Source organism: Rhinolophus sinicus, chromosome 15 (assembly GCF_057876585.1).
Source record: "Rhinolophus sinicus isolate RSI-liver-muscle chromosome 15, RSI-T2T, whole genome shotgun sequence".
NCBI lineage: Eukaryota > Metazoa > Chordata > Mammalia > Chiroptera > Rhinolophidae > Rhinolophus > Rhinolophus sinicus.
This window is the reverse complement of record NC_142515.1, coordinates 76,494,959-76,605,243: the sequence shown is the minus strand read 5'-3', so window position 1 is coordinate 76,605,243 and position 110,285 is coordinate 76,494,959. Positions and strand designations below refer to the sequence as shown.

At 50.9% G+C, this 110,285-nt stretch overlaps 3 protein-coding genes and 1 pseudogene across 7 annotated transcripts in view; 2 read left to right on the top strand and 2 right to left on the bottom strand.

Annotated features, from left to right (window-relative positions):
* Positions 1 to 2,760, bottom strand: part of CLPP (caseinolytic mitochondrial matrix peptidase proteolytic subunit) — a 4,668-nt gene extending 1,908 nt beyond the window's left edge. The window contains exons 1-4 of the mRNA XM_019710804.2: positions 2,527 to 2,760; positions 2,366 to 2,437; positions 1,748 to 1,844; positions 710 to 897 (exon numbers count right to left, since the gene is read on the bottom strand). Coding sequence (XP_019566363.1) covers positions 710 to 897; positions 1,748 to 1,844; positions 2,366 to 2,437; positions 2,527 to 2,712 — 543 coding nt within the window. The 5' untranslated portion in view covers positions 2,713 to 2,760. The remainder of the gene's footprint in view (positions 1 to 709; positions 898 to 1,747; positions 1,845 to 2,365; positions 2,438 to 2,526) is intronic.
* Positions 2,761 to 21,520: 18,760 nt separating this feature from the next.
* LOC141572676 (myosin light polypeptide 6 pseudogene) lies at positions 21,521 to 22,124 on the bottom strand (annotated as a pseudogene).
* Positions 22,125 to 23,815: 1,691 nt separating this feature from the next.
* Positions 23,816 to 40,769, top strand: ACER1 (alkaline ceramidase 1). Its single transcript, XM_019710754.3, has 6 exons — positions 23,816 to 23,976; positions 35,086 to 35,200; positions 35,282 to 35,423; positions 36,167 to 36,304; positions 39,285 to 39,422; positions 39,693 to 40,769. Exons 1-6 carry the CDS (start codon positions 23,884 to 23,886, stop codon positions 39,859 to 39,861), a joined length of 795 nt encoding a protein of 264 aa, XP_019566313.1. The 5' UTR covers positions 23,816 to 23,883; the 3' UTR covers positions 39,862 to 40,769.
* Positions 40,770 to 45,270: 4,501 nt separating this feature from the next.
* On the top strand, positions 45,271 to 109,843 carry MLLT1 (MLLT1 super elongation complex subunit). Of its 5 annotated transcripts, none has more exons than XM_074337671.2 (12): positions 45,274 to 45,467; positions 54,447 to 54,627; positions 62,431 to 62,513; positions 89,253 to 89,396; positions 92,870 to 92,995; positions 96,901 to 97,455; positions 101,626 to 101,713; positions 103,496 to 103,616; positions 106,033 to 106,132; positions 106,487 to 106,558; positions 106,760 to 106,831; positions 107,048 to 109,843. In XM_074337671.2, exons 1-12 carry the CDS (start codon positions 45,456 to 45,458, stop codon positions 107,174 to 107,176), a joined length of 1,683 nt encoding a protein of 560 aa, XP_074193772.1. In that variant the 5' UTR covers positions 45,274 to 45,455; the 3' UTR covers positions 107,177 to 109,843. The 5 variants fall into 5 exon arrangements, with proteins under 5 accessions (XP_074193774.1, XP_074193776.1, XP_074193772.1 ...); XM_074337672.2 differs by having other exon boundaries at positions 45,279 to 45,467; positions 103,496 to 103,604; XM_074337673.2 differs by lacking the exon at positions 106,487 to 106,558 and having other exon boundaries at positions 45,271 to 45,467.
* The last annotated feature ends 442 nt before the right edge of the window (positions 109,844 to 110,285 follow it).

Sequence of the window (110,285 nt, the reverse complement as noted above, 5' to 3'; positions counted from 1 at the left end):
CCCCTCTGAACTTCAGACCACCAGTGCTCAGGCAGGTGGGACAGGGCTTTGTGAGTCCCTCCACATTCTACTTCCTCCTGACCACCACCAGGAAGGCTCCCAGGATTAAATATAGTTTCTTATTTTCTGTGTCTGGGCCTCATTGACCCAGAGGAATGGTCCATCCCAGGGCTAGCTAATTCTTAAAGACAGCAAACAGCTCTCCCACAAGCACACCTTTCATGTGCAAATCAGCCAATCCAGGGCCCATATTCCTACCACCTCCTCTGGGGACTCTGGGCCACTGTCCCCTTGCCTCGATCACCCCAGGACAAGGTGCCAGATAACTAGGGACAGCTCCTACATCCCAGAGCTTGTTGCAGTTATTCAAATTAGCCAGTCGTAAGCCTCTTTATCTTGACTTGCCAATTTTCCCCATAGAAACTACAATAAAGGTTCTTGCCAAGTTTTCCTTCTGCTCCCTCTGCCTCCCGACCGACCCTGGTGATTCCTTGTGTGGCCCTGCCATTGTCTGTGTGCCCCCTCCTCCTGGAAACTGTGAGTAACAGTCTTTTCAATGGCAATCGTCTTCAGTTGACCTCACCATACCTGCACAATAACAAACCCTACATTTTAAAACACTGACACCCCCACATGACTTCCACTGTCATTGCTCTGTCTAGATCCCTGTCCCCCATCCCCGAAGCAGATCGCAGGGCCTGGCACTCACCCGGGCGCCCCCAGAGGGCTGGTGAATCATGATGCGAGAGTTGGGGAGTGAGTGGCGCATGCCTGGGGTGCCAGCAGCCAGAAGCAGGGAGCCCATGCTGGCAGCCTGGCCTACGCACCACGTGCAGATGGGGTTCAGGATGTACTGCATCGTGTCATAGATGGCCAGGCCCGAGGTCACCATGCCACCTGTGGGCAGGGGTGCGAGTGAGTGACTGTGACGGCTCCTTCCACCATCCTTTCAGTATTGCAGCCCTTGTTCCAGGGAGGGCTGATGTGGAGGTAGCCCTTTAAAGCAGGGATCTGCAAATACCTCTGGGAGTTGGGAGGTGACAAAACAGGTAACATGGGCCAGGTAGGAGCAAAATGAAGAGTGCTCCAGAGTGACCTGATTGTTGCCACATGTGCACATGGGCCCAGGGGGACCAGATCTGCCAAACTTTTAAGAGATGTGGTAGCTAAAATTGGGAGATGTGGTAGCTAAGAGTGAAGCTCTAGAGGTAGCCTGCCTGGGTATGAGCCCTGGCTGGGCAACTTCTCATCTGTGTGGCCTTGGGCAAATTACTCAGCTTCTCGGAGCCACAGTGTCTCCTCGTGGATTGTGGTAACTAAATAGTACCTAGCACGTGAGGTTGCCATGAGGACCAAACAAGTTGAATGTGTATATGGTACATTGCTTAGAAAAGCACTTGACACAGTAAGTGCTCAACCAAGATTCACTATTCTTTTTCAGAGTGGTGTTGGTGGTGGTGTAATCTACCAATTTTAAAATGTTGACAACTAGGTCAGGTTGGTAAAATGTTATGTGTATGATCAGAGTCAAGTTCAGCTGAAGTTTTGTGAACCTAGACTTAAAAGCAAAGAACAAGCAGCTTTTGGGTTTCATACTCTTTTGGGATTCTGAAGGAAGCTCCGAGCCCTTTCTGTCTCGAGAGAGAGAACATCCCTGATGGGGTAGGTTGGGGGTGGGAGTCTTGGCCCCTTGAATCACCCAGTGTGTCCAAGGAGCGCTCCCGGTGCCCAGGGAGGCTTTGCTCACCAGGGCTGTTGATGTACATGTGGATGGGCTTCTTGTTGCTCTCGGACTGCAGGAACAACAGCTGCGCAATAACCAGGCTGGCGACGCTGTCGTCGATCTGCAAGTGGGGATGGCGGGGGTGTCCTCAGATGGGGGTGGGGAGAAGGCTGATGGGGTGGCTGGGGATGAGTCAGGAAACCAGGATGGGGGTCAGAGCCCGAGTGAGTAAGACGGGTCGGGAAGAATTCAGGATCCAGGAGATGTGGGGGGTGGTTGGGATCCAAGGAGTTTGGCTCACGGGAAGGGGGGAGTCAGTGGGCTCAGAGCACAGGAAGGGAAGTGGTCAGGAGGGTTGGAACCCAGGAATGGGGAGGAGATCATAGGTGAGGGAGGGAGTCAGAAATCAGGAAGGACTAGACTCTAGTCACTAGAGGGAATGGCGGGAGTGGAGGGTAGTGGGGGCCAGGAGGAGGGTCAGAAGGCTTCTGTGACCAGAAAGTGGAATGTCAGATTGGGACCAGAGCGGAACCTGGGGAGGAAAGTCAAGGGGCAGAGATCAGGGGGCCTAGAGGGTTCCACAAGGAGGGTCGCATGGGGTCCAGGTAGGCGCAGGGGAGGATCCGGGCGCGGGGCGCTCACCGGACCCATGACGCACACAATGCGCTCCCGTAGCAGCCTCGAGTAGATGTCATAGGCGCGCTCGCCACGACCCTGGGAGAGAAAGATATGGGTGAGGGTCAGGAGTTGGCCGTGCCCCCAGCCCCGAGCCCTCAGGCCGTGTCCCGGGTCGGCCGCAGTACCGTCTGCTCCACCACGATGGGAATGAGCGGGAGAGCCCGGGCCGCGGTCGCGTGCAGGCTCCGCTGCAGGGCTAAACTGGTGTTGGGCGTCCGCTGCGGGGGGAAGGGGGCAGCGAGGCTAGGCCCCAACGCGGGGAACCTGCCAGCCGCCACCCGGGCCCCCCCCACCAATATTCTGGGCCACATCCCGCCGCTTGTCCGTCCCGGCTTCCGTCCGATGGCCGAACTACAACTCCCGGCGAGCTTTGCGCCCACGGAGCTTGCTCATCGGGTCACCCATTCCGGAAACAGGGCGGGGGACGTTTAGGGGCGGGGCGGAGCCTGGAGGGGGCGGGGCCAGGAAGGAAGTGTAAGTCAGGCGGAGCTGGAGAACTTTCAGAACGTCTAGTTCAAATCCCTTTCCCGACAAATTCGTCATGATTTTCTGCTCTTTATTACTTATTTTAAAAATCAATTTCATTGTGCTCACTGGGACCTGGTCTCGGAGAGCTTCCCGCCTGATAGGACCAACTCCTACCGAGACCTTTCTATTCATCTATGGTCATGTGTGGGATGGAGGGAGGGACCCCAGGCTGTGGGAGCCCAAGTGTGGGCTCAAGCACTGACTTACTGTGTGATCTTAAGTGCATTACCTAACCCCTTGGACCTGAAGTTTCTCATCTAGAAGATGGCAATGATCAAAGCAGTCTCACAGGGAAGGATTTAAGGATACCTGTTGCTGAGGCAGCATATTGAAGTAATTTGAGTTCAAATCTTGGTTCCATTACTTAACTAATTGTGTGTCCTTGAGCCTCAGTTTCCCATCTGTGAAACGGGGATTATGATAATAACCTAGTTCTAGGGTTGTTGTGCCTAAGATCCTCAAAATGGGGCCTGGAATGCAGTAAGTGCTCAGTTTGTATTAGCTACTCATATTGATGTGTATTAGTTACTGATGCTTTAGATCAGGAACCACGGGATTCCAAGAAGTCCTCCCAAATAAGGGTCCATTTAAAGTGAGTTTTGATGCATATGTAGGAGTTCACAGGCAGACTGCCAGAGGGCTGGACTCTAAACTCAATGCTGAGTGCCCTAGATAAGGATAGTTTTGTAATCCTCCATGCCCATAGGGGATCCTAGTCTGATGGGGAGATAGAGCAGGGCACACACATTTCCCACTCTATGGAATCTGGGGCAAGACAGAAGGCAGGACATGGAAGTGGAAGAGTTTGGTGATACCCCTGGCAGAAGGCCCAGATCTAGGCCTCCTTGGCAGGGGTTGGTAGTTGAGCTGGCATTTGGGCACTGGGAGTGGTGTTTCACCAGCGAAGACTGAGGAAGTAGGTGGGCAACTAGGGCTGTCCTAGTTTCTACTGTGAGTCAGGTGGGCGGCCCTGCCCAGCCGGTTCCCTCAGGGCCTGAGCTCCCGCCCTACCCTAGGGAGAAGGGCCATCAGCTGTCACCACTCCTGCATCCCTCCCTTCGACATTTCCTCACAACCCCTGCCCACTCTGCCTCCTAGATACCTGCTCTATCCAAAGTTCAACTACTTTTCACCTCTGCCTTGTCACTACCCGCAGTAGCACCCTCTTCCGTCTTCCAGCTTTACCCTGTCCCTTACCTCGCTGCTATTTCTTCATTCAGTAGCCTGAGTGATCCTCATAAAAGCTAACTGAACGATGTCCCTTCTTTGCCTAAAACCCTCTCCTTGGCTTGCTGTCAGCCTGCTGACTTCTAACTTCATCTTCTCCCACCTCCCTTCCCTGCTCTACTCCAGCAGTGACACTGGCCAGCTTTCTGTTCCTCAAAGATGCCAAGCTCCATCCAGTCACCTAGCTTTGCTGTGTCCTCTTCCTGAATCGAGCTCCTGAGTCTCCACTCCAATGTCACCTCCCTAGAGAAGCGTTCCCTGATCTCCCTTGCTATCCCAGGCATGCTCTGGAACATTTGCCTTGTTTAATTGGCTATCCAAAACAATTCCATCAATTCATTTGTTTCTTCTTTATTGTCTGTAGACGTGACCTCCGTGAGGTCAGAGGCTCTGTGGTCTTATTCAACTCTGTGCCCCTTGGAACACAGTTTATCAAAACTTTTTGACGAGGACTCACAAGGAGAAATACATCTCATATGGTGTCCAAGTACACAAAACTACAAAAGTTTTATGAAATGATGTTTATAGCCTTACTTTGAGCAGTGTCTTCTGATATTTTCTATTCTATTTTATCCTGTTTTATTCCATTTCATTTGTGTTTGGGTTTCTCAACCTTGGCACTGTTGACATTCTGCACAGAATAATTCCTTGTTGGGGCGGGGAGGCTGTCCTGTGTATCGTCCGATGTGGGCAGCATCCCTGGCTGCCACCCACTAGATGCCAGCAGCATTCCTCCCTCCATCATAATAACCAGAAATGCCTCAGACTTTGCCAAATGTCCCTCCCCGCCCCCAAGAGGGCAGAATGGCTCCCAGTTGAAAATCACTCACTTAAAGTGGGCAATGACCTGAAATGAAAAAAAGCAATATTTGAACAGTGCCTGACACATTGTAAGTACTCCATTAATATTTGATGTTTGTTTATTCCTCCAAACTTTGCTCAGTAAATTCTCAATGAATGAATTAATGACTGTTTTGGCTCTTGGCCGCAAATCCCACCGGTTTTAGGTTATCACTCCGTGATCAGAGAGGAGCTCTGATCACTGTTACCTTTTCTAAGATGAATGTAAAACTGGCCTATTGAATTGATAGAAACTGAAAGTTAAAAATAAAGAAATGGAAACACTGAGGATTGAAGAGGCTGTGGGTAAATGGATAATCCCGTAAATGGCTCATGACATTGCTACAACTTCTCTGGAAACTAACCTGACACCAAATTTCAAATTCGCACAGTCCACTTCTAGTTACTCATTTTAAGGAAATGATCAAAGATGAGCACCAATATTTGGCCACAAGGCTGTTAATGGCAGAATTGTTTATACACCTGTTGTTTTGGTTAGCTATTGCTGCGTTACAAAGCACCCCTATGCTTAGAGGTTTAAAACAACCACAACTTATTACTTCCCAGAATTCGGGAATCTGGACTGGGCTCAGCAAAGTGGTTGTTTTCCATGTGGGGTTTGCTAGGGCTGGAATATCTGTGAAAAACATTCTTCAGTCACACATCTGGAACCTCAGCTGGGTGGGCTGGGCTTCTCTCTCTCCACGTGGCAGCTTGGGCTTCCTCACAGTATGGTGGTCTTTACTTCTCACATAGCAACTGGCTTCCCAAAGGGAGGCAATGGAAGCTACCTGTCTTTCTAAAATCTTGCCCCGCAAGTCACAGGGCCAAACCCAGATTTAAGGGGAGGGAAAAGGGAGATAGACTCTTGGCGGGGGCATACTAGAAGGAAAGAATTGATGGTGGCTGTCTTTGGAGACCGTGTCCCACACTCACATTAGCAAAAAATTGTAAATAAGTGTCCAGTAAAGGGGAACTGATGGAATCATTTAAATTTTAAAATGAAAAACATTACCAAGTGTCTATATAACTGATATTTATTGAGTGCCTACTCTGGTCCAAGGTTTATTAGTTTGGCAGGACTCTGAGAGAGGGAAGCCTAAGTACCAGTGTCTTAGACAAGGTACTAGGGTCTTTCTCTCCAAGTAACAGTCTGGAGGTTGGTATCCAGGGTGGGTAGAGTGGCTGTGTACCAGGAAGTCTCTGGGGACCTTCTCCTTCCAGCTTACCCTCAGCCATCCCTAGGGTAGAGTGCTTCTTGTCTTCAAGATCCAAAATGGAGTTTCAGGTGGTATGTTCCCATTCCAAAAAGTAGATGGAGGAAGGTAGGAAAGAAGGCAAAGGGTTCATCCTGGCCAATCTTGAGGGCGGAAGGCTGCTGCCCACCCCTCTGCCTACATCCCATTGGCCAGAGCTTAGTCATATGGCCACACCTTGCTGCAACAGAGGCTGGAAAATTTGTTCACAGAAGTGATATTTACTGAGCACCTACTATGTGCACAGCACTGGGATACAGCAGGACTAAAACAAAACAAACAAGCAAATACAAAGAAAAAAAGACAAAACTCCGTGCCTTTGCAGAGCTTACCTTGCATCTCCATAACTCTCTTCAAGGAAGGATTTGCCACCCGGATAAGGGAAGTATGGTCAACAGGAATCTCCAGCTTCCATATTTAGGGTCAGTCTCAGTTCAGTGAGCCACCGTGCTCAAGGTCGCAGGCAGCCCACACCCAGTGACTGCGCTAGGCAGAGGAATAGTGCCTGGTCATTCTGACTTGATATGTGACACTTGGATGGTCAGTATTCACTCTAGAGTCCCTCACCAGTTGACCAGGCTTTGTCCAGCCTGAATCACAGTTCAACTTCACAGTTCCCTTTGCCCATTCCTTCTTCCTTTCATAGCTGTTAATCCTTAACAAATATCATGGACCCTAAATTCCGTCTGACCATCTGCTTCTGGAGCACCCAGCCTATGATCAACGTCATCATTCTTTTTTATGGCTGCATAGCATCCATTATATAGAAACCCCATAATTTATTTAAGCAGTCCCTTTTGGTGGATGTCTTCGTTGTGATGAAAGATGTTTTTCTCTTATCAAAATTGTCTTTTAAAGGGATCCCTCTGCCTTGAAGAGTCCTTGGTCTTCTTTACCCACACCCCCTTAGTAATTTCATCTGGTCTGCTGGCTTGAAATACCTGTGTACCCAGATGCTTCCCAGGTTCATCTCCCCACCCAGATGTCTCTCCTGACCTCCAGACCTCCTTCCCTCGTGTCTCCCCTTGGATGTCTAATTAGGCACATAAATGTGAACATGTTAGAAACGAATTAGTGATCTTATCGCCTAGCCCTTCTTCACCCTCTCACTTGCTCGTACTGAAAAACATGGGAGTCAGCCTTGATTTCTCTCTTTTCATAACACTTCAAATGCAATCTGTTGGATAATCCAGTTGGCTCAACTTTCCAAGTTTAGCCAGAACTCAGCTTCTTTTCACCACACTGCCTCTCTGACTCAAGCCACCATTATCTCTTGTCTGGACAATTGCAGTCACCTCTTCCCATTTGTCCCAGTGTCCACTCCTGCTCCCCTGTTCTCCTTGCAGTGGCCAAAGGAACACTTTTAAAACTTAACTGAGTTCATGTCATTCTTCTTAGAACCCTCCTGTAGCTCCCTACCACACTCAACTCAAAGTCCTAATAATAGCCTACAGTGCTCTACACAATCTGATAAGATGTCTCTTCTTGCTCCAGGGTGATCTGACTTCACCTCCTCTGACTCTCCCGTACGATACACTCACTGTTTATTTTGTTTACTGTCTCCCCTACTGAAGTGTAAGCTCCCCAGAGTAAGAGTTCTCTATTCTTTTCACTGCTATACTTCAGCACCTAGAATGGTGTTCGGCACAGTGTAGGCCCTCAGTAAACACTTATTCAATCAATGAAGGAACGGCTAATGGGTGGAGAATGGGTTATGTGAGGCAATGGTGGAGCAGAGTGTGACAATCAGGGTTGTTGATTCAAAGCAACAGAAATTTTCTTAAGCAGAAAGAGAATCTTGTAGACACTAGAGGCTCCCCAACTTGGGTGGGAGTCTGGAAGACCTGCCTTGGAAAATAGGCAGAAAGCTCTAGAGACTGAGCATTAGGGACAATTTGGCTTGGTGGTCACAGCCACCCCTGGACAGCACTACCACCATGATGGACGCTGGTACAGGCAATGAAGTCCCCACCCCCAAAATAAATGAGTTGAGTATTGGAAAGCCAACAACAACAACAACAACAACAACAACAAAATATGGCAGATATCTCCTACAAAGGGAGACCAGTGATAGGGCAGGTGTAGCCATTTGGAAGAGAAATGTGGAGGCAGCTAGTGTGAGGGGGAATCTAGAGGAGGAGATGGATTTGTGAAATGGTTAGAAGGTAGAACAAATAGAGTTTGCAGATTGCAGGACAAATTCTCTAAAAGTCATGTTTCTCCTTTGTAGCAGCTATCTGTTGCTGCATAACAAATTACCCCATAATTTAGTGGCTTAAAACAATAACTTTAAACATCAATAACAATATATGTCACATAGTTTCTGTGGGTCTGGAATCCAGGGGCAGCTTAGTGAGGCTTTCTGACTTGGGGTCTTTCATAAAGTTGGAGTCAAAATGTCAGCCAGGGCTGTAGTTCTATCTAAAGGCTTAACTAGAGTTGAAGGATCCACTTCCAGGATGGCTCACTCACATGGCTAGCAAGTTGGAGGTGGGACAAGTTGGATGGCTCGCTATTGTCAGGAGGCTTCAGTTCTTCCCCATGTGCAACTCTTGATTAATTATCCTCACCACATGGCATCTGATTTCCCCTTAGAGCAGGGGTGTCCGAACTGCGGCCCGCAATCCATTTTTAACTGGCCTGCAGCAAATTCCAAAATTATATTTAGTTTACTTAAATAAACCAGGTGAGGCAATACGTACTTCACCTTGAGTGAGTGGCCCGGCTGTTTGTGTATTTTTTTTTTATTAAAGATTTTATTGGGGAAGGGGACAGGACTTTATGGGGGAACAGTGTGTACTTCCAGGACTTTTTTCCAAGTCAAGTTGTTGTCCTTTCAATCTTAGTTGTGGAGGGTGCCTTTCAGCTTCAAGTTGTTTTCCTTTCAGTCTTAGTTGTGGAAGGCGCAGCTGAGCTCCAGGTCCAGTTGCCGTTGCTAGTTGCAGGGGGCACAGCCCACCATCCCTTGCGGGAGTCGAACCGGCAACCTTGTGGTTGAGAGGATGCGCTCCAACCAACTGAGCCATTCGGGAGCTCAGCGGCAGCTCAGCTCATGGTGCCGTGTTCAATCTTAGTTGCAGGGGGCAAAGCCCACTATCCCTTGTGGGACTCGAGGAATCGACTGGCAACCTTGTGGTTGAGAGCCCACTGGCCCATGTGGGAATCGAACCGGCAGCCTTCAGAGTTAGGAGCATGGAGCTCTAACCGCCTGAGCCACCGGGCCAGCCCCTGTGTGTGTATTTTACCGCATATGGCCCTTGGTGAAAAATGTTGAAAAAAGTTTGGACACCCCTGCCTTAGAGCAAGTGAGGTGGCTTCCTTCCCTCTAGAGGAAGTGATTCAAGACAATAGAGTGGAAGCTGTAATGTCTTATATGACCCAGCTTTGGAAGTCACACACTGTCACTTCCCCACTGTTCTAGTGGTCACACAGGCTAACTGTGATTCGCTGTGGGGTAGGGGACTACACAAGGGGGTGAGTACCAAGAGGGATACATCATTGGAAGCCATCTTGGAGGGTGGTCACCACATCCTTCCATTCAGGGACTACATTTCCCAGCATCCCTTGAATCTGGGGAACCCTGTGAAGAGCCAATTAGGAACACTCATTTTGGATTTTAGATGAGTGAGCAACAAACTTCCATCATACTTGAGTCATCAAACATTTTGGGGTTTGTTCATTGTGGCACCTAGTATTATCTAATTCAGGAATGGATTGAATATGGAGGGTGATGGAAAGGGGAGGTTCAAAGGTTTCTGACTGGAGCCACTGGGAGCATGGAGATGTCTTACTGAGATGGGGATGTAGGTTTGGGGTGAAGATGAGGAGTTAATTTAGGGCAGGGTTTCTCAACCTTGGCAGTATTGACATTGGGGTCAATACCCCAATTTGTTGTGGGGCTGCCCTGTTCATTGTAGGATGCTGAGCAGCATCTGGCCTCTGCCCATTAGATGCCAGGAGCATCCCCCGATTGTGTCAACAAAGAATGTCTCTAGACACTGCCTAGTGTTTCCAGTTGAGAACCACTGGATTAGGATCTGGTAGGTTTGGGCAGCTTGTGGATAGCCAAGTGGAGATTTCTGGGAATGGGTTGGAGTGAGAGGAAATCAAGAAGGGCCTGTCAGAGAAGCAGGAGGGGAACCAAAAGTATGTGGGGGTGTCATAGGTCAAAGGAAGAGAGTGGATCAGGCAGAAGAGTGAGTCTGGCGGAGGCATAAGACGTTGAGATCGCCTGTCAGTTTCGGAAGCATCAAACGCTTTGAGGAGCCATTGGAGTGGGGAGGAGGAGGGCATATAAGTGGGGTGTCAGCAATAAAATTGATGTTCTACATTTTTATTGGCATGGGAAGAGTCCCATGATATAATTAAAAAATATATTGGAATATAACATACGCTCAGTAAAGTGGACATGTCTTAACTGTACAGCTCGATGAATTTTTTTTATGTGGGTGTACACCTGTGTAACCATCTCCCTGTCCAAGATCTAGAAAGTTCCTTCATGCCCCTTCTCAGTCAGTACACCCTGAACACCCCAAGATACTTCTGTGTTGATTCCCTTGATGTATTTTCTAAGGGGAAAAACAAGCAGGTAGGAAGATAATGTTGACACCACTGTCTCATTATTGCAAATATATGTGTGGGTTGGGAGCATACGCTGCTAGATGCTAAGAGTCTGTGAATGGTTAGATATGGGTAATTTTTATTTTCTCCGTGTGTGTGTGTGTGTGTGTGTGTGTGTGTGTGTGTGTGTGAGACATCATAAGTATATCTTGTTTATTTTAAAATTGAAGTCAAATTCACAGAACATAAAATTAACCATTTTGAAGTACATAATTCAGTGACATTTGGTGCATTCCCAATGTTGTATGACCACCACCTCTATCTAGTTCCAAAACATTTTTTCTTCCCCCCAAAAGGAAATGCTGTATCCTTTAGTAATCACTCCCCCCCAACCCCTGCAACCACTAATCCACTTTCTGTCTCTATAGATTTACATTTCCTGGGTATTTCCTATAAGTGCAACCATATCATATGTGACTTTTTGTGTCTGGCTTGTCACTGTGCTTGGTTTGAAGGTCTATCCCTACTGTAGCGAGTGTCAGTGCTTCACTCCTTTTATGGCTGAGTAATATTCCAGTGTATGTCTGTATCACATTTTGTTTATCCATTCATTTGTTGATGGACATTGAGAATGTCTTGTGTTTATCATAGGAATAAAGATGGTTTCAGTCTTTTACACTGGAAAGTATTAAATTATTATTTAGTGATGATTGTGAATAGTTATAGGATAGTGGAGAAGGGGAGAGGGTCCTGGATTCAATCTCAAGCCCACTTCTTAGTTCCTGGGACCTTGCATGACAATCTGAACCTCTCATAGCCACAGTCTCCTCACCTGTTGAACGGGGAGAATCCCCTTCTGGGCAAGTGATTAGGTGCTTCATAAAAATCTCTGTCACTCCCCCACCTCCCCCACCACATGCTTGTGTGCACGCTCAAAAAATGCAGTCCATCTGGTAGACCAAGCCTCTTAAAACTCAGTGTTTATGGAAAGAACACAATAAAAAGTGTTGCAAAACCATGAGGTTTTCTACACTTTCGTCATTCAAGTGTGTGTACTAGTCACAAATGTTTTACTTCAAATCCCTTTATTAAAAATATTTAAATATAGTATTTATTTTAAATGTCTCCCATTTACATATATAAAATTGGTATCACATATTAGAAATTGAATAAATAAATACAATGAAAGCACAGCACTGTTTTTAAGTGCGGGGAGAGGAGCCCCACTTTTCCATATACTCCTGGGAAGATTCCCTAGACACTCAATCTGACTGCCTATGGAATCATCAGCTAAGCCCGTGGGACCCCTCACCCATTTCTGCCAGTTTCTCAAGGAGCCCACGTCACCAAAAAACCACAACTCTGTGCACCCTTATTTTTTGCTTCTCTCTCCCCTGTCCAACTTGTTTTAAAGTCAACTCTATCAAAGTCCAACATTCAGATAATAAAATATATCCAGTTTAAATGTACAGTTTGATGAATTTCAACAAATCCATGTAACCACTACCCCAATCAAGATAAAGAACATTTTCATCACCCCACAAGGTCCCTTGGGTCTCTCTGCAATGAACCCCCATCCCATCCTCCTCCCCAAACAACCTAGATTCCCTTTACTAGAATTTCATATAAATGGAATCATGTAGTATGTAATTTTTTGTGACTGGCTTCTTTCACGCAGCATAACGTTTTTGAGATTCACCGGCGTTGTGTGCGTATTCTTTGATTTGTTCCTTTTCATTGCCGAATAATATTCCAGTGCATGGATGTACCAGCGTTTCTCCATTCATCAGCTGATGGCTATTTGGGTTGTTTCCCTTTGGGGTTACTACAAATAAAGCAGCTCTGAAGGTTTGTGTACAGCCTTGGTGAGAGCATACATTGTTGCTTCTGTCGGGTAAATACCAAATGTTGACTGGCTGGATCCTACGGAAGATGTGTATTTCCCACAGTGGCCGCACCACCTTACACGCCCACCAGCAGCGTGTGATGGTTCTAGTTGCTCCGCATTCTCACCATCACTTTGTAAAGACAGGTTGTTGTTTTAAAATCTCAGTTCTTCCGGTGGGTGTGTAGTGGTGTCTCAGTGGTTTTAATGTTCCATTCCCTGATGACTAATGATTTTAAGCATCTTTTCATGGGCCTTTTGGTCATCTCTGTATTTTCTTTTGCAAAATGTCTATTCTAAACCCTCTGTCATTTTGTTTGACTTCTTATTGACTTGTACGTGCTCTTTATATACTCTGGCAATAAGCCTCCTGTCAGACATGTATTGCGGATATCTTCTTCCAGTTAATGGCATCTCTTTTCATTTCTTTCTTTCTTTTTTTTAATTGGGGAATATTAGGGAACAGTGTGTTTTTCCAGGATGTCAAGTCATTGTTTCTTCAATCTAGCTGTGGAGGGCACAGCTCACTGGCCCATGTGGGACTGGAACCGGCAACCTTGGTGTTATGAGCACTGCGCTCCAACCACTGAGCTAACCGGCCGTCCATCGGTAGCTCAGCTCCAAGCTCAAGCTGTTATCTCTCACTGGCCCATGTGGGAATTGAACTGGCGACGTTTCACTCCAGCCACTGAGCCAACCGGTTGCCCACTAATGGCCTACCTCCAAGCTCACGCCTTTGGTTTCATTCTAGTTGTGGGGGGTGCAGCTCACTGGCCCATGTGGGAACCGAACCGGCAACCTTGTTGCTAAGAGCTCGTGCTCTAACCAACTAAGCCATCTGGCCACCCCATCTTTTCATTTCTTAATGGTCCTCCTCAAATCTTGAAATGCTTCAGTTGTGCCCTCAGGAAGTCATGGTCCTTCCTGAGTAAAATTTCCCACATTCTCAGCCCCTTCTAAGAACGTCCTCTTTACCTTCTTTCCCCAACAGAAGCCTGGCTCTCCCCTAGGACCTTAAGCTCTTACGTCGTGGCTATTTTTCCTTCTAATTCCCCACACTCTGTGCCTCTTGGGGTGAGGTGGGTGTCTTTGCTTCTTCCTCTTCCTTAAAACTCTGCAGCTTTGCACCTGAGTTCTCAGACTCTGCTGCCCTCTCTGCTTCATCTATCAAACCTCAGGTCATGCCCTCTCATTCCTTCACTATTTTACCTCCTGGTTCATTTTTCCTTTTTTGAAAACTCTGGTCGTTATTCTTAGAGACATCACTATCCACCTAGAACAGGGTTTACCAGTCCCAGCACTGTTGACATTGGGGCCAGATCATTCTTGCTCCTGGGGGACTGTCCTGTGCATTATAGGGTGTCGAGCAGCATCTGAGCCCTGTACCCACTCAATGCTGTATCACTCTCAGCCCCGCGTTGTGACAACCGAAAATGTCCCCAAATGTCACCAAGTGTCCCTGGGAGGCAAAACTGCCCTTGGCTGAGAATCACCGAGCCTGATGATCCTTCCAGAAATGGAGCCCTCAGTTCCTTGAACTCTTCTCTCCTAGTGAGCTTGCCCTCCAGTGTCCCTAAGCTCCCAGCTCTCACGATCTCACCTCGGACCTTGTCATTTCCAAAAACCATATCCCTTTCCATATTCTCAAACACCCTACTCCCTGACCTACATTTTTTTCTTTCCAGCTTACTCCGTTGGGTAGTCCTATTCAGACAGCTCTGCCTGCACCTGTAATCCATGGCTCCTTCCCCCTTTTCTCTGTCCCCTCACCCAGTTTAGAGCCATGGTATGTCATTACAATAACTCCTTGACAGACATCCTCTACCCCCTCATCTGCCTCTTCCCTAGTCACATTTACCTGGCCAAACCTAGCTTGGTTAAAGCCAACCCCCATCCCTCCTCCCCTACCCTCGGGCATCCTCATACACAGCCATGGCGACTGGTTTCCCTTGCGATTCTTGCCCAGCCATCTATTGCCCCTCCTACGACAGCCCCTGGTCCCTTCACTCACCCACTCTCACATGGGAATGTCCTACCGCTCCTTCTCCCCTCAGGCCTCCCCCTTTCTTCTAACTCTCAGCTTTCGACCTTGCCTCCTGTCTTCTGCGGAAACACAGCCACAGAAGACAATGTCTACGGCGTCCCACCATGTCTACCCATCTCCCTGCATTTGAGCCGTCAACGTTGCCTTCTTTCTTGTTATCATGACAGAGCTATCATGCTGCCAGCCAAGGCCACCTGTCTCTGTCCAGCTCGCCCTGGATTCTATTCCACTCAAGGTCATCACTCTATCAAGTCTCTGCTTTCTCTTACAACATCGTATGTTCCCTCTCTTCTCCATTATTTTCATTAGCGTATAAACGTGTAATAACTTCTCCCAATCTTAAAAAGAAAGCTTAGACATGTGATTTCACACTCCTCCAGCTACTGCCCATTTCTTTATTCTCCTTTACAGAAAAAAGGTCCTTTTAAGAGTTGGATCTCCTCTTGGTTTCCACTCTGTCCCTTTTCATTGTTTCTTCAACCCAACTCTAATCAGGCTTTCCCCCCACAACTCCACTGAGACACCTGTCAAGATCCCCAGTGACTTTGAGATGGGCAAATCCAGTGGTCACATGAAGGAAACTAGGCTATTCTTTGAGATGAGTGAAAATGAAGATGCAACATCAAAATGTGTGGGATGTAACTAAAGTGGTTCTTAGAAGGAAATTAATAGCTATAAATGCGTATGTTAAAACAGAAGGAAGATCTCAAGTAAATGACCTGAAATTACATACAACAAATTCAGTGGGCAATTGTCAATTCCTTATGTAGTTAGTCCTGTTAGCAGCGTTGACACAGTTTATCACTTCCTCTTTTTTAATTGCTGTAAAATATACATAACATGAATTTTATCATTTTTACCAGTTTTAAATATACAGCTCAGTGGCATCAAGTACATTCACATTGTTGTGCAACCATCCCCACCATCCACCTCCAGAATGTTCTCATCTTCCCAAACTGACTCTCTGTCCCCATTAAACACTCACTCCCCATTCTCTCCCCCAACCACCATCTACTCTCTGTCTCTATGAATCTGACTCCTCTGGGGACCTCCTATAAGGGAATCACACAGTATTTGTCCGTCTGTGACTGGCTTATCTCACTGAGCATCATGCCCTCCAGGTTCATCCACGTTGTAGCAGGTGTCAGGATGTCCTCCCCTTTTAAGGCTGAATAACCTTCTATTGTCTGGATGGACCACTGTGTTTATCCATTTATTCATCCATGGACTCTTGGGTTGCTTCCACCTTTTGGACATTGTGCTGCTGTGAACATGGGTGTATGAGTATCTGTTGGAGTTCCTGCATTCAGTTCTTTCGGGGAGATACCTGGGAGTGAACCGACTGCATCACATGGTGATTCTGTTTTTAGCTTTTTGAGGAACCACCACAGTTTTCCCTGCCCTAGCCTTGAAGCTGAACTTTGTTAGAAGGGAAATTAGGAAGTGCTAGTGAGATGTGAAAGACAGGCCTCATCAGACTGAGCCTTTTTCGTCAGAAGAATTGAGCAACTGAAAAGGGAAGAACTTTCTCCCCAGGCGAGTTGAGGTCATTTGAGGCTGTGTCCAGATGCTCCCGCGCATCATTTCAGGAACGAGGACGAGCAGCCCTCCCGGCTTTCCCGGGACTTTTCTCAGCACGTGGGATTTTCGGTGCTCAAACCGGGAAACTCCTGGGCAAACTGGTATGAGTTGGTCACCCTACCAGCAGCTCTTACTTGGTCCTGTTCCACACTCTGGGCAACTGCAGCTCAATCCACCAAGTCAGATGGAGAAACTAAATCTATATGTGTGTCCTACAGCTGCTGTGACAAAGGAGCACAGACCTGGGGGCTTAAGCAACAGAAGTTCATTGTCTCCCAGTTCTGGAGGCTGGATGTCCGACATCAAGGTGTCGGCAGGGCTGCGCTCCCTCTGGAACCTGTAGGGGAGCATTTTTCCTGCCTCTCCCAGCTTCTTGTGGTTTTCTGGCAATCTTTGGTGTTGCCTGGCTTGTAGATGCATCACTGCTATCCTGTGTCTTCACATCATCTTTCCTCTGTGCTCGTCGGTGTCCAAATTTCCTCTTTTTCGAAGGACACCAGCCATATGGATTAGGGCCCACCCTAATGACCTCATCTTATCTTGATGACCTCTGCAAAGACCTATTTCCAAATAAGGTCACATTCACACGTCCCGGTGGTTAGAACTTCAACATTTCTGTTTTTGGTGGTGGTGGTGGGAAACAATTCAACCCATAACCCAGCCTTTGAGAAGGGGGCTAGGAAGGGACAGGCAGAGTCTTTCCCTTTGGATCACGGTGATCTCAGCTGTAACATGGAAGAGAAACGTTGGACTTCGGGGTTAGATTTATAAGCCTAAATGCTGTGAACTTTAAAATCTGGCAGAAATCCCAGCTGGTTATATGTCTCCCAAATTGTCACCATTCCCCTACAGATTAATAATAGAAAGAGGGCAACAAAGGTGAACCTCAGAATAACCATTGGGAGTTATTCGATTTCAGAAGAGGAGGCAATGAAAGATACATATTATGGAACTCTCTTGGAGAGAGGAATGGGACAGGAGTTCGGTTAAAGAGATGCTTCCAAACAAGGATTGCCAGATTGAGCAAACGAAAATACAGGGTGCCCATTGAAAGTTGAATTTTAGATACACGAGCAATTATTTTTTAGTGTAAGTCGATCCCATGCAATATTGAGGATACACTCATGCTAAAAAATTATTAATTGCTTGTCTGACTCGAAAGTCAAATTTCACTGGGCATCCTATATTTTATCTGGCACTGCTTCTCCCAATGAGTAATGGAGTTAAGCCACGTTAGAAGGCGACTGTGATGAACTTCTCGAAACCTTGAAGCCTCTGGGGGATGGGATGAAGCAGAAGCAGTTCCCACGGCTCCAAATGGATATTTAATGATATGTTCCCTCTGCTCGCCTGGCGTATCAGGAGGTAAATGGGAAGGGAGCAAACTGAGCCCAGTGAAAACACCTGTGTGACTCTTCTAGCTGCGTCCTTCCTCCTGATCCTCTCACCAAGATGACCACTCTTCTGGATTTGGTGTTTACCACTCCTTTTTTTTTTTTTTTTTTTAAGCATTTTATCACCTCTGTATGTTTTCCTAAACCTAAGGCAATATGAAAATGTTTTACCAGATCTTAACCCTTTAACTGATGGGTTGTGAAGTCCCAAGGACAAGGCAGGGTGGGCGGGGATCACCCTGGAGTGGGAGAGGCTTGTAGCAGCAGCTAGTTACCAACCACCATTGCCATATTTTAAGAAACTGATACATTCATACAGGTGTGTTACTGCTGAGTAGCAGCCCTGCCCTAAATGTTCTTTGTTGAATGTAGCCTGATTTTTTATCATTCTATAAACAGGTGTACTGTTCTGTGGCATGTTGAAATTATTTTTGTCCAGCGTTATCTTGTTGAGAGTCATTCACACGAATGTATGTCCCTGCTGTTCATTTATTTACGTGTATTCCATTGAATGAATACACCACCATTTATTTATCAAATCTACAATTCAGGAATATTCAGGGTAACGCCAGGGTTTTGCTATGGCTAGCAGGGCTGCTCTAAGTAATTTTGTACATGAATCCTGAGTCCACCTGTGAGAGTTTCTCAGTCGGGTGTAAATCTGGGAGGAGAGTTCTTGACTACAGGATATGGTCATTTGCAACTTTACTGTATGTGGCAGGGGCAGCCCAGTCTGTCATAAAGATTCTCGTTCCCTTTCTGTGGGGAATAGCTGAGGAGCAGCTACTTTGCCAGAGAGTACATTTTCCAGCTCCCCTTTTATCTAGTCGAGGTCAAGTAACTCATTTTGACCAATAGAAAGTATGCCAAAGTGAGGCGCGGCCTTCTGGACTGAGGTGATTAAGGATCCAGTGTGCCTTCCATTTGCCTTTGTTTCCTATGAGGGCCATCTGAAAGCTTCATGTTGGGGTAGAAGCTACAATTTGGGGGAGGAGGTCACATGTTGAAAATGGAGGCATCACAAGATAGATGGAGCGTGGACCACTTGACAGACAGCCTTTTACTCTTTTACTCTTAAGACACTGAGATTTGCTGTGTTTTCCTATCATAGCAATTGACCTACCTTGCCCAGGAATATACTAGATACTGTCAGCTTGTTTCCCAAATCCTCTCCCTTTACAATTTCATATTTCCACCAGTTAGGGATGAAAGTTTCCTCGCCAATACTTCTTATTAGCCAACTTTATTTTGTTTGTTTGTTTGTTTTTACTTTTCATTTTGAAATACTTCAATTACAACAGAAAAGTTTCAAGAAGAGTACAATGAACTGCCATGCACCTTTCACTCAAATTTACCAGTCACTAACATTTTGCCATTCTCTCTCTCTCTTTCTCAAAGCAAGTTGCAGACATCATGTCCCTTCACCCTTAAATATCTAGGCATGTATCTCCTAAGAACTAGGATACTCTCTTACATAATACAATTCATTTATCAAATTAAAAAATCTTACGTACACTGATATGATACTATCATGGATTATAAAGTCCATGTTCAAATCTCACCAGTTGCCCAATCATGTCTTTCCTAGCCTCTTCCCCAACTCTCCTCCTCCCCAACTCTCCCTCCTTCCCACTCCCACATCCCACCCCAAGCCCCATTCCCTCTGTGTCTCCGGGCTCACCTCCATCCTCACCCCCTGCCTCACTCCCAATTCCACCTTCAAGTCTAGCTCAACCCCAATTTATTTCATCCACATTCTCAGCCCCCAGCCCCACTGCCGCAGGCCCACCTCTTTCCTCCTGCGGGAAGGAGACCCATGGTTCCCCACAAATGCCCATGTTCTCATTCCTGAAGCTTGGGAATATGTTATTACCCTCCATGGCAAAAGAGACTTTGCAGCTGTGATTGAATTAATGATCTCTAGAGGAAGAGACTATCCTGGATTATCTGGGCCCGACATCATCACAAGAGTCTTTTGAAGAGGGTCAACATCAGGAAAAATGGAGGTGTGGTGCTGGAATTAGAAGAGGGAATGATGCACTTTGAAAATGAAGGGGCTGTGTGCTAAGGAATGCAGGCAAGCTCCGGAAGTGGGAAAAAGCGAGGAACAGATTCTCCCCTAGAGCCTCCAGCAGGAACCAGCCCTGTTGACACCTTGATTTTAGCCCTATAAAACTAATTTTGAACTCCTGATCCCCAGAACTGTAAGGTGATAAATGTGTGTTGAGTTAAGCCACTGTTTGTGCTAATTGGCTTCATCAGCCATGGAAACTCATAAACCCTCCCAGGCTCTGGCTCTCCACACCTGCTCTCTAGCCTCCTTTCTCTCCCTAGCAGAGGGAGAGCGTCGCCTCAGCACCTACGCACCTGTTTGGCTGTCCTAGTTCCCTAGTCAGCTCTATGCAGGGTGATTTCCCAAGCTCTCCAGGCTGGGCTGGGCATGGGTACCTGAGACTACCTTGCTTCCCGCTGCTTAACCCTTCACAGAGGCCCAGGAGGGCCAGATCCTAGCAATTGTGCCCTGCCCTAGATTTGAGCAGGGAAGGACCTCAGAGGCCATCTGGTTCCCTCATGGCCCCTCCACGGGGAAGGAGTCAGGCCCCCTGCTTTCAGCTGGGCTGGGAGAAGCTGGTCTGTGGGTGTGGTATATGTTTGCTCTCCTGGCCCACCTGGGCAGGGGGTTGGGAGGCCAGAGCTATGGCTAAATGGTGAGGCGGTTGTTGCGCTGGGGGAATGGAGAGTCAGTCCAAGCTTTTAATTCAGGCTCTGGGAACTTCTCTCCAAACCTGACGTTTTTCTCATCTCTCTAGAGAGGATCTCCAGGATGGTTCTCTAGGCACCTGGCAGAGTGTGGACATGGAATCATTTGACACTTCATAGATAATAATAACAATAACAACAGCATTAGAGTGTTTTCATTCAGTGCCACTGCAGCAGCCCAGCCTCAATAGCCCCCAAGTTTTGGACCTTCACAGACCACCATCAGGATTTTCCTATGTTCACCTCCTGCCTGGACTTTAATGACTTCAGATATTTTGTCACATAAAACTCCCTTTAAGAACATAAACCAATTACTTTTTGAAATTGTGGTAAAATATACATAAAGTGAAATATACCGTTTTCACTATTTGTAAGTGCACAGCTCACGGGCATCAAGTGCGCTCACATTGTTGTGTGACCATCCCCACTGTCCATCTCCAGAACTCTCTTATCTTTCCAAACTGAAATCTGTCCTCTTTAAACCCTCCCGCAGCCTCCGGCACCACCATCTACTTCTTGTCTCTATGAATCTGACTCCTCTGGGGACCTCCTCTGAGTGGAATCACACAGTATTTGTCCTTCTGTGTCTGACTTATTTCACTGAGCATCATGCCCTCAGGGTTCATCTGTATTGTACCATGTGTGTCAAAATTTCCTTCCTTTTGAATTGAATGCTGGTTAATATTGCAGTGTATGGATGGACCACACTTTGTTGATATATTCATCTGCCAATCAAAAACCTAAATCCATTTCTTCAAAAACTATTTATTTTGGAATAATTGTACACTCACAGTAAGTTGCCAAAATTGTACAGAGAGATCTTGTGTATATTTTACTGTTTTCTCCAATGATACATCTTATGTAACTATGCAATTTCAAAACCAGCAAATTTACATTGATATGATCTACAGACCTTATTCAGATTTCAACACTTTTTACATTGGTTCGTGTGTGTCTGCAGTTTCTTCACATCTGTAGATTTATGTAACCACCTCTAGAATTATAAAGCTTGAATCCATTTATTTATTTATTTATTTATTTATTTATTTAGGGCACAGAGAGCAAGTTTATTTGGTGATTGCTAATGGCAAACCTTAAGAGACAAGCTGGGGAAAGTGCTGTGACAAGAGAAGCTAGGAAGCCTTCAGGGCTACGTACAGTCTCACACAGGGGAAGGCACAGGGCGCTGGGTACACCAGGAATGTCTTCAGCCGTTCAGCACCATGCGGACGAGCTCTTCGTAGTTGATTCAACCATTGCTGTCCTCGTGCCCTGCCACCAGCATCTCTACTTCTTCCTCTGTCATCTTCTCACCCAGTGTGACGAGAACATGCCGGATCTCGGCACCCATGACAGTGCCGTTCCCTTCCTTGTCAAATACCCTAAGGCCTTCGACATAGTCCTCATAGGTGCCCTGGTCCTTGTTCTTGGTCACCGTCAAAGTCCAACACCTTCACATTCATCTCATCACTCTTGGGGTTCCCCAGGACTTTGAGCACCTCGGCGTTGGTGGGGTTCTGGCCCAGGGCCCTCATCATGTCCCCACACTGGCTGTACAGGATCTTGCCATCTCCTGTTCGGTCAAACAGCTGGAAAGCCTCCTTGAACTCTGCGGTCTGGTCCTCGGTGAAGTCACACATCTTGACTGCTCAGCTCTGCCGGACCTTTTCCTGCAGTAATGGCAGAATCCATTTATTTTTAAAAAGAAACTTTGTAGCCCTGCCATGAATGACAAGTGCACATGGCCAGCCTTAAGACAAGGGTTATTAAAAACCAAATACAATGTAAACAATGTCACAACGTTCAGCTGGATACTGTTGCAGAGCCTTTTATCAAGGACAGGGGTTAAGTGTTAAAAGGCATAAACAGATATTAGCATTAACTGAGCCCTCTCCTCCAACTATTGAAAATAGGAAAGGGAGTGAATTACTTGCCACACAGTTCAGTGATTCCGAATGCAGGTCCACGAATCACCCAAAATTATCTTTCTAGGGAAACACTGTATCAACCCATTAAATCTTCACAGAAACCCTAAGAAGGAAGTACTATTATTATTCCCATGTTACAGGTGAGAAAACCAAAGCTCGGAGTGGCAAAGTGACTTTCCCCATTCTCACTTTCCAGCTCTGTGACCTTGGGTAAATTGCTTAACTTCTCTGGACTTCAGTTTCCTCCTAGTGACCTGGAGATAACTGTAGTTCTTCTCCCTTAGGGTTGTGAAGAACATTAAATGATATAATATTGTATGTTGAGCACTTAGAAAAGAGCCTGGCACTGGTAGGTAGTTGGTAAAAGTTTGCCATTATTTTTATTATTCCTATAATGTTGTCTTAAAATTTAAAGTCAGCTACAATAAGAAAACCTATTACCATTTATCACAGGGCCCACTCTGAGTCAGGCAGTGAGCTAAGCCCTTATCTTGTTTTATCTCTGTGTGCTTTTGTAACAGTGAGATTTATCACATTACTCCCCCCATATTACAGATGAACAAACTGAGGCACAGAAAGGTGGATTCACTTGCCCAAGATCACACAACTTAGGGAGGGGAGGAACTCAGATTTCAAACTCAAGCCTTGTCTGACTAAAACCAGAGCTTTCCACCGCCCTTGGAAGCCAGAACCAGGGACCTCAGACCTGGAACTCTGCAGATTCATCTCCTCGTGGAGGCTTTGAAAGTGGCCCCTGGTGGAATTTGGGACACTGAAGGTATATGAGGTCTAGACTGCCCAAGAAAATGGCTTCAATCTAGTCCAACCTCCCATAGCACAGACAGGAAGACTGAGGCTCCCAGAAGAACTGACTGGGCAAGGTTACATATTGGAGGACTCTAAGGGAGCTGAGCTGAGCCCAGTGGGGTGGGAGTGCAGCTGTTTGTCCCTGATATGGGAAGCAGCAGCATGGCACTTTCATGGTATGGAGGGAGTAAAACCTCCAAATGGTAGTAAAACCTCCGAATGGTTAAGAGCGTGGAGTGTGGATTCAGCCTTACCACCTTGCATGCCCTCAGCAAGTGACTTTGCGCTCTCTGCCTCAGTTTGCTCATTTGTACAGTGGGGATAGCAAGGACACTCATCTCAGTGAGCTCACTATTATTATTATAAGCTACACTGTGTTCTAACACAGTGCCTCTGACTCCCGCTCCTAGTGGGCAGGGATGGGAGGCCCCCCATGGACCCACTCCCTCCCTGTCTGGATGGTGCCAGCCCCTCCACTTATGCCCAGGGCGGTTGCCACCACACTGCCAGGCGGCCCTGGTGCAACTGGGGAGCCGCTCAGCAGGTTTTTCCTCTCAGCGCGCCATGGGGCACTAAGCTGTCCTCTCCCCGCCTCACCTAAGCCCAGCCCTACTAGGCTCGCAAGTTGCTCTCTGCCAGATACAGCCAGCGGGCAGCGGGCACTGCGTCACCATGCCCAGCATCTTCGCCTACCAGAGCTCCGAGGTGGACTGGTGCGAGAGCAACTTCCAGCACTCGGAGCAGGTGGCCGAGTTCTACAACACGGTGAGGGCCGGTGAGGGCCGGCCGGGCAGGAGGGCTGGGTGGTGATGGAGTCTCGCTACACTTGGGTTCAAAGCCAGGCTCTTCCACGTCCCTGCTGGGGAATCCTGTTTGAGTGGTTTGCCTCTCTGAGCCTCAGTCGGCTCATCTGCAGGCAAGGAGTGCTGGCTTTCATTCATTATTTGTCTTTATTTGGCATCAAGCTCTGCAGTAGGTTTTGGAAAGGCAGCAGTGACCAGGGAAAGAGCGACTCCAGGCATTCACAGCCCAGGGTAATGGTGCTGTAATGGGGGACACACAGGCAGCTTTGGGGGGCCCAGAGGTGGCCCCTGAGCCAGCAGGGAGAGATGGGTCAGGGAGGGCTTCCTGGAGGAGATGACTGTGTCTGCTTTGTTCTCAGCTGTACCCCCAGCCCAGGGTGACCAACTCATCCCAGTTTGCTGGGGACTGTTCTGTTTTCAGCATTGTAAGTCTCATGTCCCAGGAGACCCCTCAGTTCCAGCCACACCAGGGCAGTTGGTCATCCTTGCCCCAGCCCCTGCTATGGTGGTGGCCACACTAGCCGGGCCCCCAAATCTTGGATGCCTACATGGCAATAACATTTAACCAAAGCTTGAAAGATGCAAGCAGCCAAAGACACATGTGGCTGTGCTCCTTGTGCAGGGTTCTGTGGCCACCGCGGGGAACAAGGCAGGGTTCTTGCCTTCCTGGAGCTCCTAGGATGGTGGGTAACGCAGGCAGCATGCTTTGCTCTGTGCCCTGCACATAGTAGGTGATCAGTAAATGGTGAGCAATGGAATTTTGTGAAGAATTGCCTTTATTGAGTGCTTACTGTGTGCCAGGCAATGTACTAAACGTTTGATAGGGAAAATCTCATTTAATCTTCGCAATGACATTGGGGGTTCGGCACCCTGTTATTGTACAGAGTTAATCCCATTTTCCAGGTGAGGAAACAGGCCTTCAGGGAGTTTGAGGAAATGTCCAGGGCCACACTGGCACTTAGAGCCGGGGTATGGAGGTGGAGGGTCCAGGAGAGGCTTTTGGTGAGTGGGGTGGGGAAGCTCCAAGCCGAGCCAGGCGGGTCAGGTTGCTCTGACCCTGTGAGCTTTGACCTCACTGCTCCCCAGACCGGGAGGCAGGAGTTTGAGATTCAAGGGTAATCTGTGGTCTTCTCGGTTCTTGTTCCCCCTGACCAGACCCTGACTCTTTCTGGCCCTCAGCACCCTCACCTGAAAAGTGGGAGGGGCTGACCCTGCTGATCCTTGGGGGTTGAGAAGAGGGTTTCAAGTTTTGGAACCTTCCTCTCTGAATTCCCTGGCAGCCCTGTGGTCCAGAACGTTCTCTGTTCATCCCACCTCACAGAAGGCACAGAGAGAGGGCTGGCTCAGGTGTGGGCTCTGCCCAGGTCTAGCCGCACGCTCACGCTCTCATGTGAAATTCTCCCCGTCCCATCCTTCAGCCCGTCTCTAAATGCAGTGCACTGAACAACCCGCAGACAGTCTCCGAGGCTGCGGGTCTCACATGTTTTCTGCTCATGACACATCTGAGATTTCTACACCATCATCACCTAGTACCCGCATTTCCAGATACTCACCAAACAGAAACAAACGTTTTACAAAGCAATACTTACCTTTCCCTGGTGGGACCACACTTGGGTATTTTCTCTTCTATCAAAAAGGCTGTGGCAGACAGGTTAGGGCACAAGGAACTATGTTGTATTATAAAGCCTCTCCCCACGATGTCCTCCTTCCAAACACTTCTGAGTATCCCAAACCCATCACCATAGGGGTTGGCCAGATGGCTTTTTGGACTGTATGATCTCTATAGAAGTGACTCAGCTCTGCCACTATAGCTGGGAAGCAGCTACAGGTGACAGGTAAACAAATGAGTGTGGCCATGTTCCAATAAAACTTTATTTGTGGACACCAAAATATAAATTTCATGTAATTTTCATGCGTCACAAGATATTTATTGCTGTTTTCATTTTTACCCCCCCCCTTTCTTCCACCTCCCCCCCCCCCACTCTGGTTCAAGCTGTTGTTTCTTAGTCTAGTTGTGTAGGACACAGCTCCCTGGCCCATGCTGGTGTTATGAGCCTTGCGCTCCCCCGGCTGAGGGAGTCGGTTGCCGGTCGTTGGTTGGCAGCTCACAGCAGCTCACGGCAGCTCTCGCCGGCTGCCATCTTTTCATTTTTTCGACCTCTTTACACATGTCAACATCATTTGTAGTTCATTGGCCACACAAAACAAAACAGTGGGCTGGACTTGGCACAGGGCCTATGGTTTCCTAGCCTCTGATATAGCTATATACCACACACACACACACACACACACACACACACACACACACACATATATATATATATATATATATAAATAACTAGTCAAATAGTAAAAATAAGAAATTTTCTTTCCGATTTCTCAAATCAGGAATTAAAAATGAGTTTATTTCATAGTGAATGTGGGCACACTCACATTTTGCAGTGGGCGATTTGACAACCTTTATTGAGACATGGATTTACAAATAACCTGCCCCCCCCTTGACTCATTGTACCTGTAGGAACTTTCACCAAAGAGGCAATCCCAATAGATGGCAAGATTTATACACAGTCATTTATATACTGAGTCATTTGTAACTGCAAGAAAAACAGATAAATAAAAAAGAAGCCATAACATTTTCACCACTTTGTGTAGGGTGACTATATCCTGCTGAAACACTACGCAGTATTTAAAAGCATAGTTTTGATCAAGTATGTAAATGAAAGACAAAATATGTAGCAGAAATTTAAAAAACCTATTCATGTGGATTTCATCATGGTCCGCTTAGGAGTCACAACTCGTAGTTGGAAAGCACTGTTCTCTGGAGAATCTTTGGTTTTCTCACTGCTCAGCTTGCAAGAAGCTCTGAGCCTGGGGTGGGGGAGAGCCCAGCCCCACAGGGTCAGGGTAAGGAGGAAGGAAGCATGAGAGGACTCAGCACAGGTGATAGGAGACTTCAGAAGAGGGCACCTAAGAGTTGGGTTTTGAAAGCTGAATAGGAGCTCACCAAGTGGGATAGGAGCCAGGAAAAGAGCAGGAGCAGAGAAAAAGAATGTACTAAGTCGTGGAAGTAAAAGAGGGGCTGGCCAGTTTGGGAAAGAGGAAATAATATGTTTGTGGCTAGACTCTGGGTAGAGATGAAGATGAAAAGTTTTGAGTGCTTGGTTGGAGTGTTTGAAATGTATCCCGTAATCATTGATGGACTCATTCATTCAACAAAAATGCTGGGAACCAAGCTGTGCTGGGAGATCCTGGGATCCCAGAGAGGCTCAGCATCCCAGGATGTGTAAGGCGCTTTAGAATTAGAACTAGGTCCCCCAGTCCCATAATTTGTCCCATAAAAGGGAGACACAGGAGCCAGAAGTGAGGTGGTGGGGAGCCATGAGGATGGGGCTTGAGGCCTCCGCTTGCTGAAAGAATGAGTACATGTTCTCTAAGGTATATGGGCAGTGGGGACGGCGTCTGCAGAGGCCTTGAGGTGAGGGACAATGAGCTGGTGGCTTGAGCCCGGGCCCAGGCTGCCTTTGGGGGAGGGACTGAGGGCAACAGAAAAGGCTGGCTAGGTTTCCAGGGGCCAAACGAGGTATGCCAAGCAGAGGAGTTTGTGTTCCCTTGTGAGGGCACTGGGGACCCAGGGGAGAATCAGTGATGTGGGGGCAGCTGGGGCACCTGGTTGACTTCAGAGACAGTCAGGAGAGCCAAGAAAGGATATCTAAGAGGAACAGAGGTCAGGGTGTGGGAGCAGCTGGATCGGGAGGGGCAGGGGAGAAGGCAAGGTGTGGGCTGTTCCACTTTGCACCTGCTTGCTTTGGCCTAGGCTGCTGACCTCTTAGGAGAGTTCCAAGTGGTGTGGGAAGGAGTTTCAAGTCCCCTGCCCCCGGCTCCCAGAGGCAGCTGTGCTGTTGAATTTTTCCCTGGGACCCTGCTAAAGCTTCAGAAGCTCCACATCTCATCCTCTCCAGAAAGCCCCCTCTCAGATGCTTGGGCACAGAACACAGGGGTGGCATGCCTAGTGTGGGAACTGCACAGGCACAGGCGGGGAGGAGGGAGTGCAGGCTGCAGTGCCCGCCCCTCCAGCGGCCTTCCCACCTCCTCTTCCAATGGAGCCTTCTCTGCAGCTGGCCGCTGCAGCGTGAAGGCTCCTACCTGTCTCCCCTGAATGCTGTGTGACTCAGGTAGGAGACCTGCCCCTCTCTGTGCCCCTGGCTGTGACTGGGAGGCCCAGGGAGCTCTAAACCACACCTCCATCCTCTGCCTCTTTCCTCATCAACATTCACATAAAAGCAATTAATTTCAGGCACTTCCGGTCTGCCAGGCCCAGCAGAAGCCAGGAGGGCATGGTGCCTGCCCTCAGGGAGGACAGATGCCATTAATTGAATGATTACACACACGAAACTGGTGATCAAGCCCAAGACACAACTCAGGGTCAGACTCAATAGGTCCCTCTGGACCTCTTTTTTCCTTTGGAAAAACAGGCATTTGGTGATTCCCACTCTGCTGGTCTCCTGGGGTTGACAGAGGGGTCTGATTGGAGTGGAAAATGACCCTCCATTTGGCTTGTCATTCAACAAGAATTGATTGAGCCAGGCAGTGTTTCAGGCTCAGGGAACACTGCGGTGATGGAAGCAGACAATAATGCCTGCCCTCGCAAGGCTGGTGTCCTGGGCAGGGAGGAGACAGACGATAGGGGTACAGGATGGTGGGAGGTGATAGGGAAGAAAAACTAATTCACTCAGCAAATATTCACGGGGTGCACATTCAAAAAGGGGGCAACTGTAGGGTGCTAATAGTAAGTGAGTAAGTCATTCATAGGACCATGGAGAGGACGAAACAGCTACCGGACAACCCAAATGTCCATTGACAAATGAATGGGTAACACAATGTGCCCGTCCACATACTGGACTATTACTCGGCCACGAGGAAGAGGGAGGTGCTGATGCTCGTTTCAATGTAGATGGACCTTGAACACACGGTGCTCGTGACAAAAGCCAGAAACACAAGACCACACCGTGTGTGATTCCATTTATGTGAAATGTCCAGAACAGGCACATCCACAGAGACAGAGAGTGGGTTAGTGGTTGCCAGGGGCTGAGGGTCGTACAGTTCCTTTTTGGGGTAATGGAAATGTTCTGGAATTATATAGTGGTGATGTTTGCACAATCTTGTGAATGAATGGAGACCCACTGACTTGTACACTTTAAAAGAGTGATTTGGATAGTATGTGAATTCTATCTCAATTAAAAAAAATAGAGGTATTGAAAAAACTCACAGTTCCTGGCACATCCTAAGCAATGAATAAATCAAAGCTTTTACCATTATTAAGTAAACATAGCACAGAGAGACGCAAAAGTGTTAATTTTGTTTGACATTTATTAATTTTATTTAATCCTCATAACAATTCTATGAAGTAGGTACTCTTATTTTCCCCATTTTGCAGATGGGTAGATGAAAGCTCAGAGAGGTTATGTTTCCTTCCCAGAGTTGCACAGCATGTAAATTGCAAGTGCACAAAAACTGTAAGCGCTGGAAGTTCCAGAGTGAAACCCAGGCCACCTGGTCCCAGAGTGTCTCACTTCCCCACAGCGCTGTGAGGCCACGCAGTTACTGAGTGATTAACAATGAGTGTGTGCTTCTTAAGCCATGCAAGTAGGTCCCCTGCAGGGAGCGGCTGTGGCTGGTGCTGTTGCTCCATGCCCCCCGCCCAGTGCTGACGTTGAATGGATGCAGACTGGGGCCCTGGGCAGGTGACAGGGCCAGGTGTGAGTGGTAGGAGTTCAGCATGGGCAGTGGGGAGAAAGAGCCAGGGGGTTTCGGCCATGTTCATTGATTTCATTGATTCAGCAAACTCTTCTTGAGTGCCTACTGGCTACCCAGCACAATAGGTGTTGGGGACACAGCTAAGGATAAAACAAGTTGTTTCTGGTCCTCAGGGAAGTCGCAGCCTAGTGGGGGAGGGCACAGGCATCAAGAATGAGGCAGTGGGATCCTCCAGGGAACCAGTGGGTCAGCAGGGAGACAGTGGGGGGTGTTGAGGGGTGAAGTCTCAGCCCCAGTGGTTGGAGTAAATGAGAAAGGGGTGCCCCCTCTGCCTCTTCCCATGGCTGAGGTGGGGAGTCAGTTCAGGTCAATCTCTCTCCCTCTTTCTTTTTCTTCCCTTCTTCTCCAACATCTTTTCCCCCTCCTTCTTCCTTTTCTCTTTCCCTCCTTGTCTCCTTGCATCCTTCCCTCCACCTTTCCTTCCTTTCTTCCAGCCCTAAGGTATTCAGCTACATCTGTTTATCAGATGCCCTGCTTGTGATAAAAAAGCAGACATTCTACAGTAACAGCAACGCCATTGTAAACAGATGGTTCAGCACCTGTGCCAGGCACACACATGCATTATTCACATGTATCTTGGCATGTGTTATTCTCTACAAAAATTTACTGAGCACCTACTGTGTGCCAGGCACCATTCTAGACACTGGAGTGTTCGCAGCAGTAAAACAAAACAGCCAAACTCCTGGCCCCATGGCACTTGGTTCTCTAATCCTCAATGTGGTGCTCAGAGGTAGAGGAGGAAATTGGGGTACAGAATGTCCCCCAAACCCTGACTGGACACACCTTATGAAAGCAGGGACTTTGTTTTCAGGCACTTCTAAGGTCCTTGAGCACATAGTAGGCATTGAAGGATTAGTTGTTGAGCAAATGAATGAACAAATGAATGAATGAATGAATGAATGAGAAGGGACCCCGTGAGTCCAGAGATTGAGGGCCGGGCTGACTCTGGACATGATCTCAAATGGTGCCTTTCCTGCCTTGCTGAGTCTGGGTGGGGCCAGCGGTTGGGAAACGTGGGGACCCAGCCCTGGAGGCAGGGAGGAGACCCTGGCATCCTTTCTGATGCTATCAGAGGCTCTGGAGCCAGTGCAGCCCATTAGTCACACGCTCCGCCTGTTGCTCTGCCCTCATTTTGCACATTTGGGCATCATCGAAAATTCCTGTCTCGGTTCTGGCCCCTGAGCTTGGAGCAGCTACACACTGATAAGCCTGTTATTATTACTGCCCTCAGTAACAACAGCAGCAGCTCTTACTATTTATTGAAGCAGGGGGTCCCCTCTTACCATCACCACCTATCTAGCCCTGTCTTTCAAAACAGAAGTAAACCAACCTCTGAGTCCCCTGGAGCTTTGAAACCTCAGAGAAGTTACTCCACCTCTCCGAGATTCAGTTTTCTCATCGACAAACAAGAACTAGAAAGCTGGGGGTGTGCGGAATTAAAAACAATCTCTGCAAGGGAGTGTGGGCAAAAGTTGAGAGAGGAACACTCATAGCTCCTTTTACCCAGAACTTTCTAGATGCAAGATTCTCTGTCAAATGTTTTCACGCATGTGATGGGTGATCCACCTGAATCTGTTTTGAAGTCTGGTCCACAAGAAACATTGATTGAGTAGCTACTGTATTCTGGTTCCTGAGGTTACAATGGAGAATGGAGAAGACACAGCCTGTGTTCTCAAAGTCAGGTTTAGCGGGAGAGCCAGACAGTCCCAGAGCAGCTGGATAAGTACTGGGAAAATGGGATGGCATTGGGCACAAAGGAAGGCCACCTGACCCTGCCTTGGGGGATTTGGAAGTCTTTAGGAGGTGATACCCAGGTGAGAGATGGAGTCGTAGTTGGCCTGGCAAAGAAGGGTAGTAGAGAGGGAGAGTGTTCCAGGCAGTGGGAACAGCATGTGCAAACTCCTGGAGGTAAAAGGTTAGAGTAAGAAGCATGGCTCATTCAGAAAACTGAGTTATTTTTTCCACCTGGATTATAAAGTCGAGTTGAGAGATGCGTGTAATGGAAGGAGTTTATAAGCCAAGTTTAAGAGTTTGGATTTTACTTATGGGAGTCACGGGTGTGTGTTTTAAATGGAAGCTTTAGAGTTTGGGAGACTGGTTGGTTCAGCATCTTCGGGTGTGTGTTGATGTGCCCAAGGGCTGGTGTTTGGTTGAAGGCAGAGGGGATTTTGCCCATTCAGTCTCTATGGCTCCATTTTCCCTTAGACAACCGACTGCTCCTCCCCTACTGGGCATGGTCTCGATGGGATGGTCAGTCAAGGTGTTTCCCCTCCTCTGACCAGGGGTGCGATGTGGTCCAGGCTGCACTGTCCAGAATTTGAATCTTGGGCTTGAACATGAAGATGGAACATAGTTGTTTTCATTCACATCCAAAGTTTCCCCCTAAAGAGATTGTCCATTTGAGGGCCAGAGCTGTTCTGGTTTCTGGTTTTCCTTGTCTCTGCAGTTCCTTTGATTAATGAACTCCCCACAATAAATTAACTAATGAATAAATTAATTAACTGTACACACATACATACTCACATATATTTATATTTACAGTGTAAGTTCACCAGAATCATTTTCTGTTGCGTGCTACCAAAGAGCTCTAGCTAATATGTGAATAGTGATGGATTTAAGCAGTAGAAAGCTAGCTTAAGCAAAAAACAAAACCAACCTCACAAACCCAAAAAAATGCATTATAAAAATACTGGAATATTTTAGAAAATGGAAAGATGAGTTGCTTGGGAAGATTGGGGCCTAGTGCAGGTCTGGAGGATTCAGCGGAAGGGGAAATACTGCCCTTGAGTGTTGGCTTCTATTCTCAGCCTCATCTCCTCGTGGTGGCAAGATAGCTGCCATATCTTAAACATTACGACAATATCCCAGGGCATCTCTATTAGAGAGTTGTCAACAATGAGACTCAATTTTGGTGAATCCCAGGCTGTGTCTTCTTCAAGTTTCAAATTCCCAAAAGAGAAAATCTGATTGGTCCTGTTTGAGATAGGTGTGTACTCCACTTGGGTGGGGGTGGGTCTTGTGATACAGACAGGTCAAGTGTGGGCGGTACCTGTCTGTTCTGGAATAGCTATTATGAACTGGTGGCTGTCCCAGAGATGTGTTTGACCTTGTCCATTGGTAGAAACCAGAGACGTTGGCATGGAAAAGAAGGATGTGGGTGAGACCATGGGCTGGGAAACCAGTTTGCCAAGGCTGGGTCCTCCAATTGTTACTTTTGAGCTGTTTCCACCATGAGCCAAGGAGAGCCATGGGCTTCCCGAGAATCAGGAGGACACCTGCCTTGGGAACTTGCACAGGTCCCCAGGCTCAGAGATGATGACATTGTATCAGGTGAATGATTTCCCCACACCCACTACTGTGCTCTGTATTTTTGAGTCAGTATCCTTAAGACCCAGGTTCCAAGAAATAACAGAGCGACCTAGTTAACAGAGCATGGTTCCTTCACCAAGATGAGACACAGGTAGTTGAGGAGACCTTTACAAGGGGAGGATTTTATTGGGGAGGAAAGGGGGTAATTGAGCGAACCAGCTGGTTGACCTCAAGTTGGCAGGTCAACAAGACCACGAGGACACTTGACAATGAACACATGAGATACTCACTGTGGCCCCGACATACATGGGGGAACCTGTGAGGGGCCTTGCAGTGCTGCATCAGCACTTAAGGACTCTGAGCCATTGAAATTCTGGTGCAAACGTTCTTGTGACCTTAATTGTACCCATGAGGGCTGGAGACCTTTGGATCAACAGCACGAAGAGGCAGGTGACGTTATTCATATGTCACAAGTGCATTAAAAGGGTTAGGGCATTGAAGTTATCTTCTCAAGGCCCCACAGCCATTAAGGGAGCATGGATCCAATCCCACATCACTTGGATCCCGAAGCCCATTCATTGGAAAGATTTGGTTTCAAAGGAAACACCCAACTAAAACCTGATTAAATAGGAAGGACAATATCTTATTTTAAAAAATAGAAGTCTGGACCTAAATGGTTTTGGAATAGGTTAACTGAGCAGCTCAACATCATCAAAATACTTGGCTCTTTCTGTCTTTCTGCTGTGCTATCCCTGGAGAAGTGGTTCTCACAATATTGTCCAGGGACCTCCTGGGATCCCTGAGGCCTTGTCAGAGGTTCCTCGAGGCCTAACTTATTTTCATAATAATGAAGATATTATTTGCCTTTTTTCAATCTGATTATCTCATGAGGATACCATGGAATCTTCCAGTGGCTACGTGACATGTGATGAATCGATCTCTCTGGTGGCCAAGGGAATGTGTGCTGGTGTAGTCTTGTGTTTTGAAAATTTCTTGGATTCAATTTCTAATACAGTCAATCTTGGTTGATGTAACTCATATAAGCAAAAGGTCTTTGAGGTCCTCGGTAATGTTTAAGAATATAAGAGGGTCTTGAGATCAAAAAGTTTGAGAACCACTGTTCTCAAATATTTGTTTTTGCCCTCAGCCTAGTTTCCTCCCGGATGCAAAATGGCTGCCTCATCTTAAACATCACAATACTGTCCAAACTTCTTTTCACTGGGCCTGATTTCAGTAAAGAGAATTTTCCCAGAAGTCCCTCATCAGATCTTCCATCATGTTTCATGGCCAGAATTCTATCACACATTTATTCCTCAACCAGTCGTTGGTGATTGTAATGATTCATGCCCTGGGGCTAAATCTTGCTTCCCTGAAGGCCATGTCCTACTGATGCTTGAACACAATTCAGATTTATATAGCAAGGAAGAAAGGGGATATATATAATTTAAGATGTAGGTTCAGCTGCATTTTGGTTCACAGGAAGTGAAAGGCAAGCCTTAAACTGCTTATTAAGAACAGTCCTAGAAGTAATAGATTCATTTACATTCCTATCCCATTGACCAGACCAGGTCACAAGGGCACAGTACATTGCAAGGACGGCTGGGAAATGTAGTCTTTAGCTGAGTAACTGTGTGCCCAGCTAAAACTTGGAGGATACTATTTCTATAAGGGAAAGGGGGAGAATGTATTTAGAAGATGAGTAGCTAGTCTTTGCCACACTCATTGAGTGAATGAAGCCCTAGGATAATGGATGGAGTCATAGGTTGATGATTGCTGATGACTCGTTGACTGTCAAGGTCAGATGAAAGAGTGACGAACTCTGGGATGATTCATTGCCTGAAGGAAGGCAGGTGACCGATTGGTGAATGACTGGGAGTTCGGACTTAGGGGCAGCTCCCCTTTGCCTCCCCTGTCTGACACCCTCTTTCTGTGTCCTCTTCTTCTCCAGTTCAGCAATGTCACCTTCTTCATCTTCGGGCCTCTCATGATGTTCCTGATGCACCCCTATGCCCAGAAACGCTCCCGCTACATTTACAGTGTCAGTGTCCTCTTCATGGTCGTAGGTAGGTGGGAGTCTGTGACCGTGGGGCGGCGGTGGTGGGCAGGGCCACCCCTTGACCCCCTCCCTTTGTCTCCTGCTGCAGGCCTGTTCTCCATGTACTTCCATATGACACTCAGCTTCCTGGGCCAACTGCTGGATGAGATCTCCATTCTCTGGCTGCTGGCCAGTGGTTACAGCATATGGATGCCCCGCTGCTACTTTCCCACCTTCCTAGGGGAGAACAGGTGGGGCGGGGGGTGGGCCTGGCCATCTGGGGATCCTATCGGAGCCCGGCTAGGTGCCTGGGTTGCCTCCCTGAGCACTCTTGGGGTCCTTGGAATCCCTCCCCTGACCACCCCAGGAATTTCTTCTGACCCTGCCTAACTTAATTGGGTTCCTAGGGACCCCGCCACTGAATGTACTTGGAACTTCTGGAATTCCTCCCAGAATTCCTCCCCTGAAGCCAGCTGGATAGCCTAGGACCTTCTCCAGACCTTGTCTGAGCCCACCTGGGGGTTCTGGGACCCCATGCCTAAGCTTACCTGGACCCCCAGACCTCTCCCCTGAACCTATCAACTGAGCTTCCTGGAATCTTTTTATCTGATCCTCCTGGGCCCACCTTGTGCTCAAGACCCATCTGCAACTCTCTCCTGACCCTGCTCAACCCAACCCAGCCTTCAAAAACCCCTCTCCTGAAAGCCCCTGGGACCACTGTATTTCCTCCCTTAATCTCACCTGGGCTCCCCCGAATCCCTTGTCTGGCCTCACCTGGGCCCCTGACAACCTTCACTGACTCCTGGGCCTTGAGACTCTGTTGAGCCCACCTGGGAGCTTCAAGACCTTTTTCTGAGTCCCTTTGGGTTCCTTGGAACCCCTTCCCTTTTCTCCTCCACCTCGGCCACAAGGTCTCCATGTGACTCTGCCTAGCCCCCCAGAACCCTCCCCACCCCGATCCCCAACCCCTACAGCTGAGCCCTTCTCCTTCCAGGCCCCAGTTCGTCTGCCTGGTCGTCGTTACCACCCTGGTCAGTACCTTCCTGTCCTTCCTGAAGCCCACGGTCAACGCGTACGCCCTCAACAGTATCGCCGTGCACATTCTCTACATCGTGTTCCAGGAGTACAAGAAGTGGGTGGTGGCTGCAGGCGCTGGGAAGGTGGCTCCTAGACCCCCTGTCCCCTCCCCCGTGCTGGCCTGCCCGTGTTCAAGATCATCCATGAATGAGGGGCGGGGCCAGGGTCTGAACGGAGGGCTGTCTGACTGCAGAGCTTGTCCTTCTTTATTATGAACCCTCCATATGTATACAGAGTGTTGTATCCCAAACCTCCATGTACCCACTAACCAGCCCCAACAGCCATCCACATTTTACCAACCTGCATTATACATTCTAGATTTCATATCATGACACCAATTAATTTTTCAGGTTTTTAGTCTCCCAATAAAGAATTATTTTTTTAACCCATACTAGATCTTAGCAGGAAAAAGAGGAACTCTCAAATGAGGCCATTTGAGGAGAGTTGAATAAAAGGGTTATTTACAAAGGAGAGGGCAGGGTGTAGGAAAATCATTAGGGATCATTTAGAATCTCTGCTAATAAGAATGGGCTTCTGTGACATCAGAGACCTGGGGTGAGGGGTGATGGGGGGAGTGATTACAAGAATGGAAGGAGAGAGCCTACATAGAGGGAGGGTCTCCTTGGCAAGAGCTGTGACCTCCAGTTGTACTGGTTGCAGTCAACCTGAGCCAACTCCACCGAAAGGAAGCACTGGAAATAAATCTAACATCCCCTGCTCCCACCCTTTGGTTTCCTGCTGGTGCCCCCATTGGCCAACCCAACAGGAAACCATTGGCCAACCCAACAGGAAACCATTGGCCAACCCAACAGGAAACCATTGGCCAACCCAATTGGAAGCCCAAGATCAAGGGAGCCCTTGGATTTGGTCCACACAGCTCAGTCCCCCTTCCCCAGGGCAGAGGGCAGAGTGAAGAATGGTAGGGAAGAATCTTGAGGGACAAATGAAAGCTATGGCACACACACTTCTAACGAAGTTAACACACTTCCTTAAAATAGTATCCAATACCCAGGTCTTATCGATGTTTGCTCAGTTTCTCAAAGATGCCTTCTTACACCTGGTCTCATTTAAGTCAGGATGCAAACACAGACTCTTAGGCCTTTATTTCATGACAGTCCCTTCCTCCCCCTTGGCTCATGCCTCTGATTTGGTAACAGACACTTGGTCATTTGTCCTGTAGAACATCCCGCCTTCTGGATTTGACTTACTGCTTCCTGTGGTGTGTTTCCTTATTTTTGTATTTTCTGCACATGAATAATTCAATCTAGATTTAGGTTTTGATTTCTTTGAGGCCAGAATATTTCATGTGTGGTGCTGGGTGCTTCTTGTTTTATCCCATTAGGACCCCAGAATGAATGGCTGTCCCACGTTTAGTGCCGTTAAGGTGGATCAGGGGATTTGGAAGGTGTCACCCCATACCTTCACTATAAAGTTTTCCACCGACCTTTCAACTAATGACTTCAGCAGCCACGGATGCCCCTGCCTCCATTCACGAGCTCATTAGGGATTGTGAAAGGGTGATTTGCAGGTTCTGTTATTCCTTCTGCATCGATTAGCTGGAGTTCTTCCATCAAGAAGGACTTTCACTCACCGACCTTGAAATACAGTTTGAACAGGAAAAACAGGTGACATCATTGATTCTTTCTCCTTATTTATCAATTTCCAGAGTAATGAGTTAGTGCCTCAGTCGTCTCTTGTAGGGACCACTGAAGTTGGTTTTGTTTTTAAGTGTTATTATGAACTCAAGAATGTTTACATCTCTTAAGTGTTTTAATCCATTTCAGTCACTGTGCTATATTTTTAACTTTTCGTTTTGAACTAATTACAGACTCATAACAAGTTGCACAAACAGTACAGCTGCCTGTGTGCCCTTTCCCCGGCCTCCCCAGTGGCAGCATCTGTTTTTTTTCTCTCTCCAAAATCCAGTTTTTATTTCCTTTGGATATATACCCAGAAGTGGAACTACTAGATCATATAGATCTATTTTTAATTTTTTAAAAAAGATTTTATTGGAGAAGGGGAACAGGACTTTATTGGGGAACAGTGTGTACTTCCAGGCCTTTTTTCCAAGTCAAGTTGTTGTCCTTTCAATCTTAGTTGTGGAGGGTGCAGCTCAGCTCCAGGTCCAGTTGCTGTTGCTAGTTGCAGGGGGCGCAGCCCACCATCCCTTGCGGGAGTCGAGGAATTGAACTGGCAGCCTTGTGGTTAAGATCCCCCCAGTGGCAGCATCTTATGTGACAATAACACAGACTCAAAAGGAAGAAATTGACAATGGGACAATATTGTTAACTAGAATGCAGAGTTTATTCAAATTTCACTGGTTCTTACTCATTATGTTTACTTTTTGATGTGGAGATTGTCTCATTTTAGGTTAGCGGGCAGGGCCTGTGCTTTTAACCAGAAGGGAGTTAGTGCCTTATTAATCCCAGATATGCTCTTTCTCCTAAGGGACACTGGGTAAGCTCTTCTGTCAGGGAAACAGAGTCTGATCCCGAGTCATCCCAAGGCATGGCCATCTGAGAATCACCCTGCCACACACAGATATGCACATTTTCATAGCACACAGACAGGGATTTTCACACACTGACTCACAGGCACCCTCCCTCCCCCACCACACACACACACACACACACACACACACACACACACACACACACAGAAGGGCTTGTAGGTTAAAAATTCTGCAACCTGACAACGCTTGTTCAGACCCCAGCTCTGCCCCTTACTAGCTCTGTAAACATGGGGTGGGGTTGGGGCGTGACAATGTCATGGGCCTCAGTTTTCTCATTTACAAAATGGGAATATTAGTGTTGGTGTGAGGACTGAGTTTCTATCTGAAGCACTTTTAGAACTGCACTGGGCAACCTGTAAGTGCTCAGTAAATGTTAGTGATAAGCACAGATGAGGCCCCATACGCCTGGCACCCTGGTCCTTCCCTCCTCCCAGCCTCATCTCCATGATGGAGGAATTTCCCATCAGCCCCTGCAGGCTCTACTCTTGGAGTCAGGTTCTCATCTCCCTTCTTCCCTCTCTAGGACCAGCAATAAGGAGCTTCGGCATCTCATTGAGGTCTCTGTGGTTTTGTGGGCTTTCGCATTGACGAGCTGGATCAGCGACCGCTTCCTTTGCAGTTTCTGGCAGCAGATTAATTTCTTCTACCTGCATAGCATCTGGTAAGCACCTATCCTATAGTCTGGGGCCCCAGACCAGAATGCCAGAGCTTGGAGCAGCAGCCTGGGGACAGAGAGTGTAGGCACAGATACTGGGGTGTGTGTGTGTGTGTGTATGTGGGGTGACTGACTGTAATCCTGGGGACAATTCCAGAAAGTTCCTTTGGATGGTCAGGATCCGTGAGCAGTAAGCAGAGGACCTGGGTGGGGCCGGGGCACCCAGCTGGCTGTAGGGCCTGCTGTGCCCTCACTGCCCTCTCCTTGCACCCACAGGCATGTGCTTATCAGCATCACTTTCCCATATGGCATGGTCACCATGGCCTTGGTGGACGCGAGGTATGAGATGCCAGACCAAACCCTCAAAGTCCGCTACTGGCCTCGGGACACTTGGCCCGTGGGGCTGCCCTACGTGGAAATCATTGGTGACCACAAGAACTGTTGAAGTCTGCCTATTTCTTGACTACCCAACCACCTGCCAACTCACCTGTGTCTTGAGGAGAGAGGCCTGGATGAGGAATCTGAAAGATGCTCACAGTTCCTTCCTCCAGCTGCCTTTTCCCATCCTCCATGTCCTGCATGGCCTCTCCCCAAGGCAGGGCATGGACCACAGCCTCTCTGTGCAGCAGTCTGATGGCCCTGGGGGCTGCGATCATAGCTCCCCTTCATGACCTGCCCGTTCTCTTCCATTCCTCCTGTGTTCACTGCCTCCTCATTGGCTCCTGACCTGGTGGAGCCGAGTCACCAGGTGCTGTGATTCTGTGGCACCTACTGGGAATGACCTCAGGGCTGAGGCTTCGTCCATGGGTACCTTACTGATAGTGGCGGTCACTACCAGACTCTTTGGACCTGTCTTTGGCTGTGCACCGTCCCTGGTACTTGGGGGCCCACCCAGAGAAGGGACGTGTTTTCCAGTCACCTCGTTCTACCCTCACTCGTGCCTGCAGAGTCTCTGCAGGCCCTCACACACACTCACACATGGACTTATCTGGCCATCTCACTGGTTGACAGCTGAGCGATATGGACACCTGGGTGCTGGAGGTGCAGTCTGGGTGCAGTTGAGACATGGGCATCAGAAAGGGAGCTGGGGTGACCAGTACAGGCTCTCAAAGTGAGGGAGGAGGGGAGGAAGAGAGGCGGGGAAGAGGGGAAGATATTTTTCATGGTGGTTAAAAGCACAGGGCTTGGAGTCAAGAGACTTAAGTTTGAATCCTGCTCCATCATTTCCTAGTTGTATAATCTGGGGAAGTGATTTTTCCTACCTCTGAAGCTCAAGTACCTTGTCTGTAAAATGGAAATATTCCTTCTTTCATGGGATTTCTATGTGAATAAAACAAGAGGATGTGTGTAAAATGCTTAGCATGGAGTCTGGCAAACATCCATCCATCCAGTCGTTTTTTAATTTATCCATATGTCCATCTGTCTGTCCGTCCATCTGTTCATCCATCCGTCCATCCATCTATCCATCCATCATCTATCACCTAGTATCCTTCCGTCCATCCATTCAACTGACTGCTATTTATCCCTCATCCTCAACTAATCCACCCATCTATATTTAGCTATCCATTTATCCATCCAAATCATATCATCATTCTTCCATTCATTCCACCTATTCATTCATTTATCTCTTCAACAAATATACATTGAGAGTCTACTATATGTCTTCCACCAGCCCATGGGGATGCAAGACAACAAAGACATGCAAAGTCTCTGCCCTAATGAGGAACATAGGTCAGACAAAGGTCATTCCAGGCACTGATGAGTGCTTCCTAAAAGATGAAGCAAAAAAAATAAAAAAAATAATAATAATAAAAAAAAAAAGATGAAGCATGGTGTTCTGGAGAGCCACGGGGGGTTGGAGCAGCCCCTTTACATGGAAGGTGAGTGGGGATTGCACTTTCCAGCTGAGACCTCAATGAAAGAGGAAACTGGACGTGTCAGAACTGGGGAAGACCATTCTGGGCAGAGAAATGGCAGATGTGCAACTCCTGGGGTGCGAATGCAGTGGAACAACTGAAAAAAAAGCTGTCGCTGGAGCTTAGTAACCAAGGGAGAGCGCAGAGTAAGAGGTTCTTAACCTAGGGGTCCTGGATGGGTTTTAGTACCCATGCACCATTTGATATTCTCTGCAAAAGATAGGTGTTGAGGGATGTTATCGGTGTCCCAGGAGTGCCTCACTCCAAAAGGAGTAGAGGCAAGCCCTCTGGCCCACTGGAGAGATGGGGGAAATTAAAGGGGAGGGACCACTCATATTTACTGAGTGACTACCATGTGCTCTATGTCCATGACATGTTATTGAACCTAATACCTCCCCACACACACCCCTTCAGACAGACATGAATATTCTCATTTTATAGAGACAGCTCAAAGAGGGCAAGCAGTGTGCCCAGGAACCCACAGCCTGATATGATCCAGCAATTCCACTCATAGGTATATACCCCAAAGAATTGAAAACAGATATTCAGACAAACACTTGTACAGAAATGTTCATAGAAGCACTAGTGACAAAAACCAAAGGGTGGAAACAACATAAATGTCCAACAACGGATTAATGGAGAGAAAAAAATGTGGTGTAACATACAATGGAATATTATTCTGCTATAAAAAGGAGTGAGGCTCTGATACTAGCTACAACATGGATGGACCTTGAAAACAGTGCTCAGTGAGAGAAGCCAGACAAAAAAGGGCACACAATGTGTGATTCCATCCACATGAAATGTCTAGGAATAGGCAAATTCATAGAGAGAGGAAGCAGATTAGTGATAGGAGCTGAGAGGAGGGGATGATGAGTGACTGCTAAGAGGTACACGGTTTCCTTTTGTGGTGATGCAAATGTTCTGAAACTAGATACAGGTGGAGGTTGCACAACATTGTGAACGTTCTAAATGCCACTGAATTGTACACTTTGATATGGTTAATGGTTAATTTTATGTTATGTGAATTTTACCTCAGTTAAAATTTAATAAAGCTCCCAGAGTTACTCTCTGCTGGTCTTAGGTCATGCCCCCTTCTCCCTCAACCAATCCCAGTAGCCAGAGGGATGCCATAGTCCTTTGATTGGTCAGGCCCGGTCATGTGTTTCCTGGGGTTTGGGAGGTGAAGGGGTGACCCCGCAGGAGCCCCACTCTGACTGTGGTTTGAGAGGGGGTAGGAATGGGCAGGTGAGGGCTGAAGCCTTCCCTCAAGCCCTGTGCTCCTGTCATGAGTTGACATTCTCCCAGAAGGGCTGCCATTTTAAAATTCATACAAAGGTGTCTTACAGGCTCATATTGGCCTTGGGAGGAGCCCCAAGATTGGGGACTGTTGCCAGGAAAAAAAGAGGGGAGGGGTAAATTATGCTAAGAGAGAGAAAATTTCAGTGCCCAGTGTAATGACATTTTCTGGGGAAATACCTTGTTGCACTACTGTGTTTACCCGAAAATAAGAGCTAGCCAGACCATCAGCTCTAATGCGTCTTTTGGAGCAAAAATTAAAATAAGACCTGGTATTATATTATACCGGGTCTTATATTAACATAAGACTGGGTCTTATATTAATTTTTGCTCCAAAAGACTCATTAGAGCTGATGGTCCGGCTAGATATTATTTTCGGGGAAACACGGTAGTTTTAGTTGGCTCCAAACCCATTCATGGCTCCTCACTGCCTATTGGATAAGGGTCCAAGGCCCAGTGTAACAGTTAAGGTATGCTCTGAGTAGAAGTTAATCTGGGGTATGTCTCCAACTGGCCCCTGGGCTCTGCTCCTGCTTGGTCATATTCAGTATTGCCATGAGTGGCTGTATGTACATTTGTAGCTAGCAGGAAACTGTGCTGAGTACATTTGTTGCTGGCAGCAAACTGGGAGGTACAGGAAACATGCTGGAGGCCAGAAAAAGGATTCCAAAAACACATCTTGAAGGGCTGAGCTATCTACAGGGTGAAAGGTGAATAAACACCAAGTCCTCCCTTTGGGTGCAAACAAACCCGACCGCTAGAGAGCGATAGAGAGCTAATGTAGTAGCAGTTCAGTTCAGACAGGAAGTTACACTCCCTCTGTTCGAAATGTTACTTTCTAGCTGTAGGACTTGGGTCCACTTATATTCCCTCTATGTATCAATTTCATTGTTTGTAACACCAAAATAACATGTATCAATCATACACTCTGCCAAACGCTCAAATTATTACTTGCTTTATGTTTTTCTTTAACTCTACTCTCTTTGCTCACACTGATGTGTTTAAATAGGCAACATTGTGTCACTTCAATAACTCATTTGCCAGAGATTAAAAAAAATCATAAAACTAGTTACAGTAACAAACGAAAAGTGTTATTAACTGCAGCTCAGGGATTCCTAACCCAGTTTTCCCATTACAATCCCCAGCAGAACTTTAAGAAAAGGGGCTCTTCACAACAATTGTAGCTTAAAAGTTCTTCACTGCAAGCTTTCTTAAGAGACAAATTGCTATTCACCCCCATTTTTGTCCTTTTACCTGGGGCAGTGGTTTTGAAAATAGAGTAAGTCACAGAACCATGTGCAGAACTGGTTAAACCAAAACTCTGGGTGCTACCCACGCACCCAGAGTTTCTGATTCCATAAACATAGGGACAAAAGAATTGGCATTTCTAACAAAGTTCCCAGGTGATGCTGAGCCTACTGGTTCAAGGACCACATAGACCCACTGATCTACTGATATCCAGTTACAGGATTAAAAAAATACTAGAGTTGTATGGACATTAAAGTTGCTGCTATTTTCATAGCATGATCTCCATTCCCACCCCTCCACCCCCCACTCCCCACGTCTTGACCTAGATTAAAAAGTACAGTGTATGTATGATAGCGATCTGACCTTCAGAGTTTTTGTCTGGACTTACTGACAATCCAAAGTTACTGATTTTCCCGCGTTGTTCTTCGGCGCAAAGTGCCAACCCCACCACCTAATGAATACTTGCCTGACACTTAAATGCGAAGTGGAAGGGAAAAAAACCCCACCCAAACAACAAGAACAAAAACTGATTTTTAATTATCAGAAATAATTTTAATAACTGTACAAGGGTCGCCAAATCATAGGCAGAAGTCCTAATGTCCGAGAGACAGGTGGCTTACAAGATCCTGAAAAAGATGGAGGGATGTGTCTATATCCATCTAAATAGTTTATAAGTAAGTGTGAAATTATAAGATCATAGGTACATTAAAAAATTGCTTTTGGGAGGGCTTACTATGATAAATTTCGTGGATAAAATGAGATCCTCTCGATGGTTTAAATGTAGCATGATTTCAAATTTATATCATTCAAATTATCATCAGCTAGCATCACACCCTACTGTGACTGTCCCTATTTTACAGATGCACAAAATAAGACTCGGGGAGAAACAGTTGACCAGGCTTGCCATGGGGCAGATCCAGGATTGGAAAATTAACCTGAAGTTCCAGAGCCCGTGCTGCAATCACACGGTAGCAGAACGCGGCCAGAAAACAAAAGTGTCCCTGGGGCTCCCTCAAGAGCTCGAACCCGCCACCTCAGCTCCAGCCGGGGAAGGTTCGGCCGGGGAGGCTCCAGCCACCAAGCAGTGCCCCCTACGGGCCGCAGTGCACAGGCGCGGCGCCGCGCGGCGCGCCTGTCCCGCCCCCGCCCCCCTCCACGTGCGGCGCACACCTCGCGCTCCCTGCGCGGGGCTCGCCTCGCGCCTCCCTCCCTCCCTCCTCCCGCCCCTTCGGTCCGAGTGTCCCATTGGCTGAGGACTTCGTCCCTCCGAGAGCGGCCCAGCCGGCCCGCGCCAGGAAGGAAGTCCCGCCCCACAAGTGGCCTTCCTTGCTGTTGATTGGCCCATGTGGCTGTCAGTTGGGGCGGCGGGCCCGACTCGGCGGCGGGGGCCCAGGGTCGGTGCGCGACCCGGACTGGCGGTGGTTTCCGGTTCCGCGGGGCTGGCGGGCGGGCGGGCAGCCGGGAGCGGCGGCGGCGGCGGCGGCGCCTGACAGACAATGAGGGCGGCGGGGCGGCGCTGAGCGGCGGCGGCGGCGGCGGCGAGCGACGCGGGGCCCGGGGGCGGGGCTGGGCGCCAGCCATGGACAATCAGGTGAGGAGCGGCCGCGCCGCCCCAGCGCAGCCCGCACCGCCCGCCCGGCCCCCCTCCCTCCTTCCCTCCCTCCCTCCCTCCCTCCGCCCGGCCCTCCTCGGTCCCGGCCTCCCCGCCCCCGCTCGGCGCCCGCCCGCCCCGCTTTGTGCGCTCCCGCCGCTCCCCCGGCCTTTATGTGGGGCGGGGGCGCCCCTCCCCCATCCGCGACCCTGGCGGGCCTGACCACCTCGGACCTTTCTGAGGACCCCGGGCCGGCCCAGACCGGAGACCCCTGGGACGCACCTCTGTACCTCAGTCCGACCCAGACCTGGCTGGGACGCCGCTGGTGCTCCTAGTCCGGCCCAGAATCCTCTGGGACACCCCTCGGCAGCCCGGCCCAGCCCAGAGTCCCCACAGGCGGCCCAGACCTTCCGGGACGCCTTTTGGGACCCCAGTCCGACCCAGTGCTCCCTGGGACATCCCTTGGGACCCCGGCCCAGCGTCCCCACAGGCACCCCTGGGGACCCCTCAGATTCCTCAGGGGCCCGTACACCCTTTCCCCCTTGGATCCAGGGCTGGTCTGTGTCTTCTTTTCCCCCTGGACCCTTGTCCCTGAGTCCCTTCAAACTCCCTGAGTTCCCAACCTGCTGCGTCTTCTCTTTCTTAAACCTTGGTTGGGATTTGAGTCCCCCCAGAACCCCTGGGACCTTGGTCTGCAGCCCTCTCCTTCCTCGAACCCTAAGCCTTCTTACCTCTCATCCTTCTCTAGGCCTGAGCCCTCTCATCCTGCCCCTGCCTCAGCCTGGGTGTCGCTTCCCCCTCAAACCCTGGCTGGGTCCTGGATCTTTCCTGACAAGGACCCAGGCCTGTGTTGAGCGCCCCCCATCTTTGGACCTGGGCTTGCTTCTTCAGACTTCTTTGACCCACGCTGCTGCCTCAGCCTCCTTTGGTATGAGGCCCGAGTCACCTTCCCTGCCATCCTGGTGTCCGAGGGTGCTGTATCTTTCACCTTCAGATCTGGCCCAGGGGCAGTTTCTGCTCTGACCTGGGGCCCCCGCACCCTTCAGACACCAAATGCTTCACTCTCCTCAGCTTGGACCCTCTTTGCCCCTGGGACCTTGCTTTACACATCCGCACGTTTCTTTCTCCACAATCCGAGTCTCTCAGTCCGCTTCCTCCAACCTGGGTGGGCCTCCCTTCACAGACCTGCAATCTCCCCAGAACTCTAGTGCCTCTTCTTACTTTCAGGGTCTCCCATTTCATTCCACTGCCCCCAGCCTGATGCTGTGACTTTCAGCCACTGCCCTCTCCTCCCAGCACACCGTTTTTCCTGCCTTCCCCAGCATCTTAGAGCCTCCACCGGGAGCCTTGCTCCAAACACCTGGTGGTTCCCCAACCTCCATAAACTCTCCCCATAGCCCCTCTCCTTTCCTTCTGGAAACGGAGCCAATCCTGTCAGTTCTGGGAAACCCAAGGCCTTTCTGGCCTCCGGTGCCCCTTCACCAGCTCTGTGCAGTCTCCCCTTCAGTACCCAGGCTCTGTCCCCTTCTCAAGCCCAGGACCACTGCAGCCCCCAACAGAGGATCATTTATTTCTTCATGCTCCCCTGCTGCCCTGGCTTCCAGGGGCGTGAGGCCAGGAAAGGCGTTGTGGGGCTGTGGGGGTGGCAGCTGAAATCTCCGCCATTAGCGAGGGCAGGTTGGGGCGTCCCTGGCTGCTGGCGCCACGGAGGCGGCTCTGCCTAGTAAGGCACTGTGTGACTGTGAGGCTTCAGGGGGTTGGGGCAGGAGACCTCCCCTTACCCATCCCAGCCGCCAGGGTTGGCACAGGATCATTGAGACTTGTGTTTATGGCACCCTCTCACCATGATTTCCCTTGTGGCTTTGGTGTTACTATCTTTTTCTTGAGGGGTAAGGAAGAATTTATCACAGTTGAATGGTGGATTTCTACAATGTGGTGTGAGTTCATTTCCCTTGAAGGGACAGAGCTTGTTGTCTCCAGTTCATATTGAGCTAAAACAAAACAAAACATACCTTCGGTGTCCCCTTTCAACAAGGCCCACCTCTGGGAGAGGTGGGAGACCCTGAAAGTAAGGCTTGGTGGGCACCACTCAGTCATGGAATGTCGCTCCTGCCTCTCACCCTGCCCGTTAGTCCCCCGGGAGATGTCTCAGGCCCAACAGTGTCCATTCCCCTTGTGATGTGCTGAGCCCTGGCTGCCTGGATGGTTGTCATTTATGTAAATGGAATGGTGAGAATAGGTGGCATTCTTGGTCTGTGACAGAGATAGCAGCCTCGCTTGGATGGATTGGTGAACACACGGGCCACTAGCGCCTGTGGCTCTTTAAATGGAAACAAACCACGATGAAAAAGCCTCTCCTTAGTCACACCAGCCACGTGTTAAGTGTTCAGTACCCACCCCTGCCGAGCTGTTGGGCACCTGATTGGGCAGTGCAGAAAGATGGCAGGAAGTTCCATTGGACAGTGCTGGTCTAGGTCCTTGCAGAAGTATCAGCAAGTGAAACTGGTCCCAAAGGAAGGTATGTGTCACTGCATAGACTGCTTCTCCATCCTTGGCTGTGTTTTCATGCAAATTTGGGCGAGGCCCAGGAGCTCTGTCCCTTCCTGACAGGGACAGCAGCCCCCGGGGAGATGGGAGAGAGTTGTGTCTTGTACCCCAATAGGCGGGTTGGCTGTAAGTGTTCCAGAATGAGTTCTGGTGCATGGCAAAAATTTTGAATCCTGCAGAATCTCAGCCTTCCCTTTCTCCCCCAGGCTGCCCTAAACCTGTAAATGTCCCAGTCTGATGGGGAACAACAGGACTTTCCCTTAAAATGCTTGCTGACTTTGGGAGGCTTTGCTTCCCTTTAACTTCCTGTTATGTTCTCTAGAACTTTCAGCCCAGCTAAGAAGAGGGATTCTGCATATTGCTCTGGGCTCCCAACTTCTCAGTGTTGAAATCTTTCCCCATGGATAGGAAAAATCTTTCTGGTTCCCTCTGCCCTGACCCCCCAAGTCTGTACTTACAAGTCCATTGTCTGTGGGATTTGTATTTTTGGGGTGAGGCGGTGATTACTTTGGGGGACAGGTCTTCGTTTACTTTGGGATCATTTCTGGGAGGTGTGTGATGAGTCTCCAGGGAATGGGCATAGTTAAAGGCTGAGTAGATGCTGAAAATACCAGGGAAAGAGGATGTAAAGGGGTACCTGGGGAGCTAAAAGTGGTGTCAGCATCTGGGTGGTCATGTTCTCCAAAAGACCAGGGAGTCCTCCCTTCAGAGAAGCACGCGCCTGGCACCTCGGGGGCGGATGACCCAGCGAATCACACAGTTGAATTGATGCCAGTTCCTCAAAAGGCTCTCCTGAGTTTGAATTTGGGAACAGCTGCTTGTGACTGTACTCTGTTGTTCTGGAAGGGAAGCTTTTTTCCTAACTGTGATGGCCCATTTTACAGATGTGGAAGTGCAGACCCGGAAGGTCCCAAGAGGAGCCCAGGCCTAGAGGATTCTTAGGTAGCTCTGCTCTTTCAAAGCCCGATCGATACCTTGCGGAGAAGTGCTGGGAACTGCACAGAGCACTGATGTGAGGGTGGCCACATTCTCCCCAACCAGCTCAGAAGCTATTACTTGGAAAGTCGAGCTGCCAAGTTTTTTTGTCCTGGAGTTAATATGTTGTAAAGTACTTGAGAGCAGGGACCCGAGTCCCTTTGTGTCTGCCGTCATTTGTAGCACAGTGTGGCATGAGCTTCACCAACTGTTGGTTAAATGAAAGTAACTAGGAATCAACCCCTTGTAAGCAGGGGCTGGCCACAGATGCCTTCATTGGTGTGGTGCACGTTCCGAAGTCTCCGCAGACTGCTCCTTGGAGAACTTTGGAGACACTCGGCGCACCGACTACCCGTCTTCGGGCATCCTGTGCACATATAATATATTCCCTGTCCCAGGCCTTCCTGGCAGGCTAGTGAGGGTCTGCCTTCCCAGGAACCTGAAAATTAAGGATTGTAGGTTTGTTTGCGTATCCACATGGTCTGCACGCTTATCCTTAGAGAGTTTCCGGAGAGTAGTCATTGAGTCTCTTCTCATCCCTTTGTCATTAATTTGTGCCCTGGGTGAAACGGACCAGGCCAGATGGAGCCAGAAGAGGGCAGGTGCCAGCCGCCATCCCCCTGTGTGCCAGCGGTTAGAAGACCAGGGCCTCATTCCGCTGTGACTGAGAGGTTCCTGCCCTGGGTTCTGTCCCCACCTCTGGCCAGGCTGCTCTCTTGAGAGGTTTGTCGCAGAGGTACATCATTTCCTGTCTTTCTCACATTCTCATTCAGTGGCTGCTCTTGAGAGCCCCCCACTGGGTCTGGAGGGAGAAAGTTCTTCAAAGTATTTTATTTGGTCTCGTGTTGCTGTTGCTCCATGGGGCCAGTACCTTTTCCCATTTTCGTGTGTGGACCACGGTGCAAGCAGTCTCAATCCCATGTGACAAGGGAAAAGGCTCTTGGGTTCTTTCTTCTCCTGGCAAGGGAGGGAATTGTCACATCTGAGGGAATTAGATGCAGTAGCCAGACTCCAGGCATAATTATACCACTTGGTAAAGTGTGAATTCCCAGAGGAAAGGTCAATCTGTTGAAGAGAATTCCCACCAGAAAATCAGGAAATCTTAAAGATAAACTTGTGGTTGAAGATCTGCCTTCTGTGGACCAGGCTGAGGGCAGGGTTCACGGGGTGCGAAAGGGATCTGATGAAGACAGGGCATTGAAAGGGTGCAGCTGTTGGGACCAGGCTGACTCTCTTTGCCAGGTGGGGGCTCTTTGAGTCCACACTGGGGCTCTGTGATTTAGTGAAGAGGTGCCTGGAGAACTGCCCTCCAGGATCTGTTTGTCTGGCCTGCAGGACTCAGGAGTCCGGCCCTTGGGTTCCAAGTGCCCTCTGCCAGTTGGCCTGGAGAGAAGGCAGTGCCCAGCGGAGGCCCTCTGCCCAAGGTTAACTGTCCCCATATGGCCCTCGGAGGCCGTGTGCTGCTCCATCTCTGTCCGCAGGTCTTTGGGATGATGTCCCAGAAGTAAAACATAAAACAGTTAACCCTTCCCAGGGCAGGCCTGGGACGCGCCCCTTTGTTCCAGGCTTTTGTTGAGGGAGTGGGTGGCATAGTGGCCCCAGGGCCACTTCCAGGCACCCACTCTGGAGGTTCCACAAAGGGCCTCCGTGCATCCAGGATGGTCAGAGTCTTCATTCAGAGGCTAAAGCAGCTTGAGCTTCACCTGCCCGACGTGAGCCCTTTTAGCCAGGCACCCTTCTTGAAGACGGAGCTAACTGACTGGCTTCAATTCTTTGGTTCTAAGGGACAGGGAAGGAGTCCAGGTCGAGTAAGAAAAGGGGGGTGGGGTGGGACCCCTGGAGTGGAATTGGCTTAGCTGTGCTAATAAATTACCAGGACAAGTCAGAGTAGTTGGCCAGAGCTCAGCTTCTTGCTTGCCTCTAGTTCAGAGTAGATTGAACGTCTTCCTGAATCAGTGACTTCTAATACAGTGGCCCAGAGTCTGTTATTCTACCATCTTTATTTCTTAGAAGATTCCAGCATTCAGGGGAGGAGTAATCTCCTGAGTGCACCAGTGTATACAGCAGTCATTGGCACCTTGAACCTGGGGTGTGGAGGCTGAGTTGATGCCAGCCCCCAGGGCATAGATGCCGCCCAGTGAGCTTTGGGCATGGCCTGCCAGCTGCAGAGATGACCCGCTGCTGCTTCCGAACCTTCCTGTTTACTTTGGCCTTTGGAATGTATTTTTGGCGCTTCCATTTTCCCCTCTCTGATGGGACTGTGGTCTCCATTCTTTCACAATATAGCTTGGCCGCTCGTGTGCCTTGGGTAGGAAGCCCACATAATCAGAAATGCTGGAAGGCAGCTGGATTGGTGAATAACAGAATCTGAGGAGGGTCTCATTACGAGGGAGTTAACTCCAAAGAACGAAAAGTCATTTGCCAGTGTATTATTGTTATAATTATAGGTATTTAGTTTCCCACCTGTAACCCACCCAGCAGTCCAGGGATTGTCTCCTGATTTCTCAGTGTGAAAAGGTTGGAGAGAGGCAGAGTTTCTTTAATATACACGGACGTGTGTATGGTGATCACGCCTTTTGGGATAATGTAAATAACGCTTGGGTTTGTTTATGTTGAACGTTGTCCATGTGCAGTGCTCTGCAGAAAGAGGCTTGTGGTTGATTTGAGCATTACGTGTTTATCCAGACGTTTAGTGCCTCGTCTCTAGCTTTGGGTGGGGTATTTCCCCTGGAGTGTCCCCAGTCCCCTTCCCACCGTTCTTGGCATCGCAGCATCTCAGCTACCTGGGTCTCCCCAGCTCTTCTCCTCCATCCACCCTGAGGTCCTGCAAGTTCCCCCATTTCAGACTTGACTCAGTCTCCTCTTCCAGCCGTACCCTCTGGTTGCCTCCGTGCAGGCTTGCTTGCTTGTTTGTCCTTTTCTGCCTTCAGCCCAGACTGCACAGATTGCCTGAGCCCTTTTACTCGTGTCCTGTGGCCTCGCGTCCTCTATTTACAATTGGCTGTCATTTCTGTTGTGTTGAATCTAAACGCTCCATCCCTGCGGTGCCTGCCCCTCCCTCCAGGGGCCCCAGCCCCAGCAAGTCCCTGCTCTTTCCCGAGGAGCCCCTCGGGGACTGTCCTGGGCGGGGGAACTCCTGCCCCGTTTTCACAGCTGTTTCCCAGGTCCCCAGCGCTCCCATCAGCTCTGCATACATCAGGCCACACTGTGCTCATTGCCGTCCTTATTGGTTCTTCCTCTTGGAAAACACCACTTAGAACTTGTTGATGTAGCAGAGTCCTCTAGTTTGACTCATCGAGTATTGTTGATACCTCATGTACTATGGTTCCAAGATAGAGGTTGCAAGGACAATGGAGACATGGCCCCTGGGGAGGCAGCAGAGAACAGTGGCAGGATGAAGTGGGCAGCATGGAGATATTTGTACACAGATTGCTGTGGAGACTGAGGCAGGTTGATGTCCAGTGTGGCGACTGGAAAGGGCTCTGGAGAAAGTAGCACTTAAGCTGAGGCTTAAGGGACGGGTGGAATTCAATCAGCAGAGAAAGGAGAGCAGGGCCACGCAGGCTGGGGCCAGAAGGCACGCAGGCAGACAGCAGTGGGCACTCCCGGTGTGTTTCGGTATGGCTGGTGTCCAGCTGAGCTGGCGTGGAGGTGTGTGCGTTTCCTGTGCTTCCTCAGCTCTGAGCCTCTCAGGCCCACCGTCTGCCTAGGGAAGCTTCTTTGTGCATGCGCACGCATTGGTGGTACCCTCCGCACAGGAAACTTACACGTGAACTATAAGATACACACCCACCTCAAAAGGGTTAAAAAGTGAAAAATAATGAGCATCTCAGACTTGAGGAAACAGAAGTGGGAGACAGGTGGTGTGCTGAGGTGTTTGGACTTTATTCTGAGGGCGTGGCAAGACATGGAAAGCTGTGAAACAGGGCAAGAGATAAAATCTGTGTGCCCTGCTTTCATTGCAGTGACTGAGCAGCATGAGGGAGGGCAGAGGGAAGGAGGACACTGGTGGCAGGGACCTAGCAGCGTGCTGAAGCACAGAGAAGAGGAGGGTCCGGAGGGATGGCCTCTAGGGACACACTCAGTCATTGGGTCGGGTGAGAAAGAGGGTGGAAAGCGCAGAGTGGGCGAGATCTGGTCTGGACCTGGGGTGGTGGTTCCGTCGGTTCCCTCGAGGGAGGGCTGGGGAGCCCAGCACTGGGGAGTGTCCTTTGGGAAGTGAGGCATCCACACCACCCACGACTTGCTCCTGGTTATCTCAGCACTTAGGAACAAGTGTCCGCTTGGCCTCTGCTTTCTTTGTATCATTTTGCAGTTGATACTAGGTGTCAAGCTGGATCTGTTGGAAGTCCCTGGAGGATCTTAACCAGGAGAGTGGCTGTTTACAGTAGGTTCCCTGGCCCGGTGTTTTGACCCCCCTGGGTGTTGCCAGTGCTTTGAAGTTTTGGGGCTTTGCGTCCAGTGGAGTGGAACTGGCATGAGTTGCCTCGTTTCAGGGCAGAGCGTCAGACGTGTGTGTGATGCAGGGAGCCTGACTTGGGGCTGCGGGTCCCCCTGGGATCGGTCCCCAGCTGGCTTCATGCTCGCTCCTCTGTTCTCACCTTTCTACTTTTCAAACAGCCAGCGTTTGTGCGGATGACTAAGGTGACCTTGAGGGTGTCTGTTCTCTAGGAGGCATTCTGTAGGATGAAGGAGAAGGAAAAATGCTTTCATCAAGGAATATGGGTGGCGTGAGCAGGGAGGCAAGCTGGCAGAGTGGCTACGGGAGCAGGCCCTTGGGGGACACACCTGGGTTGGAGTCTCGGCCCTGCTCCCTCCCAGCTTAACCCCCTGTCGTGGGCCATTGACAGCTCACTCTTGAAGCCTCGGGCTCCTCCTCTGTACAAGGGGATAATTGCGGTTGCACTGTTGTGTCATGGAAGAGCTTGCTGGGAGTCCAGCCCTGGAAGGAGCCACTCCTGATGAGTCGACGTTAGAACAGAGCAGATGAACCACTAGCAAGATGAGTTCTGATAGTGAAAAATGCTAAGAAGACAGATGATGTGGTGGGGGGCGCTTCCATATTGGATGGTTAGAGAAGGCTTCCCTGAGGAGGTGACAGTCCAGCCGAGACCTCAGTGACGGGAAGAAGCCTGCCATGAGAAGGCCTAGGGCAGAGTACCCGAGACAGAAGGAGCCCCAGGTGCCCAGGCCCCGAGGCAGGCTGAGAGGCCGAGGGGGAGGACAGAGAGGAGATGTGGGGCCTGGCCTGGCCTGGGTGAGCTGGGGACAGGAGACACACAGAGCATGTGCTCAGGGCCTGCTGCAGGGGAATTCGGAAGCCATGGTCCTGCTCAGGGTTTCGATTTGCCGTGGCCAGTGCTGACCGTGCTGGGAAGTGACGAGGCAGGACAGACAGCTGGCAGTCCCTCCTCTGGGCTCTGTGCTGACCCTGTGCCTTCCTTTTTCTTCCACCAGTGCACTGTCCAGGTCAAGTTAGAGCTGGGACACCGGGCCCAACTGCGCAAGAAGCCCACCACGGAGGGGTTCACGCACGATTGGATGGTGTTCGTCCGCGGCCCCGAGCAATGTGAAATCCAGCACTTCGTGGAGAAGGTGGTCTTCCGGCTGCACGACAGCTTTCCCAAGCCCAAGCGTGGTGAGTGCCCCGTCCTCCCAGTTGGGCAGCCCGGCAGGGCTGAGCACCTTCGACACTACACATTTGATAACCACTTTCTTCCTGGGGGGGCCTATGTTGTGAGCTTCTGGCTGGCACCCCTCAGCATGCCAGCATGCCAGTGAGAAGTTGCCCGGCCTGGATGCGGCCCTTCTCTGATCCTATGAAGGTCCCTCTCCCTCCCTTCTGCTTCTCCTTCAGCTGTTCAGTTCATTGCAGGGAAAACCCATAGGAGCTGGTGACTGTGTCTCATGTCATTATTTAGACTCAGGCTCTGAGAAGCCTCCAGAGAACGTAGTCAGTGACCAGGGGGTGGGAAGGGTGATGTACACCTACGTGGTGAGTAATCAGGAAATCGCTTATTGGGCCTACGTTTGATGACAGATGCCATTTTAAGAAGTCATGATATTTGGGGCAAAAAGCTTTTATAAAAGTCACTCGTTTCACCACTGTCTTGTTTCTTACGTCTTCCTTCTCTGTGTCACCCCTCAGACTGACGTTTGGTAAGCACAAGTGCCTCATTCACATTTTCCACAAAGACCTTGATTTCCTGTGACCTGGCAGTCTGACTGGGTTGAGAGAGAGGAACTCACCCAGTTTATGGGCATTGGAGACCACTTCCTGGGGAATTGGACGGGGAATTTGGGAACAAAGTTGGTGGCCATCTTGTGAGCTCTGTGAGGGCCATGTCCTTCTCACCATTGAGTCCCCAATATGAAGCCTGGCACGTCATAGGGATCGTGTGTGTGTGTGTGTGTGTGTGTGTGTGTGTGTGTATTACGCAATGCAATGTACCTTACCGATAACATCAATAGAAAGATGAAACTGGATTTGCTAGGAGTTAACATTTGAGATGGGTAGTTGACGCCATTAAATATTTCTTGAATGGGTATGTAGATAAAGGCGCGAAGGTCTTTCTGCTGCTGGGCTGCTGACCACGCTGCCAGCAGTACAGGTTTCGGGGCACCGGGGGCTGAGCCGTAGCCAGATGGATGGTCTCCGGCACAAGCAACAGCACCTCGTGGGACCCACTGGGGCCTGGGCCAGCAAATGGCTTACAGCCTAGTGGGGAAGTGAGTGAGCCATGTTACAGAAGCAGGACCTTTTGGTTCAGAGGGAAGGCAACTTGAGATTCCTAGTGGCATGGTAGCTATTTCTTTTTCTTCTGGTTTCTTCCGTCAGCTTTCAGCTGTTCCTTTCCCTCATTTGTCCTTTGCGAGTCTTCCCCTTCTCTCCTTTTCCTTCCTTCTTTCCTCCCTGAGCCTCTTGGAGGAGAGCAGATAGGGTTACTGACAACAGCAAATATCTATAATAATGAGTGATAATAGTACTTGCCCCTTATCAAGCACTTCCTGCAAGGTCTCTGTTCTCCTCACAACCCTCTTTTGCAGATGGGGGAGCAGGCGCAACGGGGCCAGGTAAGCTGCCTGAGCTTTAAAGCAGGAGTCTGCACGCTGGGCCCAGGGGATCTGGTAGCGCTGCCTGTTTTTGTTGGCACTGGACATGCCCATTCATTCAGGGAGCATCTGTACTTGCTGTCAAACTGACAGCAGAGTAGAAGCTGTGGCTGTCTTTCTCTTGGGCTGGGCCCTCCTTGTTTCTCTGGCAGCTTTCCCTCTGGTTCCTTCACCATCTCCCTCACTTGTCCTGTTCCCTTCTTGCTGCATGGGCCCAGTATGATGATTTCCATTTACCTTTACACTGTTGATTTCTTCTTCGTCCCCACAGGGTCAGTAACCAAGCAGCGACTAGAAGTAATACTCCTAGCAGTCTGCATTTATCCCATACTCGCTATTCTGTGTGCTGTGCTCATGACAGCCCTGTGACATGGGACCTCGCAGAATCCCTGCCAGGTAGATACAGAGACAGGTTCAGAGAGACCCGGTTAGTAACCTACTTGTGGTCTCATGGAAGCGGCACAGGCACGGTCTTGGAGCTCTAAGTACCTGAGAAATGGGTGATGAGTGAGGCCCACTTTCTTCAAGTGTCAGTTTGTGGGCGGAGTTTAAGTTAGTATATTTGAATGGTACTTGGTGCAAAGTCTGCCCAAGATGTATCAAATAGTAAATGGCAGGTTAGCTATTTGTTGTGTTGAACAAAGCTCAGTTGGGTTACACTTTGCCGTTGTCAATGAAGAATGGATCAGGTTAAAGAATGAATGAGTTTCTTCCAGGACTCCCGCCTCTGAAATTATACATTATGTCCTTGAAAAGAATCTTTAAAATCAAATATATGCACATAACAAATCCAACAGAAATGTGCTGGGTGGGAAGTTTCCATGTCCTGTCTCATCATTGGTCAGACTACCCCAGGGGCAATCTTTCTGGCCCTTTCTGGATTATGTCCTTCCTTAACACCTTAAATTAGTGGGAGTGAATTTGCTTCTTAGTTCTTGATTTTTCAAATTAAAAAAAAAAAGATTAACTTGCCAGCTTGAAAGGCTAGACGTTATACTAAACCACAACCCCCTTTATCCACTGTCTGCCCTAAACGTTCTATAAGTTAAGTGATTCGTCTTTGTGGCGATTGTCTTGATGGCTTTGAATGATGAGCAAGCCGCCTTACTTTTTGGATCCCCCACAAAGGCTCCCTGTCACCCTGTTTTTAGGAAGTCCTCTGGCCCCCAGGGGTCTAGCTCGCAGTTTCTTTGCTCAAAACACCTAAACAGCCTCAAGCTTCTAGCCTTTTTTTCGCTATTATTTTTCTCCTTAGCACCATCTTAACATATACATATATGTATATATACGTGTTACTTACTTACCTTGTTCATCTCCCCACCTCCTTCAAGTGAGAGATTTGGGTCTTGCTATTGTTTGCTTTTATATCATTGGTGCTGAAAGGACATGAGCAACACTGTCTTTCCTTGAACCTTTCACCCCTCCTTTTGGGAGCTACACTTGACATTGTTAAGGTTGTTGAACTAAAACTGAGACTTCCACGCCCAGATCAGAAATTGGCTAAAAGTTGGAAACCAGTAAGTGGTATTGACTTTATTGTCTCTGTTTACTGTCCGGCTGGTTAGGATGCCAGGATTTCATTCATCCTCCCTGTGAACTCAGGGCCACTCAAAGGACACTCAAGGTCATGTCAAGGTCATATGGGTTGTTATCATTCTTGGTTAAAATTTAGCCCTGTTTACTTTGCTTCATGTTTGTGCCCTGACTTTGTGAATGTCTTTTACTTCTCCTTTTTCTCTCATTGCATTGTGTGTTCATCGTACCTTCCCTTTTTTCCCCATCCTCAATCATTTCATTTAGATATTGGATTTCTGCCCCCTGCATATTTCATTCTGGTTCTCTTGTTTTTGTCTTTTTCTCTAATCAGGACTGACTCCTCTTGAGGCTACCTCCTTAGCTATGAACCCGGGGGGTTCCTTCTCCTGGGGGGATTTGTTACCCTATGTTTTATTGTTTTTTCTTGTTTTTCTGAAGTAATTTCTCAAGTATTGTCCCAAGAAATTAATTATTTAGGAAATTTCCCAAGAAAGGTGTGTGGTAAATGAACTCTTTTGATACCTAGTATTTATTTGAAAGTGCCGTCGCTCTGTTCTCACACTGGAATGATAGTTTGGTTGGGCATAATATTCTAGTTTGAGAATTACTATCACTTAGGCTGTGAAAGAATTTGCTGCTTTGTTTTCAGAGAAGTCTGAGTTCTCGTTCCATTGCAGATGAGCTTTTTTCCCCCCTCTAGAGATATTTAAGATATTTTTTAATGATGTTTTTTAGGGTATTGTTTCTGGGTCTTTTTTTTGACTCGTCCTTGTGTTGGGTGCTTGGTGTCCTCCACTTAGCTCTGGAAAGTTTTCTTCTATTTCTTTGACAGGTTCTTTCCATCTGTTTATTATCTCAGTTTTCTCTTCCTCAGATGCTTATTACTTAACTTCTCTATGTCTAAACCTTGTATCTGTAAAGTGGGAACATGTTTATCTGCCTCTGGGTTGGTTCTAAGGATTAAATGAATGAATATGTATCAAGTGCTGACACCAGTGCCTGGCACATAAATACGAGCCGTTGGTAGCGTTTGTTTCATCTGCTGAATTGTTTCTTCATGTCTCACCTTTTTAAAATAAAAGTATTTTTGCTCTACATTCTGGGACATTTCATTGGCTTTATTTTCCAGTCTTTACACTGAAATGAAAAATTGTAAGTACTGTATTTGTAATACTGAAGAGTCCTTCCTTATTCTCTCATTTTCCTTTCTGAAAGTATTTTATTTTTATTTGTTGGTCATATCTTGGATTTAAGGACAATGACTCCAGTTTCCCTTTTGTTTTGTCTTTTCCCAAGTTCTCTTGTGGTCTTTAATGATTCCTGTTTCCTTGGGCTCTTTCCTGCAGGTGGGAACTCTTATTGAGCGCTGTTTGGGTCAGGATGGGTTGTTAACCAGTAGGTTCCTGGCTAGGGAGATGGGCCCCCCAATTTCCTAAATGAGGAGGGCTTTACTCTGGGTCCAGCTTTCATATTGTAGGCATTAGCTTCGTCCAGACAGTTGCCTTTTCTCCCGAGACATGGAACCACCTGGATTTCCCCAGAGGGAAGCTTGAAAATGCTTGTGCCTGGGGTTGGGGGTGAGGGTGGCGGTTGGTGGCGGCAGGAATCCCAGGGCTGTTGTTCAAATACAGCCTCTCCGTTTGTTTTTTTGTTTGTTTGTTTTTTTATAACTGTTTTACTGAGATAAAAGTGACACATGATAAAACTCACCCTTTTCATGTGTACAATTCAGTGTTTTTAGCGTATTAAGTTGTGCAGCCGTCACCACTCTGATTCCAGAACATTTTCATCAGCCCACAAATAAGCAAGCTCCTTGCCCAGCGTTAGCAGTCACTCCCTGTCTTCTTCCTGATCGCTTCTGCCCTCCACTGAGCCTGTAGATGCCACACCCCTGGCCTTTCAGGGTTCTGGCACCAGCTGGGCGCTTGCCTGCCTTGCAGCGCCCCATGGCATGTTCTGGGCTGCAGCTTCCTTTTCCTGTTTCCTTGCCCAGCATGCTCTCATTCACTTTTTGCCTTCCAGAAATTTCTCCACTGCTCATATCACCTCCCTCCCCCTTCACTCTCCTGGCTTTATTTCCTATCGTGTTTGACTCACTTTGGTTTCTGTGGGCTCTCAGGTGGGATGGCAGGCCGGGGCATCCACTTGGTCTCCTGTGTGGGTTTGGAAGCCAGTACTCTGTGGTCCCTCTTTCCCATCTCTAAACAGATAGACATTTTTTAGCCTTGGAGTGCCTGTCACGTGATAGGCCTTTGGAGAGAGATTGAGAAACACACAGCAGATCTCTTCCTTCAAAGGGTTTGTAGTCTGGTAGGGACTTGGAGATCAGGTGTGACCTGTATATACTCTTGGAAAGATAACTTCCCTCAGCAGGGGAAAAAAGTGACCTGACAGTCAGAGGCCAAGGGAAGCCAGGTCTGTTGGTGCTAGGAGGTTGGCCCTGACTTGGGCCTTGGTGGCTCTTGGGATTTAGGCTGGGGGTGGGTGGGGAGGACATGGGCAGGGGGCGGAGTTGGGGGCAAGTCTGCAGGCCTCTCAGATGACCCTCCTCTATGGGGGATTTTGCAGTGAGGACGGGCCACCCTTCCTGTCTGCTCCACTTCCATGTTCCATCCTGGATTCAGATTAATTCAACAAGCATTCTTGTGTCTGCCAGGTGCCCGGCTCTGTGCTAGACTCGGGCGCAGAGGCCGACTGCAGGGTGAGAGGGGGCAGAGCACCAGGCAGGCAGCTTTCCTGCAGCTGGAGAGACCCCACTTCCTCCATGGTCTGTTCAGACAGGAGCGAGGGGCTCCGGGAGAGCTGGGCCATGACCGGCCTCCCAGGCCACGTTACTTCCTGCTCCTGGTCCATCCCCTCACTTGGTGTAGGACCTGAGGGAGGCGTGGCATGTGACCGCTCAGCAGTATTGGACAGATACTCAGTGAATGTTTTTGAAAGGTCTCGTCCTGGGAATGTGACCCTGAGTGAGACGGAGCTGATAGACAGCTGAGAAAGATGGCCTGAGTGAGTACTGGCGTCCTGTGACTGAATGACACAAGGTGCTGGAGGCCTGTGGGAGGGGGCCGTGACCTGGAAATGGAGATGCTCCGAGCAGGGTCCAGGAGGAAGAGATCTGTGATCTGAGAGGTTCATTGAGCCTGGATCTTAGGACCTGAGGTCAGGCTGGTGAGGGATGGGGCTGGAGGGGATGCAGCGCCCTGAGGGACCCCTGGAGGGGCTCAGAGTTGGTCCTGAGGGTAGTCAGGAGCCATCAGGGGACACAGTCAGGTTTGCAGTTCAGAGCTGTCCTTCCTGCTGCCCATGCAGAAGATGCCCAGGAGTGAGCCTGAGGCAGGACAGCCAGCGAGGCTCTGGGCAGTGACCCACACGAGAGCCACGGGGCCGGGCAGTGGGGTGCATTCCAGGGCAGTTTGGAGGTGGACCTGGTAGTGCTTGGTGACAGGTGAGCTGTGGGAGGGAGGAGTTGGTGTCCTTAGTTTTTGGGCGAGTGGTGGGTGGCCTGGGTCCCAAGCTGGGACCCTGGGAGAGGTGCAGGTTTAGGAGGGCTGAGGAGGTGGTTTGGGGCGGGCTGCCTCCGAGGTGCCCATCCAGATCCCGGGAGGATGTCCGAGGAGCAGGAGATTGGCTGGAATAGAGATTTGGGGCCGAGGTCACCCGCAACAGCTCCTATCTGTGGGGCCAGCGGGGGTTCCCCAAGCCTGAGCCATAGCCCTCCCCTGCTCCCCTGGGGTTTGCACACTGGGGCCCACACAAGGCTGTCCAGCCAGCCCTGCTCTGGAGGGTTGCTCATGTCTGCAAGTCCACCCTGCACGGCAGTTTTGTTTGGATAGATGAGATACGAGATATTTGAGATATATGATATTTGATGAGATTTTTGAGAGCTGAAAAGGTTATTTTTAAAGAAGAATCTTATAGTGTTTTAATTTTAAAAAGTCACGTTTCATTATGTTCCATGGACTGTTTTTCAGCAATTATCTGACCGGTAGAGACATGTGCATTAAGATTTGAACAATTGGCAGGATTTTGTTTGTCTCAATAGTGGCTGCCTCTGGAGAGGGTGGGGTGGAGGTCAAGGAGGATTACTGTTCTGGCTTTTTCTTCAAAGTGGGCAAACAGTATTTTTATGTTACTGACGTAATGGAAGTGTTACGTGTCAAAACATTGACAATGCATTTTGGAGGGTGAGATTGCGGAAGATTATTTTACCTGTACTTTGCTGTTCTTAGTTTCAACTTTTTTTTAATCACTGGGCTAATCAGTCTGTTAGTGTCACTTGGGAACGCTTTTGTTAGGTGCTAAACTGGACCCAGGGGAGAGTCCCAGCTGAGACGAGGCCATCTCCGTCTCCTGGTATTAGCACACGTGTTTGAGCGAGGGATTGAAGGAGGTGGACGCTGTAGTGTGCACCGCCCTGCCTGGGAGACCGAGGCCCACTGGGTCTGGCCCCTCCCCTGTGTCACGCTCACTGCTCTGAATTGGTTGAACTTGAGCAGCCAGTGGCTGCTCTGCCTTAGCTAGTCTCCTGTCCCTTCCTGATAGCTGTCCCACCATCGCGTGTTGGGGTCTCCTTTCTCCTGCTCTGCTCCTTTGATTCCCTGTGACCCCTTTGCATGGAATTCAGCACATGATTCAGTGCTCACATGGGGAGTTGGCCTCCTGGAAAGCTGTGCTCCTGTGAAGACAGGGAGTCCCAGAGAGCAGGAGCAGAGGGTGGCGGTCTTCCTGCTGCTGGTGACTGGGCTTTTGAACAGGCAGGAAGCTGACGGATGCATTTTCCCTTTCTTTTTAGTGTGCAAGGAGCCCCCCTACAAAGTGGAGGAGTCGGGTTATGCTGGTTTCATCATGCCCATCGAGGTGTACTTCAAAAACAAGGTAGGATCCTTGAGTAGCAACAGGAAGGACGCACAGTTCACCAAAGAGGAAGTAGAACCGGTGACGCACGGTGACAGAATTCTGGGATCACTGGTGGCAGAGACGTCTGTGCTAGAGCCCTGGTGGGCCAAGTGTTGCGTCTACGTCTCCCGCGGAAGGTGGGGGCCAGGAAAATGGGCACGCTGTGGCGACAGGTGGGAGTGGCAGTGGGTGTGGCCTCTCTGGGGATCACCCGGCCCACATCCTAGTCGGTGGTCCTGAAAGTATGCAGGGTCCCTGTCAGCGTCGACATGCTGTGACAGGGCCCGATTCCTTGACGGGTCCTAGAGGGTTAGTCCCTGGGCCGTGAGGAGGAGTGCAGATCTGGAAATTCTCTAAATGCCCCACAGTAGGTGATGGGTTAGATAAATTTATGGTGCGTCTTCCGAATAGAATCTTTGATGACCTGGTGTGGGACAAAGTTTTTAATATTAATGAATGAAAAAGCAGGTTATATGTGTACTGTTTATAGGAAAAAGGAATTACTGTATATATTAAAAATATTAATGGGTGACCTGGGTGGTAGGATTACAAGTGGTCTTTTATTTTCCTCCATGTATATTTTCTAAACATTTACAGTGAATATATATGGGTTTCTATTGTATCAGTCCATTCGGGGTGCATAACAAAATACCATAGACTAGGTGGCTCATAAACAATGGAAATGTATTGCTGACAGTTCTGGAAGCTGGAAGGCCAAGGTCAAGGTGCCAGCCCCCCTTCCTGTGACCGAGTCCTTGCTGGGTCCTAACACGGACGAAGGGACGAGACGTCTCTGGGGTCTCTTACAAGGGCACTGATCCCATTCATGGGGGCCTCCCCCTCAGGGTGTAATCACCTCCCAAAGGACCACCTCCTAACACCATCACCTTTGGGGCTTAGGATTTCAACATGTGAATTTTGGGGGATACACATTGAGATCATAGCTTTTGTCTTTTTTTTGTTAAGCCTAATTAAAGTAAAAATGCCTTCTTGGTAGCCTGCCTCTGCTCCTTCTCACAGGCGCCACCAAGAGGCCATGGTGACCTTTACTGGCTCGGAGGTGGCTTGGCCGTGGCGGGTGCTTTTTCCCAAGTGCAGTTAGACTGGCTGCAGGCAGCTCTGCTGTCTTTCAGGAAGGAGCTCTCCCTGGGGCCTGCAGATGCCACCACTCACTTAATGAGTCCCTTGTTTCCACCTGACTCCGCCGCAGACCACCTGGTGTCAAGGACCTGTGGGAATGGAGCTCAGGTGTGCTGCCACACTGGGGGCTGAGTGACATTTCAGCAAGTGCCGCGCAGCGGGGTTTGGCTCTGGGGCCTCCGAGAGCCTCGTTCTCAGAAGCCTGGATCGCCTGAGGCTTTCATGGAACTGAGGCCTGAGGGTCCTGCTGACCGGCGCCCTTTAGAGCGGAGCCCAGCCTGTCTGCGCAGGCAAAGGCTCTGTCCATCCTTTCAGCAGGGGAGACGCTGCCCTGTGGGGGGCAGTCTTCCCACTGCCTGCTTAGGGAGGCCAGGCCAGGGCCACCTCTGGGCCTGGGGAGAGTGGAGAAGGGGGTGGGGAGTGGAGCGGTCCAGGGACCCATGCTGGGGACTGTCCGGGCAGCTGTCCCAGCCTGTCCAGCTCCCTGTGCGGAGCCTGTGGAGAGGAGATAGTGAAAGTGGCCCCTTGGGCGGTTGGGGAGACAGCCCCTTTGCAGAAGGCACCAGTGGCCCTGGGCACTGGTATTCTAGGGGGCGGGCGGTGGTCACGGAATCCTGGTGGCCAGTGAAGCTCATCTCTGGGTTTCGAATAAATTCTTTTGAGGTTCAGAAGTGGTTTTGGATCCCACGGGTCAGCGAGCTTTTGTGTTTCGAGACCTGTCTGGTCCCTGACATGCAGACCTTCCTCTCCCTCCCTGCGGTGGTGCCCACTGAACTTCCCGTTGTCCCCAGGCTCTGCCTGGAGGCTCCAGCTGACCCAGGTGGAGGGGGCATCACGCTGAGGATGGACGGTAACACAGAGGTGGCAAATGGGTCTTAGCGCCGTCTCTCCTGGCCCAGGGGATCTTTGCTGGTCTCCAGGTTGGGGAGAGGCAGGGGTCCTTGGTGCCTGTGCTTCAGCTCGGGCCTTTCCCTGTGGTGGCCTCTGCGGCCTCTGTTAGTGCCTCAGACTTCTCAGGGATGGTGGTGAGGTGCACAGGTGCTTGCTCTAAAGGGCACAAAGGGAAGTGGTGGCTCCTTGGGGCAGCACCTCTCAACGCTCACCTGAGCATGCTGACCTGGGCCTTGGTACGGAGTCCCTGACGCTCTCCCAGGTCCTGGCCCTGGTAGGGAAGGGAACGGGCGACTCTCTGACCATTGGAATCATGCCCCTGTGGGGCCTTGAGAGGGCTGAGAGGGCCTCTCTCTGCATGTCCTGAATCCCTGTGTGCGATTTCAGGACCTCTGGACTTGCCTACTTGGGGTGTGGGGGTTCAGGGTGTGCCTGTGCCTGTGTGTGTCTTTCGCAGGCAGTGCAGGACCCTGTGCTCCTAGTTCCTTGGCAAGGCCCTGAGGTGCTGTCCCCAGCTGTCGCCACTACCCCAGGTGCCCCTTTAGAGGGAGCATGGTGCGCTTCACCCGTGTGAGCACCCCGCCGTCATGGCAGCAACTGGTTTTATGTTAAGGGGTTTTATTCTGATCCAGTTTCTTGAGATATAATTGACTACAGTAAAATTTTCCCATTGTAGGTGTAGTAGGTTTTTCACGTTTCAGAACGTGTTTTCATATGAATGCTGTTGGAGGATGGCTGGCTTTTCCATAGCAAAACATGGTCACGTTCCATGGGGTACTTGTGTGACCAGTTCCTACAGAGGCTGTGTGGCAGGGCCCAGAGTGCCGCCGTGAGCCCATGCTCAGAGCTGCAGCGTGTTCTCTCGCTCAGGACAAATGCTGGGCGCTGTGCTCTTTCCCTGGTCGCTGGAGTCTTCTGCTCCTGGTGCTGGTTTTGCTCTCAGAGCTGGAAGGGGGGCCTGCACTGAGCGTCTGTGGGAGGTGAGGCCACCACGGGAAGGGCCTGGGGTACAAGTGCAGTCACAGGTTCTGTGGGTCCTCAGCCTCCTCTGCTGAGCGGGTGCCTAGTCTCTACACAGGCCCCAGAGGAAGGTCATGTCCACGGTGTGTGGATGAAGGCGCTCCTGGGTGCTCAGTCGTGTGCTCAAGGCCACCCAGTAAGGGTGGTGCTGGGATTTGAACCAGCAGAGCCTGTGGTCTGTCCTATGTGCACACCCTAGACAGGCTCGAGCTGGAACAACAGCTTCTCCTGAGTTCTGGCTTTTGCTGCTGTCTGGGTGACATGGACGGTTATTTTATGTATTGTGTTCTGCAAATGTTGTCTAAATGTGGGTCCCTGCTTAGAAGTTTTGTAAAGATCAGACAGTTGTGGAGAAGTGAGTGCTGGTTCATTGAAAGCAGCTTATACGGGTTTGCAATAGGGTGAAAAAGGGTCACCAGGAATGGACCCGCTGACAGCTTTCCTACCCAGGGGTAGGCAAGGGTTGCATTTGGTTTTCAGCCATGACTTACTCCTTCGCTGCAGGTAGGGTCAGTGGATTTGTGAGGTAGGAAGCGGAGGGGGCAGTGACTGCTCGGATTACTTCTCTGGGCCTCAGTCGCCCTGTCCATAGATGGGCTTCCTTGTTGTGTCCGCTTCTCCGGGCTGTTTGGAGACTCACGGAGAGATGGACGCTAAAGCTCCGGGCCCAGTACCGGCACAGATGAGGCATTCCGTAAGTGTGTGTTGTTACTGTTGCTGCTGAGGCGGGGTGCCTCTTTCCAGTTAATCTGGGTAAGAGGTGAGGGGCCACGTGGCCTCGGATGCTTCAGGTCCAGAGGTCAAGTTCTCAGAGGCGAAGAAAGACGATTTTGGCTTCTCTGGTACATGGGGTGGATGTACATCCAGAGCAGAAAGGACACTTTCTTAGACACCAGACGTTTTCTTGTGTGACCAGCGGTGTTTTGAGCTGCGCTTGACCCTAAGTATGACATTGCCTTTGAAATGAAGGAATTCTGTTTTATGTGGTGTTTGGCACTAGAACTTATCTGAGGCCGCCTTCCGTTTGACCTGTTGGCAGGATGCTCTTTTACAGATAAACGACTCCTTTTCCCCCGAGTAAAAAAAATGGGGTGGAGGGTGGGCTGTGTCTGATTACAAAAGTGGTATTTGTACATCACTGAGCTGTTTTTACTCAGTGCCACTGCTGATGCCAAATGAGAGGGTTTTTGTTTTTTTCCTTTCTGAAACCAAACATACCAAACGGTCTTTTCCAATATGACTTCTCCAACTTTCTGATTCTCCAGACATCAGCGGAGTGCCCAGCAGTTCATTCCGTTCTGATATGATCTGCCTGGAGTTATCGCAGATCCCACAGGTTAGGGGCTCAGCCCCACAGGACTGCCCCCACTTCTATAAATGAGGGGTTTCCGTGACCCTCTCCTCAGGTTCCCTAATTTGCTAGAACAGCTCACAAAGTTCTGATAAACATTTTACTTATTGTTACTCGTTGATTATAGGGGACACAACTCAGAAACAGCTGGGTAGAAGAGATGCCTGCATGGGGCAATGTGGGGGGCAGGCGTGTGCCGTTTCCCGGTGCTCCCGCCCAGCACCTCCACGTGTTCAAGTACCCGGAAGCTCTCCAAACCACGTTGTTTGGGGTTTCTGTGGAGGCTTCACTATGTGGGCGAACTCAGTCAGCTCATTGGCCATTAGTGATTGACGCAGTGGCCAGCCCCTCTCCCCTCCCTGGAGGTTGAAAGTGGGGCTGAAAGTTCCAAGCTTCTATTTAAAGCTTGGTCTTTCTGGGACCAGCCCCATGCCAAAGCTATGTGGGGACCCACCAAATTACCTCATTAGAATAAAAGATACTTCTGTCATCCGTGACTCAGGAAATTCCAAGGGTTTTAGGAAATCTGTGGGACGAAATGGGGACAAAGACCAAATATCTTTCTATGAGACCACAATTAATAAAAATAATTGATGAGGTGAAATTGATTCAACATACAATTAACTGTTTTAAGTGCACAATTCATTGGCATTTAGTGCATTCACAATGTGCAGCCACTACCTCTCTAGTTCAAATTTTTTAATTCCGCATTTTCCCTACCCCCACCTTCTGCAACCTCTAGCTTGCTTTGTGTTCTATGCTAGACATTTCCTATAAAAGGAGTAACCCACTGTGTTCTCTTGTGTCTGTTCTTTTACTTAGTGTACGCTTCCCAGGGTCATCCATGTATGTGTTAGTGCGTCTCTCCTTTCTATGGCTGAGTAATGCTGTGGTACAAACAGTCCGTTCTCGTTACTCGCAATGGTGATGTCCTGTCACCACGGGCATTGCCGCGAGGGGGAATAGAGGGTTAGGTTCCCGCAAGCCTCGGGCCATGATGCTTGCAGCTGCTGATCAGTACACAAGCCGAGCTGTAGCTAACATACGCTGTTGATTCATTAAAATTGGATTCACAAGCCAGCAGCGCTGTAACTCATGCCCCAACCACGCTTATCTGAAAACTGTTTTCTCTGGAAGGCGCCTCACAGGCCCTCTACACAGCACTGCAGCGCTATGCTTGGGGCCATTTCAAACTGCAGAATCTCCAGCAAAAAGCACAAAAATGCAAAAAGCAGGGCACTCACTATACGAGGAAGACACTGTTTACTGTCTGAGCGGAAATAAGGAGACAGCGCGTCGCCTTGTTCGACGTCAGCTGGCACTGAGCACGTTCGGCAGCTTAGTTTTCACCACGATGCGTGTCTGTAAATGAGTGTGAAAACCACGAGTGCTGGTTTGGATTATAAATAAGTTCTAGTGTAAAAGTGAATTTGTAAGCATGGCACCCACGAATAATGGAGATCTACTTACCAGGAGTTGTTCACCTGTCCATCTGTTGGATGCATTTTGGTCATTTCTGCCCACTCCTCTGTGAATGTCCCTGTACGTGGACATGTTTGAGTACCAGTTTTCAGTTCCTTGGGTGGCTACCTAGGCGTGGAATTGCTGGGTCTTATGGTGATTCGTGTTTAGCTTTTTGAGGAGCTGCTGAACTGTGTTCCACAGCGGCTGCGCCAGTTTATGTTCCCGCTAGCAGTGCACGAGGGGTCCAATTTCTCCACGTCCTCTGCAGTACTTGTCATTCTCCTGTCTTTTGTTACAGCCGTCCTGGTGGTATGGAGGCCCATCCGTGCTGTAGCGTATGGCAGCGTTTCACTGCTTTCTAAGGAGTAATATTCTGCTGTGTTCATGGACCACACGTGTCACCCGTCCACACTTGGGTTGCTTCCACATTTTAGATGCTGTGAATAATGCTGCTATGAACATGAGTATTTAAATATCTCTTTGAGACCCTGCTTTCAATTCTTTTGAGTATATACCGAATGGTGCAATTGCTGGATAGTATGGGAAATCTATTTTTAATTTTTTGAGGAACCACCAGGCTGTTTTCCACTGCAGCTGTCCCATTTTTCATTGTTACTAACAGTGCACAGGAGTCCAGTTTCTCCAAATGCTTCAACACGTGTTTTCTCTTTTTTTGATACAATCCATAATAATGGGTGTGAGATGATATCTCCTGGTTTTGATTTGCATTTCTCCAGTGATTGGTTAACGTCTTTTCATGTGCTCATTGGGCATTTGTGTGTCTTCTTTGGAGAAATACCTGTTTGAGTCCTTTGCCTGTTTTTGAATTGGGTTGTTTGTTTTTTTGGTTGTTGAATTTTAGGCATTCTCTATATAGTCTAGCTATTAATCCCTTATCAGATATATGATTTGTAAATATTTTTTCCCATTTTGTCAGTTGCTTTTTCACTCTGTTGATCACGTCCTTTGATGCATAAAAGTTTTTCATTTTCATAAGTCCAATTTGTCTATTTTTCATTTTCTTACCTGTGCCTTGCCTATATCATATCCAGGAAATCATTACCAAATTCAGTGTCATGAAGCTTTTGCCCTATGTCTCCTTCTAAGAGTTTTATAGTTTCAGCTCTTACATTTGGGTATTTGGTCCATTTTGAGTTAATTTTTGGATATGGCGTTAGGTAAGGGTTGAATTTCAGTCTTTTAGATGTGGGTGTCCAGTTTCCCAGCACCATTTGTTGAGCAGACTGTTCTCTCCCCATTGAATGGTCTTGGCGCCCTTGTTGAAAATCATTTGACCATGTATATGAGGGTTTATTTTGGGGCTTTATGCCAGTACTACAGTGTTTCAGTTACCATAGTTTTATAGTAAGTCTTGAAATCAGGAAGTGTGAGTCTTCCAACTTTTGCAGAATTATTTTGGCTATTTGAGATCCTTGAGATTCCATATGAATTTTAGGATAGGTTTTTCTATTTCTACAGAAAATGTCATGGGGATTTTGATAGAGATTGCATTGAGTCTATAGGTCACTTTGCATAGTATTGACATTTAAACAATCTGAAGTTTTCCAGTCCATGAACATGGGATAGTTTTCCACTTATGTCTTCTTTAATTTCAGCAGCATTTTGTAGTTTTCCTTTTACAAATCTTTTATCTTCTTGGTTTAGTTAATTCCTAAGTATTTTATTTTTTTCAGTGCTATTGTGAAAGAATTGTTTTCTTAATTTTTTTTCACATTGTTCATGTAGGTATATAAAAATGGAACTGACTTTTTGTGTGTGTTGATTTTGTATCCTGCAAGTTTGCTAATTTGTTTATTCTAACTGTGTGTGTGTGTACTCTTAGGGTTTTCTACATATAAGAGCATATCATCTGTGGACAGAGATAATGTAATTTCCTCCTTTCCAATTTGCTTGCCTTTTTTATTTTATTTTTTCTTGCCTAATGCACTAGCTAAGACTTCCAGTATTGTGTAGAAGTGGTGAGAGTGGGCATTCTTGCCTTGTTCCTGATCTTAGAGGAAAAACTTTTAGTTTTTCACCATTGAGTGTAATGTTGCTGTGGGTTTTTCATATGTGGCTTTTATTATGTTGAGGTAGTTTTCTTCTGTTTCTAGTTTGTTGAGTGTTTTTATCCCGAAAGAGTGTTGAATTTTGTCAAATGTTTTCTCTGCTTTTATTGAGATGATCACGTGATTTTTTTGAAAATTTTTGATTTTTTGGGGTAATATTGCTATCCCTCAGATAATTTTAAACTTAGGAAAAAACTGTTTAATACAATGTAGGCCAGGGGCTGTGTTAGGCATTTTACACAATAGTTCCCATAATCCTCACACAGCTCCACAAAGGGGTTGGAGAAATTGGAACCCATTTTACAGGTGGAAAAATGAAAGATTAGAGAAGTTAACCTGCTCACGGTTCACGGTCATGACGTGGGAGAGCCCAGAGTGATCTGCTCTGATCTTCCATCTGAATTTGGTCTTCTGTTCTTCCTCCTGGTGTACTTTCTCTCCTTTTCCATAGTCCTTAAGTGAACATGTGTTTACTTGTCTAATGTCTGCACTACCACTAGAATGTAAGATCTCGAGGGCAGGGCCTGTCAAGTACCTTTAGCACAAAGATGGTACTTGGTAAATATTTGTTGAACGAATGACTAAATGGATGAACCAGATTGATTCTAGAGGGGACATCTATTGTCTGTCGGGAAACCTTATGACACAACTAGTGTGTAAGTGCACCCCCACCTTTTAAAAATTGAGGTGAAATACACATAACATAAAATTAATCATTTTTTTTCTTTTTCTTTTTTTCAGTGAAATTAAAATTAATCATTTTTAAGTGAACAATTCAGTGGCATTTAATGCATCCACAGTGTTGCACCTCTGACCACCTCTGTCTAGTTCAAACATTTTCTTCACCCCAAAAGGAAACCTTGTACCCATTAAGCAGTTGTTCCTCATGTGACCTTTTTTGTCTGGCTTCTTTCACTTAGTATAACTGTTTATGAGTTCGTCTATGTTGTGGCATGTATCAGAACTTCATTCTTTTTCATGACTGAATAATATTCTGCTGTGCCTATATCAGTTTGCCTTTCCATTCATCTACTGATGGACACTTGGGCTGTTTCCACCTTTGGCCGTCATGAATCACGTGCTGCTGTGAACACGTGTGTACATGTCTGAGTACCACTTTCAGTTCCTTTGGGTGTATATATATATATACACACACCTAGAAGTAGAATTGCTGTGTCATATGGTAATTCTATGCTTAATTATTTCAGGGACCGCCAGACTGTTTTCCACAATGGCAGAACCATTTTACATTCCTACCAGCAGTGTTATAAAGGTTCCATTTTTCCACTTCTTTGCCAACACATGTTATTTCCTATTTATACTCATTTTTTAAATTACAGCCGTCTTACTGGGCATATGAAATGTGGTTTTGATTTGCATTTCCTAGTGACTAATGGTCCCGAGCATCTTTTCATGCCTGTTGGTCACGTGTATGTCTTCTTTGAAGACACGTCTGTTCCAGTCCTTCGCCCATGTTTGAGGTGCATAGTTTCTCTTTCTGTTGTTGAGTGGTAAGAGTTCCTTATGAGCTCTGGATAGGTGCCCGTTTTTCAGTTCTGACAGGAAAGCACGTTGCGGGGCAGGATGAACGTGTGACGTGCACTTCCTTGAGTTGGGAGCCAGCTCATTGAGGGAGAGCCAGGTTGTCGCCCTCTGGGCACATGTCGACCCAGAAGCCTCTGTATGTTGTGGCTGAGTCGTTCCTTTGGAAAGTGAACTGGGCGTGGGCTGTGGCCTGGGAGAGCATGCTGGTGCTGCCCTGGGACAGGCCCCATGTCCTGGACGCGTAAATTGGTTCCTAGGTGTCCTAGGACTGATCAGTGAGGAGTCTTGCTGACATGCTCCCGTTATACCTGCTCACTGTCCTGGAGTTGGCCAGTGGTATTTGAAGCCTGTCTTGTTCCAATCAGTGAAGTACCTGTTGCACCTGGGCTGTCCACTAGAAATATGCAAGCCACACATGCAATTTAAAATTTTTCAGTAGCCACATTAAAAAAGGCCAAAAGAAACAGGGAAACTAATTTTAATAATGTAACTTATTTAACCCAAAATATCAAAATATTATCATTTCAATATGTGGTCAGTATTTTAAAATTGCCAAGCTATTTTACATTCTTTTTTTCATACTAAGTCTTTGCAATGCTATTGCACATCTCAGTTTGGCCACTAGGTTTTATCAGAAAGACTTGGTGTGCGCTTAGGTTCTGCAAAATTCAGAGTCAAAGAGAGATGTAGATTCACAGACCCAAATTGCTCCAAATGTGTATAAAGATCTTCTAGTAACTCAACTGAGTATGGGCTTTTTAACTTTGAATTTTGCAATAATTTTACAAACAGAAGAGTTGCATAGATCGTACCGAGTTCCCTTATACTTCACATCCTGCTTCCCTAAACTTAACACCTTACCTGACCACTGTATGTGATCAAAATGAAGAAATTAACTTACGCTTGCTGCCAACAGATGTTCCTTGGATTTCCCCGTTTCCTACTAATGTTGGTTTTCTGTTCTACAATCCACTCCAGGATCCTCAGTTGCATCTGGCTGTCATGTCTCTTTCACCTCTCTTGTCTTTCATGGCCGTGGAGTTTTTGAAATGTGCCAGTGAGACATTTTATAGAATGCCCCCCACTTTGGGATTGTCTGGTGTTTTCTCATGATTAGACAGGGGTTGTAAATTTTGGAAAGACAACCACAGAGATTAAAAGCCCCCCTTGTCATATCACAGTAGGGCAGATTTGATATTCCTGGGGGTGTTAACCTTGACCCAAGGCTAAGGTGCTGTCTGCCAGGTCGCTCCTCTGTAAAGTTACTGTCTGACCCTTTCCATGCTCAGAAGTGAGTCCCTCAAGGGCAGCCCACTCTCACGGGGTGAGAAAGTAAGCTCCACATCCCAGGGGACATACTTAAAGTCACCACTGTAGCTGATGCCCTTTTGGGGGCAGATGCTTTGAAACTATACAGATCTCCTGTTTCTTTTTCATGTTTTATCCATAGTTTTAACATTCGTCCATCAGCGGTGTTTGGTGGTGATTTCTATTTCCTTCATTCCTTCTACATTTATTAATTGGGATTTTCCTGGAAGGAAGGGTTGTCCCTTCTACCCCATTTATTTAACTGCTGTTCAGTCAGTTATTTATATCAATATGCATTCATGGACATTTGGGTTTTTTTCCCTTTGGGTTATAATCCAGTCCCGCTGTTATTTATTTTGTTCAAATTGTGCTCCTGGGGTGGGCAGGAACTTCCACAGGTTGGCCCCTGTGCCTTTTCATCGTGTTCCCATGGGTTTTTGGGTGCTTCCTCACTTTCTGGCACCCGGAGTACTCCAGGCTCATCTTGGTTTTCCTCTGCCCCAGCCCTAGAATCTGCCATTTCTCGAAGGAGCCCTGGTCCCTTTTATTGGAGAATGGTATTTAAAAGCCAAGATCTGTGAGTGAAGTGTGTTCATTGCTCCTGGGGTGGCATTGTGTTTAGCCCCTCATTTGACAGAGCTGGGAAATGTATGCGTGCACACTGACCCCCACTCCCATGTTTATTTCTGTACCTATCTGTCTGTATATTAAAATAGGCATCAGTTCGTGCCCATGCCTCCAACTGCCATCCAGCACCACTGAGGTCATTCGAGCTCTGTTGCTTGTTTTAAGTTCTTTCTCTGAAGGAAGAAACCTGGCTCTCATGATTTACAATATATTTGCTTATTGGTTTAACCCTAGTCTACCTGGAAGGTAGTTTCAGGATTGCTAGTTTCAGGATTGGTAGTTCAGGATTGCTGCTGCTCACCATTGCTCCTGTGAGAAGTAAGTTTACCAGCCAGAGAACAGTGTCTGGATGTCATTCTTCCTGTCTTTGCCCTACCAGTGTCCAGTTAGAACCTTGCTTGACTGACTTATTGTGACACTCTCTTCGTCCATCTGTGTCAGCGTGGTTGTGTCATACATTTGTGGTATCATTAGATGCATTAGTCACAGCCTGCACCCCATCTTGGGTCCCCTGCCCCAGCCCATCTGGTTATTATTATTCTTATTTTTGTTTGTGTTCAGTGAAATTCACTCTGGGTTTTGACGTGCGTGGAGTCACGCTCGCACCATGATGGTTCCACACAGAACTGACCCATGCCCCACGCCCCTTTCCGCTGTCCCCTTGAAGCCAGCTCTAACCACAACCCTCGGGCTCTAGAAACCACTCAGCTGTTTTCTGTCCCTGTAGTTGTGCCTTTTCCAGAATGTCATATAAATAGACGCACACAGCATGCGGCCTTTGTGTCTGGTTTTTCTTACTTAGCTAGACGCACTTAAGATGCACCTGTGTCATTGGCGTGAATGAAGAGTTCGTTCCTCATGATTGTGTAGTCGTGCTGCTGTTTGTCCATTCACTGGTGCAAGGACACCTGGGTACGTTCCAGGGTAAGAGGAAAGTTGCCCTAAACGTTTGCACACAGGTTTTTGTGTGTACGTACGTTTTCAGTTCACCTGGGTAAACACCAGGTGTGGGACTGCTGGATCTTTGGGACAGGCTTGTATGTTTACCTTCACAAGAAACTGCGTGACACTTGTCTAAAGTGGCTGTACCCCTTTGACCGTCCCCAGCAGCAGATGAGGGTTCTTGTGGCTCTGCATTCTCGCCAGCACTTGAGAAGGTCGGTGATTTTCTTTCTGTCTTGCTGATGGGTGTGTAGTTACTCTCTCTTTTTAAAAATAGCTTTATTGAGATATAATTTATACACCATGTAATTCATCCATTTAAAGTGTACATTTCGTTAGTTTTTAGTATTCTCAGAGCTGTACAACTATCACTACTAACTCTAGAACATTTTCGTCACCCTAAAAAGAGACCCCATCCCCATTAGCAGTCACTCCCCACCCCCTCCCCCAGCCCTGGGCAAGCACTAATCTACTTCCTGTCTCCGTGGACTTGCCTGTTCTCAACATTTCATATGAACGGAGTCACATCCTATGTGACCTTTTGTGACTGGCTTGTTTTATTCAGTGTGATGTGTTCAGGGTCCTTCCACATTGTAGCGAGTGTCAGTGCTTCACTCCTTTTCATGGCTGAGTCATAGTCCTTTGTGTGGAGGAACCATATTGTGTCTTTTCATCTGTTCAGTTGATGGGTATTTGGGTTGTTTTCAGCTATTAGCTAGTTTGCGTACACGTTTTGTTCTGTGGATATGTGTTTTTATTTCTTTTGGGCATATGCCTAGGAGTGGAATTGCTGGGTCTTTTGGTAATGCTGTGATTAACTTTTTAAAGAACCTCCAGACGGTTTTCCACAGCGCAGGAGGGTTCTGATTTCTCCATGTCCTCGCCAACAACACTTTGTCTGATTATAGCCATCCTGGTGGGCGTGAGGTAGTGTCATTAGGTTTTGTTTTGCGTTTCCCTGATGGCTGATGGCACTGAGCATCTTTTCGTGGGTTTTTTGCAATTCATGTATTTTCTTTGGTGAAGTACCTTTTCAGAATTTTTGCCTTTTTTTTAAATTAGGGTAATCGTTTTCTTATTGTTAAGTTTAAATAATTCTTTATATAATTTGGATACAAGTGGTTTATCCGGTATATGATTTACAAATATTCTGTTCAGGTCCATGGCTTGTCTTTTTGTTTTCTCAACTGTATCTTTTGCCCAGCAAAAGTTTTGAATTTTGGTAACCCAGTTTATCATTGTTTATTCTTTTATGGATTGTGCTTCTGGTGTTGTGTCTAAAAACTCTTTGTCACACCCCAGTCCCATGAGTTTCCTTTTGCCACCCACTGGCAGTTGGCACCAAACCCCTGTTTAAAGAGGCAGAAGGAAATTGCCAATAGCATGATGGCGTTGAGTAAGGGGATGCCACCATCATTGATTCTTTGCAGTTGAGGGTTTGTTTTTTTTTTAGAAAAATTTGTGTATTTACAATGAGGAGGAGGAATTGCTTTTCCTCTGTTCTTTGTTGCAGTTTCATTGATTGATTCACGAAGCAGGGATTTACTGAGTCTAGGACACACTGGGACCCAAGTGGACACGGTCTCACGTCCTGAGGAGCTCCCAGAGCGACGGGGGCGAGAGATGCGAATCACACGGCAGTGAAGTGGCTGCCTCAGAACAAGGCGTCCGTGTGCTGACGCGCGGTGGGGGCTGCCAGTGTTGCACAGCCACCTAGTTACAAAGGGCTGGGGTGCTGTCTGGCAGGTTTCCCTTAGGAAGCGAGCTTTACTCAGAGACTTGTGGGTAGGGAAGAGGCAGCTGGGCAGAGAGGACAGGAAACCCCCCTTTCCCAGTGAAAGGTGCGAAGTGTCAGGACATTTGGGTTTAGAAGGGAGGCTGGGCTAGGCAGGTGAGGTGGGCAGGGCCACTCATCCCAGCACGTTGGGGAGCCATCGGAGGGTTATGCTGGGGAAGAATGACGTGATCAGACTTGCTTTATAAAAGGGCCTCTTGGCCTGTGTGTGGCGCGGGGATGTGCTGCTAGACCCTCCATGAAGGGGCGATCCCTCTGACCCCTGTGGGCTCTACCTCTTCGGGCATGAGGTCTCTGGCCGCTCCTTCAGAATCCTCAGGGAGTCGTTGTCTTCTGCCCAGACGTCCCAGATTGTTTTGTGGTAGCACGGTCACATTGGGAAGCAGCCTTTCCAGGAAGTAATTCAGTGGCTGCCAAACAGGAAATACTTGTCTGAATTCTGTTAGGAAGCAGGGTCGGTACCTCCGGGGGGGGGGGGGGGGGGGGGACCCGGAGGGCTTGGTCTTGGTGTGAGCAGGTGCGGGGAGTTGATCTAATTCTTAATTTTTCAGATTAAAGCTGCATGCCCCTTAGTTCTGAGTTTCTGGCTTGTTGTGGCTGGTGACACTGAGAGGAGAGGAGAGAATCAGGTGTAGGATGGAGACGCAAGTTTAAGTTTAAAGAAACCTGCTGTCTCGTTTCTCACATCGCCTGTGCTCTGTGGGTATTTGTTAGGGTATGAACGCTGGCCTGGGCACATTTTGGTATCAGACCGGCAGCTCTGTCATTTGGGGCACAAAAACATACCCTGCAACTGACCTTGACCCAGTTTCCTCTAGCCTGTACTTCCTTCATTTAGAGAGGTGCTGTCAATTTAATAACACACTTTATTGGGAGGAGAAAAGGAAACACACCAAGTGTGCACTCTGACTTTAAGAGACAGCCCGATTTTCACAAAAGATAACATAGGAAGTTTACTTTGGTTATTCGCCGCCAATATTAGACATCCCCCCGGCCCCCCACAACAAGCTGTTATTGGGCAGGGAGCCGCAACCATCACTGACTTCCCATGGCTTTACTCAAAGGCTGCTATCTGAAAGTCCCAGAAGGGGCATTTTGGTACATCTTATTAGGAAGTTGACGTGAATTTTTTTTACGGACAGGGTTTTTTAAAACGGTGGTTTCTGAGCCTTAAGCCCTCGGAGGAATCTTCTTGGACACATCCTGACAGACTTTTGTTTGGCTGTGGGGAGACAGCCATGTAGGGTATGGCAGGCCCAACGACATGCTGTCGAGGTCCCAGGGCCACTGAGTCTTCCACCCCTGCCCACACTCTAGAGTGGAAGTGGCCTGGGCTGCGAAAACCGGCTTATGTGGGTCCTGGGTGGGCTTTTCCCACCCGTCCTTAGTTTAAATTGAAAATCGCTGGTTTTGAGTGATTAAGCGGGGAACGCAGATTTCTACCCCTGCGCGCCCCCCCCCATTCAGCACACCTCTTCTTGGGTTGCCATTGTTTCCTCCCTTTGCCCTCACCCCGGTTGGCGGGTGGAGGAGCTGCCCACGCCACACACCCCCTGTGGCTCCCAGGCTCTCTGGGGCTTCCCAGAGTTCAAGAGGCGGGCAGCCGGGTGCCCTGCGCAGGGACAATTGGCTGGTTCATGTGGCTGAGGGGGCCGCCCTCACTGGTGGATTACCACCGAGCCAGAACAGAAGGGACATTGTGCGAGGAGACCCAGGGAAAGGTCAGGGGGCTGCTGAGTTGTGACAAGCTGCATGAATGCAGCCAGCTGTGCGGCTCGGTTTGTCTTTCCCTGGGGCATCGTTCTGTCCCTGGACGCGGGACCCCAGAAGCATCTGTATTTCCTCGAGGGCAGTCAGTGTCTGGAGCTGCCTAGAGAAGTGCCTCGAAAGAGCGAGTGTGTGCGAGAAGAGCCGAGGCTGATCGCTGTCACCCCAGGATCCGGGAGGGCTGGTCTGCCTTCTCTATAAAGGGCGGGAAGCATGGGCGTGGCGTCAGCTTCCTGACTGACCTATGTGTTTTCCTATACAAATAGGAATCGTGTAACTGAGTCATTTGCACTGTCACCACCCAAAGTGAGGGAGGGTGCAGTTGAGTAGGGCTGGGGCAGGGTGTAACGTGGGGGTGCTTGGCAGCAACAGCTCAACCCCTCGCTCTGCGGAGGTCGGGGCTGCAGCTTCAGGCAGCCTCAGCTCACCATTTGCGAGAGGTTGTCCCATGCCTTGCATAACTGGCTCTTGTGTCTTTGTTTTACAGCCTCTGTGGGTGTGGGAGTGGTGATCTCTCTTGGACAGGGGAGCAGTGAGGTTCAGGAGACCGATGATTGGTGGGCCCTCCGGGCTTCAAGCTTTCATGGGCTCATCCTGGGGACACCACATCCTTTCCTCCTTTTTGTTTGTTTTGGTCCAGGTTTCTTTGTCAGATTGTCATTTCACGTGTGTGTTTATATTGCAGGCTATTTTCTCACTCTTTCTGGTGTTACATTGGGGACGAATCATTAAGTTAGGGATCCAGATAGCAGAAGATTACTTTAAGCATAAAAGCATTTAACTATTTATACGGCAAGGTCTTTAAAATGTAGTATGTGCCTTTCTGCCTTCTTGTTTTAATTTGTAATTCTTACCAGTATGTGAATATGAGGTCTGAAAATTAAGTTTGCAAACTCCTCCTAAAAAAAGTCTTACATACCTCATTGCTGAGTATCATTACTATCACCTTCGAAGTACTCCCTTGGAAAGCTACCGTGTTTCCCCGAAAATAAGACCGAGCCAGACCATCAGCTCTAATGCGTCTTTTGGAGCAAAAATTAATATAAGACCCGGTCTAATTTTACTATAAGACTGGGTATTATAATATAACATAATAATAATATATAATATAATACCGGGTCTTATTTTCCTATAAGACTGGGTCGAATAGAATAGAATAGAATAGAATAGAATAGAATAGAATAGAATACCGAGTCTTATATTAATTTTTGCTCCAAAAGACTCATTAGAGCTTTCAGTATTTCCTTTATCTTTGGATGCAGAAAGAAGTCATTGGAGGCCAGATCAGGTGAGTAGGGAGGGTGTTCCAATACAGTTGTTTACTGACTAAAAACTCCCTCACACAGCACCGTGTGAGCTGGTGCATTGTCATGATGCAAGAGCCATGAATTGTTGGCGAAAAGTTTAGGTCGTTTTCGTCTAACTTTTTCACGCAGCTTTTTCAGCACTTCCAAATAGTAAACTTTCTTAACTGTTTGTCCAGTTGGTACAAATTCATAATGAATAATCCCTCTGATATAAAAAAAGTTTAGCAACATCATTTTGACTCTTGATTTGGACGGAACTTTTTTGTGGAGAATTGGCTGACTTCCATTGTGCACTTTGACGCTTTGTTTCGGGATCATATTGGTACACCCATGTTTCGTCACCAGTGATAACATGGCCCGAAAGGTCTTGGCAAACTTCGACTCTCCTTTGCTTTTGTTCATCGGTGAGCTCCTTTGCGACCATTTTTGCTCACACCTTTCTCATGCCAAGATTTTTAGTTAAGATTTCCCTGTATCCATGTCGATGTTTACTTGGTCTGCTGTGCTTCTCACAGGCAGCCGGCAATTTTAACACACAATTTGACGATGTTTTGCAATGTTTTCGTCAGTTCTGCTCGTTACTGGCCGCCCTGACCTCTCTTCATCAGTGACGCGTTCTCTCCCCTCAGAAAAACATTTTATCCATTTGTACACTGTCGTTTTCTTCATGACGTTATCCCCAGAAACTTGGACTAACATGTCCCTGATTTCACTTCCACTCTTGCCAAGTTTAACAAGATATTTAATGCTTGTTCGTTGCTCCAATTCAAGCTCAGACATTCTCGCGATAGCACACAAAAACACACAATAATGAATGCCACTCAGCAAGACACCACCATGCATCAACATGAACACAGCTGTGAGACACTGATATACTAAGGTTAGGAAACCTTACTGAGCCGTTTGTACAGGGCTGCCAACGTAAGCGCACAGTGGTAAGTTCGCGAACTTAATTGTCAGACCGCATATATTCAAGTTACCATAAATTCAGGTAATAATGAATCATGCAGAGTTCCTTTATATTTCTTTACATTCCCCCCCCCCCCCCCAATCTTTTTGCTCTCTCAAGAGGTGACGAGTTGAATGTCTGTTATTCAGGACGTTTCCCTGTGTTTTACAGTCACGTATAAGTAAAGTCTCTAATCTGAAAGTGGTGGGATTCTGTTACACTCACAGTTGTGCAGTTGCTTTCCCATGAGCAGTCTGTCTTGGAGCTCTTTGCACACCCGTGCGTAATACGACCAGCGATTTTGAGTGCTCGTATATGGGTGGGTTCTGTTATTTCCATTTCACAGGTGAGGGAGCCGAGGCACAAACAAGTGACATAACCTGCTCTAGGTGACCCAGTAAGTGCAGGAGGCAGCTGAGCTCCAGAGTCGGCCCCCTTGGTCACTTTGCAATGAGGGTACCCTTGGTGGGCGTGCACAGTTTTGTTCAGAATTCTATGTTCCTTACACCCCTGACCTCCAGGGACAGCTCCTTATTGACAAGTGTTGCAGTGACCTGCCTCTTGCTGTTGCCCACAGTGCTGCGGTGACTGCCCTTACTGCACCTGGCAGGCCCCCGGCACGTCTGCAGGAGGGTGCCCTGGCCTTCTCAGCAGAGCAGTCAGTTGGATGTGGGGCGGGCCTGACTGATGCTGCGCACGCTGGCCCTCCAGCCAGCGTTTCTCCCTGCTTCCACTGTGCACCCAGAACTGTGCGATGTTATTGCCTCCTTTCACTGAGGCTCAGAGAGTGGGGCTGGCTTGTCCAGAGTCACACAGCAAGATGGTGGCAGAGCTGCTTTGGTACCCAGGAGGTCCGGAACCCCAAACCCCACAGTTTCTAGCCCACATTGCACCATTTTTCTTACACTCTTTAAAAGCTTTTCTTGTGCTTCTAGCTATAAAAGTGATACACTCCTGTATTGGTTACAAGGAATTGCAGTCCTTTCTCGCTTACTTCCATGTAACCATTATCAGCATTAGTTGTAAGTCCTTCCAGAAGCATTGGTTCTGTGGCATATGTGGGCGTATGTGCACATTTTAAAACTAAATAGCTGTGGACCCTCCCGTGCCAGCACACATAACTCTGCCTCGTTCTTTGTGATGTCTGCATAACGCCCCCCTTAGCTTAGACCAGCTGTAATCCCCCACTGTCCCTGTGAACTTCTGTTCCATCTCTATGCCTCTCAGCATTGCAGCGCTGCCTCGGTGACCCTCCAACATTTGTTCCCAAGCTCTGTCCGTAGGATCCTGAAAGTGGAATTTCAGGTTTGGTAGTGTTTGCTTCCCTTGATCTCTCCCCCAGGCGGTCAGCAGTGACCTCCTGCTGCCCTGGAGCCGCCAGGTTGTAGCAGTTCAGCGTGGGCTGGGGAACCGGAGGGCAGGGTGGGTTCAAGCTGCGTCTGCCAGACTGCAGTGCACGGGTCCCAGGACCTGGCCCCGATTGGTTCCCTGTAGCCTTGGCAAATGATTAAATGGCACTAAACCTCAGTTTCCTCTGCTGACAGATGGTGAGAACAGTGACTCACTGAGCACGTGAGGATGAAATAAGGTGCTAGGTACCCTGTACCGCAGCTTCTGCCCTGGGAGGGCTGGCTAAGTGGTGTTGGCTGCGGGCAGCCACTAGAAGCCAAGGGGGGCAGTCTCCGGGTGGCCTAGGAGGACCCAGACCCCTGGGGACAGAGGGTCCCGTCGGGCCTCGCCTGGGTGCTGTGCTGTGTCTGCTCCCTCGTCCCCAGTTCCAGGATAGAGCTGGCTCACAGCAGATCGGTGGTAGGTGCTCAGATGCAACACCGTGAGGAAGGCTGGGGTGAATTTATTTAATGTAGAATACATAAAATGTAGAATACCTAAATGTAGAATACATAATGTAGAAAGCCTAAAAATACATAAAATACGTACAGAGAGAAGCAGGCGAACCATCACCCTGGCAGCACCCCAGAAGCTTCAGCAGGTGCTGGCTTGGCACAGTGGCGCTGTCATCTGCACCCCAGGACATTTGGAATCAGGCCCTACACATCCTGTCTTGTAATCTAAATATTTCAGACTGTGTCTGTAAAAGATAAGTCTCTCAAAAAACAAACAAACAAAATACCTAATGACACTATCTTATCTAGAAACCAATAAATTAATAATTCTTTAATAATTCTCCCAAAACATCTAAGTTTCCCTAATTGTCGTATGTATATAATTTGTTTGTTTAAATCAGGATTCATATGAGGCCAGTGCATTGCTATTAATTGCTGTATCTCTTAAGTTTCTTTGAATCTTTTTTCTCCCTCCACCTCTCTTTCCCTTTCTCTTTTTTTCCCTCCTTGCAAAGCATTTTGAGGTGCTGTATCATTTGTCCCGTAGGGATGTTGTTGGCGGCAGCCTGTGAACTGGCACTTCGCTGTAGGGCCACGGTCAGACTCAGGTTTGACCTTTTTTTCAGCCCAGCATATGTGAACCCAGGGCGTCTGATAGGGGAGAGTCAAACAGGCCCCAGGTACGCATGGGCAGAGCAGAGATGGCAAGGTGACAGCTGGGCTTCTGAGGAGCCAGGTGACATCCCGACTGCTGGGAGCCTGAGGATTGGTCACTCTTCCATTTGTACGAAGTGGGCAGTAAACCTAGGGGGACCTCCATGGCTAGCCCTGCTAGCTGCATGAGAGGGCAGGGCCCTGGAGATGGCCGAGGGGGTTGGGGGTGGCCTGAGGTGGTGGAGGGGCAGCATCGGGAGCTCCCAAGGTGGCCAGCTCGCCCCATTTGCCTTGGTGTGCCCACTTGGGCTCCTGTGCCTCGGTCTCCCCACGCACTGAAGACGCGTGCACACGGTGCTGGCTTTGGGCGCTGGCACCAGTTTAACCAGTTCCTCTGCATATTAGTTTGCTGAGGCTGAAGGGAGATGCTGGCCTGTGGCCAGTGGCCTGGGGAGTGGGGGTCTGCCCACAGCCTGGCCTGAGAATACTTGAGGCTGGTCTCAGCTGCATTTACGGAGAGCGGCGCACGTGTGGGGTCCGGCTGGACTGGCCGTGGATGTTGCTCTTGGGAATGCTGGCCTTGCACGTGGTGTGGCCACTCCTCACCAATGGTGCTGCTGGCTCCTGGGGCATGGGCTGTGCCTCCGCTGTTTTTGGAGGCTGATTTCCCCGGGGGCTGGGCAGGAAGTGGTCTCTTGCCCTCCTGGAAGTTCCGAAGCTTCTCAGGCCTGAGGTCTTGTCCAGAAGGAGTTCCCATCAGCCATCCTCAGGGTGCTCTGACACACACGTCAGCTGCAGGGCACACAGTGGTCCCTCAGGGAGGCCGCTGCCTGGCCTGGATGCTGCCCCGGCTTTGCCCTGCACCACCCATCTCTGGGGAGTCGTCCAGAACTCTTCCTGGTCTGTTTGCGGGCTGTTGCCTTGCACTGTTGGGTTTATGTGGGCATGAGAACCTCCCCGGGGCTTCCAGAGAATGCCACCTGCTCAGAGGGACTCTTAGTTCCCTCTGACTAAGGTGCGTGGCACCAGGCAGGTCATTGTGTCTGTCAGTTTCCTCATCTGTGAAATGGGAACAGTAAGAGCACCTGTGCTCTGCGCTGTGAAGCGTTCATACGTGTTCAGTGCTTGGACAAGTGCATGGCCACAGTACATGCTCCACGAATGTGACTTTACTAGTAACGTCAGTATTGCTGCTGCGGCAACCGCCTCACCTGCAGACGCCGAGGATCCATGAGGGTAGAGACCCCTCCTCAATCTCAGTCCCTGTGGGAACACACGGCAGGCACCCTTTACGTTTTTGTAGGATAAACAACTATGGGCATGTTGAACAGACGCAGGTGCTTAGTCAGTGTCAGGCTCATCGGGAACAAAAAAGGGTCCCAGTCTCCATAATGCTCACAGTCTGGTGGGGTGGGTGGACAGAAAACAGACATCTGTCCTGTGGACCTTGATGAGTCCTACTTACGAGAGTGAATCGCACACTGACTGGGGACAGTGGCCCAAAAAGGTCTACCAAGGGATGAGTGCCAGCCAAGGAGAGCTGGGCTGGGGAGTGGAAGGTGGCCGAGGACAGGAGGGCATGGGCCTGCCATGGCCACATCTCTCTTGCTCCAGGCTCACGGAGGCCATTGGCAGGTTTTGAAGGAGGGGGTTGGGGGTGAGCAGGAGCTGCTTTAAACTCTGTGGATTAAAAAGGGGGCCATAGTGGAAGCAGGTGGACATTTAGGAGGTGATGAGTGGTTCAGGGAGGCGAGGTGGAGGGGCTGGCTGAGGGGCCAGGGAGAAGCGGCTGGACCTGCCGTGTAGTCGGAGCGGAAAGCTGCAGCTGAGTGAGGGGCAGCAGGAAGGGTGCAGAGGAGAGGCTCGGGGCGCTCCTGTATTTGGCAGAGCTGGAGAGTATCCTCTCAATGTCCTTGCGAAGCCCCCTCTTAGCCCCCTGGGGAATCCTATGGCTTCAGGTACCATCTGTCTGCAGCATCTCCCAGGTGCCCTCCTCTAGCCCAGGTCTTTCTGGTAAAAACAGTACTTTCCATTTATTGATGGCACCGAGTTGAGCTGCATTATCTCAACGAATCCTCCCCAATTGACAGGTGACGAGACTGAGGCTCAGGACAGGCCTGTGACCAAGGACAGGCCCCAGCCTCTCAACTCTGTCCAGCTGCCGGCTGCCCTCCCACGGTGTCCCTGAGGCCCCAGGGCACCCTGCCTCCCCTGCCTCCCTGACACGTTCCCTGAGCCGACTCCTCCTCCAACATGCAGCCTCGCAGGCCTCGGCCTCGGACGCTCCAAAGGTTACCAGGGAAAGTGTGAAACATCTGCAGAAGCAATGATTCCAATGTCATCACATGTGGCCACGTCTGGTCTGTCCCTGGCCCACTACTGCCCACATGTCATTTTGGAGCAAATCCCAGACGTCAACATTTCATGTGACAGTATTCTAGAATATTCTCCAAAAGCTAAGGACTGCTTTTTAATAGTAATAATACTGTAATAATTCCAGTATCATATCTACAATAAGAGTCCCTTAATAGTCAGCGTTTAAAGTTTTTTTTCTGTCTGAATCAGGGTCTAGGTAAAATCCACATGGGTTTGAATCTTAAATCCTTTTTAATCTGTAGATTCTCCCTCTACCATTTTTTTCTTTGCAGTTTGTTGAAGAAACTGGGTCATTTGTCCTGTAGAGTTTGGTACCATCTGGCTTTTTGCTGCTTCAGTCCATGCGGTGTTTATTTAGAACAGCCCTCTGGTTTGCGTATTCCCCGTCAATTTGAACTTGATTCTGGAGGGGAGGTCTGCCTGGGAAGGTGGCGCTCGTGCTCATCTGCTGGGCTGTGTGTGATGTGCGTGGTGCCTGAGAGTGACAGAGCGCTGAGGATGTCCTCCCGCGCCACGCGTAGTCCTGTGTGCTCACCTGTGGGAAGGCAGGACAGGTGCTTGTTTCTCCTTCCTTTATTTGCCAGCTTCAGACCCTGCTCCCGGTCACCACGTCCTGCAGGCCGGAGGGTGTTCGTTTCCCAGGACACGGGTCTGGATTGTTTCTTCCTGAGCCCACATCCCTCTGCCCCAGGAAGCAGCTCACCCTCCCAATGATGGCCAAGGCCCTTCTCTCTGGGCCGCCTGCTGCCACCACCCTCTACCCCCCTTCCAGCTGCCGCTGTGTGGGCCCTTGGGGCTCCCAGAGAGGATGCGCTTCTCCCTGACCCTCCTTGAGTTGACTGAGTCACAGCTGTTCTCCAAACCTGTCACACTGTCCAGGAGGCCTTCTTGACCCCTTCCCTGCCCCTCATCTATCCTCATATTTCGTTCTTTTGGCAAATATGGAGTGCTTCCCCTGTGCCAGCACCTGGGGAAGTGCGGGGCAGGAGTCCCCAGAGCCCTGCCTTCACAAGCTTTCCATTTGGTGGGGAGACACACCCACTGACAGTGCCTCCGTCAGGGTGGGCATGGGGCAGTGCAGGCACGGAGGGGCACTTGGCTGTGTTTAGGGGCATAACAGGAGAGTCTCACTACAGGAGTCTTTCTCCTTGACAAGACAGGCAGGCAGCTGAGGGCCTTGGGGCAGCGGCTCCGTGGTGCCAGGTCTGCCTCCTGGCTTCCTCCACGGTTCTCCCGTGGTTGACACTGCACCGCCAGGCATTGTGCCACATGGTTAGGCAGGAGGAAGAGGTGCTGAGACGTTCTCCTTGCATGTATATTTTCAATTTGGCAAGGAAAGCCCTCTCTAGGCTGACTGCCTCCATCTTTATATTTCATCACCCCAAACTAGATCACATGTCCACCTCGGACAGGGGAATGTTTCCAAGTCTGGTTTAATTAGGCTGGGGTCTAAACCCACGCTACTTGGGACGAGGCTCTGTGGGGAGGGGCAAGATCATTGTCACCTCACTAGCTGGCAGTGGCTCGACAAGGCCTGTTTACTTGTCTCCTCACCGGACTCGGGGCTCCCAGGGGGCAGGGTCTGTGGCTTTCATGTGACAGGTGCACCTTCTACCTTTGTGGCCTGGACGGGGTGGGGGTGGGGGGGCAGCGTCATCCACGTGGACTGCAGGACCCTGCTCCTGTCCCCTTTGTTCAGAAGTGGGCACATGGCCAGCTGGTTCCTGTTCTCTGAATGGGTGTCGCCCATTCAGCAGGGTTCAAAAAGTCTGACGTTGCTCATATATACCGCAGGGGCCTTGCTGGGGAGGCTGAGGAGGAGTGGCCAAGCCGCCAAGCCCCGGCTCTGCTCCCGCAGGACTGGCAACCTGCAGGCTCAGGCTCCAGGAGGCAGGGGTGAAGAGAAGGGGGCGTCTCAATGCCAGTGTGAGCGCTTCCGCTGCTTCGCTCTCCCTTCCTTCCCCTCACTGACCTGTTGTAAAGTCTCCTTTAATTGCTGGGGAATCTTCCCTGGCTCCCATGCTCCCAATTTTTTCTCTCCCAATGGAGAACATTTAAAAAATTGGGGTGTAATTCATATTCCAGAAAATTCACCCTTTTAAAGTGTACAAATTTGGTGGGTTTTAGTATATTCAGTGTTGTGCAATCTTCATAGTGTTAATATTTTCATCACCCCAGAAAGAAACCCAGTGCCCACAGCTGTCACTATTCTCCCAACCCCCCACCCAGCCCCTGGCACCCACGAGCTCACCTCCTGTCGCTGTGGATGTGCCTGTTCTGGACATTTCACCTAAATGGAATCACACACTGTGTGGCCTTGTGTGTCCGGCTTCTCTCATGAGCACCGTGTGTTCAAGGTCCGTCCACGCTGTGGCGAGTGGCAGCACTTCACTCCTTTTTCTAACAGAATGATATTCCATTGTCTGGATGGGCTATATGTGTTTATCCATTTGTCAGTTGATGGGCACTTGGGTTGTTTCCACTTTTGACAATTGTAAATCATGCTGCTATGGACGTAGATGTACACATTTTTGTGTGCATGTATGTTTTCATTTCTCTTGGGTATATAGGTATCTAGGAGAGACATATGAGTCATATAAGTATTCAATTTTTAACATTTTGAGGAACTCCCAGACAGGTTTCCAAAGTGACTGCCCCATTTCCCATTCCCACTAGCTATGCACAAGAGCCCCATTTTCTCCACATCCTTACCAACAATTGTTATTTTCCATTTTTTTAATAATTGCCATCCCTAGTGGGTGTGAGGCATTATGTCCTGGTTTTGATTTTCACTTCCCCAATGATTAGTGATGTTGAACATTTTTTTCATGTGCTTATTGGCCATATGTAAATCTGTGGAGACATTTTCCTAGGAAAGAGGAAAGGGAGAGGAGGCTCTAGGATCCTGGGCCTTGGAGCCTGGGGTCAGGCCTCAGCACTGGCACTTAGCAGCCATGTGTCTCTGAGCCTTGGTTTCTCCATTTGCTGGCTGGTACTGGGAGGCTTCCGGGGGGAATGTGTGCGCGGGGCTGTCCACCCCATGGGGAGGAATGTTGCCACTTAGCATCCGAGAATGACAGTCTTCATGTTCTTTGCTCCTGTCGTGGAGCCTGCTTTGCCAGGCCCTCTGCACATCGTAAGTTACCGTGTTTCCCTGAAAATAAGACCTAGCCGGACCATCAGCTCTAATGCGTCTTTTGGAGCGAAAGTTACTGTAAGACCCGGTCTTACATCATATCATCATATCATATCATATCATATCATATCATATCATATCATATCATATATCATATCATATCATATCATATCATATCATATCATATCATATCATATCATATCATATCACAAAGACCCTGTCTAATATTATAGTAAAGTAAGACCAGATCTTATATCCATTTTTGCTCCAAAAGACACATTAGAGCTCCTTGTCTGGCGAGGTGTTATTTTCGGGGAAACGCGGTCATTCATTTCGGGTAACCGGACGGATGAGGAGGTGGCGTACAGAGAGAAGCGAATGAGGGTCTGAGGGGGAGAGAAGTGGAGGCCAAGCAGAGGGGAGGAAGGGCAGGGGCCGGCAGTGGGCGTGCACGTCCACCTCCATCCGGTGGCTGTCCCTGCAGCCTCCCACCTGCCCCTCTGAAACCGACTTCCTTGTTTTCTTTGTTTAAGGAGGAGCCGAGGAAGGTTTGCTTCACCTATGACCTGTTCCTGAACCTGGAGGGCAACCCGCCTGTCAACCACCTGCGCTGCGAGAAGCTCACCTTCAACAACCCCACCATTGAGTTCCGGTACAAGCTCCTGATGGCTGGCGGGGTGAGTGTGCCCCGAGCGGGCGCCCTGCCCGGCGCCGACGGACCTGGCTGCTCCACCTGCTCCATCGTGGCTTCATGGAGGTGGCAGCTCCTTTCCCTGTGCTGGGAGCCGTGGTGCTGGGCGTGCCTTGGGATCTTGCGGGTGCATCTCTGCAGCTTATGATTGGGTACTGGATACCCGAGGGGCAGGTTTCACAGGTAGCACCTGGCAGCGCTGGATGGCACCCAGGTGTCCCGAGTCTGTGCTGGGGTGTTGTCAGCTTGGAATGACTCACTAGTCGCTCGTTGTCCCCGTCGCTTCCTGGTTGGCTGTGGTTAATTAGCGTCTTCCTCCATAAGGGCAGGCGGGGGAGGAACGGGCGTGAGGCAGTGTGTCAGCGTGGCGAGGCACTGGAGCCAGCTCTTAACTGGGTTGGCAAGGCTGTGCCGGCGCCGCGTCATCTGGGGAGAGAGCACCGGCTCTGCGGGGTTCCCTGAGGATGCACGCCGCCTGGCACTTTTGTCCTTACGAGGCCAAATGAAGGCGTCTGCTCTCTCGACCTGGGTCTCTGCCCCGAGCCAGTGATCCCAGTATGGTGGCAGAGTACCAGGAGCGTGTGTCAGGGCTCATGGAAGATGTGTTTGGGGTGCTTGGTGCTGATGGGTGGTGGTTTGGTTGTGGAGGAGGCTGTACTGTTTGCCACGGGAGGTGCGGCTGAGGACGGCACATCCCACAGCCACCTGGTGGTGACCCAAAGTCGCGCTAAGCATTTGCCTAGCAGCCAGAGGTGCCTGCGATGGTGGACTTGGTCAGGGTCACGAGTGTGTGTGGGCGGGCCCACCTCCCCAGTGAATACAGGGAGTTTGGGTTGAGTTTCTTTGGGCCTAGGGAGCTGTCCTTACTCTTCATTTAATTTAGTTGGGTCTTTAATTAACTTTTTAAAAAAAGAAAAGCAGTCATTTATTCATTGCAGATAATTTGAGTGAGTTTTGCTGTGTCCCTAATAAAGGATTAGTCTGGGGCTCCGACCTCGCACATGGTGGCTGATGGAGTCTGCGGACAGAACAGGGAGGCGTTGGAATTGAGTGACACAGACGTTTATTCTGAAGTTCGCCCGCGAGTTGTTGAAGAACCGGGGAAGAGAGAGAGAGAGAAGTGGGGGGTTGCCAGGTCCCACAATCCTGCCCAGCTCTGCTTCTCCACCTTACTTTCCGAAATACTTTCCTGAGGTGTCACCTAGAGGCTCCACCGTCCCATCTCGGAGACAGATAGTCAGCACTCCACGGGCCTCTCGGAGCTCCACGACCAGGGCCCCGTCCCTGTGCTCCTTGTCGTCGGGTTTTCTTTTCTCTGACGAGATGAAGGCTCAGTGTGCGGCATCTAAGCACATAAGCCAGAGGGCGGGGCGGGGGGGGGCGGGCAGGGCAGGGCAGCCTGCTGTTTGGGGAGGGCCAGCCTGGCAGGGAGGAAGGTAGAGTGAGGCCTGACAGCTGTGGCGGGTGGTCTCTGCTGGGCTCTTCACCCTCAGTGAGAGCTGCCCAGAGAGCTGGTTGGCTCATCAGGAACTTTCTCGCCCTTTGGGGTTATGGGCCTTCGGGGCTTGCCCTGGGCTGATGGCAAAGCATTGCTGTCTGGTCTAGGAGCAACCTGGGACCTTTATGGGACAGTGTCACCCAAGACTTGAGTTGAGGCCCTTGTGTTAGCCAGTCTCTGGAGTTGTGAGCGTCCCCAGTGGGGCTGGCATTGGCCATCTAGTGGCAGATGACCGCAGAGCCCGCCGTGCTGATGGCGGTGCTAGAACTGGAGGAGCTCAGCATCTGTGAGGGCTGAGAAGTGCTTTCTGCACCGCCCCTGGCTGCTGGGCACTTGGGTTCTGTAATTCCTCGTGTGAGGTTCAGACACCTCCTCAGCGGTGAGCAGAGTGGCCGGGCTGGTTTTCTGGACGGTCAGAGGCCAGCCCTGGGGCAGGCGGCTGCCTGTTCCCTCACAGCGTTGTGTCTCGTCCTTTGCCCCTTCTGCGGCTGAAGGTCACTATTTCCATTGGGTGAGGCGTATCCTTAGGCAGCCCCGCGCTGGAGGTGGAAGTGGGTCCATTTATTTACTTAACCTTTTCTTAAAGGGCTGTTAGAAGGAGAGAAGAGAGAGAGACAAGGCACGCTGCATTGTTCTGAATAGTGTCAGTCTAGGATGTTCCTGTGAAGGAGAGAAGAGAAAGGGCAATGAAGGAAATGAATGAATGGGCGCAGGCCTCCGAGAGGACCTGTCTGCTCTCCTCGGACATCAGTCGCTTCTCTAACCCTGTGCTTGTCCTTGCTGGCCTGAGTGAGTGGTGATTTCCTGAGGCCTAGGGAACCTTAGCCACACCGGCCAGGGGCAGCTGGGTTTTAGGTTAAGAGAGTTGTGGTCAGACAGGCTGCTGAGCAACTCGGCTTCTGGCTTCACTGCCTCGGAGTCGGGGGTGGGGGTGGCACAAAGGGCTCCACTGCTCTCCTTTCAACCTGGTGTCCCCATGACCGTGACCGGGCATTACATCAGCCTCCTCAGATGAAAGGTGCAGCTCCTGAAGGACCCAGGAGCTCGAGGTTGTTAATGATGTGTGTTCTACCAAGCTAAGGGCTTTTTTCTTTCTTTTTTTAATGTGCGCTTTATTCTTTTGTTCTGTCTCATTGCCATCTGGAAGGCTCCCTCTGAGTGGCTGCCCGCTAATAGTGTGAACTTCCAGTGTCGGTATTTTGAGAACTTGCCCCCGAGTCTTCTCTCCCTTCAGCAGGTGCCACGGGAGCCTTGCTGGACCCGGGCAGGTGTTTCTGGGAGCATCTCCTGGCAGGAGCCCAGGCCCTTCCTCCTAGTAGTTAACAAGAGGCAGAGCGCACTTCCTCCCCTGCAGGCTCCAGTGAGGTGGCTTTTGCAGAGAGCTGGGCCCGCCCCTGTGCAGTTCCCTGCTGCTCGGCCTCGCTGCTGGCGCCCTGTTTCAGTCAACTTGACCCACCTGAGAGTGGAGGAGGGCTGGTCCTCCAGGAGATGTGGGACCTGGCGACGTCACACACGCGCACGTCCAGCAGAAGTTGCTTCCTCCGTGTCTGCCTGGCTTCTCGCCTTTCTGCTTCTGGTCTTTCGTAACCGCAGCGCTCAGGTCAGCTTTGGCCACAGCTGCCTCCTCGTGCTTCTCGCACCCTCCGCCAGTCTTCTTGGCCCAGAGCTCTCCCCCCCGAGGTCGCACCAGCTGCACCCGGGCCCAGCCATCCTGGGACTCTGCTTCTCTTCGCTCTCTACCACGAGCCTGCTTCTCTCCAAGCACTCAGCACCCAGCCCCTCATGGAGGAGATGCCTTTGACTCTCTTGGGAAAGTGATGCCCAGCTCTCCGTGGCCCCTCGCCCAAAAGGAAGCTCCTACACCTCTAGCCACACTCCCACAAGCCGAATTCCTCTTGCCCATCGGATTTCCAGCCTGCCTCCTTGCTCGTTGATAACATCTGTCTCTTCTTTATCACTAGGTGATGGTAATGCCCGAAGGAGCAGAAACGGTGTCCAGGCCCAGTCCTGACTACCCCATGTTACCCACAATTCCACTCTCTGCCTTCTCTGACCCCAAGAAGACCAAACCATCCCACGGCTCCAAGGTTAGTGAGGTGGAAGGCCCAGTTATGTGGGAGCACTGAGGCCCAGCGGAGGGTCCTGGGCTCAGGCACCCCCTCTGCTGAGCTGGGCCTTCTGTCCCTGGATTCCTTCCCTTGGCATCTTCCTCTTGGAGCGATCCATGCTCCCCCGGCTGCTTTCTGCCACTTAGTCAGAAGGGTCAGCCCTTCCTGGGTTGCACGGAGCAGCCTGGTAATCACAGGCTCTTCGCCCCGTTCCTCTTGAGGCCAGACAGCCCGCCCTGATGTCCTTCCTCCCGCCGACCACTCAGGCACACCCCCGAGACAGTGTCACGTGGTTGGGAGCCATGGACGGAGTGTGTCCACCGCAGCTGCCACGGCCCCCCTTCTCAGGCCCCCCCAGCTCAGCCAGGACACCCTGTCTACCAGGGCTGGGTGCTTCCTGCCTGGGCTGTTCCAGGCTTGGCTTTTTTCTCTGGTAGCAGCTCCTGGCAGAGAAAGCTTACTTGGGGGAATGGCCAGGTGGAAGCCTGTGGTGAGCAAGCTGATTTCCCCAAGAAGAAACATTTTATCGTCTTTTCTCAGACCCGTCAGGCAGATGGCTCTCTGCCTTCTTGAGAGCATTCTCTGTGAACCACCCTGGAGTGGCCACCAAGGCCCTTCTGATAGTGTCACAATGTGCACATAATCTCCTAAGTGTGCACGTCGTTCCCCTGCCACCACCTACATAGCTCTGTGTTCCGGAGGCCGGGCTCCATCTGGCTCTCAGGACAGCTGCTTGTCTTCGCGTCACCGACCTCACAAGTTTATCTGCTTCTCATCTTTGCATTTTTCTTGCTTCACTCACCTGCTGGATATTGTGGGCCTGGGGCACCCCAGGTAGGACAGGCTGAGCTCTCAGGCCATCTTACAGCCTTACTCATTAGCAATGCTGCAGGAGAGCCATATCACCCAGGCAAGCTCTTTCTGGCACTTTCCACAAGGCCAGTTAGTCTCGGAAATCCTCAGATTCGTCTGACTTGAGCCCTGAAGACATATGAGGCCAGAGTCTTAAGTCTGGAATACAGCTCTGGGGGGTCTTCCCCACGCCAGCCTCCCAGGCCCATCTTTCCTGAGCCTCATGGAGGTCAAATGGAAGAGACATTCTTGCTAGAGATCTTGGCAGCTTCTCTCTCAGCCACTCACAGTTTTCCAGAAGTCTGTGCAAAATAGGAAGGGTAGGAATTGTCATTTCTTCTGTACATGTCACTTGCAAGTCACCCAAAACCCTATGAAGAGATGCCCTCCAGGTGGCAAGGACACTCCAGTGGCCGGTGGGGTTGCTCCTGGCATCTCTCACCAGAGTGTTTTTGCGACCCCCCCCCCAGGGGAGTCCCGGGGCCAGATGGGTGTATCTGTCAGGCCCAGAGGCCTATAGGCAGGGTCCTTGGTCTCCACCCCACCCTGTCCCAGCGTCTCTCTCCATCTACCTGGGCAGTGTGGCTTAGAAGGTGCCTGCGTATGTTTCTCAGGCAGCGCACAGCAGGTTCTTCTCTACTGGTGGCTTTCCAGGAAACCCCCTCTGTCTGTTACGTAGTCCTGGCTTCTAGGCTGCCAGTCTCACTCTGCTCTTCTAGGAAGTCAGGGCCTGCGCGCCAGCCTCTTCCTCCAGCTGAGGACCTTCCTTTGGGCGCTGGCTGTGTCCCCATCCCTCCCCCGCCCCAGATTGGTTCTCCACTGCCTGGACCCGAAGAGTGATAGCCAGACCACGTGGCTCCAGGCAGAGAGGGCTGGGAGGGACGGGGTGGGTCATACAGGATCCCCAGCTTGGGGGCCACTGGAAGGTCTGGCTCTTGTTGCCCTAGGGGGGTTGGTCCCTGGTGGTCTGTCTTCACCTCAGGGCTCCTCAGAGGGTAGCATGGCAGACAGGAGTTGGAGGCTCCTGAAAGAGGAGCCTGACCTCCGAAGGCTCATACTCTGCGGATGCTGTTTCCTTCGGTTCAGGCCCCACGACAGCCCTGGACGTGTCCCTGTAGCTTCCCCTGTCCGACGTCAGCCAGTTGTCCTGGGTGACCTTTCTCAAGAACTTGGTTCTTAGCCATTTTCGTGTCATTGATGGCTTTGGGAATATGACTGCAAGGGGCCCTCGCCCCTGGGAACATACACATGACACGCAGAACTTAGTGTGGGACTGCAGAGAGCCACGTGCAGACAGACTCCCGGGGTGAAGAACTGCTGCTCGGAAGGCCCCTGTTTTCCAGGTGGCCCTGGGCGGCAGTGGGGGCTCTGCCGACCCCAGGGCTGGGGGGCACGGCAGGAGCTGCGCCGAGGCCTTTGGTGGATATGTCCGCCAGGTGTGCTCTCGCCCTGCCCCTTGGGGCTGGGACCAGCTCTTTCAGCCCAGGCGGGTTCCCTGACACTGTGAGAAGAGGCTGGAATTGCATGTGGGGTTCCTGCTTCCTGCCTCCCTCGGGGGAGCAGCTTGCTGGGGAGCAGAGAACCCCGAGACTGGCCCCATTCCGTGTGCTAGCCCTGAAGGGGATGCCCCGTTAGATGGTCACCTGGGGGCTTGTGGTGTGAGTACCCCTTCCCACTTCCCTGATGACGGAGAGTCATTTCTCCAGGGAGGTGGCAGGAGCCTAAGGCCATGCAGGCTGTCCCTGACCCTTTGGCCATGCTGTGGGTTGTGGATTTGCAAGATGGCCGCAGAGTAGATCCGAGGTTGTCGAGACTGTGCTGTCTGTTCCTGCGGCTCTTTACTGGGGAGTTCTGTCATTGGGTCCTCAGATGGGCTGGGAGGAAGCAGAGGCCTCTCTGTTAGGTATTTAGCTGGCTTACCCATCCCCTCGGCACTTGGGGTGAGCTGGCAAAGTGTGGCTGCCTCAGGTAGTGCGGGCCACCCTCGGGGTCGGGCTGCTATGGGTATTCTGGTGAGCTTTGATCTGAGGGCCTCTGGGCCCAGCCGGGCACCTGGCTGACCGAATCGGGAAGGAGCCCTAAGCAGCTGGCAGCAGCGGGCACCTGTCAAGCTCGCCTGGATGTGTGTGGTAATGAAGGGGTATTGGTAGGGAGAAGGCAAACAAGGTGCCAGACGGGGCTCCCACCCTCACGGTGTGCTGGCTGTGTGGGGGTGGCTGCAGCCCCCTTGATTGAGCGCTTGCTGTCGGCCAGGCCCTGCACCGTCACCGGTGAGGTAGGTGGTCTTGCCCTTGTTGAGCGGAAGCACAGGCACACGGGGTTGGTGGCACCCGGCCTGGCCTTCCCAGCAGCCCGGAGCAGGGTCGCTCGCTGCCGCTGACCCCAGCTGGAGCTGCACAACCTGCCTGACCCGCCCTCATGCCTCTGCATTTCCCAGGAACTGTACGTGTTGTAGAAAAGCTGCCCGGGCAGCTTGGATTCCTAGAGGACTAGGAGCTGTTGGTCCTGCACAGCACCTGGGAACCCAGCGGGCACTCGGTGCTAGCCATGGGGTCACATGGCGCTGTGCCTGGCTGTGCACTGGAGCCAGAGCTGGGCCAGGCAGGCGGGGTGGGGGCGCCAGGCAGGAGGCACGCAGGCTCTGTGGTGGGGACAGAGAGGGGGGCCCCCCCGCTAGCGCCCCCCAGCGGGGAGCTGCGAGGTGTCGGAGTGGGAGCGGGTCTGTGTGGCTGCCTTTCTCTGTCTGACTCACCGTGTGCTCTTCTTGAATCCCTCAGGGAATGTCAGTTCAATTCAGAGGGGAGTCTTAGCCTGCAGTCGCCCGGGACCTGCTGACACTTCCTAGTAGTTTAAAGGGACAGCTCCATTTAAAACTCTCACCTGCTGCCTTACTTTTTCGCTTTTTGGAAGATTTTCTCTAGCTGAGTCTGAATCAGGTGGATTATACTTTGTAGGGGTCGGGGGAGGCGGAGCAGGGCGACCCCGAGATGCCGTTTGACTGTGTCTCTCTTCCTTCCCTCCCGGCATTTCAGGACGCCAGCAGGGAGAGCGGCAAGGCCTGCAAGGCCCACAAGGCGGCCAAGGAGCACCGGGAGCGGCCGCGTAAGGACTCTGAGAGCAAGGGGGCCTCCAAGGAGCCAGAGCGTGAGCAAGCCCGGAGTGCCAAGGATGCTGCCCGGAAGCTGGGCGAGGGCCGGCCACCCAAGGAGGAGAAGGCCCCGCCACCCAAGGCTGCGTTCAAAGAGCCCAAGATGGCCTTGAAGGAGACCAAACTGGAGAGTCTGTCCCCCAAAGGTGGCCCCCCGCCGCCGCCCCCGCCCAAGTCTTCCAGCAAGCGGCCGGCCGCCGCTGACTCACCGAAGCCCAGCGCCAAAAAGCAGAAGAAGAGCAGCTCCAAGGGGTCCAGGAGCGCCCCCAGCACCTCGCCCCGCACCTCGTCTTCCTCATTCTCAGATAAAAAGCCGGCCAAGGACAAGGGCAGCACCAAAGGGGAGAAGATCAAGGCCGAGAGCGAGCCCCGGGAGATCAAAAAGCCCCTGGAGGTGGAGGAGTCCAACTCAGAGGATGAGGCCTCCTTCAAGACTGAGGTGAGGTGCCTGCCCCAACCCATCCACCCGCTACCCCTGTCCTTGTCCTGTGTCCCGGCTCTGAGCCGTGGGAAACCTGTTGGGAAGGCTGGGACCCGGGCCCTGGTCTCCCACTTGATCCTGGAAGCGTTAGGCACACCCACGTACCTTGCCAAGCCTCAGTTTCCCCTTCTGTCGGGTGTGATAAAACCTGCCTTGTGAGCACCCTGGAGGTGGTGCTTAGGGAAGGCTGGTTCTGGTAAAGCACGGTAATCTGGTGCCTGGGCCAAGCACTTCTCCGTGGGAGCCCCTTGTAAGGGCCACGGTCTTGGTGGCCGGGGTGGGCGATCATGTCTTACCCCTTCCCTGGCTCCCTCCGCCAGTGGGAAACCCCTGCGTGTCCTCATCCAGCTGTCCTGGTCTGGAAGATTCATCCTGGCCACTGAGCCTTGCCCGGCTCCGTTCCCCAATGGCTGGTGGGGTCTGTGACCTCACCACGCCGTCCAGCCATTCGCTCCTGCACACACAGTCCATACACAGGAATCCGTCATCAGCAAGGTTTATTTTCTAAGCATGGGTCAGAGCCCCTGTCCAAGAGCGGTGTCCTGTCACTGGGAGAGGCTGCTCCTGCGGTGGCATTTCCAGGTGGCACGCTGAAGATCACCATCAGAGACAGCCTGAGCCACAAAGGAGCCAGTGGCCTGGGTGGCCACACTCGCTGGGGCCGCGGGTGGTGCTGTCATCTCTCAGGGCTGTGTTTGGCATTGGTGGTCAGCGACCAGGTGCCTGGCTGGATGAGTGAATGAGTTGAGCGATCCCCTCTCCTGGAGCACCATCTTGGCACTCAGTGGCCTTTTGCTCTTTCTGAACCCTCATTTGCTCTCAAAGGTGGAATTGCTGCTCAGGCTCTCTTGGGACTTTGAAAGTGATCCCCAGAGACAAAGCCAGAGCTCTTGTGTTAGCAAAAAGGATGTCATGAGTGTGTCGCTTCTCAGAGTGCCCCGTTGGAGGCGACACCACTGGGAGCGATGATTCAGCCCAGAGGTAACTGCGCCCACCGGCTTAGGAGCACACAGGGTTGGTGGTGCTGTGTGCCCAGGGCTTCTCATGGCTTGGAGACACTGTCTGCCAGGGAACCCAGGGGGGCAAGACCCTAGAATGTCTCTTATTGGGAAGGCTCCTAGCCGTCAGGGCCATCTCAGTAGCCCACTGGGCTGTTGCAGGTTCTTTGGGCACTAAACAGTGCCCCAGTCTGTCATCTGTCTCATGTCTGCTCAGCGCCCTGAGCTCTGGGCAAGTGCCTTTTCCTCTTTCGACCCTAGAGGCTTCCAGGTGAGGCCTTGCGGCTCCCGAGGCTGGTGTACCTACATTGGGAAGAGATGGAGGCCTCCACCAGGGCCCTGGGTGTCCATGCTGGCATTGGCTGTGATTGTCGTGAGCACTTGGGACACTGGGAAGGCTCTTCCCCAGGCGCTGCTGCTCAGAGTGGGCTGCGTGTCTGGCATCTGTGGCCTTGGGCACCTCGAACCTCTCGTGGAAGCCTGGGGCGGGGGGGCGGGGCAGTTTCCCAGCAGAACTTCACGGCTCAGCCTTTGAAACTGCTGAATGACAGGACTTAGCCACTTGAGGTCCATGCAGGTGTGAGACACAGGCCACCAACAGGATGCCCGTGGTTCTCTAGGGCTGTAGGACGGTGACTCAGTGACATTTCCCAACCCTGGGACCTTGGCGAGGCACAGATGTCTGTGGCGGAGGAGATGAGACAGCCTTCCAGATCCAGGCCTCCCAGCCTCTCTTGACTGTCAGTCCATCCCACCCTGGAGGCTGGGTGGCGCCACCACTGGGCCGCTTTGGCCATGGCATGGAACCTGAGTCACCTCCTCCTGCTTGCTCCTGAGATGTGGTCGCATGGCTCCTCATCTGAGTCCCTGGGTCGAGCCCCCAGCTCCTCCAGCTGCTTCTCTGTGGTCTCTTTGGCCCATGGGGTCTAGTTCAGTCATGGGCCCAGGAAGGCTGGGAGCATTAGGCCCCTCTTCTCTGGCCTCCTTCTGGACACTGTGTGGCCGAGCACCGAGATGCCTTGGCAGCAGTCTCAGCGACCCCTTGTGGGCATTCGGATCCAAACGTCTATGCTGTTTGGCTGAAACCAATTCCACCCCTTGGATTTGTATTGAAGGAAAAGGGGCAAGTGCACCTGAAAAGCTTGACTGACTTGCTCCCCTCCACCACCTCCCCGCCAACACACAGGCAGCACAGGGTCCAGAGTGGCCTCTTATGGCTCCTGCTTTCCGAGCCTGCTGCCTGCACACTGGGCGGCCACCACCCTGGGTCCAGCTCCTGGCCTGGCCCTGCTATTTTCTGTCAGGTTCACGGACCCTGCCACCCATGACCCCAGCCCAGGAGGTCTGAATTCTCTGCCCCAGATGTCAGAGGCACTATGGACCTCAACCTGCATGTGCTGGCGGCTGGCACACTCACATGCTCAGCAGAGGCCCCGGGGAAGCTTTCACAGATGGGTAACTGAAGCTTAAAACTGGGGATGGCTTTGGCCAGTTGGTGAGAAAGCCAGGGTCAGAACCAGAACCCCTGAACCAGAATAAGAACTCAGGGGTCTTCATACAAGAGGGGCCACCTGGCTCAAGGCCTGTTGGGGGCTGTGGGGGTCACACTGGTCTCTCTAGCACCCCCACAGTGGGCAGTAGGTGATGGTCAGGTTTCCGGGGGACGGCTCCCAAGGGAACACGTTTGCCAGCCTGAAGGTATGTGAGTAGGGGGGCATCAGCAGGGGTCTGTTGGGAGGGCCTGGAGCAGGTGGGTTAGGCCATGGCAAATCCTAGAGAAGAGGCCCCTTAGCTATGTGACGAGTCTGTTCCCCGGTGGCCGGGTCAGTCTCTGGCTGGGTCTATTGAGTGAGCAGACTTGTGCCTTCCTGGGTCCCCTCTGTGTGCTGGGGGCTGCCCTTGGCCCACAAACCATTGGGAGGGTCAGGGTCTCCTCTCACATGGCATGTGCCACGACTGGGCAGACGCTGCTGGGTACCCCTTGCCTGCCTCCTGGTCCCCTCTTTCCTCTCAACAAGGGGAGGTGGCTGGTCCCAAGTGCTCACGCTGCTCCATTCCTTCACATGGCTCCCTGAGGCGGCCTCCCGGGAGACTGGGGTGTTCCAGGCCAGGCAGACTTTCTAAACCGTGGGCTTTGCCCTTCTGCCCTTCAGAGCCGGTGCTATGCCACAAGCCTGTTGCCCACTCAGCCACACACACCTCCCGAACAGCCTGTTGGCAGACACCATGGCCCCATTCTGGCTCAGTGCTCTCTTCAGCCAGGCCAGAGGCCCCTTCCTCACGAAGGGGTCAGAAGTGACCGGTTCCTGTCCATTGGGGAGGTGCAACCCCCAGTCATCTTGCCCCAGGTATCCTACCTTCGAGTGGCTTAGTTTTGGCTTTTACTGCCCCCTGGTGGCTGTGTTGGGGAGCGGGGACCCTGCAGAAAGAAGAGGGGGGTGTGACCTGCACCGGGTACTGTGGGGCCAGGCTGTAGTCCACTGTGTACTCAGCTGCTTGTCACATGTATACACACTCATCGTCACCTCAGGGCAACCTGGTGGGTGACAGCAGCAGGTGGCAGGGAGATGGCTTTTTTCATCACTCAGCCTTGGGACAGGCTGTGAGGAAACAAGGGGCAGAAGGCGAAGCTGGGTCTCTGTACCTGCCTTTCCTGTTCCAGACCTTTCCACTGTTCCCGAGGCACCACAGCCAGCTCTCACTAGAAGAAGGCAGGGCCCACAGACGAGCAGTCACAGATGTGCTGCCCTCCCTTTCACGGAGAGCCCAGTTCCCTGTCCTCCTGCCCAGGCGCTGGGGAAATGGAGATGTGATCTGAGCTCCTGGAATGGCTAGAAAGCTCAGGTTCCTCAGTGGGAGAAGAAAGGCCATTGCATTTCCCGTGAAAACTGGTGGTGTCGTGGGGCTGGGTGCCGTGGACTGAAGGGGTGTGTGCACGGTCCTGCTGTCGGCCTTGGGCCACGGGTGCTTGGGACCTGGCGCCTCTGGGACCTTCTGAGTGAGTTTCTGGGGGGACCCGGCTGTGTGTCGCCTCTGCCAGAGCAGCTTTCTTGCCTCCTCCTTTTCCTTGGACTGAGATTGTTCTTGTCTTCCCTGCGTGCTGTCCTGTCCCACCCCATGTGGGGTGAAGTCTGCCCAGTCGAGCCCGTCCAACTCCAGCTCCAGCTCGGACTCAAGTTCAGATTCGGATTTCGAGCCGTCTCAGAACCACAGTCAAGGTGGGTGATGAAAAAGGAAAGAGACGGAAGGTTTCTGTGGCTTCCTGCTATGGGAGTCGCCCCTGGCTCTCCCCACAGGTCAGAGGTTGGTGGGATACTGAGTTTGCTATCGAATTTGAAAGGTTCATGAGCAGTTTCCTGAAGTGATTGACTTTTGCTTGGGGGCTCACTCCATGCCTCAGTTTCAGCCGCGGCCACTACCAGAAAAACCCACTGACACCTTCTCCTAGGGCAGGGAGTGATGGGGGAAGGCTCAGAGTGATGAGGGGCGGATGGGGGAAGGGTGGGAGGGGGCTAGCGTGATGGGGAGATGCAGGAGCTTCCTGCCTGGGCTGAATTACCCTCGGCATTTTTTAGTAAACAACTGCTTGCCCACTCTGGGCTCTCAGAGATCCCTGTCCATAGGTTTGGGAAGCGCAGGCAGTCTGTATTAAAAAGAAAAGCAGAAATGGGTCACCTGACCACCAGGTGTGGGGAGTCTGCTCCTTCTGTCCCCCATCCCTGGGCCGTCCCCGTTTGTATGACCAGGACTTTAGGCTGTGCTGAGGAGGTGCCGGCATTGGGGCTGGCAGAGAAGGACCCCTGTCTGATTCGGGCCCTACTCGTGGCCAGATACCCTCCTCATCAGCTCCTCCCAGACCGAGGCGGCGTCAGCTCCTCTGCCCACACTCCAACCCTGTGCCACCCAGCCCTGCTGTCCTGGATCAGGGCGCAGTGGGGCTGGCTGGCACTCTGGCCTAGGCCCCCAGCAGTCTGCATTTCTGCCTTTTCCCTGCAGAATCCGAGGGGTGGGGGCTGGGAGAAGAGGGCATAAGGGCTGCCCCAGAGTGAGAAGGGCCTTCCTCAGGTGCAGGGTGGGCCTGGGTGCTCCCAGCCTGAAGGCTGTGGGTGTGAGAGGGTGATGTGCCCACCAGCTTAGCCTACACCACCACCCGCCCTCAAACCGGAAGCGGTTCTTCTGGGGGATTGGACCAACAGTCCTTCCCCCCCCCCCGCCTGGAATCCTTTTTTCAGGATTATGGAGAGCTGGGGGAGGGGAGTGTATGGGGGGGTGGTATCTGACCTGGAACTCAGACACACAGTCACTGAGGGCCCTGGGGGATGGGGTGCTCAAAGCCCACACTCTCTCCAAGGGTTCTTATCTACAGGGAAGGGAGGGGGAACCTGCTGAAGCGGGATCATGTGACCAAGGTAATTGAGGGCTTTGTGTCCCTCTGTTGCCTTGGTAACAGGAATATAAACCAAGATGCCGTCTGTAGGGGCCTGGAACCGGGTGCCTCTGGAGAAAGGGGAGGACGGTGGGCTGGGAGCAGCAGAGAGGGTTGCTGAGGGTCTGGGCAGGCCTGAGTAGGGGCCCAGGCCGGTCAGGGGATCCTGTCTCCTCACCCTCCTGGCAAGGCTGGCTGGTCCTGGCTCCGGGCTGAGGCTCTGATCTCAGCATCTGCAGCAGAGGAGGGCTGCTCCTTTGGCTTTGGCAATGGAAGGGCCCTGTGGTCCTGCCTCGGGCCAGGGGCCAGAGGCCTGTGAGCAGCGCCCGGAAGGTAGGGGATGCGGGGAGCCAGAGGATCCCTTAGGCAGGGGCGACCTTGGGGCAGTACTTGGAGAGATGGGAGGCAGGCCCCACCTGGCAGAGGGACTTCCTCGGAGGGTTTGCGTGGGTGGTTTTGGGAATCATGGTGTCAAGCTCCATGTGGCCCTGGGGGTGGAGGAGATGGCACACTGCAGGGCCCTGGCAGAGCCCTGACCCCCCCCCCCTCCTCCCCTTCCTTGCCGCCCTCCCAGGACCACTGCGCTCCATGGTGGAGGACCTGCAGTCGGAGGAGTCCGATGAGGACGACTCTTCATCAGGCGAGGAGGCCTCCGGCAAGGCGAACGCAGGGAGGGATTCCAGGTGCCCGGGCCGGTGAGGGGCGAGTGGGGCTGGGGGACCCGGGTGGCTCTTCTGAGGTTGAGGGGCTTCAAGGAGGCGGGGCCAGGACAAAGGTGTCCCTGGGTTTGGGGTAAGGGGTGCATCCGAGCCTGCTAGAGGGCGCTCTGCCTGGGGGCCACTGCCCCAAGGTTGCCTGTTTCATGAAGTGGGGGGGTCCTTAGGTGGCATCCTTCCTTCTGACACTGGAAGGTGTGGGCTGCCTGGCAGGAAGGGGTGAGATGTTGAGGGACAGAAGTCCAGTCACCATCTCAGAAGTGGGGAGAGGCAGTGCACAGCAGACCGAGAGGCAGTCCTGGTCTGAGGCGGGGCAGGGGCGGGCGGTTGGCTCTTCTGCTCTCGGGCCTGGGGACCTTTTCCTCCTTCCCCGCGTGTGTGGCATGGGGTGAGGACAGACTCTGAGAACTGTCCTGGGGACACCCCCAGGCCCCCAGAGTGAGCTCACTCGGGATGGCTATGTGTTCTCAGCCTCCAGCCCAGAGCAAACGCCAGGCTTGGCCCCAGGCCTGCAGAAGGGGCAGACTCAGGGGTCACAGCGGCCCAGTAGGCCCAGATCCAGCCCCTCTCCCCAGGAGGCTGAGGCCTCTGGGCCTCAGTGGCTCTTTAAGCCGGGCTGGTCCCCGGGTCTGCACCCGGGGCTTGTTGGTGGTAGTCTGCCAGTATAGCGGATCAAACCCACTCACCATCCTGAGAGTGGATGTGGGAGGCTCCGGAATGGCCACTTGGCGGGCAGGGGCCCAGGGAGTACCGGCAGTCTCCTAGGGTGGGGTTACCAGCAGCGGCTCCTGCCCGCTTGGGGCTGGACGCAAGGAACAGGGAGCGGAGAGGGCTCATAGACGTGGTCACCTTCTTGAGGGGCTCCCACAGTGGTACAGGGACCAAATGTGCAGAAGCACCTGGAGTGTCTTCTTCTAGGGGCAGACGTGGAAGGCCTGGGGCTTTCCTGGGCACCGGTGGAAGCCACATCCATTGTCAGGCAAGGGGCCAATAAGACCCTGATGTTGACTCTGCAGCTGCTTGGGATGAGCTGGCAAAGCCCCGTCTCCTCCTGGTCTGTTCCCTGGGGCAGCCCGCAGTCTGCCATGGCCTCCAGCTGCTTCCTGGTGGGCCCGGCGAAGAGGGGGAAGCGAGGGGTGCACAGGGCAGTGAGGCAATGCCTGGGTCTGGCTGACTTGATAGTGTTGCCTGGGCAACGAGGAGACACCGCCTGCCTTTCCCCCTGGAGTGATCTGTAGCTGGTTAGGCGGAGAGAGCTCTGAGCCTCCAGGAGGGCAGGGGCTCCGGAGCCCGATGCTTATGATGGGAGAAGTTTACCTGAGGAAATGAACCACCTTGACCTTGCAGGGAGAAAGACAGGACCCCCAAGGCTCAGGCTCCCACCGCACTCCCTTGTGTTTCCTGGCACTGCACTCATAGTGAGGCCTGTTTAGGCAGAGGGTGCAGGAGGCAGGCAGGGTTTACCGCGTTGCAATGTGCTGTGGAGGAGTGGTTATCAGGCTCCCCCTCACTGGATCAAGCCCAAAATGTCCCTGAGGGACTGGGGACCCCAGACAGAGCCTCTCACAAGGGCAGCCCCCAGAGGAAGAGGGAGGAGGGCAGGGCCATTCTCGGCCTGGGGGGCTAGAGGGAATTTGCTCTCTACATCCCTCTCGTGCTTCAAGAGATTCTGGACAAAGCTAAAAGGACCTAGGCACTAGCCCATGTTATCCAGATTGAGATCCAGACTGAGATCATAAGAGAGAAACATGACCCTGAGGGGAGGCGTTCCGATTCAGGCCGGCAGGGAAGCTTGCGTAGTGAGTAAACACGCCGTTTGTCACTGTGAGCCAGCCCTCCCCAGTGCACTCCTCGGAGACCTTTTACTGGTGAGGAAATCGAGGCAGAGGTCGAGGAGCCTTTCAGGGCCCTGCCCCTCAGGAGCTTCGAGGTTGAGCCACCACCAGACACACTGTGTTCATGGCCCCGTGCAGACAGGGACGCCGATGTCACTGAGGAAGCCGTCTGGCCAGAGGGAAGCTTACTGGCAGCCCCACCTGCAGGACCTCGTGAAGGGAGCAGGACTCAGCAGACCCCCGTCCATCAGGCTTCCTGGGGCACCCTGCCTGGAGTGCTGGCCCCAGGAGACACGTGCCAGGGAGGCGCAGCCTCTTAGAGTGTGTGCCTTCACCTCTGGGTGCTTTGCTCTTTGAAAGCAGCTCAGACACTTTCATTTTTTAAGTCGGCAGTGGCCGCCCAGAGCCAAATGAGGTTGGTTTTCTGAGGTGTAGGGGAAGCAGGGAGCCCAGACTGTTGGGCGCACGCTTGGCCCACAGGGAGGGGCCGCCCACTGTTGAGCGAGTCTGGGTCAGGCTTGGCTGGTAGAGGCCTGACAGGGCTCCTTGTCATTGTTCAGGTTGAGCTTCAGTGACAGTGACAGCGACAACAGTGCCGACTCCTGCCTGCCCAGCCGTGAACCCCCTCCCCCGAAGAAGCCACCCCCACCCAACAGCAAGGTGAGCACAGCGGAGGAGGTCTTCCTGGGGGTCAGGTCTCTGTCACGTCCTGGAGGCAGGGCTGATGGCTGGGCCTTTGCTGGGCCTAGGCCTGGGGTTCTCCAGGGGTCCCAGGCTGAGGGTGGAGGGTGCAGAGGTCAGCTTGGTTCACCCCCAGATCCCAGGGGTATATCTTCTCCTCACGATGGGCTTCCCTTAGATTTGGGGGCCAGGGGAGGGAGGACTGGCAGGTCCTGGGGTCCCAAGCTGGCTCTGAACAGTCAACTATGGCCAGGGGTCGGGGTCAGAGAGCCTGTGGGGGGCTAGGGAGGGGCACAGGTAAGAGCTGATAGCAGACCCGGATTCACCCTGCAGGCTTCAGGCCGGAGGAGCCCCGAGTCCTGCAGCAAGCCTGAGAAGATCCTGAAGAGGGGTACCTATGACAAGGTGGGGGGGCTCAGGTGTGGTGGGAGTGGGGGGAAACCCTGGGACCCCAGGACTGGACAGGCCAGCCCAGGCGTGCCAGAGTGCTGGCCCCAGGGTATCAGGCCCTTTTCTATCCCAAGCCCCAAGCTGACATGGGCAGGACCATGGGTGGGGTCCCACAGGGCTGAGGCCACCCACTGAGTGCCCATCTGTCACCCTCAGGCCTACACGGACGAACTTGTTGAGCTGCACCGGAGGCTGATGGCCCTGCGCGAGCGCAACGTGCTACAGCAGGTACTGGGACGCAGCCCGCCCTGCCCCTCGCGGTCCTGACTGAGAACAGATTGTCTCGGGAGTCCCTGGGACAGGCTGCCTGTAAGGCCTGCGGGCTGCTGGACCCCCTTACTGCAGCCCTAGGAGCTGCCACTTCCTCCTCGGGGCCCTGTGGGGGGCGGGGCCACCCCAGCTCAACCTCCTGTCCCCTGAAGTGGTCCTGCCACCACCTTCCAGATCGTGAACCTGATCGAGGAGACTGGCCACTTCAATGTCACCAATACCACCTTCGACTTTGACCTCTTTTCCCTGGATGAGACCACCGTGCGTAAGCTGCAGAGCTATCTGGAGGCCGTGGCCACATGACCCTGGGCCGGGTGGCCGGCCCCTGTCGCCGGGGTCCTGGGAGGCCACGTCCGGGCCCCGCCTGCCTTCCTCTCTCTCGACTCTCCCGCCTGCAGCACTGCCTTAGTGACCGCCCTGTCCTCGGCCCACACGGCCAGCTGCACTTTCCTCATTGGCTCCCGGCCTGTCCTCCCCACCAGCTCACCGGGAGCCCTGGGGCCGAGGGGGGTCAGGCTGGTGCCACTGCTGCTCCCCGACACTTAGGGTCTGTCACCTGGGCCCCCCTTGGAAAGCGGCTTGTGTTGAAGGCAGCACTGGGCCTCATTCCCAGAGGGGAAGAGACGTGCCCAGCGGTGGGAGCCTCGCTCTGTGGTGGAGCTCATGGCACAGTGTCACTGCCCAGGCCTTTCTGAGCGGCCAGGAGACCACGTCCAGCCCCCCCAAACGGTTCCGACACACCCACCGCACCCCAGGACCTCAGGGTCCAGCTGCGCCAGGCCGGGCCTCGGCTTGTCGGCCGAGTGAGCCAGACGCAGCCCCTCTGTCGGCTCTCGCTGTGCTGGGACTCCGTGCTGTATAGTTCTCTCTCTATTATATATGTATGTATGCACTGTAGGTACCTGAGCGGTTTCCGGGTGTGCATTTCCGTGGCAGCGGTGCACGTGGGGGGTGGGGGGTGAGTAAGGCGGGACTTTTAGGTTAAGATGTCTCCACTGGTCTTGTCGTTGGGCTGGAGGCCGAGCCGGAGCGCCCGCTGGCCCTCTCCAGGTGCAGGGAGGAATCCTCCCTCAGTGGTACGAGGACGCCTCGTCCTCCTCCCGGGACGTGGAAGGCATAGCCCAGGGCCCGTGAACACTACGATGGAGCAGGAGGTCTTCAGGCACCTGGTCAGTGTGGCGGCCATCTCCAGGAGCAGACCTCCCGGGCTCCAGCCAGCTACAGGCCGCCACTCGGAGTGGCAGCCCGGGGCTCGGCCTCTCCCTCCTTCCATAGGATCCTCTTCCTTCTGTTGATCGAGTCTTCGAACTTTGAAAAAAAAATGAGCTTTTGCCAAATAAGACGGGATAGTTTGTGTAGTTTTGCGAGGAGTGAGGAGTGCCAGGACTCAGCCAGCCCCTCATGCCTGGCCCCCTGCCAGCAGCAGGCCCTCCCAGGCATGCCTGCCTCTCTGGTTTGGGCCCGGCCCTCACCTCTGCCATTCACACTGGTCCAGAACCCGGAGACTCAATTCCTCGCATGCCCGAGATTCTCCAAGGGCCAGACCGTTTCTCCTCCCTTCCGGCCCACCTTCCAGGGCCAGAATGCCCTCGTGGAGTCAGCCCCCTTTGGGTGGGGCTCCTGGGGGCTGGAGGCCTGTTTACTCAGCCTCTGTTCTCCCCAGACCTCGACTCAAGGTTCCTCTAGTCGTCTGCCCCCACCCCGACTTTTGCCCTGAATGACATGTGGGGGAAAAAGGAGTGGAAGCCCCAGAGGGGGCTCACCTCCTCTCTCTAACCCACTGTCAGTCAGCCCCTTGTCCCCCCAGTTCCAGAGTTCCAACATGGGGAGCGCCATGCTCCCCTTCCCTGTGGTCCCCGACTCTCATGTCCGTGTTCTGATTCTGTCTGTCACTCTCTGGGGAGCCCCTCCTCCAACGCTTCCCTGAACTCCAGCCTCCCTACAGCTCTTGGGGAAGGCCCGAGAATTTTCAGAGGAAACCACCATGTCTCCTTGCCACCATTGGGATTCTCTCCTTACCCCGCTGCCTTGAGGTATTAGGAAAAGGTCAGGCCTGTGTGACAGGCCCTGTGCTGTCACCAGTACTCCAGGCCAGCAATACTCCAAAATGGGCACCTTTCTTTGGAAAATCTCCAAGACATTGGACGGAAGGAACTGGCCTGACACAGGCTGCTCCAGAAGGCAGCAGCTGCCCGGCCCTCTCTGCACAGAGGCTGCCGGGCGTCACATGCGGAGCCCAGCCAGTCAAGAGCACAGGCCTTTCTCCTTCACGAGGACCTCCTGGAAAGGGCATCAGGCTCCACACAGCAACACAGGCAGCGGCCTGCTCTGGAGCCGGGCTCTCCCTGGAGGCAGCTGGAGAAAGGCTTCTGGGCCCACCCTTTGTGCTGTTTCCAGGGCCTTAGGAAGTACCGGCCCGTTTTTCAGTTACCTCCTCTGGCCAGAAGGCCTCCAGTGCTGTCCTCTGGAGCTGCTCTGGGCCCAGTGCTGGCCTGTGACAACCTGATGGACGTGCCAGGCAGCCAGGGCCCCGATGGCAGCATTCCCAGCTGCTCCCCTTCCCCACCCCCAGCTGCCCGGCAGCTGGGCCCACTAGGGCTCTGGGGACGCTTCCATAGGAAGGGGCCAGCACTTTGTGATTGCCGCGTGTTTAGTGTTAAGCCCCCTGCCCCCAGTGCAAATCCCTGTGTTTTGCTATCTCCTGAACAAAATGTAAACCAACGCCTGAAAGCAAAAGGTATCGAATACCTTTCTTACCCATAAGGGTTTTTACAAAGAATGTGTCTCACTAGGAACTAGGACACTCATCAGCCCGAGACCAACTCCTGGATAAAAGGAATAAGGAGAACCGTGTTTGTAATAAGTTACAGGATTGTTTCTGTCCTGGATTTTAAACTTTTTGTTAAATTGTGAAATTATGGATGAATTTTATAGAAAAAAAAGTGAAATAAAGTCAGATGGGAAAGCAGACCTATGTGTAGAGCCTCGTGCATCTGCTTGGTTCCTCCTGTTATGGAGTTGGAGGGGGGACACTCAGTACCATGGGCCCCCTGCCCTCTCTCCCTGTTCCAGTGATTCCAGATCAGTGACCAGGAAGAGATGAGACGGTTAGGACCAAGCCTGGGGGGCAGCAGTGGGGACAGGGAGTGTGAGCAAGGTTGTCCCCCTGGAAGAATAGAGATAGTGCGACGAGATCAGAGAGAGGCAATATGGTGGAGAACTTGATCTCAGGTCTTGCTTTTGATGATATGTTCTTTCCTTGGTGACTGGCAGCAAGGTTTGGGTTGAAAAGCAAGCCTGTCATTCGGAAGATGGTTAGATGGTTGGGTGAAAGAATGGATGGGTCCATGGGAGGATGGGAGGATTGGTGGGTGGATGGTAGAAAGCTAGATAAAAAAATGTGGGCAAAGAC

Bases quoted from the DNA above. Each gene is read 5' to 3' on its own strand.
- MLLT1 (XM_074337671.2), top strand. The intron at 97,456-101,625 runs GTGAGGTGCCTG...TGTGGGGTGAAG, and splicing joins AGGCCTCCTTCAAGACTGAG to TCTGCCCAGTCGAGCCCGTC. The intron at 103,617-106,032 runs GTGAGGGGCGAG...GTCATTGTTCAG, and splicing joins GATTCCAGGTGCCCGGGCCG to GTTGAGCTTCAGTGACAGTG.
- ACER1 (XM_019710754.3), top strand. From the start codon at position 23,884: ATGCCCAGCATCTTCGCCTACCAGAGCTCCGAGGTGGACTGGTGCGAG. The intron at 35,201-35,281 runs GTAGGTGGGAGT...CTCCTGCTGCAG, and splicing joins TGTCCTCTTCATGGTCGTAG to GCCTGTTCTCCATGTACTTC. The intron at 36,305-39,284 runs GTGGGTGGTGGC...TTCCCTCTCTAG, and splicing joins GTGTTCCAGGAGTACAAGAA to GACCAGCAATAAGGAGCTTC.